The sequence below is a fragment of the Tribolium castaneum genome, chromosome 7 (genome assembly GCF_031307605.1).
Source record: "Tribolium castaneum strain GA2 chromosome 7, icTriCast1.1, whole genome shotgun sequence".
Taxonomy (NCBI): Eukaryota; Metazoa; Arthropoda; class Insecta; order Coleoptera; family Tenebrionidae; genus Tribolium; species Tribolium castaneum.
The window spans coordinates 2,901,689-3,018,706 of NC_087400.1; the positions used below are offsets into that span (position 1 = coordinate 2,901,689).

Consider the following 117,018-nt stretch of genomic DNA (forward strand, 5'->3'; position numbering starts at 1 on the left):
AAAACATAAGAATAAAAAATTTTAAACGAAACTACAGTCGAGTTTTGAAAAAGAACACAAGAGAATGTGGAATAAATGTTTATAAAATAGTTTTGAATTCAACTCAAAAATAATTCCAAAGAAGAGTCCAGATTTCAGATCCATAGAAAGGAATCAAAGAAGAAACAACTTTAGAAAAGAAAACAGAAACAATTTAAAAAGTATATGGGAAAATAATCGAGGAATGTAGAAAAGACAGAGAGTGGAATCTAAAAAAATGGTGAAAATAGGAAAAATGTTGAACACGTTATATTAAGTAAAGAAGTAAAAAGTAAAAGTAATCATAAAGAAGCATCTGGAAAAGAAGTTATAAAAGAATACAAAAATAGGTCTACAAAACACTAGTCTAAAGAAGATATTAAATATTTGGAAAAAAATGGAATACAAAAAAAATTTAGAGAATGTAGAAAAATGAATATAAAATAGTTTTGAGAGAGAAAATGAGATCTAAAAAAATAGAAAAAAATCTAGACAAAGAATAATTAAAAAAATCCAAAAAAAGTAAGGAATAAAAAGAAAAAACCCACAATAGAATATAAAAGAAAATTTGGAGACTGTGGAAAAATATAAAAAAATGTATTTTTGCAAAATAATTTTGCGCAGACTCTAGAAAATAATGGTAAAGAAACATATAAAGTCAATATTAAATAAAATATTAAAATAGAGTTCAGATTTTAAATCAAGAGAGGGTTTTACAAAATATCTAGAAAGAAGAATATTAAAAAAAAAGAAAAAAATACTAAAACTATACTAAAAAAATCTCCAAAAATTCAAAGAATAATAAAAAGATCCAAAAAGAGTAAGGAACAAAAAGAAAAAATCCTCTGTAAAATATAAAAAAAAAATTGGAGACTATGGAAACATATAAAAAATTTATTTTTGCGAAATAATATAAAGAAAAATATATATTGCGTAGACTCTAGAAAATAATCTAGAAGCATTAAAGTCAATAAAAAATTAAAATAGACTTCAGATTTTAAATCAAAAGAGTGTTTTACAAAATATCTAGAAAGAAAAATATTAAAAAATAGAAAAAAATACAAAAACTATACTAAAAAAATCTAGAAAAATTCAAAACGAAACTAAGGAGGGTTTTGAAGCAGGGCAGGGTTATGTCTACAGAGATTTTTTTACCTGTGTCTATATAAAATAATTGCAGAGAAAGATTTGTAATGTTAGAAAGAATGTAATGTAAAAAACAAGTAAAATAAAACAAATAAAAAACACTAAAAGAAATTTAATAACAAGCATAAAAAATTACAAAATGAAAAAGTATAAATTATTTTCTTTATGCTCATCTGTTAATAAAACGCTTTCGTTTTCTTGGTTTGTAAAAATGTTCAGTTAAAAAAAACATCTTATTTTTTCATTGCCCCAAACATTGATTAAAATCTTTTTCTTTCAACTTTCCTAAACCCCAGATTTCAATCATAAGCCATTATTCAGCAAAAACTCAATTATTGCTCAAAATTTCTTAAAAAATAAGCCAATAAATCACCGAATTATGTTAAAAAAGACATAATTTTTGCAAGTTCTGAAGATTTAAACACGTTTTTAGACCAAAAATCTAGTTTTTTTCTGGTTTTTATTAAAATAAATCAAAAAAATTACTAAATTCGGTCAAAAATGTCCAAAAATTTACAGTTTCTAAGCCTTTATTCAGCAAAAACTCAATTATTACGCAAAATTTCTTAAAAAATAGAATGTAATGTAAAAAACAAGTAAAATAAAACAAATAAAAAAACACTAGAGGAAATTTAATAACAAGCATAAAAAAATACAAAAGGAAAAAGTATAAATTATTTTCTTTATGCCCATCTGTTAATAAAACGCTTTCGTTTTCTTGGTTTGCAAAAATGTTCAGTTAAATAGAATTACAAAAACATCTTATTTTTTCATTGCCCCAAACATTGATTAAAATCTTTTCCTTTCAACTTTCCTAAACCCCAGATTTCAATCATATCAGTTAAATCCGCTCGAACGTCCCTAAACACACAAAAAGCACTGTTAAGAGAGTTCATCGTATCACCAACTCGCACAACGTTAGATTTGAAAGACCTAATAACAAGCTCCTGTGTGTTGATTTCTTTATTGCTTTGTGGTGTAACTTCACTCAATGCCATAGAAAACCACCGACTTCACAACCGATTAAAATAAATTATGTCTCTGTTAAGTCACGAAAGATTCGTCCGCTTCCGCAACTCTTATCACCAGAGACCGGATTTTCATGGACTTGAAAAATTAATTCCAAAAAAAAAACCAAAAAAAAAACTATTTTGTTTTCGTCAGCAAAATGAATTAATTTTATTGGAAAACATAATGGAAAGTGATTGCATTGTTCACCTTGGCAACAACAAGCTAATGAGATTTATTAATTAATAAAATGCAACATTACTTCAGCGATTTTCAAGAAACGCATCGATAACTCCCACCATGGTACCACCTGTTCAGCAGCACGACAGTTGGCAATATGTGAAGTGCGGGCCGGTCGCGTGTGCGATTTTCGGAAAAAAATTCAAAAAATTAATCCAAATCTAGTGACTTTTTGTGCGTGTGATTGTGGCGGGGTTTCCCCCACTTTTTAGTGTGAAAAAAAATTTGGTAAAAAAAAATTTTTTTGTGGAATTTTCCAAAAATGTACAAGGTGTTGAAATATATAATTTGCAAAATTTGCGCTGTTGGTGCAAAATACTAGTAATAATTATGTAAATGGAGATGAATCAACAGTGATGTAACTCACCTCGAGTTTATAAATAATTCCGATCTTGTACTTAGTTATTATTATTGTTATTTTTTTTTATTATTTTGGGATCAATAATTTGCACTCGCGCCCTTTGACGCTACCCGAGTTTATTTCCCTTTGTAGCGAAAATTATAATTAAGAGCGCATTTCTTGTAAATATTTTCTTTTGTGTTTTGAATGAAGCTACATTTTTCCCCCTTTTCTTTCGTTTTTTTTTTTTCACAAATCCTCTTATTTAATTCAGTGTCGTGTCCAACAAGCGAAATTGCTAATTGTTTTGAAAGAAATTTATTTAGAAACCGGCGACATGTCGAGAGTGATTTAGTCTAAAGTGGGCTTTTATGTGTTAATTAGTGGGCAAGTAAAAGTGGCTACGTACCTACAAATATTGAAATTTCATTTAACCTCAATTACTTATCACAGTGATAGCGTGTGTACGGGCAAAGTGGCCCCCAATGTGTGTTAAAGTGTAAATTATTCACAGTTTTTTTTTAATGAAGTATAGAATATTGTTTTTTTAGTTTTCTACCTTGTTTTATTACAATTGTAAAGTTAACAAACCAAACTAAATTGATAAATTTTACATAATGTATAAATAAAAATATTTTTTTACCAGTTTTTAATAAATTAGAACGAAAAAATCACCAAATTTGTTCGAAATTGACCAAAAATTTTTTTTTCCAAAAACTCATTTATTGCGCAAAATTTTTTTAAAAGCCAATAACTCAAAGAATTTTGTCAAAAATGATAATATTTTTGTAAGTTCCGAGGATTTAAGTACATTTTTAGACCAAAAATTAAGTTTTATTCTTGTTTTTATTAAATAAAATAAAACGAAAAAAAATACTAAATTTTGTCGAAAATGTTCAAAAATTTACCTTTTCTAAGCCTTTATTTAGCAAAAATTCAATTATTCGGCAAAATTTTTAAAAAAGTAAGCCAATAAGTCACAGAGTTATGTCAAAAATGTCGTAATTTTTGCAAGTTCTGAAGATTTAAACACGTTTTTAGACCAAAAATCTAGTTTTTTTGTTTTTATTAAATTAAAAAAAATTACTAAATTTGGTCGAAAATGACCAAAAATTTACCTTTTCTAAGCCTTTATTCAGCAAAAACTCAATTATTGGACAAAATTTCTTAAAAAGTAAGCCAATAAATCACAGAATTATGTCAAAAAAGACATTATTTTTCCAAGTTCTGAAGATTTAAAGACGTTTTTAGACCAAAAATTAGGTCTTTTTTATTAAAATAAAATGAAAAAATTACTACATTTAGTCGAAAATGACAAAAAATTTACCTTTTCTAAGCCTTTATTCAGCAAAAACTCAATTATTGCGCAAAATTTCTTAAAAAGAAAGCCAATAAATCACTGAATTATAATTCTGAGAATGTCAAAAATGATAATATTTTTGTAAGTTCCGAGGATTTAAGTACATTTTTAGACCAAAAATCAAGTTTTTTTCATTTTTTATTAAACTAGAACTAAAAGAAAATCACTAAATTTAGTCGAAATTGACCAAAAATTTTCCTCTTCCAAGCTTTTATTCAGCAAAAACTCAATTATTGAGCAAAATTTCTTAAAAAGTAAGCCAATAAATCACCGAATTATGTCAAAAAAGACATAATTTTTGCAAGTTCTGAAGATTTAAACACGTTTTTAGACCAAAAATCTAGTTTTTTTCTGGTTTTTATTAAATTAAAACAAAAAAATTACTAAATTTGTTCAAAAATGTCCAAAAATTTACATTTTCTAAGCCTTTATTCAGCAAAAACTCAATTATTGCACAAAATTTCTTAAAAAATAAGCCAAAGAATAATAGAATTTATTCAAAAATGTCATCATTTTTGCAAGTTCTGAAGATTTGAACACATTTTTAGAGGAAAAATCAAGTTTTTTTTTGTTTTTATTAAACTAGAACAAAAAAATCACTAAATTTGGTCAAAAATGTCCAAAAATTTACTTTTTCTAAGCCTTTATTTAGCAAAAACTCAATTATTGCACAAAATTTCTTAAAAGATAAGCCATTGAATCACAGAATTAAGTCAAAAATGTTATTATTTTTGCAAGTTCTGAAAATTTAAATACGTTTTTAGACCAAAAATCAGTTTTTTTTTCTTTTTTTTATTAAACTAGAACAAAAAAATCACTAAATTTAGTCGAAATTGACCAAAACTTTTCTCTTCCAAGCATTTATTCAGCAAAAACTCAATTTTTGGGCAAAATTTCGTAAAAAATAAGCCAATGAATAACAGAATTTAGTCAAAAATTTCATTAGTTTTGCAAGTTCTGAAGATTTAAATATGTTTTTAGACCAAAAATCATTTTTTTTTCTTTTTTTTATTAAACTAGAACAAAAAAAATCATTAAATTTTGTCGAAATTGACCAAAAATTTTCCTCTTTCAAGCTTTTATTCAGCAAAAACTCAATTATTGGGCAAAATTTCTTAAAAAGTAAGCCAATAAATTACAGAATTATTTCAAAAAAGGCATTATTTTTGTAAGTTCTGAAGATTTAAACACGTTTTTAGACCAAAATTCAAGTTTTTTTCTCGTTTTTATTAAACTAGAACGAAAAAAATCACCAAATTTGGTCAAAAATGTCCAAAAAGTTACCTTTTCTAAGTGTTTATATAGAAAAAACTCAATTACTGAGCAAAATTTATTAAAAAAAAAGCCAATAAATCACAGAATTACGTCAAAAATGACATTATTTTTGAAAGTTATGGAGATTTAAACAAGTTTTTAGACCAAAATAGTATATTATTATACAAGTTTTATAGGACATTCTATTGGAATACGAATGGTTTTGGAGCACGACGAAGGAGTGCCACAATTAAGACTTGACGCTGTTGACAGATCACACACTAGATTACTAAAAATAGTTTCACAATGAACCATATGAGAAACCAAAGTAGAAAAATTACGTTTTTTCCTGTTTTTTTTAAACTAAAACGAAAAACATCACCAAATTTTTGCTAAGTTTCTCAAATTAAAGAAAAAAAACTATAATTTTTTTCATTGTTTCTGACGTTTTAATCGCATATTTTTGAGTAAATCTGTTATAGTTTAGCTGTTCGGACAAATAGTTTCATTTTTTAATAGAATTTAAAATAACCACTGCATTAATTAGGCTTAAGTCCGCCCTTTTAAAGTCGAATTACGTTTACTCCAGTGGTCTAGTTTCATTCATGTCTTTTTAACGTAACAACGGTAAAACTGCAATTGGTTTTTGATGTTTGTCTCAGTCAAGCGTATCGCGTGCTATTTATACCTGTCCCAAGTGGAGAGAAAATATTTTATTGATAAGTGGAAATTATCCCATCACGTGTCACTCGAACCGAGAGAGGATGAAAAAAGAACATCGCCCTTCACAACGTGTAATTCCCCCGATATCATTATTTATCGATTAGTAACCGAATGGAAATTCGCTCCAAATCAATTCCGAGAGCTTAATACCGAAATCATTTGATCGTTTGTTAGCAGGATGTAAAATGTTTATGTCTTAAAAAAATATCCGTGGAGCACCAAAAATTGGGCTCACGTGCGAAATCATGCAAACTTACGTCAAGTATCTTGTAAAACGTGTTTTAGTAAGTTTTTGAAGCATTTTTTTTAATATGCCCAATTTTTGGTCCTCCCCGGATATTTTGGAGTGCATAAAAATTAGCGTTTTTTGACGCTAAAACAGCTAAATTTTGTTTTGTTGATACGAAACATGCAATAATTTGTAAGTGACCGGCGTGAAGCGGGTCAGAAAATCTAATAATTAATCTTGATTAAAATTATAAATTGTGACCAGATTAAGCCAAAGTGATTAGTTCATAGTCCCACAATTTTTCCAGCAAATAAACTAACATTTCCGAACATTTCTAGCGGACAAGACCCAGCTTATAAAATATTTAATGCTTTGTTAAAGACGAACAAAAGGTTAAAGGTCGGACGGAAATCCGGCCGCTCCAGGCCCGGTTAGGTTAAACCGGTTTGCATTCTACCAACTTTACGAAAAAATCGAAACTAGAATAAAATGGTCAAGTTTTTGGCCGAAAGCCAGTCGTTGAGTGCTAATAAATCATCGTTCAATGTTGTTTAACACCAGAGAGCATTTTTTCTTGCGCAACTTTCCTAATTTAAAGTTTAATGAGCCAAGTTGTAATCAAAATAATTTTTGTAGTTGGAAAGTTGGTTCCCAACGGTTCACACTCCAATCTTTTGATTTGTTTTTGCAAAAAACGTGTCAATGACTTGTTCCACAAGAAATTGCGAACAATAGAGTTATCAAAAATAGTTAAAGTATATAGTTTTTTAATTTTATTCTTAAGTCGTTTTTTTTTTCGTAAATCGAAAGTCAGCGCCCTGAAGGGTCAAATTTCCATCGATTTGAGCCAAAGCATGTTGTAATTTAGTCACAAATAACCGTGAAAAAGTTATCAAAAATTATTAAATTATATAGTTTTTTAATTTTTTTTCAAGTCAATTATTATTTTTTCTCATAAATCGAAAGTTAGCGCCCTGAAGGGTCAAATTTCCATCGATTTGAGCCAAAGCAAGTTGTAATTTAGTCACAAATAACCGTCAAAAAGTTATCAAAAATTATTAAATTATATAGTTTTTTAATTTTTTTTCAAGTCAATTATTATTTTTTCTCATAAATCGAAAGTTGGCGCCCTGAAGGGTCAAATTTCCATCGATTTTAGCAAAAGCAAGTTGTAATTCAGTCACAAATAACCGTCAAAAAGTTATCAAAAATTATTAAATTATATAGTTTTTTAATTTTTTTTCAAGTCAATTATTATTTTTTCTCATAAATCGAAAGTTGGCGCCCTGAAGGGTCAAATTTCCATCGATTTTAGCAAAAGCAAGTTGTAATTTAGTCACAAATAACCGTGAAAAAAGTTATCAAAAATTATTAAAATATATAGTTTTTTAATTTTTTTTCAAGTCAATTATTATTTTTTCTCATAAATCGAAAGTTAGCGCCCTGAAGGGTCAAATTTCCATCGATTTGAGCCAAAGCAAGTTGTAATTTAGTCACAAATAACCGTGAAAAAAGTTATCAAAAATTATTAAAATATATAGTTTTTTAATTTTTTTTCAAGTCAATTATTATTTTTTCTCATAAATCGAAAGTAAGCGCCCTGAAGGGTTAAATTTCCATTGATTTGAGCCAAAGCAAGTTATAATTTAGTCACAAATAACCGTGAAAAAAGTTATCAAAAATTATTAAAATATATAGTTTTTTAAATTTTTTTCAAGTCAATTATTATTTTTTCTCATAAATCAAAAGTTGGCGCCCTGAAGGGTTAAATTTCCATCGATTTGAGCCAAAGCAAGTGTAATTTGGTCACAAATAACCGTGAAAAAAGTTATCAAAAATTATTAAAATATTTAGTTTTTTAATTTTTTTTCAAGTCAATTATTATTTTTTCTCATAAATCGAAAGTTAGTGCCCTGAAGGGTCAAATTTCCATCGACTTGAGCCAAAGCAAGTTGTAATTTAGTCACAAATAACCGTGAAAAAAGTTATCAAAAATTATTAAAATATATAGTTTTTTAATTTTTTTTCAAGTCAATTATTATTTTTTCTCATAAATCGGAAGTTAGCGCCCTGAAGGGTCACATTTCTATCGATTTGAGCCAAAGCAAGTTGTAATTTAGTCACAAATAACCGTGAAAAAAGTTATCAAAAATTATTAAAATATATAGTTTTTTAATTATTTTTTAAGTCAATTATTATTTTTTCTCATAAATCGAAAGTTAGCGCCCTGAAGGGTCTAATTTCCATTGATTTGAGCCAAAGCAAGTTGTAATTTAGTCACAAATAACCGTGAAAAAAGTTATCAAAAATTATTAAAATATATAGTTTTTTAATTTTTTTTAGTCAATTATTATTTTTTCTCATAAATCGAAAGTTAGCGCCCTGAAGGGTCAAATTTCCATCGATTTGAACCAAAGCAAGTTGTAATTTAGTCACAAATAACCGTCAAAAAGTTATCAAAAATTATTAAATTATATAGTTTTTTAATTTTTTTTCAAGTCAATTACTATTTTTTCTCATAAATCAAAAGTTAGCGCCCTGAAGGGTCAAATTTTCATCGATTTGAGCCAAAGCAAGTTGTAATTTAGTCACAAATAACCGTCAAAAAGTTATCAAAAATTATTAAAATATATAGTTTTTTAATTTTTTTCTTAAGTCAATTTTTTTTTTCATAAATCGAAAGTTAGCGCCCTGAAGGGTTAAATTTCCATTGATTTGAGCCAAAGCAAGTTATAATTTAGTCACAAATAACCGTGAAAAAAGTTATAAAAAATTATTAAAATATATAATTTTTATTTTTTTTTTCAAGTCAATTATTATTTTTTCTCATAAATCGTAAGTTAGCGCCCTGAAGGGTCAAATTTCCATCGATTTGAGCCAAAGCAAGTGTAATTTAGTCACAAATAACCGTGAAAAAAGTTATCAAAAATTATTAAAATATATAGTTTTTTAATTTTTTTTCAAGTCAATTATTATTTTTTTTCATAAATCGAAAGTTGGCGCCCTGAAGGGTTAAATTTCCATTGATTTGAGCCAAAGCAAGTTGTAATTTAGTCACAAATAACCGTGAAAAAAGTTATCAAAAATTATTAAAATATATAGATTTTTAATTTTTTTTTCAAGTCAATTATTATTTTTTCTCATAAATCGTAAGTTAGCGTCCTAAAGGATCAAATTTCCATCGATTTGAGCCAAAGCAAGTGTAATTTAGTCACAAATAACCGTGAAAAAAGTTATCAAAAATTATTAAAATATATTGTTTTTTTATTTTTTTTCCAAGTCAATTATTATTTTTTCTCATAAACCGTAAGTTAGCGCCTTGAAGGGTCTAATTTCCATCGATTTGAGCCAAAGCAAGTTGTAATTCAGTCACAAATAACCGTCAAAAAGTTATCAAAAATTATTAAAATATATAGATTTTCAAGTTTTTTTTTCAAATCAATTATTATTTTTTCTTATAAATCGAAAGTTAGCGCCCTGAAGGGTCAAATTTCCATCGATTTGAGCCAAAGCAAGTTGTAATTTAGTCACAAATAACCGTGAAAAAAGTTATCAAAAATTATTAAAATATATAGTTTTTTAATTTTTTTTTCAAGTCAATTATTATTTTTTCTCATAAATCGTAAGTTAGCGCCCTGAAGGGTTAAATTTCCATCGATTTGAACCAAAGCAAGTTGTAATTTAGTCACAAATAACCGTCAAAAAGTTATCAAAAATTATTAAAATATATAGTTTTTTAATTTTTTTTAGTCAATTATTATTTTTTCTCATAAATCGAAAGTTAGCGCCCTGAAGGGTCAAATTTCCATCGATTTGAGCCAAAGCAAGTTGTAATTTAGTCACAAATAACCGTCAAAAAGTTATCAAAAATTATTAAAATATATAGTTTTTTAATTTTTTTTTCAAGTCAATTATTATTTTTTCTCATAAATCGTAAGTTAGCGCCCTGAAGGGTTAAATTTCCATCGATTTGAACCAAAGCAAGTTGTAATTTAGTCACAAATAACCGTCAAAAAGTTATCAAAAATTATTAAAATATATAGTTTTTTAATTTTTTTTAGTCAATTATTATTTTTTCTCATAAATCGAAAGTTAGCGCCCTGAAGGGTCAAATTTCCATCGATTTGAGCCAAAGCAAGTTGTAATTTAGTCACAAATAACCGTCAAAAAGTTATCAAAAATTATTAAAATATATAGTTTTTTAATTATTTTTCAAGTCAATTATTATTTTTTTTCATAAATCGAAAGTTAGCGCCCTGAAGGGTCAAATTTCCATCGACTTGAGCCAAAGCAAGTTGTAATTTAGTCACAAATGTCCATTTAAAACGTTATAAAAAAATTAGGAAATTATAGTTTTTTTCAACTAACTGTCTTTAATTTAAAAAATAAATGAAATATGTTGCCGTTTCATAGAATTTTCTCATTACATGACTCGTATAATGCGGCAGATGTCTGCTTGTTAGTTATTTTATCGCGCAATGCATAAAGTTGGCAGTATTGTTTCGTCTGAAAAGTTTATTGTCACAGCAAAGGCAATGTTTCATTGTTGGCGAATAATAAAAGAGATTGAATCGGAAATCGATGTGTGGGGAGTGCAGAAAAGACTGCTTACTTGGCCTTCATATTCTAATTACTTTTCCTCCCCCAAAATCAGACCTGATCCAATTAGTGTAATTCACCCCGCATCAATCTTAATACACCCTCTTGTTGGCATTTAATCGGAAATTCCTTTATGAAAATAAAAACAGAGCAGGCAGTGTTTGGTCAATTTTTAAAATTCCAATTCGCTCTCGACGTCATTTCATAAAAATGTAAAACAAAATAAAACTCAGTTGGAAGTAATTATTTTTACGTAGTTTGCGCGCAACTATTTTGTATATCACTGAAGGAAGGAAACACAGAGTGGTGGTCGGCCGTCTATAGTGTGAAACAATTTCCGGAGCGTGAAGCGTTTATCTTAAACATTCCAATGCGTGCCTTCCATCATTCAGCCCTATATCTCGACAATTTAATGCTGAAATGTTTCAAGCGACTACCAATAACTTTGCTAAATTGAATTGGAATCATGACGCCTATGTATTCATTAAGGGACAAGAGAAACGCGGCAAAGATAAATTTATTGTGACGCAAGATGTTCACTGGAAGAAATCAAGACTAGAAACCAAAATTGTAAAATTTTACGTTAAAGCGAAAGATAGCGCTCTAGAAAACAATAATTTCCAATAATTTGAACCATTACAAGTTGCAATTACTTTACAAATGGCCCTTCAAAACGACAGGAAATAATAGTTAAAAAATTTTACACTTACACAGATTTTTTCTACAACCATCAATTTTTTTCAAAAATTTTTAGATAGAGCCTTAAAAAGCAAACGTTCCAACAAACTGAATTGCAAGTAATTTTAATATACTTAAAAATGGCTGCTTAAGACGTCAGAAACAATAAAAAAAATATTGGTTTTTTGATAAGTTTTCATATAAAGTAGAGAAACGTGTGAAACTGGCAAAAATTTCGTAATTTTTTTATTTCATCGATTCGTTCGATGACTTCTCGCCTTTCTGTATCAATTTCCATAAACCATGGCTTGCCTTTCGGCCGTGATCTCGTCAAGACTCGCTCGAAATCTTAGTTTGAAAGTTTGCATTTTCCGAATTTTGACGTCTTGATGCATAATTCAAATTGTATTTTTTTCTTAATATCAAAAAATAGCGCTTTATAAAGCAAGATTTCCAACAATTTGAACCATAAAAAGTTGCAATTACTTTACAAATGGCCCCTCAAAATGACAGGAAATAATAGTTATATAATTTTACACTTACACAGATTTTTTCTACAACCATCAATTTTTTTCAAAAATTTTTAGATAGAGCCTTAAAAAGCAAACGTTCCAACAAACTGAATTGCAACAAATTTTAATTTACTCAAAAATGGCCGCTTAAGACGTCAGAAACAATAAAAAAATATAGGTTTTTTCACAAGTTTTCATATAAAGTAGAGAAACGTGTGAAACTGACAAAAATTTCGTAATTTTTTTATTTCATCGATTCGTTCAATGACTCCTGGCCTTTCTGTATCAATTTCCATAAACTAGAGCTTGCCTTTTGGCCGTAATCTCGTCAAGAATCGTCCAAAATTTTGGTTTGAAAGTTTGCATTTTCCCAATTCTGACGCCCTGATGCATAATTCATATTGTATTTTTTTCTTTAATTCGAAAAATAGCGCTTAAGAAAGCAAGATTTCCAACAATTTGAACCATCACAAGTTGTAATTACTTTACAAATGGTCCCTCAAAACGACAGGAAATAATAGTTAAAAAATTTTACACTTACACAGATTTTTTCTACAACCATCAATTTTTTTCAAAAATTTTTAGATAGAGCCTTAAATAGCAAACGTTCCAACAAACTGTATTGCAAGAAATTTTTATTTACTCAAAAATGGCCGCTTAAGACGTCAAAAACAATAAAAAAAATATAGGTTTTTTGATAAGTTTTCATATAAAGCAGAAAAACGTGTGAAACTGGCGAAATTTTCGTTATTTTTTCATTTTATCGATTTGTTCGATGACTCCTTGCCTTTCTGTATCAATTTCCATAAACTAGAGCTTGCCTTTTGACCATAATCTCGTCAAGAATCGTCCGAAATCTTGGTTTGAAAGTTTGCATTTTCTCAATTTTGACGCTCTGATGAATAATTCAAATTGTATTTTTTTCTTTATATCGAAAAATTGCGCTTTATAAAGCAAGATTTCCAACAATTTGAACCATCACAAGTTGCAATTACTTTACAAAATGCCTCTTAAAACGACAGGAAATAATAGTTATAAAATTTTACACTTACACAGATTTTTTCTACAACCATCAATTTTTTTCAAAAATTTTTAGATAGAGCCTTAAATAGCAAACGTTCCAACAAACTGTATTGCAAGAAATTTTTATTTACTCAAAAATGGCCGCTTAAGACGTCAAAAACAATAAAAAAAATATAAGTTTTTTGATAAGTTTTCATATAAAGTAGAGAAACGTGTGAAACTGGCGAAAATTTCGTTATTTTTTTATTTCATTGATTCGTTCAATGACTCTTCGCCTTTCTGTATCAATTTCCATAAACTAGAGCTTGCCTTTTGACCATAATCTCGTCAAGAATCGTCCGAAATCTTGGGTTGAAAATTTACATTTTCCCAATTCTGACGCCCTGATACTTAATTCAAATTGTAATTTTTTCTTTATATCGAAAAATAGCGCTTTATAAAGCAAGATTTCCAACAATTTGAACCATCACAAGTTGCAATTACTTTACAAATGGTCCCTCAAAACGACAGGAAATAATAGATATATAATTTTACACTTACACAAATTTTTTCTACAACCATCAATTTTTTTCAAAAATTTATTTAGAGCCTTAAAAAGCAAACGTTCCAACAAACTCAACTACAACAAATTGTAATTTACTCAAAAATGGCCGTTTAAGACGTCAGAAACAATAGAAAAAATATAGGTTTTTCTGCTAAGTTTGAATATAAAGCAGAAAAACGTGTGTGAAACTGGCAAAAATTTCGTTTTTTTTTTATTTCATCGATTCGTTCGATGACTCCTCGCCTTTCTGTATCAATTTCCATAAACAAGGGCTTGCCTTTTGGCCGTAATCTCGTCAAGAATCGTTCGAAATCTTGAGTTGAAAGTTTACATTTTCCCAATTTTGACGCCCTGATGCATAATTCAAATTGTATTTTTTTCTTTATATCGAAAAATCGCGCTTTATAAAGCAAGATTTCCAACAATTTAAACCATCACAAGTTCAATTACTTTACAAATGGCTCCTCAAAACTACAGGAAATAATAGTTATATAATTTTACACTTACACAAATTTTTTCTACAACCATCAATTTTTTTCAAAAATTTTTACATAGAGCCTTAAAAAGCAAACGTTCTAACAAACTGAATTGCAACAAATTGTAATTTACTCAAAAATGGCCGCTTAAGACGTCAGAACCAATAGAAAAAATATAGGTTTTTTGCTAAGTTTGATTATAAAGTAGAGAAACGTGTGAAACTGGCGAAATTTTCGATATTTTGTCATTTCATCGATTTGTTCGATGACTCCTCGCCTTTCTGTATAAATTTCCATAAACTAAGGCTTGCCTTTTGACCATAATCTCGTCAAAAATCGCCCGAAATCTTGGATTGAAAGTTTACATTTTCCCAATTTTGACGCCCTGATGCATAATTTAAATTGTTATTTTTTCTTTAATTCGAAAAATAGCGCTTAAGAAAGCAAGATTTCCAACAATTTGAACCATCACAAGTTGTAATTACTTTACAAATGGCCCCTCAAAACGACAGGAAATAATAGTTATATAATTTTACACTTACACAAATTTTTTCTACAACCATCAATTTTTTTCAAAAATTTTTAGATAGAGCCTTAAAAAGCAAACGTTCCCACAAACTGAATTGCAACAAATTGTAATTTACTCAAAAATGGCCGCTTAAGACGTCAGAAACAATTAAAAAAATATAGGTTTTTTTGATAAGTTTTCATATAAAGTAGAGAAACGTGCGAAACCAGCAAAAATTTCGTTATTTTTTTATTTCATCGATTTGTTCGATGACTTCTCGCCTTTCTGTATCAATTTCCATAAACTAGAGCTTGCCTTTTGGCCGTAATCTCGTCGAGAATCGTCCAAAATTTTGGTTTGAAAGTTTGCATTTTCCCAATTCTGACGCCCTGATGCATAATTCAAATTGTATTTTTTTCTTTAATTCGAAAAATCGCGCTTTAGAAAGCAAGATTTCCAACAATTTAAACCATCACAAGTTGTAATTACTTTACAAATGGCCCCTCAAAACTACAGAAAATAATAGTTATATAATTTTACACTTACACAGATTTTTTCTACAACCATCAATTTTTTTCAAAAATTTTTAGATAGAGCCTTAAAAAACAAACGTTCCATCAAACTGAATTGCAACAAATTGTAATTTACTCAAAAATGGCCGCTTAAGACGTCAAAAACAATAAAAAAAATATAGGTTTTTTGATAAGTTTTCATATAAAGTAGAGAAACGTGTGAAACTAGCAAAAATTTCGTTATTTTTTTATTTCATTGATTCGTTCGATGACTCCTTGCCTTTCTGTATCAATTTCCATAAACTAGAGCTTGCCTTTTGACCATAATCTCGTCAAGAATCGTCCGAAATCTTGGGTTGAAAGTTTGCATTTTCCCAATTTTGACGCCCTGATGCATAATTCAAATTGTATTTTTTTCTTTATATCGAAAAATAGCGCTTTATAAAGCAAGATTTCCAACAATTTGAACCATCACAAGTTGCAATTACTTTACAAATGGCCCCTCAAACGACAGGAAATAATAGTTTCAAAATTTTACACTTACACAGATTTTTTCTACAACCATCAATTTTTTTCAAAAATTTTAAGATAGAGCCTTAAAAAGCAAACGTTCCCACAAACTGAATTGCAACAAATTTTAATTTACTCAAAAATGGCCGCTTAAGACGTCAGAAACAATAGAAAAAATATAGGTTTTTTTGATAAGTTTTCATATAAAGCAGAGAAACGTGTGAAACTGGCAAAAATTTCGTTATTTTTTCATTTCATCGATTCGTTCGATGACTCCTCGCCTTTCTGTATCAATTTCCATAAACTAGAGCTTGCTTTTTGACCATAATCTCGTCAAGAATCGTCCGAAATCTTGGGTTGAAAGTTTGCATTTTCCCAATTCTGACGCCCTGATGCATAATTCAAATTGTATTTTTTTCTTTAAATCGAAAAATAGCGCTTTATAAAGCAAGATGTCCAACAATTTGAACCATCACAAGTTGTAATTACTTTACAAATGGTCCCTCAAAACGACAGGAAATAATAGTTTTAAAATTTTACACTTACACACATTTTTTCTACAACCATCAATTTTTTTCAAAAATTTTTAGGTAGAGCCTTAAAAAGCATACGTTCCAACAAACTGAACTACAACAAATTTTAATTTACTCAAAAATGGCCGCCTAAGACGTCAGAAACAATAAAAAAATATAGGTTTTTTGATAAGTTTGAATATAAAGCAGAAAAACGTGTGAAACGGGCAAAAATTTCGTTATTTTTTCATTTCATTGATTTGTTCGATGACTCCTTGCCTTTCTGTATCAATTTCCATAAACTAGAGCTTGCCTTTTGGCCGTAATCTCGTCAAGAATCGTCCGAAATCTTGGGTTGAAAGTTTACATTTTCCCAATTTTGACGCCTTGATGCATAATTCAAATTGTATTTTTTCTTTATATCAAAAAATAGCGCTTTAGAAAGCAAGATTTTCAACAATTTGAACCATCACAAGTTGTAATTACTTTACAAATGGCCTCTCAAAACGACAGGAAATAATAGTTATAAAATTTTACACTTACATAAATTTTTTCTACAACCATCAATTTTTTTCAAAAATTTTTAAATAGAGCCTTAAAAAGCAAACGTTCTAACAAATTGAATTGCAACAAATTGTAATTTACTCAAAAATGGCCGCTTAAGACGTCAGAAAAATAAAAAAAAATATAGGTTTTTTGATAAGTTTTCATATAAAGTAGAGAAACGTGTAAAACTGGAAAATTTTTTTTTATTTCATCGATTCGTTCGATGACTCCTTGCCTTTCTGTATCAATTTCCATAAACTAGAGCTTGCCTTTTGGCCGTAATCTCTCAAGAATCGTCCGAAATCTTGGGTTGAAAGTTTGCATTTTCCCAATTCTGACGCCCTGATGCATAACTTAAATTGTATTTTTTTCTTTAAATCGAAAAATAGCGCTTTAAAAAGCAAGATTTCCAACAATTTGAACCATCACAAGTTGCAATTACTTTACAAATGGCCCATCAAAACGACAGGAAATAATAGTTATATAATTTTACACTTACACAATTTTTTTCTACAACCATCAATTTTTTTCAAAAATTTTTAGATAGAGCCTTAAAAAGCAAACGTTCCAACAAACTGAATTGCAACAAATTGTAATTTACTCAAAAATGGCCGCTTAAGACGTCAGAAACAATAAAAAAATATAGGTTTTTTTGATAAGTTTTCATATAAAGTAGAGAAACGTGTGAAACTGGCAAAAATTTCGTTATTTTTTCATTTCATCGATTTGTTCGATGACTCCTCGCCTTTCTGTATCAATTTCCATAAACAAGGGCTTGCCTTTTGGCCGTAATCTCGTCAAGAATCGTCCGAAATCTTGAGATGAAAGTTTGCATTTTCTCAATTTTGACGCTCTGATGCATAATTTAAATTGTATTTTTTTCTTTATATCGAAAAATTGCGCTTTATAAAACAAGATTTCCAACAATTTGAACCATCACAAGTTGTAATTACTTTACAAATGGTCTCTCAAAACGACAGGAAATAATAGTTATATAATTTTACACTTACACAGATTTTTTCTACAACCATCAATTTTTTTCAAAAATTTTTAAATAGAGCCTTAAAAAGCAAACGTTCCCACAAACTGAATTGCAACAAATTGTAATTCACTCAAAAATGGCCGCTTAAGACGTCAGAAACAAGAGAAAAAATATAGGTTTATTGATAAGTTTTCATATAAAGTAGAGAAACGTGTGAAACTAGCAAAAATTTCGTTATTTTTTTATTTCATCGATTTGTTCGATGACTTCTGTATCAATTTCCATAAACTATGGCTTGCCTTTCGGCCGTGATCTCGTCAACAATCGTCTGAAATCTCGTGTTGAAAGTTAGCATTTCCTCAATTCTGGCGTCCCGATGCATAATTCATAAAATTCGATGACGTCGTTTTATGAGCGTCTGGATGCAAGTGTTCCAAATGCGCGCGCTCGGGCGTCGGGACGCAAGATAACAGAAGAACGGAGGGACGTCCAGTGGGTTGGCGGCAGCAGACTGAGTGGCGTCTCGTTGCAAAAGCTGCCGCCGCACGTGTATTTCTCTCAAATCCCACACAAAAAACGAACCAAACGCACAAAAAATCAATCATATCGTAACGATTTTCTAAAAATTTTGTGTTCGTCTTTGCAAGTGAAGTGCTAGTGCTTTTCGGTAATTAATTCTAAGTTTGTGCCGCAACGAAACTTAACACTAATTAGAACGAGATAAGAATAATTGAGTTTTTGACGAGCTCCATTTAAGGTTGGTAGGCGTGGTTGCGTTTGAAAACACTCTTTGACCTTAAAGAAGTGCGGCGTTTTTGCCCAAACGTCAATCAATCAATTTTAAATTTTGGTTTTGGGGCTGGAATTGATTTGGCTGTAGATGAAAAATTGAATCATTTTTAATTGGCTCGTCTAATGTAAGAAATACGCCAAAAAAGCGGGATAATGGAAAATGGTGGATGCGCCGGGATAACAATAGAGCAACAGATGAGAAAGCAATTTTTGATCAAGTTACCTGAAACCAATTTGATAAAACTTATCGGAAAACGTCAACTAATCGAAAGATAGCGCCCTAGAAAGCAAAATTTCCAACACTTTCAACTATTACAAGTTGGAATTTGGGCATAAATGTGTGCTAAAAACGTCAGAAAAATAATAGGTTTTTTTAAAACAGTCCTTGATTTTTATTTTAAATCAAAAATTGCGCTTTTGAAAGCCATATTGTCAAGAATTTAAACAACAACCAGTTGTCTTTTCAACACAAATGTTTGTTTAAAGCGTCACCAATAGTTAAATATTTTTAAAATTTTTTTGTTTTTTTCAAAAACAATAAGCATTTAATTTTTGTCTTAAATTAAAACATAGCGCCCTAAAAATCAAAATTTTCAATTGTTTAATCCTTGTTAATTGTCATTTAGTGAGAAATAATTATTTAAAACGTCGGAAACATACTTTTTGCAAAAAGTAGCCTTAATTTTAGCTAAATTTGAAGATAGCGCACTAAAAAACAAAATTTCCACCAATGTGGACTAGATCAAGTTGTAATTTTGACACATACGTCCGAATAAAACGTCATAAACAAACAAAAAATTATCCGTTTTTTAGTTCTTTCTATAAACTACAATCAATTTTAATCTACAATTTAATGATAGCGCCCTCAAGAATAAAATTTTTAATATTTTGAGCTTTTGCAAGTTGTAATTTATTCAAAAATATCTATTTAGAACGTCAAAAACGATTTAAAAATTATATATTTTTTTATTTTTTTTATACACGATCATTGTTTTTTTCTCAAAACGAATAATAACGCCCTAAAGAGCAAAATTTTGAACATTTTAGCGCATTTAAAGTTAGAATTAGGCCACAAATGGCCGTAAAAGACGTCAGAAATCTATCAGCTGTTTAGTTTTTTTTAGAGACATTAAGGTATTTTTGCGCTAAAACTAGAGATGGCGTCTTCGGAAACAATTTTTGTAACACATTGAGTTTTTGTTTGTTGTAATTTAACAGAAAATGATCGTTTAAGACTTCAGGAACATTTTTTTTTAATTTTTGTGAAGATAATCCCTAATTTTTTAACCACTGATTTTTTACTTAAATCGGAAAGCTAGCGCCCTAACAGACAAACTCTCTCACAATTTGAGCCCTCGTAGGTTTTTATTTGTCCACAAATGGCCGTTAAATAAGTTAGAAACAATTAAAAAAATATAGGTTTTTTTTTTTTATTCACGATATTTGTTTTTTTTTCTCAAAACGAATAATAGCGCCTTAAAGAGCAAAATTTTGAACATTTTAGCGCATTTCAAGTTAGAATTAGGCCACAAATGGCCGAAAAAGACGTCAGAAATCTACCAGCTGTTTAGTTTTTTTAGAGACATTAAGGTATTTTTGCGCTAAAACTAGAGATGGCGTCTTAGGAAACAATTTTTGTAACACATTGAGTTTTTGTTTGTTGTAATTTAACAGAAAATGATCGTTTAAGACTTCAGGAACAATTTTTTTTAATTTTTGTAAAGATAATCCCTAATTTTTTAACCACTGATTTTTTACTTAAATCGGAAAGCTAGCGCCCTAACAGACAAACTCTCTCACAATTTGAGCCCTCGCGGGTTTTTATTTGTCCACACATAGCCGTTAAATAAATTAGAAACATTTAAAAAATTATAGGTTTTTTATTTTTTTTATTCACGATTTTTGTTTTTTTTTCTCAAAACGAATAATAGCGCCCTAATAAGCAAAATTTTGAACATTTTAGCGCATTTCAAGTTAGAATTAGGCCACAAATGGCCGTAAAAGATGTCAGAAATCTATCAGCTATTTAGTTTTTTTTAGAGATATTAAGGCATTTTTGCACTAAAACAAGAGATCGCGCCTTAGGAAACAATTTTTGTAATACATTGGGTTTCTGTTTGTTGTAATTTAGCAGAAAATGATTGTTTAAGACTTCAGGAACATTTTTTTTTAATTTTTGTGAAGATAATCCCAAATTTTTTAACCACTGATTTTTTACTTAAATCGGAAAGCTAGCGCCCTAACAGACAAACTCTCCCACAATTTGAACCTTTGTGGGTTTTTATTTGTCCACAAATGGCCGTTAAATAAGATAGAAACAATTAAAAAATTATAGGTTTTTTATTTTTTTTTATTCACAATTTTTGTTTTTTTTTCTCAAAACGAATAATGGCGCTCTAAAGAGCAAAATTTTGAACATTTTAGAATATTTCAAGTTAGAATTAGGCCACAAATGGCCGTAAAAGACGTCAGAAATCTATCAGCTGTTTAGTTTTTTCTAGAGACATTAAGGCATTTTTGCGCTAAAACAAGAGATGGCGCCTTAGAAAGCAATTTTTGCAACACATTGAGTTTTTGTTTGTTGTAATTTAGCAGAAAATGATCGTTTAAGACTTCAGGAACATTTTTTTTTTATTTTTGTGAAGATAATCCCAAATTTTTTAACCACTGATTTTTTACTTAAATCGGAAAGCTAGCGCCCTAACAGACAAACCCTCCTAAAATTTGAGCCCTGGCGGGTTTTTATTTGTCCACAAATGGCCGTTAAATAAGTTAGAAACAATTAAAAAATTATAGGTTTTTTATGGCTTGCCACAGCTACGAACTTTTCAACGCTCCTGAGACAGGCGTCGAGTTAAAAGGAGCAAATACGATTTAAAAAAATTTACATTTGATGAACGTATTTCATCGTAAAAAGGCCAAAAAATTGGAATTTTCGTAGAAATTATTCAAACCGGGCGAATAATAATGAAAACGCCTTTTAAAAGTGCATAAATATTGCATAAACGTCTCGTAAAAGTGAAATAGCGCGTTTGAGATTTTACGAGTGTTTGGCCACTTTTTCGACTTGAAACACTTACGTCCAGTGTTGCCAACTATTTGTTTCAAACAATGGAGTCACTAATTAACCCGTTCTGTTGGCTCTGCTCTGCCACAATATGAATATATTTGCATTCAAATGAATAGCAACCGAAATAAAATAACAGGATCATTTCTCGACTCGGTTCCACTTTCCGAGGTGAAAAAGCGAGCGATTTTAGCCAATTTAGGGCCGTTGTGATAAGAGTTATCACAAGAGCAATGCGGTTTATTTCATTCAATTCAGCGGCTTATTTTCTGTATTATACCAGCTTTTCACGAAATTTAAAATTTTCAGTTTTTTTGCTAAAATTTTCTAAGTAATTTAACACTTACCTTCAAAAAGATGAAAAAAAATTTTTTTTTAAACTCACTCCAGTAATTTTTTATGGACTTCTACATGTCTTAACAACCCACAAAAGTTGTTAAAAGTCCACAAAAAGTCCATATATTCGATTTTTTGATGTTTGATTTTTTCAATTTTCGTCGCAAATTTTGTCGATTTTGGGTACCCGGAACATTTCTCGAGCAATAGCTCCGGAACTATTAGAGATAACCCTATGAAGTGTATTATCGTTGGAAAGCGCTTTAAATTATCTATCTTTTGCAAAAAAAAATATTGTTGTCTGACTAATAGTTTTCGAGAAAATGCAAATAAAAGCAAAAATTAGATCATATGCTCAAAAATTCATAACTAAAAAACTATTGGGAATTTGGCAATTTTCTTAATGCCAATCGATTCCCCGGATCATTTTGCATAGGTGTGAATCAAAATAGTACCACTTTTTAAAATAGTTTAGCCGTAAATAAGAAAATAAAAAAATTAAAAAAAAGTTAACACCCCCCCGTTAGAAATCGGTCGATTTTTAAAGTGTCGCAAAATCAAATGAAACCGATTCTATCTTATAGATTTTGATGTGCTCTTTCCGATCTAAAAAAGCGTTTTCTCCTAGCTCTTTTAGTTTGGCCGTAATCGGCCTTTGAAAATTGAAAATTTTTTTGCGAGATATCGCCTTGGATCCTATGCCATTTTGTAGAGTTTTTTTATTCCGGTTGTCCTCCATTTTTCCGTTTCTCGATATCTTTAATAGTTTGGCCGTAATTGGCAGTTGAAAATTGAAAAAAAGTGAAAATGGAAACCTTTTTTTGCGTTTTTCTCGGAAACTGTAAGACTTAGAGAAACGAACAAAAAACCATCTGATAGCGCTTATTTTTCTCTATTTTTTCGTCTAAACCCGGAGCCGCTCCGGGGAACGGTTCCGGCTACAGAGGCGATCAAAGTTTTTCACTAAAAAAATTCATAAAAAAAAAACTAAAAGTCGTAGAGCACTGCGGTTTGTTCGATTGAATTCTACGGCTCATTTTACATAATATATTAATTTTTTACAAGAATAAAAAATTTAAAATTTTTTGCCTAAATTTAGGGTAGCCATTTGTCATAGTGAAAAATTTTATTCATTAAAAAAATTCATAACTCGAAAACTAAAAGTCGTAGAGCAATGCGGTTTGTTCCATTGAATTCAGCGGCTCATTTTCTGTATTATACCAACTTTTCACAAGATTTAAAATTGCCAATTTTTTTGCTAAAATTTCCTGAGTAATACACTTACCTTCAAAGAGGTGAAAAAATTTTTTTTTTTTTAAACTCACTCCAGTAAATTTTTATGAACTTCTACATGTTTCAACAACCCACAAAAGTTGTTTTTAGTCCACAAAAAGTCCATATGTTTGATTTTTAGAAGTTTGATTTTTAAATTTTCGTCGCAATTTTTGTCGATTTTGGGTACCCGGAACTTTTGTCAAGCAATAGCTCCGGAACTATCAGAGATAGCCCCATGAAGTGTATTATCGTTGGAAAGCTCTTTAAATTATCTATCATTTGCAAAAAAGCTTATTGTTGTCCGACTTATAGTTTTCGAGAAAATGTAAATAAAAGCAAAAATTAGATCATATACTCAAAAATTCATAACTAAAAAACTATTGGGAATTTGGCGCTTTTCTTGATTCCAATCGATTCCCCGGATCATTTTGCATAGGTGTGAATCAAAATAGTTCCACTTTTTAAAATAGTTTAGCCGCAAATGAAAAAATTAAAAAAATTAAAAAAAAGTTAACACCCCCCCGTTAGAAATCGGTCGATTTTTAAAGTGTCGCAAAATCAAATAAAACCGTTTCTATCTTATAGATTTTGATGTGCTCTTTCCGATCTAAAAAAGCGTTTTCTCCTAGCTCTTTTAGTTTGGCCGTAATCGGCGTTTGAAAATTGAAAATTTTTTTGCGAGATATCGCCTTGAGTCCTATGCCATTTTCTAGAGTTTTTTATTCCGGTTATCCTCCATTTTTCCGTTTTTCGATATCTTTAATAGTTTGGCCGTAATTGGCGGTTGAAAATTGAAAAAAAGTGAAAATGGAAACCTTTTTTTGCGTTTTTCTCGGAAACTGTAAGACTTAGAGCAACGAACAAAAAACCATCTGATAGCGCTCATTTTTCTCTATTTTTTCGTCTAAACCCGGAGCCGCTCCGGGCAACGGTTCCGGCTACAGAGGCGATCAAATTTTTTTACTAAAAAAATTCATAAAAAAAAAAACTAAAAGTCGTAGAGCATTGCGGTTTGTTCGATTGAATTCTACGGCTCATTTTACATAATATATTAATTTTTTACAAGAATAAAAAATTTAAAATTTTTTGCCTAAATTTAGGGTAGCCATTTGTCATAGTGAAAAATTTTATTCATTAAAAAAATTCATAACTCGAAAACTAAAAGTCGTAGAGCAATGCGGTTTGTTCCATTGAATTCAGCGGCTCATTTTCTGTATTATACCAACTTTTCACAAGATTTAAAATTTCCAATTTTTTTGCTAAAATTTCCTGAGTAAAACACTTACCTTCAAAGAGGTGAAAAAATTTTTTTTTTTAAACTCACTCCAGTAAATTTTTATGAACTTCTACATGTCTCAACAACCCACAAAAGTTGTTTTTAGTCCACAAAAAGTCCATATGTTCGATTTTTAGAAGTTTGATTTTTCAATTTTTGTCGCAATTTTTGTCGATTTTGGGTACCCGGAACATTTCTCGAGCAATAGCTTCGGAACTATCAGAGATAATCCCATGAAGTGTAATATCGTTGGAAAGCTCTTTAAATTATCTATTTTTTTCAAAAAAAATTATTGTTCTCCGACTAACAGTTTTCGAGCAAATTGCTGATTAATGCAAAAATTGGTAAAATTTTAAAAAATTCATAACCAAAAAACTATTGTGAATTTGGCAATTTTCTTGATGCCAATCGATTCCCCGGATCATTTTGCTGCAGGTGATACAGTTGCCTTAGAGCATTAAGAAGATTCCGACACAGCGCTCGAATTGTATGATTATGTGGAAATACGGGTCTGGTAGTAAGCTCCGTGAACGTAGTACGTAACGTTATCGACCCACATCCAGACTGGAAGAGTCTACTGGAAACATCCGCGAACAGGGTTGGCCCAATTTATGGCGCGATTCGATCAGACTAATTTTTTATGTCCATTTAATTACGTTACAAAATATTGGCTCAAGCATTTTTGCTTCTATTTACACATAAAAAGAAATAAATAAGCGGGATGTGAGCTTGTTCTTTTAAAAATTATGATAACACATTGTTTTTTTTGTTAAATATTAAAATATCACCACATTATCACAGATATTACGTATGCGTGCAAAATTTCAGTTGGTTTGGATAACTCGAATTTTCTCAAATTTGACTCGCAAAATATGAAACAGACAATAATGTAAGTTAAATAAAAGCTTTTAAAAATACAGGACTGCCAAACCAATTACCTCAGTCACCCTTAATTAAGTCCCAAGGTAACTTATCGGCGTTTTTTTATTTAAATTTTTCGTTTAATAGACTCTTGAACTGAGTGCTTTTGCAAAAAACTGTTAAAAATGTATCATAGTGTTCATAAAGTTTAACTTAAACTAACTGTTAGTGCATTATCACGGAGATTACGTATGTATGCAAAATTTCAGTTAGTTTGGATACTTCAAATCCTCACAAATGTGACTCGCAAAATATGAGACAAACAACAAAGCAACTTAAAAAAACAACAATTTTAATTTCATTTTTTATTTACTTAAGTGTTGAAATGCTCAGACTAATTTTTTATATCCACTTAAATACAAATCATTGGCTTATTAATTTTTCCTTCAATTTACTCAAATAAATAAATAATCGGAGAGTGGGCTTCCCACCGTCTGTTCTTTTAAAAATAACGATAACAAATAGATTTCTCTTTGAATATTAAAAGTTGCAGCTTTAAGCTTCGCTAAATCACCCACACAGGATATTAAAGTGTCAGATTTAATGTTTAAAACTAAATCTAGAGAAAAACAGAGAGACATTTTTAATTAAAAGTCTAAGCCGTTCATGTGAGTGCTTAAACCACCCAAATCAGTGTTTTAATATATTTTTTTCGCTAGTTTTCCAAGTCTGAAACAACTTTTTCGCGCTCAAGTGCTGTAAATCCCTAATTACACATTCGCGTAATCAGCGCCCATATTCGTAATGAGCGCGTTCGTCTCTGTCTTTTATTATTTATGCGTATTTTGGGGTTGCCATTTAACAAATTGGCGCAGTCGGTAGGTTATTACATTCCCACTATATCAAATTTAAAAATTGAGGCACTTTAAGGAATTGTCTCAAAAATAAAAAAATTCATAACTCGAAAACTAAAAGTCCTAGATCAAAACGGTTTGTTCCAGTAAATTCAGTGGCTTATTTTCTGTATTATGCCAGCTTTTCACGAGATTTAAAATTTTCAATTTTTTTGCTAAAATTTCCTGACCTATAATACACCTACCTTCAAAGAGGTGAAAGAAATTTTTTTTTTAAACTTACTCTAGTAATATTTTTTCGACTTCTACATGTCTTAACAACCCACAAAAGTTGTTAAAAGTCCACAAAAAGTCCATATGTTCAATTTTTTGACGTTTAATTTTTTCAATTTTCGTCGCAAATTTTGTCGATTTTGGGTACCCGGAACATTTCTCGAGCAATAGCTCTGGAACTATTAGAGATAACCCTATGATGTGTACTACCTTTGGAAAGCTCTTTTAATGATCTATCATTTGCAAAAAAGACTATTGTTGTCCGACTTATAGTTTTCGAGAAAATGTAAATAAAAGCAAAAATTAGATCATATACTCAAAAATTCATAACTAAAAAACTATTGGGAATTTGGCGCTTTTCTTGATTCCAATCGATTCTCCGGATCATTTTGCTTAGGTATGAATCAAAATAGTTCCACTTTTTAAAATAGTTTAGCCGTAAATGAGAAAATAAAAAAAAATTAAAAAAAGTTAACACCCCCCCCCCTTAGAAATCGGTCAATTTTTAAAGTGTCTCAAAATCAAATAAAACCGATTCTATTTTATAGATTTTGATGAGCTCTTTCCGTCTCTGTCTTTTATTATTTATGCGTATTTTGGGGTTTGCATTTAACAAATTGGCGCAGTCGGTAGGTTATTACCCTACATATAAAATTAAAAAATTGAGGCACTTTAAGGAATTGTCTCAATAATAAAAAAAAATTCGATCACTCAACAAATTATTTAATGTTGTTCGAGATTTGCGAGAGTTTCAGTACGTGACTGAACTTTTTACACTAAAACCTTGATAGTTTCGCAGCCTCTCTTCCATTGTCAATTTTTCTTTCTTGTGTCGGAAAATGTTACTCCTGCCACTGACAATTTCAACGTTTTAAAGGCAAGTGGAGATGACGTTACGTTTGTGAAATTTTCATAAAACACACAGTAAAGGGAGATTTCGGTAAAAAATGCGAGTTTAGTGACCATTTTCTACTTCAACTATTTCACAATTACCTTTCGGAAGATAAATGGACGCGTTCGCTGGCTGGGGTTGGACAGTTTAATTGAATTAGAAGGAAAAAAAAACAAAGTGCAGTCTTAATTAAATCAAAATTTGAGCGGCAATTAAGTGATTAATTTGTTGCTCTTTTAAACGAATCGATTGGCGCTAACGAGACATCGTTACACAATAATTACTTTCTCTGCTTTTGATCGATTTAAAAATTCGAAATAGTTAGTGCGACAAGACTTATCAATTAAGAGATAAAAAAGTTTCAGGCGCACTTTTCGCCACAAAACTGGGCACTGGAGTGATATTAATGCTTGTATGAATCGAATAATTTCCGGATTTAGAGATGATTAATGTTATGACAAGTTTCCAAGTGTTTTAATCAGCTGAAATCTAATTTGTCTTGTGTGGTTGCAAAGGACTGGGACATGAGACAAGCAAATAATTCTAACTGTTTCCTTACAAATCGAAAAAGGGCAAAATTTTCCACAATTTGAGCAACTTCAAGCTGTGATTTGGCCGAAAATGTGCATTTAAAACGTCGAAAACAATAAAAAATTATAGTTTTTTTACCAAAACGAATAATAGCGCACTTATGAGCAAAATTTCGAACACGTTAAACCATTTCGAGTTGTAGTTAGGTCACAAATGGCCGTCAAAAAGACAAAAAATTATTAAAATCGTATATATATATTTTTCTCAAGTCAATAATTAATTTTTTGTCTAAATCGAAAGTTAGCGCTCTGACATGCAAAATTTGCAACAATTTAAGCTATGGCAAGTTGTAATTTGAATAAAAATGTCCGTTTAAAACGCCAACTACAATTGAAAGATTATAGATTTTTGGAATTTTTTCATAAAAGCTAAACAAATTTTATCTTAAATCAAAACATAGCGCCCTAAAAGACAAAATTTTCAACAGTTTGAGCTTATGCAAGTTGTCATTTGATGAGAAATGGGCATTTAAAACGTCAAGAACAATAAAAAAAGTACAAAACATCTAGTTTTGGCAAAAGAAATCCTTAATTTTTTTACTGAGTAAAAAGTGGCGCACTATAAAGCAAAATTTTGAACAATTTAAACAATTTAAAGCCGAAAAAATTTTTTTTGTAATTTTTGAAAAAATTATTTATAATTTTTCAAAGTATGTTTTTTTCTTAAAACGCAAGATAGCGCCCTAAAGTACAAATTTTAAAGTAACTTGAGCTATTGCAAGCTGTAATTGACCAAAAAACGCTCATTTGGAACGTCGAGAATAATTTAAAAATTATAGTTTTTTTATTTTTTTGAGTCCACAATTTTCGAAATTTTACTTAAAACGAAAAATAGGGCCCTAACGAGCAAAATTTCTAACACTTTAACGCATTCCACGTTGCAATTTGGTCACAAATGGTCTCAAAAGCCGTCAAAAACCAATAGAAACTTATATATTTTTTCGTTCAAACCGAGAGCTAGCGCCCGGACATTCAAAATTTGGAACAATTTAAGTTATGGCAAGTTGTAATTTGAATAAACATATTCGTAAAAGGTAACGCACTATAAAGCAAAATTTTGAACAATTTAGACCATCACAAGTCAATTATAGCGCAAAAACGAATGAAAAACTATAAGTTTTTTATTTAGTTAAAGAAACATTAATCAATTTTTACGTTAAAACAGGAGATAGCGCTTTGAGAAATATTTTTTTTTATAAATCAGGCTTTTGTAAGTTGTAATTTGGTAGCAATTATCGTTTAGAACCAAAAAACCAATTTTTTTTAATTTTTGAAAAAAATGTATAATTTTTCAAAGTATGTTTTTTTCTTAAAACGCAACATAGCGCCCTAAAGTACAAATTTTCCAATAACCTGAGCTATTGCAAGCTGTAATTTATCGAAAAACGCCCATTTAGAAAGTCGAAAATAATTAGAAAATTATAGGTTTTAAATTTTTTTGAGTCCACAATTTTCGAAATTTTACTTAAAACGAAAAATAGCGCCCTAACGAGCAAAATTTCGAACACTTTAACTCATTTCACGTTGCAATTTGGTCACAAATGGCCTCAAAAACCAATAGAAACTTATATGTTTTTTTGTCTCAAACTGAGAGCTAGCGCCCGGACATTCAAAATTTGGAACAATTTAAGTTATGGCAAGTTGTAATTTGAATAAAAATATTCGTAAAAGGTGACGCACTATAAAGCAAAATTTTGAGCAATTTAAACTATCACAAGTCAATTATAGCGCAAGAACGAATAAAAAACTATAAGTTTTTTAGTTAGTTAAAGAAACATTAATCAATTTTTACGTTAAAACAGGAGATAGCGCTTTGGGAAATATTTTTTTTATAAATCAGACTTTCGTGAGTTGTAATTTGGTAGCAATTATCGTTTAGAACCAAAAAACCAATTTTTTTTAATTTTTGAAAAAAATTTATAATTTTTCAATGTATGTTTTTTTCTTAAAACGCAACATAGCGCCCTAAAGTACAAATTTTCCAATAACCTGAGCTATTGCAAGCTGTAATTTATCGAAAAACGCCCATTTAGAAAGTCGAAAATAATTAGAAAATTATAGGTTTTTAATTTTTTTGAGTCCACAATTTTTGAAATTTTACTTAAAACGAAAAATAGCGCCCAAACGAGCAAAATTTCGAACACTTTAACTCATTCCACGTTGCAATTTGGTCACAAATGGCCTCAAAAGACGTCAAAAACCAATAGAAACTTATATGATTTTTCCACAACACATTGTGATTTGCCTAAAAATAGCCCCTCAAGACTTCCGAAACAATTAAAAAAAATGTAGATTTTATCAGATTTGTCATGTCCATCAAACTTAAACCCCAAAACTGATATCAACCAATCAGATAAACGTGCTGTGAAGCCTTCCCTTGTAAATAGAATTGATTTAATTTTGCAGATGTGTGTCGAGGTCGCGCCGCAAAAGCTCGTCGTTGTCAAGTGAAGAAAATCGAATTTTTTCACCACCATGAACAGAGACGAGGTGCACATTCGCGATCGTCTCCTGCTTCTGGCGGAATGTTCAAATCCGCACAAACCGTTCAACGTGAAACGCAAAACGACGCTCACGAAACAGGGCTCGAAAACTGGACCGAAATTAAGCGTCCAGGATTTCGTGCGGATGGATCCTGGATATACGCCGGATATCGAGCACCTGGTCTTCCCCGCAAGAAAAAGAAATCCACAACAGGTGGCGCCAATTAGCACGACAGGGAAGACCAGGAGCAGATTAGCGGAAATGTTCGCCTTAAGCAGACATCTGCAGCAGAGGAGCACCGACAGGGACACGAAAACGAGGAATCCCACGGTCAATGTAAGCAGGTTTGCGGCTTTGACGAACGTAGCGAGTGCCTCAAAGACTCTTTTTTGCACATAATTTTGAAAAAATTTGAATTTTCTCAATAGTCATGGGCGTATAAAGCTGCAAATTGAAATTTTTTAGTTGTTTCTTTTTTTATAACCAAATATCATTTAAAGGCATTTCAAAAAAATTATGGTTACAAGTTGAAATCAACTTGCTGGGACAGCCTGTATGTTTAAAAATTTGAATATCAAATCAATATCAATATCACTGAAATTACGTATGTATGCAAAATTTCAGTTAGTTTGGATAACTTAATTCCTCTCAAATTTGACTCGCAAAATATAAGACAAACAACAAAGCAAGTTAAATAGAAGCTTCTAAAAACGCAGGACTTTAAGACCAATTACTTCAGTCACGCTTTGTCTGTAAGTAATTGACCGGTTTCAATGTATTCATTTTTTCAATTATAATTTTTAGTTTACTAGACACTAGAACTGATAGTTTTTGTTAAAAATGTATTTATTGATTAGAAAATTTGATCTAAACTAAATATTATGGCATTATCACTGAGATTACGTATGTATGCAAAATTTCAGTTAGTTTGGATAACTCGAATTTTCTCAAATTTGACTCGCAAAATATGAAACAAACAATAAAGTAAGTTAAATAAAAGTTTTTAAAAATACAGGACTGCAAAACCAATTACCTCAGTCACCCTTAATTAAGTCCCTAAGTAACTGATCGGGGTTTTTTTATTTTAATTGTTCGTTTAATAGACTCTTGAACTGAGTGCTTTTCCAAAAACTGTTAAAAATGTATCATAGTGTTCATAAAGTTTAACTTAAACTAACTATTAGTGCATTATCACGGAGATTACGTATATATGCAAAATTTCAGTTAGTTCGGATAACTTGAATCCTCTCAAATTTGACTCGCAAAATATGAAACAAAACACAAAGCAAGTTAAATAGAAGCTTCTAAAAACGCAAGACTTTAAGACCAATTACTTCAGTCACGCTTAGTCTGTAAGTAATTGACCGGTTTCAATGTATTCATTTTTTCAATTATAATTTTTAGTTTACTAGACACTAGAACTGATAGTTTTTGTTAAAAATGTATTTAGTGATTAGAAAATATGACCTAAACTAAATATTATTGCATTATCACTGAGATTACGTATGTATGCAAAATTTCAGTTAGTCTGGATAACTTGAGTTCTCTCAAATTTGACTCGCAAAATATGAGACAAACACTAAAGCAAGTTAAATAGAAGCTTCTAAAAACGCAGGACTTTAAGACCAATTACTTCAGTCACGCTTAGTCTGTAAGTAATTGACCGGTTTCAATGTATTCATTTTTTCAATTATAATTTTTACTTTACTAGACATTAGAACTGATAGTTTTTGTTAAAAATGTATTTATTAATTAGAAAATTTGATCTAAACTAAATATTATGGCATTATCACTGAGATTACGTATGTATGCAAAATTTCAGTTAGTTTGGATAACTTGAGTTCTCTCAAATTTGACTCGCAAAATATGAGACAACCACTAAAGCAAGTTAAATAGAAGCTTCTAAAAACGCAAGACTTTAAGACCAATTACTTCAGTCACGCTTAGTCTGTAAGTAATTGACCGGTTTCAATGTATTCATTTTTTCAATTATAATTTTTAGTTTACTAGACACTAGAACTGATAGTTTTTGTTAAAAATGTATTTAGTGATTAGAAAATATGACCTAAACTAAATATTATTGCATTATCACTGAGATTACGTATGTATGCAAAATTTCAGTTAGTCTGGATAACTTGAGTTCTCTCAAATTTGACTCGCAAAATATGAGACAAACACTAAAGCAAGTTAAATAGAAGCTTCTAAAAACGCAGGACTTTAAGACCAATTACTTCAGTCACGCTTAGTCTGTAAGTAATTGACCGGTTTCAATGTATTCATTTTTTCAATTATAATTTTTACTTTACTAGACATTAGAACTGATAGTTTTTGTTAAAAATGTATTTATTAATTAGAAAATTTGATCTAAACTAAATATTATGGCATTATCACTGAGATTACGTATGTATGCAAAATTTCAGTTAGTTTGGATAACTTGAGTTCTCTCAAATTTGACTCGCAAAATATGAGACAACCACTAAAGCAAGTTAAATAGCAGCTTCTAAAAACGCAGGACTTTAAGACCAATTACTTCAGCCACGCTTAGTCTGTAAGTAATTGACTGGTTTCAATGTATTCATTTTTCTATTTTAATTTTTCGTTTACTAGACACTAGAACTTATAATTTTTGTTAAAAATGTATTTATTGATTAGAAATTTTGATCTAAACTAAATATTATGGCATTATCACGGAGATTACGTATGTAATCAAAATTTCAGTTAGTTCGAATTTTTTCAATAATCATAAGCAAATTGAAATTTTGTAGTTGTTTTTTTTTATAACCAAATATCATTTAAAGGTTACAAGTTGAAATCAACTTGCTGGGACACCCTGTATGTTTAAAAATTTGAATAATTCGTTCCGACTCCCAAATGGACGTATCAAAAGGACGCTAAACATGGCGGCTGCTTGGTTTCAGGTCATTGACCCTGCTACCAACTCTAGAAAATAATTCCACTAAACGACTCATTTGTGACAAATATCATTGCTGAACAGCAGTTTTGGACTATAACTGTTTAGATAAGGACTTTGGAAAGGAAATTCAAGTCAATCAACAAGTAACAAGTATTCAGCGATTTCCAAGCACTTTATCTCGGTCCATTTTCCCCCAAACAATTCGAAATAATTCAGTTGACAGGGAGAAACTACCCCAACTGATACCTCAAACTTTCTAATGATTGGTGATCAATTAAATCACCCTGGGCCTTAAAATATGGTCGAGTTAATTGAAAAATGTGGACTTTTGTACGAAATAAAATTTTTCTTTGTGGAGAGCTAATGAGACGTGAAGGGGCACTGAAAGGCCAACTAGAAATAATTCGACTTTGACCTTTGCCAGTTTTTATTCGATCAATAATGTCTTTGGTGGCGGAAACACGATTTGTTTATTGAATCTGGCGCAATTATTAATTAGCAAAGAAATGTATAACTTTCGGTTCGTTAGAACGAAAGAAAAGTGCGTAAGGAAATTTTTTTTGCCAATTGGCGTTTTAATAACGCCGATTTTTCCGCATGAAAACACTTGGCACTCACTTCAAAGTATTGTATTTGAAAATGATGGATGGCTTCTTGAAAGCCATTGAAATCTTGGAATCGATGGGTTTTTAATTGAGTTAAATGCTGGCTGTGTCTTCATTCTGTTTGATGTTTGGCTATAAATAAACGAGATGTGGGTAAGTGAACGTTTAATAAACGCGCGTTCGCTTCGAAAATAAAACTTTCCCATATCGTGTTTCGCTTAATTAAATTTCAACTAGACGTTTTATTTGAGGAAAACTAAGCGCCCAATTTATTAAAAATTTAACGAAAAGCCGAACTAATTCAAACGAAAATACGCTTTTTGTTCGCCGAAAAAATGCAAATAGAAGATTATGTTGTTAGACTTTCCGAGATATAAAAAATTTATTTTGACTCCAAATTTTCCGATTTTTTGATAAAAACGTATCATATTGTTACTTTATCACGAAGATTACGTATGTATGCAAGATTACAGTTAGTTTGGATAACTCGAATTTTTTCAAATTTGACTCGCAAAATATTAAACAAACAACAAAGCAAGTTAAAAAGGCAGGACTTTAAGACCAACTACTTCAGTGACACTTAATCTCTAATTAATTGACCGGTTTTAATGTATTCATTTTTTCAATTATAATTTTTCGTTTACTAGACACTAGAACTTATAGTTTTTGTTAAAAATGTATTTATTAATTAGAAATTTTGATCTAAACTAAATATTATAGCATTATCACTGAGATTACGTATGTATGCAAAATTTCAGTTAGTCTGGATAACTTGAATCCTCTCAAATTTGACTCGCAAAATATGAGACAAACACTAAAGCAAGTTAAATAGAAGCTTCTAAAAACGTAGGACTTTAAGACCAATTACTTCAGTCACGCTTAGTCTGTAAGTAATTGACCGGTTTCAATGTATTCATTTTTTCAATTATAATTTTTACTTTACTAGACATTAGAACTGATAGTTTTTGTTAAAAATGTATTTATTAATTAGAAAATTTGATCTAAACTAAATATTATGGCATTATCACTGAGATTACGTATGTATGCAAAATTTCAGTTAGTTTGGATAACTTGAGTTCTCTCAAATTTGACTCGCAAAATATGAGACAACCACTAAAGCAAGTTAAATAGAAGCTTCTAAAAACGCAAGACTTTAAGACCAATTACTTCAGTCACGCTTAGTCTGTAAGTAATTGACCGGTTTCAATGTATTCATTTTTTCAATTATAATTTTTAGTTTACTAGACACTAGAACTGATAGTTTTTGTTAAAAATGTATTTAGTGATTAGAAAATATGACCTAAACTAAATATTATTGCATTATCACTGAGATTACGTATGTATGCAAAATTTCAGTTAGTCTGGATAACTTGAATCCTCTCAAATTTGACTCGCAAAATATGAGACAAACACTAAAGCAAGTTAAATAGAAGCTTCTAAAAACGTAGGACTTTAAGACCAATTACTTCAGTCACGCTTAGTCTGTAAGTAATTGACCGGTTTCAATGTATTCATTTTTTCAATTATAATTTTTAGTTTACTAGACACTAAAACTGTTATTTTTTGTTAAAAATGTATTTAGTGATTAGAAAATTTGATTTAAACTAAATATTATTGCATTATCACTGAGATTACGTATGTATGCAAAATTTCAGTTAGTTCGGATAACTTGAATCTTCTCAAATTTGACTCGCTAAATATGAGACAAACACTAAAGCAAGTTAAATAAAATCTTCTAAAAACGCAGAACTTTAAGACCAATTACTTCAGTCACGCTTAGTCTGTAAGTAATTGACCGGTTTCAATGTATTCATTTTTTCAATTATAATTTTTGTTTACTAGACATTAGAACTGATAGTTTTTGTCAAAAATGTATTTATTGATTAGAAAATTTGATCTAAACTAAATATTATGGCATTATCACTGAGATTACGTATGTATGCAAAATTTCAGTTAGTTTGGATAACTCGAATTTTCTCAAATTTGACTCGCAAAATATAAAACAAACAACAAAGCAAGTTAAATAGAAGCTTTTAAAAAGGCAGGACTTTAAGACCAACTACTTCAGTCACACTTAGTCTCTAAGTAATTGACCGGTTTCAATGTATTAATTTTTTCAATTACAATTTTTCGTTTACTAGACACTAGAAGTGTTATTTTTTGTTAAAAATGTATTTAGTGATTAGAAAATTTGATCTAAACTAAATATTATGGCATTATCACTGAGATTACGTATGTATGCAAAATTTCAGTTAGTTCGGATAACTCGCGAAATATAAAACAGACAACAAAACAAGTTAAATACTGGAGTTACTGTCTCCTTGAACTGCTGGTTTTTGCTAAAAACTGTTAAAAAAGCATCAAATTTGGCCAATAATTGGAAATATTTATTATTCAGCGCCACCATCGATGTGTTTAATGCGGTTCTAATGGCTGTAATAAATAATTCTCTTTGATCCGACTTGAGTGATTTACATCGGCTTAAAGCACTACAACAAGAGCAAAAATTTGCAAATTTCCCACTTTGTTGTGTGTCTGATCCATTTTTCACAACGAAAAAATACTTTGGACATTTTCATGTCTTTGTATCGCGTGTTCTAAATTACTTAAAAGCGCACTCGAAACTTCCAAGCGCTCATTTTTGAATGTACTAAATTATGGAAAAACAGTTCGAAAGCATTTTATCTGCTCTTAGATAAAATTCAACTCGCGCTCCAACTTACTCCTGATCCCAAAACAATCAAGATTAGTTATATTGTTCTATCTCAAGTTGCGCAAAACTTGAGACGATTTCTGAATAGATTAAGACTTGAACCGAGAGTGGAATTGTGTTTTCTTGCAGAGGAGCGTCGATAGCGCCAGTGCACCACCACCTAGGAGGTGGGTGTCCGGTTCTGAAGAACCGGTCAGAGGCAATTCCAACACTAGGATCAGTCCAGCCGCGGAGTCCGACATGGCCGCTGCGAGGTGAGTGCAAAAAATCCGGGGAAAAACGTGCCGGAATGTGAAAATTAAGTATTTGCGTTCGGATGTTTGCACTTGGTCGAGTATTTTTATTAATTCGTACAAGAGATCCATTCAAAGTTTGGCGGAGGAGAAGTTACAAGAGGTTTCCGAGCGGGTGTTTGTTTTGTGCGAGAAACGAGTGTTTTTTCATTTTTCGTGTTTATTTTATTTTTATTACCATTTTTTATTATTTTATTAAGTTGGACTAAGTTAGGAATTTCAAACTTTTTTGACCAAATTTTGTAAAAAAATTGAATTTTCATACAAACTACAGTTAATTGGAATAAATATAAGCAATTGTTTATTAGTTTGGTTCTATATTTTACGATTTATAACTGAAATCCTTTCTAAAACCGACTTTCTGGGTTAAAATTAATATTTCCGATTTTAAATGCAAAAGTGGGCAAATAACTGAGACAGGAGTCTGTCAAATAATTTGATTTTTTTTTTTAATTTGGAAACGATAGCGCCCTAAAGTGCAAAATTTCCAACAATTTGGGCAACTGCAAGCTGTAATTTGGCCAAAAATGCGCCTTTAGGATGTCAAAAATGATGAAAAAATTATAGTTTTTTTATGATGTCAAACACATTAACGTGTTCCAATTTGTAATTTGGTTACAAGAGTGGCTAGAAATTCTCTAAAATGACGAAGTAATTAAGTTATCTTTATTTTTGGACTCAAAATTGAAATTTATTGATAAATCCTATGTTCTGGAACCAGAAGGCATAATTTCGAATTAATAATTTTTACGTTAGAAGAATGAATTTTTCAGATCTAGTCGGCGTTTTTTTTTTAATAAAAAAAATACGAAAATCTGTGATTGGAAATTGAAATTTTCCTAAAACTATAGCAAAGAGTTAACAAGAATTTTTTCAGCTTTTGTTAAAATTTGTAAGTAAAATTAAACTTCTGAGGCCAGAAGGCATAATTTTTATTAAAAAAATTCATCAACTGTGCATTCGCAAATTCAATTTTTCAGTTAATTAAACGATTTCTCAACAAATCAACGAGTTTGAATTTTTTTTTATTAAAAACTCACCAAATTATATATCTTGTAGAGGCATAATATTGTTTTACGATCTTAAATTTCAAATTTTCTTTGCCTTTTTTAAGCTAATTTACCCAAAATAAGTTAAAGTAAGACTTACGAGTATCAAGCATGAATTTAAATATGTATTTATTACTTCTCGTTTTTTTAGCTTTGTGTTGATAAAATTAAATTTAAGTCAAAAAGGCATTATATTTTATTTAAAAACTCAGCGTTATGTTACTTTATCAATTTAATAATAATAATGAACAATATTTAATAGAATAACTCAGAATATCATTTTTTTATTAAAAACTCACGAAATTATATATGTTATAAAGGCATAATATTGTTTTATTATCTTAAATTTCGAATGTTTCTTTGCCTTTTTCAAGCTAATTTACCCAAAATAAATTAAAGTAATTAATTATTATTTTTTATTCTTATTATTCGACTCGTAATAAATTGTAATTTTTTGCAAATAGTAATATAGTCTGAAGGCATAATTTTGACTTCAAAATGCCGTGTTATGAATTCAGAAAAATGCAATATTAGTTTAAGTCAGAAAAAAGAATTCATCACTAAGTCAAAATGATATCTTTTTTTACAAAAAATAAAGCAAAAACTTGTATTTGAAAGGCATAATATAATTTTTATTGAATATAGAAAATTTATAATTTTGAAATTTTTTTTCCAAAACAGTTAAAGACTTACGATGATCAAAAAAGAATTTAATAATTGTTTATTACTTTTTTTTTTTAGCCTTTTGTTGATAAAATTAAATTTTTAAGTCCACAAGGCATTATATTTTATTTAAAAACGTTATGTTATTTACATTTTAATAACAATAATAATAATAATAATAATAATAATAATAATAATAATAAAACATATGACATCTTAAGATATAAGAACAAATTTTACCAGAATAACTAACAATTTTATTTGCTTTTGTTAAAATTAACGAAATTATATGTTGTAGAGGCATAATATTATTTCATGATCTTCACTTTCGAGTTTTAAAATAACGTCATTTTTAAGCCAAAATTCAGCAAGATATAAAGTAATTCTAATTATTTATTAATTTTATTTTTAGGCCAGAAGGCATAATTTCGATTTTAAAACAGAATATTGTGTCCAGAAGGCATAATTTTTAGTTCAAAATTAGAAAACTGTGAATTTGGAAAATCAACTTTTTATGATTTCATAATTAAATTTATCATAATAAGTCGAAATTTCATTTAATTCTATAAAAAAAATATATGTAGAAGAGGCATAATATTGTTTTAAAATCTCTAATTTGAAGTTGTTCTGGTCATTTTTTAATCCTAAATTATCCAGAATGGGCTATTTTTATTTCTCATTTTTATTATTCGACAGTGTCAGGATATTTTATTCTTCTTTTCTGTTTTGTTTTTACTAAAAGCAGGAATTCCATGTTCGACGGCATAATACCAAAAATCCTCTTTTCTGAAGGTTGCGTTTTTCTCTAAATTTCCTGTTTTTTTACGTCACTTTGTGTGAATTTCGTTGCTTTCCCGTCCGTTATATTCCATGCGAAGGTGAGCGTAGGCATAAAATTCCAAGGATCCTCCAAACATGGCAACATCCCACCCGTGCCTCGCTCCGCGCCAAGTTCATTGTCCACATTAATACAAAATCAGCCACAACCCCCACATCTTATTTCCAGAGGTCCCAACGTCTCCGTGCTGCACCTCCGCGCCACTTCCACCGACCCACCGTGGGAATCAGCCCCTTACAAGCCCAAAACCCTCACCAAGCACCAGTCACTAGGTGGTGGAGGCTACAAATGGAGCAACTCCTCCAACTTCCACTCCGTCAGCGAGGTGAACAACTTCAACAGCGTCAATCGGGAGTTGTCGCCGGTGCGGTGGTGCGACCGGGAGGTCGATGGGGTGTATTTGGGGCGGTCTGGGTGGGTGCAAGTCCAGCAGCGGTCACTTGATGAGAACCGAAGGGTTTTCCAGCCCAGTCGAAGGGTGGGGATCAAATTATCGGAGTACCATTTCAATAGTGAGCCGGGGGAGGTGGCAAGACCCGCCCACTTGTCTCTAAACGAGGGGAAGAAACCCGAGAATTTCTCCCCCCCACCTGTCACGCCCATCATATCCCCCCCACCGGCGTTCCAAGACAAGAACAAGAGAGGGGGCACTCAGACTAGGACTTTTTTCGGGAAAACGCCCTTCCTCCCAAGGGCGAATGCCATAGACAGCGACGAAATAAGCCCGCCTCCCACCCCCAAAGCCGTCAAGGTCAAGTCAATGTCAATGCCGTCTCAAATCCGCAAAGTCAATATAGGGACAGGTCGGATCCCCCAGACCAAAAGCATGGAGGACACCACAGCAGCTAGACGACTCCTCTTCGTCCAAAGACACGAATCCTCCTCTTCTTCGTCCTCCTCCATGGGGTTTCGCAGTCTAGACAGCTGTGTCAATCGTCCAGCTATGCCAAGACTGTCGGAAAACACCGATTCGTCAATCGATGTGTACGAAGACGCGGACGAGGAGGACAATAACAGCTCCTCCATCAACATCAGCATGGTCAATATCACGCCCCCCAAGGAGAAGATCTCGCCCTCCAACCGCCCCAACCGCCTCCAGTACTACCGCAGCCAGCTGCGCAAGACACCAACGGTTGGGGAAACCACCCCCAGTTGCCCATCGCCGGGCTCCTCCTCCAGCAGCAGTCCGGAGTTTCCCTCCAGGTCGCCCATGGGCTCCACCCAGCAGCTGAGGAGGGGGACGGCAGCCAGGGCCAAAATGCCCCAGCAGCAGGAGGAGCAAAGAGTGAGGAGGTCGAGGAGTTTGCAATTGCCGGATAAAAATTATCCGCTGAGGGTTAGTCCCCAGCATTTGGAACGGACTAATATCAAGATGGGGACGCAGGTTAAGAGGCATAATAAGGTGGAGAGTACGCTGACGGAGGAGGATTTGAGGAGGGAGGCGGAGATTGTTAGCAATTTTCTCTATGGGAGTCGGACGAGAGCTGCAGCACAGGCGCTTCTAATGCAAAGGTACTATGGTACAACTTTTTTGGTGTTTTTTTTGTGCTGCCAGGTGTTTTTGACCGAGAAAATGACCAAAATTATGGTTTTTCGCAAAAAATTGACGTGTCTGAAGATTTTTTATCAGCTGTCTCTGTTTAATAGTGATAGTTAAATAGTACTTTTCTCCATTTGGGCAGCTATTCAAGTTTATTTTTTGTCTAGGGGCGATAGTTTGAACTTTTTTTACTTTTTACTTTTCCTCTTAATTTTGACAAAGTTTTGCGAAATAGTTGCCTTTTTAACTTATTGTACTGAAACGTTGAAAAAAAATAAAAATAAAGACGACATTTTTTATTTAAGTGGCGATATATTAGCACTTTTTGAATAAAAATTTTCAAAATAATTGACCTGACCTAACAAAAAATCTACTTAAATGTCCAAAGAATCGCGTTTTTGATTGAAAAACGTCCCAAAAAATGCAGTTAAATCTTCTATAAAGCTCAATTAGTGGTTTTTGAGACCCAGTTTAGTAAAATCTCGCGAAAACAACTGATTCTTTGGTTTATAAACGAACTAAACTGCTCAAAAATGCAAAAATAGCACTAATTTTTACCTATTTAAATCATTATTTTGGCCTCTAGGCAACATTTGGTAAAATAATAAAGCTTTTTTTAATGGAAAACGCCCAAAAATCAAAGGCAAAGTTATTTTAAAGTTAAATTTGTATTTTTTTGACCGATTTGAGTAGAATTTTACGAAAAACGGTGAAATCAAAGGCTTAAATACTTTAAAAAACAAAGTAAACTACTAAAACGTCTAAAGAATGCAAAAAAAATAATTAAAAACTGCCAAATAGCTGAGTATTTGATAAAAATAGTGCCAAAAGAACAATATAAAGTGCTAAAAAATTGCAAAACGACAATAATTTTGATCAATTTAAATAATTTTTCGACTTTTTAAAGAAATTTTGCAAAACAATAAAGCGTGTCTGAGTGAAAACTGCCAAAAAAAGCAAAGACAAACTAATTTTAAATTAAAATTTGTATTTTTTTGGCCCGATTGAGTGAAATTTTGCAAAAAAGCTAAATTCAAGAACTTGAAAAAATCCACAAAAGTAAAAATAATAATAAAATACTAACAAAAACGTCTAAAATGAATAAAAGCAAAATAGTTGCGTATTCGAGTAAAAAAGTGCTCGAAAAACGCTTAAAAAATTCAAAAAGTAAAAAAAAATTAGACTTATCCGTAGATTTTTTTTGAAAAATTTCGTAAAAATAAAACACTAAGAAAAAAATGCCCGGAAAAAGCTAAAACATTGAACTAAAATGCTAGAAGATTCCGACTTTTTGGATAAAAATTCACGAAATAGTTGCGGATTTGATAAAAAATATCCCAAAAAAAGGCAAGTTAAAAGTTAACTTTTAAGTTAAATTAATGATTTTTAGACTCAATGTAGTAAAATTGTGCAAAAAAACTAAATATTTGGCCCAAAAAACAGAATCTAAAACGTTCACAAAAGTAAAAACATCACAACATTTTTGGCTTTTCTTTTAATCTCGTAAAAATAAATTTTTTTTGAGTGAAAAAAAGCTAATACAAATTTAAAAAAATTGTATTTTGAGCAAAACTTTAAGAACAAAGCTGGAATCAAAAATCCAGTTACTCAAAACAAAAAAAAAATAAAGTACTAAATCATTATAAAAATTTAAAGCCATCTTAGATTTAGTTAAGCGATATTCCAACATTTTTGGCAAAAAATTCACAAAATAGTTGCGTTTTGCTTTTTTATTTTACGGGATATTTCGTAAAAATGCAGTGTTTCTGAGTTAAAATCCCTCGAAAAAAGCAAAAATAGCCATTTCAAAGCTAAATTTGAATCGTTTTGACTTTTTTTTTGGGTATAACTCAAAAAAGCAAAACTAAAGTACTAAATCATTCAAAGAAAGCAGAGATAAAACAATTTTAGGATCAATTTGGTGACATTCCTACTTTTTTTTAAAGAAATTCACAAAATAGTGCGCTAAAATGCTCAAAAAAATTAAAAAATTACCTATTTTCACAAGGTCAAATAAATTTTTAGCTTTTTGAGGAAATTTCGTAAAATATAGTCACATTATAATTAAGTTTTGCTTCAGCAAAATTTTCACAATGTTGTTTTAAAGTACCCAAAAAAATATATGTTTGAGTCAGAACTCGGGGTTATGGTCCTTCGAGCCGGATATGAACCAAATCATAAAGTAATTTTACAGTATTTTTCTTTTGGTCTTTTTACTTTGCCAATTGCATTTCACTATTTTTCAAAATTATTTCACATTCACGTCATAGACAATAGTTTCGAGAGTTTGACAAAAAAAGGTAAACTAAAGAAGAAAGACGGTAAGAATTTAATATTTTACTAAAAAAGCAAAAGTAACGTAAACTTCGAGTTACTTTAATGATTTTTCAGCTTATTTTTAACGAAAAGTGATAAGATGAAGTGACCATTTATTATTAGCTAAGCTGTGTTGAGGTTGACAATTGGATTTTCCTTGACATTTTAAAAAATTAATTATTAAAGCAAAAAAAGAAAGAATTTGAAACAAACTGAAAAAAAAATTCTTACACGATCACGTTTTTGATTAAAAAAAATTTCTTGACAATTCAAACATCACTGTCAAAAACTGACAATGGCAGTACCACCATCAATACCATCACCCCTCCCTCACCCCCGCTCATTAAAGGTACAACAGCATGTCAAAAGAAGACAAAGAAGTCCAAAAACCGAGCTCTTACTTCCCGAAAAAAGAGCGTCCCAAAGTCCTCCATCGTGGCTCCACGACCCCCAACCTGCCCCTCGGCCCGAAGCACGTCTTCGGGCCCCAGGAGCCCCCCAAGAACCCATGCACGTCCGAAACGTGCGACTTTTGGCCGCACTGCGCCCATCGCGAGTCCATAATGCGTTCGTCCCAAAGCTACCCAACCCATCGGCCCAAAGTGCCCGAAAAGGGCGCCAACTTTGGCACGGTCAGTGGCTCGTCCAGTGGTAGTGAAGTGTGGTTGACAACAGTGGCGAAAAAAACATCGGGCGCGTCCACGCCCGAGGACCTGGGGGACGGGGGCAAGCGGCCAGGGAGTGCGCCCACGGAGGAGAGGAGCAATGGGTTCTTGGAGTCGCAGCAAAGGTCCATGTCGCTGCCCAAGTCGTTTCTGAGCGTCGGGCAGCAGCAAGGGTAGGTTTGGTGTTGTAGTTTTTTTTTTTGAATTTTTTCGAAGGAGTTTTATATTTTTAGCGACGTTTCGATTTTAATTAAATCATCATCAGGCTTTATATTTTTAGCGACGTTTCGATTTTAAGTAAATCGTCATCAGGCTTCAATATTCATCACCTTCAAAGTTGAGGCCTGATGATGATTTAATTAAGATCGAAACGTTTTCCTTCGTTTTTTTTTTAGTTGAGTGTAGGTGTCAAGGTCGGGGTATTGAGCGGTTGTTTGTAATTTGATTAAGGGGTGAAGTGGCACTAAAAATTGAGGGATGGATTCGGTGGTGTTTAGGAAGGGTCAGGTTCTATCAAGCGGTAATGAAACGAAAATGTTTACATTTTTCTACCTTGTATTTATTTATCGGGTTATTGTTTAAAATTAATTTTATTTTGAAATGGTGGAAAATTTTAAGCGCACATACTAATTGTCACAGTTGTGTTAAAAAAAAAAATTTTGAGAGAAACTTAGAATTTAGAGTTTATTTTTCAGGTTTCATTTTGTCGCACTGATTAATTTTTAATCAGTTTTTCTTCAATTTGTAAAAAATGTCACACATAAACGGTGAAAATTGGAGTTTTTGGACGAGATTTACGGTTAAAACCAGAATCGTAATCTAACTACCAATTTTTAAAATATTGGGTTTGTAAACTGACTTTTAAAGCTAAAATTCCAGCGTTAACTTGCAAATTTTAACTAAATATTAGATATCTGAAACGAAAATTCTGAGTTAAAAATGCAATCTGTGTAAGTTTGCTTTAAAATTAATGAAATTCACGAACGAAAGCTTAAGTTGTGCAACAAAATTTACAATTAATTAACCAGAATTTTAGTTTAAGAAACTTAAAGGGCAAAATTCCTCAGGTTGTTAACAAAATTTGGACATAGTATAAGGTAAATAAGTACTCAGTTCACGATCGAAGGATTAAATTTTTAAACGAAATTTACAAATATTTAACCCGAATTCAGCAAATTATGGCTTTGGAGATCCTAATTTCCGACTTAAATGTAGAATTTTAAGGTAAACTTGTAAATTTTAAGTTAAAAGGCAGTTTAAGAAACCAAAATTCGGAGCTTAAAACGCAAAATTAAATAATTTCTCCACAAAAGTAAAGAAGTAGTGCTCAATTCACGAAGTAATAAAGTTTAAGTAAACGAAATTTACGGTTAATTAACTAGAATTTTCGTTTTGGCGTTAAATTGCTATTGTAAAACACGTAATCTAACTATGATGGTTAATGCTAGAATTTTAGCGTTAACTTGCAAATTCTAACTAAATATTAGATTTCCAAAACAAGAATTCTGAGTTAAAAATGCATTCTGCTTAGGTTTGCTTTAAAATTAGTGAAATTCACGAACGAAAGCTTAAGTTGTGCAACAAAATTTGCAGTTAATTAACCAGAATTTTAGTTTAAGAAACCAAAATTTTAAACTTAAAGGGCAAAATTCCTCAAATTGTTAACAAAATTAGCACACAGTATAAATTGTAAATGTTAAATAAGTACTCAGGTCACGATCAAAGGACTAAATTTTTAAACGAATTTGCAAATTCGGGCTTTGGAAGTCCTAATTTCGAGCTTAAATGCAAATTTTTGAGTAGAATTCTAAGGTAAGCTTGTAAATTTTAAGTTAAAAAGAGGTTTAAGATACCAAAATTCTGGGTTAAAACGCAAAATTCGATAATTTCTCCACAAAAGTAAGAAAGTAGGGCTCAATTTTTTGTTATGACGTTAAATCTTCAGTACGTAAAATTCTGAGGAAAACTTGTGAATTCCTAGTTAAAATGTGGTTTAAGAAACCAAAATTCTGAGCTCAAAATGAGAAATTCTTAAACTGTTTTTTAAAATAGCAAATATAAGTTTAATAAGTGAAGTAAACACTTAATTTACGAATGTTTGAGTTTAAATTTAGAAACGAAATTTACAATTAGTTAACCGGAATTTTGGTTTTGACGTTAAATTACTATTTAAAACCCGAAAAAAATTTTCGGTTTGAAACTGAGTTTCCTGTAAAAATTGTAATGCTTTGACTTCGGTTTAATTTTTTTGCTAAAAATTCTGGAGAAATTGAGGTTGGGTTATGTAACCCATCGTCCGACCATATGGTCGCTCTGGGCCCAGTCAAGGTTTAAGAAGAGGTCATCATCACAACACTCAAATAATCTCACTTTCGCTGAGCCATTTACAATGTTAATTGATTTAACGGTGAATGAATGACATTGAATTTTTTAAGGAGGGGTCGTCCTTTAATTGTGTCAGTAGGTGGCGCCAGGTGAAATTTTGGAAAATTATTGACAACGCCGAAATAAACTGTATCTGTTTTAATGAAATTCCCTAAATGCAATATCCGTGCTAAATAAACTTGAAAAGCTACGTCCTTTGACATTTTCGCTACGAAATTAATTATGGAAATATGCGGTTGATTTATTCCGTATAACACTCCGGTAGCTCCGTGTAACAGGTTATAGCCAGACCTTGTTCGCATACTTTATACACAGAAAAATGCTTAATGATCTCGCCATTAGAGCGAAGATCTGAGGTTCGTGTGTGGGAGGTTGAAGCTGAAATAACTTATCTGATTGCAAGCAAATATTACTCCAGATTAGACCGAGACCAAGTCTTTGACCTTTTATTGCAAAGAGAAAAACTCGTATTTCTAGTAGCAAGAATTTCACTTTCGTCGCCGATGTAATACAGTTTGTTTCAAAAAGGAATTGCAAGAAAGCTGCTTAGATGTACTATCATTATATCCAAATAAATCGCGAATCAACTCTTCGCAGTCTTCAGGACAAATCAATAAAGCTTTCACTTGTTCTCTTATTACCACAATTTAGAAATATTTTTTCATATAAATATGGAAACGTTCTGAAGTGCCTTTCGTTGGCCTTTGTTTGGCTAAATTATGCGACGGTTGAGTGAAATTTGAAGGAAACAAGGGAAAATAACAAAAGATAAGTGCCGCACTAAAATATATATTTGTCTAGTGTTTGCTCCAAATTGCTGAGGTCAAATTTATAATAAAATTTTGTCTCTGGACGGAATTTTCTACTTAAATTGGACTGTAACGTCTACAGGGTGAGTCTGTTAAAAGTACAGTTTCACTGCCAACTTTACCTCAAAAGGTTTACAACTTTACCTCAAAATTTTATGTTCTGAAAATTTGGTTAAAAAATTCAGTTCCAAAACTAAAATTTTTTTTGCAAGATTTTGTTCAAAGAAAGTAAAATTTTAACTTTGGATTTGGTTACTTTTTGCTCTTTGGGCGTTTTTTTCACAGAAACGTTTTACTATTGTGCGTAATTTGTCAAAAAAATTCAACTAAATTAGTTAAACTTTCAGTTTTTCTTGTATTTTTTGAGCATTTTTTAAGTTTTTTGAGTTTTTGAGTTTTAGCCTCAAATCATTTTAATTTTGGTTTTATCGGGCGTTTTTCACAGTCAGAAACGCTCTATTTTGACAAAATTTTCCAAAAAAATCTTTGCTTTTTGAGCTTTTTTTGTGAGAACTTGCTAAGAAGGATTAGTGTAATTATTTCTAACACATTTTTCAGTCCAAAACGCACGTATTTTGTAAATTTTCAACCAAAACAAGTCGCAAAATCGCCAAAAAATCTAAAATGACTTTATTTTTATTTTTTATTTTTTTTTGAACGCTTTAATACTAATATGTTTTTGCTCGTATCCGTTAAAAAGGTGAAAACCTTAGGTTAAAATTATTTTATTTTTGCTTTTTTGGGCGTTTTTTATTCTTTTTACTCGTGTTTCAAAAAAACTTAAAAACCACTTAACAACATTAGATTGAAATTGTGGTGTTATTTTTGCATTTTTTGGTCATTTTAGATCGTTCTTGAGTTTTTTTGCGAGACTTTGCTAAGTAGCGTCGAAGAATCAACTATTATGCAAATTACGTTTATCCAAGAAAGTCAAAATATCGCAAAAAAATCTAAAAAAGCTCAATATTTGATGTTTGCTACTTAATTAACACATTTCAGTACTTTATTTGTGCTTTTTTGAGTGTTTATTATTTATACGCCTTTGAACTCAGTTTTTTCCCAAAATTTTGCTCAAAAAAATACAATTTTTGGAATTTTTGAAATGTTTTTGCGAGGTTTTGTTAAAATTTTTAAATAAAAACTTAAATTTTTCGTCATAATATCCAAATTAAACCTAAGGTTAACTAAACAAACTAACAAATTCTAGCTCTAAAAGTCAGTTTCAAACCCACAACTTCAAAAATTTGTAGTTAAAATTAGCAACTTAACATCAATACGAAAATTCTAGTTAATTAACCGTAAATTTCGTTTAGTTAAACTTTATTACTTTTGTGGAGACATTATAGAATTTTGCGTTTAAGCTCAAAATTTTCGTTCCTTAAACCCAATTTCTTACAATTTGTTAGTTTACCTCGTTATTATTTAATCTATGTGCTGAAAATTTAACTCCAAAATTTAAACCGGAAAATTTTCAATACAAAATTCACATTTTGAATTCAGGAATAAACCGAAATCCATAAAAAACAACAAAATTCTCCGTCGCATTTACATTTTCCGTAAAAAATGGACGTAATCATAATTAAATTAAAACGCGTAAATACCGTAAGAAGGCTAATTAAATTTCCGCCTTTGTGCTTAAAAGCGTCATTTCTAAGCCGACAAAAGCCACAGACGGTAAGGAATTAATTACGTCTCGTGTTATCAGATAAAAAGAAAACTTTCCGCCGTCCCTATATTTAATTCAAGTTTGTTTTAATATGTAGTTAACACGGGGCGCTCTTACGAGACGTTGGCAAATTTCCCAAAGGGCCATTACCTTAATACCTTGACAAAGTGATGAAAAATCAATGATTAGATAGGCAACAAACAATTTTCAAAGTCAAAGCAATGAAACTTAAATTAGTTGAACAAAACCGCGATTTGTGAGAAATGCGGTTTGTTTCGTGTGTAAGAGGAGATTGTGATGAGTCTAATCTCGTGTTTGTATTCTGATCTCTCTGAATAATTCAAGGAGGATAAAGTGTTTTTTTGAGCAGCTTTCCAAAGCTCAAAAAGACGTTTACCTTGCTTCGGAATCTCAATTATGCACTCATGTGTGCATTCGAAATAAATTTAATAAATTTCCAACAAGAGAGTGAGTTTTTAATTTCGGCTCTAGTCAAACAAAGGAGAAGTGATCGATACGAGCAGCTTTGCTGCTCCATAATCCTTTTAATCCGATCGAGTTGATGCACAAAAGGAAATATTAATGACTCGAGTTGATCGATAAACTTTCAATCGAAGGATAAGGAGTGGGTTTGTCGCAGTTTCCGGCCTTTACATATTGAATTTCTTGGATTTTTACAAGCTCTCTTTGTCGTACGACGTGTTTCCGGACCCTTGAAAACAGCTGGTTTATTATAAATCGGAGCTTTCAAGGCTAAGGGGTGAAATTTTAACGAAGTGGGCTTGTTTCGAATTTCATATTCGGAAATGTCAATTTTGGTATGCAAATGCAAGAAAAATACACGGGGTTTGGAAAGCATTCGACCTTTAATAAAGGCTTAATTTTGGTTCCGAATAGAGAATGTAAATTTTCCAGCTTAGAAGCACAAGTTTTTATTTTTTTCTCGATTTTTACCAATTAAGATACAAAACTTAACAGTTTTTTACGTCAGTTATACAGGCTTTGTTTAACGGGCATAATGTTTGCCAAAACGAGTGAGCGCAGCCAAGAGTTAAGAAATAATAGATTTTTTCTAATGCACATAATATTACGTACAATTTTTTTCCCGATTCCGTTTAATTCTAGAAATGTAAAAAAAAAGAATAACGCAACATTTGATCAAACATAAATTCTCAGAAACTAGGAATTCATTAATTTTTTGTGTATTAGAGAATTTTTGAAGATGTGAAAATTAGAATCTAAATAACTTCAAAATCTCGGAAATTTAGAGTTTAGAAATGTAAAAAAGAAGAATAAAAAAATATTGAAACAAACATAAATTTTCAGAAAACTGGATATCATTATATTTTGTGTATTGAAGAGTTTTTGAAGATGTGAAGATTAGAACCTAAAACTATGAAATAACTTCAAAATCTCAGAAATATAGAAATTTTTGATAAATTCTGGTAATAGAAATGTAAAAGAGAAGAATAAAAAAACATTGGATCAAACATAAATTCTTAGAAACTAGGAATTCATTAATGTTTTGTGTATTAGAGAATTTTTGAAGAAGTGAAGATTAGAATCTAAATAATTTCAAAATCTAGGAAATATAGAAATCTTCGATAACTTCTAATTTTAGAAATGTAAAAAAGAAGAATAAAAAAATATTGAAACAAACATACATTTTCAGAAACTAGGATTTCATTATTTTTGTGTATTGAAGAGTTTTTGAAGATGTAAAGATTAGAACCTAAAACTATGAAATAACTTCAAAATTTCGGAAATATAGAAATTTTCGATAATTTCTGGTTTTAGAAATGTAAAGAAAGGAATAATAAAACTTTGGATGAAACATAAAATCTCAGAAACTTGGAATTCATTATTTTCTTGCGTAGTATTAGAGTTTTTGAAGATGTGAAGATCAGAATCTAAATAACTTCATAATCTCGGAAATATAGAGATCTTTGATAACTTCTAATTTTAGAAATGTAAAAAAGAAGAATAAAGAAATATTGAAACAAACATAAATTTTCAGAAACTAGAATTTCATTATATTTTTGTGTATTGAAGAATTTTTGAAGATGTGAAGATTAGAACCTGAAACTATTAAATAACTTCAAAATCTCGGAAATATAGAAATTTTCGATAACTTCTGGTTTTAGAAATGTAAAAAAAAGAATAATAAAACTTTGGATCAAACATAAATTCTCAGAAACTAGGAATTCATTATTTTCTTGCATGGTATTAGAGTGTTTTTGAAGATGTAAAGATTAGAATCTTAATAACTTCATAATCTCGGAAATATAGAGATCTTCGATAACTTCTAATTTTAGAAATGTAAAAAAAAGAATAAAAAATATTGAAACAAACATAGATTTTCAGAAACTAGGATTTCATTTTTTTGTGTATTGAAGAGTTTTTGAAGATGTGAAGATTAGAACCTAAAACTATTAAATAACTTCAAAATCTCGGAAATATAGAAATTTTCGATAACTTCTGGTTTTAGAAATGTAAAAAAAAGAATAATAAAACTTTGGATCAAACATAAATTCTCAGAAACTAGGAATTCATTATTTTCTTGCATGGTATTAGAGTGTTTTTGAAGATGTAAAGATTAGAATCTTAATAACTTCATAATCTCGGAAATATAGAGATCTTCGATAACTTCTAATTTTAGAAATGTAAAAAAAAGAATAAAAAAATATTGAAACAAACATAAATTTTCAGAAACTAGGATTTCTTTTTTTTTGTGTATTGAAGAGTTTTTGAAGATGCGAAGATTAGAACCTAAAACTATAAAATAACTTCAAAATTTCGGAAATATAGAAATTTTCGATAACTTCTGGTTTTAGAAATGTAAAAAAAAGAATAATAAAACTTTGGATCAAACATAAATTCTCAGAAACTAGGAATTCATTATTTTCTTGCATGGTATTAGAGTGTTTTTGAAGATGTAAAGATTAGAATCTTAATAACTTCATAATCTCGGAAATATAGAGATCTTCGATAACTTCTAATTTTAGAAATGTAAAAAAAAGAATAAAAAAATATTGAAACAAACATAAATTTTCAGAAACTAGGATTTCTTTTTTTTTGTGTATTGAAGAGTTTTTGAAGATGCGAAGATTAGAACCTAAAACTATAAAATAACTTCAAAATTTCGGAAATATAGCAATTTTCGGTAACTTCTGGCTTTAGAAACGTAAAAGAGATGTATAATAAAACATTCGATCAAACATAAATTCCGATAAAGTCTCAGAAACATTTATACAGTGAAACCTCCGTGTAACAGACACCTCTCCACAACGGACAACTAAAGGTTCCTCGTCGGTGTCCGTTGCTGAAAGGTTTTACTACATTTTTTTGTATAGCAGAGAGTTTTTGAAGATGTAAAGATTAGAACATAAAACTATTAAATAATTTCAAAATCTGTAGAAATCTAGAAATTTTTGATATTTTCTAAATCAAGAAGTGTAAAAAGAGGAATAATAAAACATTAGATCAAACATAATTTCCAAAAAACGAAGAATTCTTTATTTTATTGTGTACAAAAAAAATTCTGAAAATGTGAATAGAAGCTGAAACTATTCAATGATTTTAAAATCTCGAAAATATAGAAATCAAGGATAATTTCCAATTCCAGAAATGTAAAAAAAGAAGAATAAAAAACATTAGATCAAACATAAAATCCGATAAATTTTCAAAAACTGGGATTTCATTATTTCCTTGTACATTAGAGAATTTTTGAAGATGGGAACATTAAAATGTAGAACTATTTTGCATTTAAACTCCGGATTTCTATTCACAAATTCAGAATTCAAAAAATTAGAATTTTTACTTATGAATTCAAAAAAATACGAATTCAAAATGCAATTTTTTAACAACTTTTCTAAAAATGTTGCTATTTGAATTTCAGAATTTCTGGTCTTTCAAAACCAAAAATTCTGCAATTTTTCTGCGAATTTAAGCCCGAATCGATTTTCCCCAATTTGTGCAAAATTCCTGCGGGAAAAATAAAAAACTCCAACAAAAACGCACCCTAAAGCCCGATTTATTTAAAATTTTGTTTCATATATGTAATGGCACCGAATAATTCGCCAAAAAGTTGCATATTTTAAAATTATTGATTTGTTCGCTTCGATAGAATTTGACCTTTACTCTCTCTCTCTCTCTCTCTCCATTTTCTTTCACACTTTCTCTAGCTCCCTTTGCTATTTTTCACTCTCTTATTTTATTCTCTAGTGCCCTTCCGGTCGTCGGCGAAGTGAGCGAGGAAGAGCAATCGCCTCACATTGGGTAAATTCAAAAACCCCCTCTAAATGTATACTAACACAATTTTCGCATCATTTGAGCACACCTTGTATGTCCTCTGTTATGTTATTAATTATTATAAGTACTTAAACCCCCCGAAAAAGCATGCGATTGCCGTTTGTTCGTTTGAAAGAACCCAATCAAAGAGGGCGCAGGTTCAAGGCCGCCTTACGTAATCCTCCCAACAGGTGTTTCCGATGTTTGCCGAACGCACGAACGCGCGAAAATCGCCTCTATGTACAGATGGCGCTAAAGACGAACGAGAGGAAACAGTTTGGTTGGTGATTCCGATGCAGGATCAGCTATGGTGCGTGCTGCTATGGGAGAGTGGTGAACAAAGACGCGATGGCAGAGTGTGTTGTTGGGAAAAGTGACAGAGGCATGTGCCGGTTTTCCTCACTTGAATGTTTACCAAGCGGTGGTTGTTTGCTTAGGGATGAACTGGGGGAGAAACGGCCTCTGAGGCGTGCCACCATGTAAGAAAAAAAAAAAAAACGTGCACGTGGAGTGTGTATAAAGTTGAAGTTTTGCCACTATATTTTTCACAGTTATCTCCTCAAATAAAGTTGAAGTTTTTTGTACAGTCGGCACATTTTTACGTATTAAAAGCTCGTCAGCTTTCGTGGAATTGTTGTTATTAACGTAATTTATAATTAATTTTGACGTATTTTCAAATGACCCAGATTGCAACATTTCTCATGTTTTTTTATTTCTATTTATACTTTAACTCATTTAGAATTCTATTTCTGGTTTGTTTTTGTTGTCAATCTTTCACATCTGTTTCATTGACGTTTGAGCCATTTTTACATTTTTTTTACTTGTAGTTTATGGTTTTTTGGCCACTTTGTTCATTTTAAATATTATTTTTATTGGTTTAAAAGTTTTTTATCATCAGAAATGATCAATTTTGGCTACAAATAATAAATTACCTGCTTATAATCAATGGAATTATCATCGTTTTTAACCATCATATCGATTCATTATCATTTTTTTATCATCAAAATTCAATTTGAAATAATTATGATGATAACTGTTGCCATCCTCAAAAAAACTAATGAATTATTTACTTGGTTATTGATTTAGGAATTATCATCAATATCAATTAAGAAATTATCATTGTTTTATCATTATCAAAGTATCATCAAATATATTCATAAATGACCGATTTTACTCAAATATATCAAATACCATTTTTTGTCTATGGTTGTAGAAATTGGGAAATTATAATCGTTTTTATGATAAAAATATCACAAATTTTGATATGATAAATTATCATCAAAATATCACTGAACTGGCTTGAAAATGATAGGGTTTACCTTGAAATAAAGTATTCAAAACCAATTTTTAATTTTGATAATAATTGTGGAATTATCATCGTTTTATCATCAAAAGATTATCAACTTGAGTTGACTATGATACCCTATATTTTTGTTACTTTTGATTATAAATTCGAATTTTCTCATTGCTATCCTCAGAATATTATGAAATAATTTTTCTTAATTTTGTTGTAAAAAGATAAATTATCATCGTTTTTTTATCAAATAGATTGATTTTAGCTTGACATACAAAAAATGTCATAATGTTTAATTTTTTATGATAACTTAGGAAATTATCACTGTTCTATCGTCAGAATATCATCATGATAATATTTGATATTGAATAATATTATCATAGTTTGAGATAAATAATCGATACACATTTTTTTTCACTGTCGTTATATAAATTGGGAAATTATCAGTGTTTTTATAACAAAAATATCATCAATGATAGCTTTTAATCCATTGATATGATAAATTATTAAATTATCATTATTTTTATCATCAGAATATCATCCAATTATGTCATCAGAACTTATCATATAATGTTTTTCTTTGATTGTTGATTGATTGGGAAGTTATTATCATCGAAATAAGGGAATTATCACATTTTTTTGTCACTTTGATGGTAAATTAGAACATTTTATCAATGTTATCCTCAGAATATCATTCAGAAATGATTGACTTTGACTTGAAATAAGGAATTTGTCTCTGTATTTTACCAGACGCTCGCTTACGTTTTTTTGTTTTTATTATTTGTTCTATTTTCTTATTTTTTCATTTTCTTTCTGCAAAAATGACTTTTATTTATACAAATTTTGAAGTTGTTTGATTTTTTCTTATTTTGCTTTTGAGTGTTTATTTTTTTATATATTTATTTGCGTTTATTCTTTGTTTTTAAATCCAAAAACTTATTTTTGTTATTTTTTATATTTTTTTATAATGTTTCCTTAGCCTTTTTAAGATTTCTTCAAAAAACGTTTTGGATCTTCATTTTTGTCGTTTCCGCTTATTTTTCGTTTTTTTTTAATCACAACTAGGCTATTTGCCACTAATTGGCCCAATTACTTCTGTAAACCTTAAAAATCCGCGCTAATTAAGACACATCCTTGGTTAGAAAGCCCACAAACGCGGCGATAATTACGCACAACTTTTCTTGTAATTGATGAATAAACAACTTAATCTCGAATTTGATGGACGTAAAGCCAATAACGCGTATTTCCCTTTGACAGTTAACAAACTTTTGCGAGTAATTACTATCGATCTCACCTGGGAACCCTCTCATATTTAATAAATTTGGGAAAAAGGGAGAGCAGGCTGAAATAATTACGATTTTTCAATCAATTAAAATAATGGACGAATATTCCAATTATAACTGTAACGGAAAATTTTAATTAGTACTTCAAATTACGAATGATCAAATTTTTATCTAAATAAGTACTTATTTAAAAAACCAAATGTTTACTCACTCGCCTAATTCTCATTGTATGAAGGTCGACTGAAATTTTTATCCCCAAATAAAAAATAAACTGCCGCTGAATTATAATATGAAAAGCGAATTTCCATTTCGTTTTATACACACAGCGCTTAAAACTTTTCCCCTACAAAATAAATTCCAGTGGTTAAAGACAAGCCTCCAGGATACTGGAAACTCTTTGTCCAATGATAAATTTTTATCCAGAGACGATCGTATGGTCAAACAACGACGTCTTGATGGAAAACCAACAACGCAAAGGGTGAATACTAATCGGGAAAGCTGCTATCGGGAAGATTCAGGCAAAATAAATAAACAAACTTTGACGTTATTCAAAAAATAAACATTCGGTTTTTACCGAGAAACAAAAAATTTGCGGACAAATGGATGATAATCCCACAGTTCGATAAATATTTAAAGTATCATCAAGCTTATTATCGTATGATGTGTCCCTTTTGATAATAATTTGAAGATAATTTATTGATAATTATCAACAAATCCTATCATCTTCACTAACTCTCCAAATTTGATGATAATTCTCATTTGAAGACCTTATCACATAAGTGTGTTATCAAGTTATCACATCGATAATCAAAAAAATATGCAGGTATGTTTGTGATAAATGCCTACTTCTTGATGATAACTCTGATCGGAAGATAAGTTATCACTTTTGTGATAAATACGCCCACTTCTTATCAACATGTATATTATCATATCGAAAAGTCTCCAAAAATGATTTAAATTTAGTTATTATCGTGATAATGCTTGACTTCGTATTTATAATTATCATCAAGCTTCTTGTATGATAAATGCCTCTGTTTGATAATAAGTAATAGTTCCCATCTGAAGCCTAGCCATTTGTTTTTAATACTTTTGATAATAATTACTGCAAATTTAAACAAAATATCAAAACACTTATCATCAACGTGATAAATGCCCATTTGTTGATACTAAAGTTTATTGAATTTTTATAAAAGCTGTCTAATTCAGAGTGAAAACAATCAGTTCGATGATATTCTGTTGATACAAGCAATGATAATTGCGTAAATTATCATCAAAATAGAACGATGATAATTTTGATAATTTTCATCAAAACTCGATTTCGTGATAAAACAGTAATAATAAGACGAATTTTAAAAAAACGATGATAATTCCTCCAGTTAATGGCGCGTAATTCTTGTCGAAAACGTTTGTGAGAGTGAGCAATTAAAAATAAAAACTTGAATTGATGTTAAAATACAACTGTCAAGAGAAAAGTCTGGAAACTTGTAATAGAAAACTTTGGAGTTTAATGGAAACTCTGTAACCCAAGAAATAAAGTTAGCCTCTCTCGTATCAGGCGACTTGAAACTTTGTCTTTAAAAAATAATAAAATCATTTACAATTATTACAATCCACTCGCTTCAAGTTTAAAATTTCGTCGTTTTCTAATAAAATTTTTCACTCGTCTGGAGTTTGGACAATGGTAATCGATTCTCTGAATCGCACTCCTGCGCTTTGCAACCGCATCGACCGCCGAATTTTTTTCTAAAATTACCCGAATTTCCGTAATAAAATCGGTGGAACAGTTTTATTACCTATCTCTCGAATGTTGACGCGGAAAGGATGTGTAAACAAGGAGGAAAATTGGAGAAAAGATCTCAAAGATGTGACGTTAGAAGGGTGAATTATCGCGATAATTATTGTTCGAGGGATTTGAATAAAACTTCGTATGTGGAAATACGTTGCTACCGGAGGGTGAAACGGATCGAGATAATCGGATTTGGGGATTAGAGACTTGCAGTTTATTATTTTAATAGAATTCCAAGCCGGAATTAAAACATAAGTTATGGTGTTTCAGGTAATTTGGCATTTTTAGCTTACTCAGGCATTTATCACACACTTAACTACAATTGAATGCCGAAGTATTATCCTTTTATACGTTTATATACATTGTATAATCAAGAAATTGGCATTATTATCAATATCAAACAATTACTATCACAAAGGGGCATTTTTCATAAGATGATAATGTTTAGTCATCTTTTAAGAGTCGTAATTATATCATTTATCAATTATCACAGAGACGAGCATTTATCAAGTTGGTGATAAGTGCTTTGATATTGAGTTATCATCGTTTTATCATCACATCTATTCGCGTGTGGCACTGTGATGATAAGTTAACATCTTATTATAGTTCTTATCGTCGAAATATCATCAAATTATCATCGTTTTTTTGCCAAAAATCGATCCACAACTGATTGATTTTCATATTCTTGATGATAATTTAACTCTGAATTATGATTAATTATGACGTTATCATTGGCTTATCATCAAATAGGCTCAGAAGAGTGTTTATAATTTTTTCCTTTTGGTAATTTGGGGAATTATTATCATTGTATTTATCATCAAAATGTGTCTAGTGATTGATTTTACTTTTAGTTATTGAGTTATCTTCGTTTTTATCATCAGAATATCATCTCAACCTGATATTCGGAATTTTTTACGTATTGGTTTACTTTGATAATGGATTAGGAACTTATCATCGATTTTTATCATCAAGTAATGCACTTTGATGATAAGTTATTGTCGGAATATCATCACAAATGATTGATTTTAACTAGAGATAATGAATTTAAATCATATTCGGATGATTTTGGTAACAAATTATCATCGTTTTTTATCATCAGATCGATCCACAACTGATAGATTTTCATATTTTTGATGATAATTTATGCAATTATCATTGGTTGTATCATAAAAATATCATCGCACGCATTTTTTTAACTCTGAATTATGATTAATAATGACGTTATCATTGGCTTATCATCAAATAGGCTCAGAAGAGTGCTTATAATTTTTTCCTTTTGGTAATTTGGGGAATTATTATCATTGTATTTATCATCAAAATGTGTCTAGTGATTGATTTTACTTTTAGTTATTGAGTTATCTTCGTTTTTATCATTAGAATATCATCTCAACCTGATATTCGGAATTTTTTACGTATTGGTTTACTTTGATAATGGATTAGGAACTTATCATCGATTGTTATCATCAAGTAATGCACTTTGATGATAAGTTATTGTCGGAATATCATCACAAATGATTGATTTTAACTAGAGATAATGAATTTAAATCATATTCGGATGATTTTGGTAACAAATTATCATCGTTTTTTGCCATCAGATCGATCCACAACTGATAGATTTTCATATTTTTGATGATAATTTATGCAATTATCATTGGTCGTATCATAAAAATATCATCGCATGCATTTTTTTAACTGTGAATTATGATTAATAATGACGTTATCATTGGCTTATCATCAAATAGGCTCAGAAGAGTGCTTATAATTTTTTCCTTTTGGTAATTTGGGGAATTATTATCATTGTATTTATCATCAAAATGTGTCTAGTGATTGATTTTACTTTTAGTTATTGAGTTATCTTCGTTTTTATCATCAGAATATCATCTCAACCTGATATTCGGAATTTTTTACGTATTGGTTTACTTTGATAATGGATTAGGAACTTATCATCGATTTTTATCATCAAGTAATGCACTTTGATGATAAGTTATTGTCGGAATATCATCACAAATGATTGATTTTAACTAGAGATAATGAATTTAAATCATATTCGGATGATTTTGGTAACAAATTATCATCGTTTTTTGCCATCAGATCGATCCACAACTGATAGATTTTCATATTTTTGATGATAATTTATGCAATTATCATTGGTCGTATCATAAAAATATCATCGCACGCATTTTTTTAACTCTGAATTATGATTAATTATGACGTTATCATAGGCTTATCATCAAATAGGCTCAGAAGAGTGCTTATAATTTTTTCCTTTTGGTAATTTGGGAAATTATTATCATTGTATTTATCATCAAAATGTGTCTAGTGATTGATTTTACTTTTAGTTATTGAGTTATCATCGTTTTACCATCAGAATATCATCTCAACCTGATATTCGGAATTTTTCACATATTGTTTTACTTTGATGATTGATTAGGAACTTATCATCGTTTTTTATCATCAAGTAATGCACTTTAATGATAAGTTATTGTCAGAATATCATCACAAATGACTGATTTTAACTAGAGATAATGACTTTAAATCATATTCGGATGACTTTGGTAACAAATTATCATCGTTTTTTTATTATCAAGTGTTTGATTAATCAAGTTATCGTGAAAATTTGTGCATTTATTTGCTAAACATGATTCGTTAGAGTGTGTAAATTAGTCATTGGTCAAAGCGCACGACCTGTGGAAACTTTCAAAGCCCTCTCGATCCTTTGATGTGTCTCGAGTTTCCGTCTTGTATTCAGTGCAAGAAATGGTGCATTCGCCGTCATTTCCATCTTTTGTTCGAAATAACGCGACCACTTCAAAGTTTCTCCCATTTATACACAAGACGGAATGAAGTTAATTTAATCGTTTTTTCGTAACTGAAAGGCCGAATAGTTTCGATTCAACGTTGCGATATGAGAATTATTCGCAAGGAAGTATGAAAGGGTAGATAATTAGGGCAAAAGTACGGTTCAACGTCTCGCTGTGTTAATTTTAGAGCGTCATATAGAAAATACGAGAGTGGCATAATGCCAGGCCTGAATTATTTCGGCTTAATATATAATTCATCTCTTGCTCTTTTAATGTCATTAGCCTAGTCTCTGTACACTTCACAGAAATTTCATTATTAAAATTCACGCGTGTGAGGAGAGAAAACGAAAATTTAATTAATACAAATTACAAAAATTTTGTCGTTCAATGGATTGATTCAAGATTAGGCTGAGCCGCCTTCGAAAGCAATTTATAAAATTAAACGAGATTTTAATTGAAACGTCAAAAAAAACACGTTTTTTTCAAACGAGATAAACGTTCAAAAACTCACAACGCCTTTGTTACTCAAGTTGAGGCACTTGAAAGAGCAACTTTCCTAATGAAAATTAATTAATTAATTGAGTTTGACGGTGTTGGATAATTTCATGTCGGCATAATGCTGTATTGCGGTTTTAATGAGCTGGGATGGGCAAACTAAGCTTTTAACTAAAGTAATTAGTTTTTTTTTAATACAAACAGTATAAGCTGAGGTATTACATGGAAAAAAAAGAAAAACTAGTTACGAGAGCTAATGATGAAGGAATAGAAAACAGTTTGGTGCTAAAAACTAGTTTTTAATAGTTCCCAAAACTAGTTCTGAAGCTAGGAATTGTTAAAATCGTGGCAATGATAACGAAACTAGTTTTAGATTTTTGTTTCGAGTAAAAGCTTGAATTTATGTTCAAAGAACTAGTTTATTACCTATAAGGATAGAATTTTTACGTAAATTTGTAGCTAGTTTTTAAATAACTAGTTATTTTATAGTATAGTTAAGGAGAATAAAATAGTTAAATAGTTGAACAATGAGAAATCTATGAAAAACTAGTTTATCTGCAGATTATCCACTAACTAGTTCGAAAGCTGGATAGTGCAAGAACTGGAACTAGTTTTTTTTTTTAACTAAAAACTACTTTTGTAAGGCTTTAAAATTGTTATTAGGTCCAGGACAATTAATTAAAAAAAACTATTAAGTTCTTAAACTAAAAAGAGATTCGAACTGTTACTACAAGTAATGTTAAAAAACTAGTTATTTCTAGTTTGGAAAACTGTTTTATACGAAACTACGAATTTTACCTGAAAACTAGCTTTTTCATAAGTTTACGATTCTATTTAAGGCCAAAGCTAGTATGTTAGGCAAAGAACTATAACTGTTCCTTTAGTTCTAAAACCAAAAATATAAATTCGAACTGTTACAACAAGTTAAGTTAAAAAACTAGTTTTTTATAGTTTGGAAAACCGGTTTATATGAAACTTAACTATGAATTTTTCTCAAAAACTAGATTTTTCATAAATTTACAGTTTTATTTTAGGCCAAAGCTAGTTTGTTAACCTAAGAACTATAACTTTTCCTTTAGTTCTCAAACCAAAAATATAAATTCGAACTGTTATTACAAGTTAAGTTAAAAAACTAGTTTTTTATAGTTTGGAAAACTGGTTTTTACGAAACTTAACTACGAATTTTACTCGAAAACTAGCTTTTCCATAAGTTTACAGTTTTATGTTAGGCTAAAGCTAGTTTGTTAGCAAAAGAACTATAACTGTTTTTTAGTTCTAAAACCAAAAATATAAATTGGAACTGTTATTACAAGTTAAGTTAAAAAACTAGTTTTTTATAGTTTGGAAAAACGGTTTATTCGACGAAACTTAACTATGAATTTTACTCAAAAACTAGCTTTTTCATAAGTTTACAGTTTTATGTTAGGCCAAAGCTAGTTTGTTAGCCAAAGAACCATAATTGTTCCTTAGTTCTAAAACCAAAAATACAAATTCTAACTGTTATTACAAGTTAAGTTAAAAAATAGTTCTTTATAGTTTGGAAAACTGGTTTATATGAATCTTAAATACGAATTCTACTCGAGAACTAGCTTTTTCATAAGTTTACAGTTTTATGCTAAGCCAAAACTAGTTATCCATGGAACTATAACTATTATTAGCTATTATTTTCTCGGTTGAAAAGCGCGCGATTTCCCACTGATAACCATTTCCATTTCGTTAAACAAACTCCGATGTGTACATTTATGCGTACAGGTCCGTAATTAAACAAAATTGTTGAAAAATTGCCTTGGGAATATTTAATTAAGCAGCAAACAAAAATCAATCTCGTGTCCAAGCTACACTAATTACTTGGAATTTTCTCCGTAGTTTACAGGATTTTGCACAAGAAAGGGGAATATGTGACAGGGCTCTAAAGTTTCAAACAAAAGGGACGAATAATTACGAAAATATCTCCAAGAAATTCCCAGTTTTAGAAAAAATCAACAGGTTATCGATGCAACAGAGACACTCGATGATTGATCATCCATTATTCCAACTTCTGGCCATAAATTACATCTCGATGCAAGGATAATTGAGCGATGATGATGCGTTTGGCAGCTCTTGCAACCAGTTTTAGATTAGTTTGTTCCAATAACCGTTGAGTAAATATACTCGCTCCGGGACCTTTTCATCAGGACATGTTTACATCAAGTTTTAATAATAAATTTCTGTTTTTTTTCTTATTTTCGACGCTGGAAGCGTGTATATGTATGATTGGGTGTTTGTTATACTTTTGCCCTAATAAACTTAAATTAGTGCCAATTTAACTTGACGACTGCAACGAACTAATGCAATAAACGAACGCCGGCACGTAAAAATCGAATTAAATCCGGAAAATAATTGGCTCGATTACGACGATAATACGAGCGATTCTGCGACGAAAACGTGAACGGAAAACTGAGTCATAAATACGACGATATGAGCTGTTATTACTTAACAAGTGAAATATGCCATAACTAGTTCGCCGTAGCTTATGTAATTACTAGTTCTCTTAATTAATTATTTTAATATTTTATAACTGGTCATTTCTAGTTCTTCAGATAACTAGTTATTTATTCCTCCATAACTGAAATTTAGTTTATTATAAAAGCTTGTTATTCAATAGTAAAGGAAAGAAAATGAGAAAAATTGATTTGGAAAACTAGTTTTTAATAGTTCCAAAAACTAAACACAATTGTAAAAACCGTTATAATGATTACATAACTAGTTCTGGTTTGCCCTAGTTTATGTAATTACCAGTTCTCTTAATTAATTATTTTAATAATATTTTATAACTGGTCATTTCTAGTTCTTCAGATAACTAGTTATTTATTCCTCCATAACTGAAATCTAGTTTATTATGAAAGCTTGTTATTCAATAGTAAAGGAAAGAAAATGAGAAAAATTGATTTGGAAAAATAGTTTTTAATAGTTCCAAAAACTAAACACAATTGTAAAAACCGTTATAATGATAACATAACTAGTTCTGGTTCGCCCTAGTTTATATAATTACCAGTTCTCTTAATTAATTATTTTAATAATATTTTATAACTGGTCATTTCTAGTTCTTCAGATAACTAGTTATTTATTCCTACATAACTGAAATCTAGTTTATTATGAAAGCTTGTTATTCAATAGTAAAGGAAAGAAAATGAGAAAAAATGATTTGGAAAACTAGTTTTTAATAGTTCCAAAAACTAAAAGCAATTGTAAAAACAGTTATAATGATAACATAACTAGTTCTGGTTCGCCCTAGTTTATGTAATTGTCAGTTCTCTTAATTAATTATTTTAACATTATTTTATAACTGGTCATTTCTAGTTCTTCAGATAACTAGTTATTTATTCCTCCATAACTGAAATCTAGTTTATTATGAAAGCTAGTTATTCAATAGTAAAGGAAAGAAAATGAGAAAAAATGATTTGGAAAACTAGTTTTATTAGTTCCAAAAACTAAACCCAATTGTATAAACCGTTATAATGATAATATAACTAGTTTTGGTTCACCCTAGTTTATGTAATTACCAGTTCTCTTAATTAATTCTTTTAGAAACATTTTATAACTGGTCAATTTTAGTTCTTCAGATAACTAGTTATTTATTCCTCCATAACTGAAATAACTAGTTTTTAGGGTACATATTGTGGCCCAAAATAGCAATAATAGTTAACAATAAAAAACTATTGATTAGCTAAACTGAAATCTAGTTTATTATGAAAGCTAGTTATTCAATAGTAAAGGAAAGAAAATGAGAAAAAATTATTTGGAAAACTAGTTTTTAATATTTCCAAAAACTAAACCGTTATAATGATAACATAACTAGTTTTAGAAAAAAAAATTCTGGGTAAAACCTTTGATTTATTGGCTTACTAACTTGTTTTTCAAACTATAAATAGACTCGAAACACTGAAAATTGTTATAAAATATTTAAAACATTAAGAACTAGTTAGGAATATGCTACTTTTACTAGTTAATGTTATTGTGGAAAATAGTTACTGTTACCGTAACTAGTTAATCTTTTAACAACAATAACAGTTCATAGCTAATCAAATAACAAAACAATTGTAACAAATCATTTCAAGTTCTTTAGATTACTAGTTAATTATTCCTCCATAACTTATAAAATAACTAGTTTTTACAATACATTTTGACCCAAAGTAATACCAATAGTTACCAATAAAAAAATATTCAGTGGTTAAACTGAGTGGTTATTCTGAGAGCTAGTTATCAATAGTAACGTAAAAATAAGAAAAAAGGATTATTACACGATAAGTTTTTGTAAAACTAGTTTTTACTAGTTCCAAAAATTAAACACAATTGAAAAAACTTTAGAGACAATTGCTTTTGGTTAAAAACTTTTCTTTACTTTGAAACTTTAACACTGAAACTGGTTCTAAAATAGTTAAAACTTTAAGAACTAGTTTGGAATATAGCTGCACTAGTTAATGTTACTGTAGAAAATAAATTACTACACGTAACTAGTTAAAAACTTAGGCATTAATGGGCCAATAAGTGGAACTAGTGTTTTAACTCTGTGACATTAAGAAACTAGTTTTGAAACTTGTTCTCCATAGTTACGGGGAAATAAAAATAGCTAGTTAGTTAAGTTACGAACTGTCGTAAAGTTACAAAACTAGCTTTTAACAGTTCTAAACACTAGTATCTATGAACTTTATTGGTTTTGAAGAACTTGTTTCAGGTAAAAAGCTTGGGCAAAGACCTGGAACTAGTTTTTTCAGCTACTAGACATATATTTTCAAAATCATAAATAGTAATATTAGCTAATTAGCCACATTTTGTAACCAAACAAAGCTAGTTCTTTAGATTGCTAGTTACAAAACTAGATCTTAGTTAATTCTAAAACTAGTAAGGCGGACAAATTTTTGAGTTAAATTTTCGTTTAGCCGTTTCGCCAAAAATGCAAATGACGCCGTCAAGTTGTTAAAATAAAACATGGCCAACGCCACTAGAGGCATTTTCCCGTATTCATATTTCATTAAATCCCTGTTTGCGGCATTAAATTCAAACAGGTACTCTCATTTAAATAAAAAAAAAGAAACGAACAGAACAAACGGCGTCCACATTTTATCTTTTAATTTGTTTGCTGGTGTTTTATCACTGTCCGATTAAACGAGAAATGAACTGTTTTTCGATTAGTGAGGACAAAAGACCAACAGCGGATAATTAATCTTGTACACAAATAAGATGAATTTTTTGTTCCGCAAGAAAAGTGTGTCTCACAGTTAATTACAACCACTAACAGATTGAATTTAAATAATCAATTAGCGTCTGCGCCAAATCAAATGTGAGGTCAAGACCCCATCAAGGATCGATTTGCAACTGTCTCGAGCGTCGCCAACTGCTCTATTTATACGCGAGTTGGAGCAGTGGTGGGGGGTGTTGGAATACAGGTTCCTGTAATCGAAATTTCATATTCCAGTCGTTCCATCATCGTTTTCAATTTTGTAAAAGGACAGGCCATCAATCTAAAAGCGACGACACTATTTTCTGATAGCAATGCAATGCGAATGAATTTTGTGATGGTCTCAAAAGTTTATTAAAAAATTGTGTTTGAAACACCTTTGAAGCAGCAACTCGCTCGAAAGATGATTTATTTGCTTGCTCAAACAAACTTCTTTACACCGGTGGTTATGTATCAAAGAGTAGCCTCAAGGGACTTGCTTAACTCTATGATGGGAGGGTTAGTGTTTAAAAAACAACACTTGTGCTTGAATTTTCGAACATTCGAATTGTTGGCTGAAAAATCCTTCGTCACACGCTGACCGATTTAAAATTTAATACCGGTTTTCCAGCCTTTGGTCATAAATTCATTACAGCGTTTATATTCAGGTGAAATGTAAAATATGTGAACCACAACCAAAACTACCTAATCCTTTATTTTGGTAAAAATCATTCAATGAATGGTTTAATAAACGCTGAAATGCAATTTTCATCTTTGTTGACAGCTAAATATATCGTGGAATAATGTTTGAATGCGTTTATTTATCGATGGAAAGTGGGGTAATAAAATGCTAGTGTTTGTTTCAAATTTCTGTGAATAATACGCATGTCATTGTAAATCGAAATAATAATTATCTTACGTAAAATGATCAGGGAAATCGAGTGGCGTCAAGAAAATCGCCAAATTCCCAATAGTTTTTTAGTTATGATTTTTTTTACTTTTATTTATTTATTTTTGCTTTTATTTGCATTTTTCTCGAAAACTATTTGTCGGAGAACAATGATCTTTTTTGAACAAGATAGATAATTAAAAGGGCTTTCCAACGATAATACACTTCATAGGGTTATCTCTAACAGTTTCGCAGTTATTGCTCGATAAATGTTCCGAAAATCGAAAAAAAAATAACAAAAATCGAAAAAATCAAACTTTAAATAATGAAACCTGTTGACTTTTTTCTACTTTTAACAACTCGAGAGGGTTATAGATGCATAGAAAAGTTTATAAAACTTTGCTGGAGTGAGTTTAAAAAAATATTTTTTTACCATTTTCATGAAAGTGCGAGCGAAAAATTTTAAGCAAAAAATTTCAAAATTTTCAATCTAGTGAAAAGCTGGTATTATACGTAGGATGAGCCGTGAGATTTGAAAAATTCAATGGAATAATCCTTTTTTCTATTAGATTTATAGTTTCCCAGAAAAAGTAAAAAAAATGTTAAAATTTTCATTTTTTGCAATTTTTAAACGGCGATTAGGCGAAACTGTAAGACTGAGAGCAAAACAGTTTGTTCCATTGTAAAGAGTAGATCAAAAACAATTAGATGTGATGGGCTTTAACTTTTTTTTTAATTTTGGATATTTTATACACATTTTTCAGTTTTTTTATTTTCTCAATTACGGCTAAACTATTCGAAAAAGTGGAACTATTTTCATCCTAGCCAATGCAAAATAATCCGGAGAATCGATTGGCATCGAGAAAACTGCCAAATTCCCAATAGTTTTTTAGTTATGAATTTTTTAAAATTTGACCAATTTTTGCATTTATTTGCAATTTTCTCGAAAATTATTAGTCGAAGAGCAATGATTTTTTTGTAAAACATAGATAATTTAAAGAGCTTTCCAACGATAATAAACTTCATAGGGTTATCTCAAATAGTTCCGGAGTTATTGCTCGATAAATGTCCCGGGTACCGAAAATCGGCCAAAATCGCGAAAAAATTGGAAAAACGAAATACAAAAAATCGAAACATTTGACTCGTGAAAGTTGTAAAGGCATAATTAAAAAATGTTTTTACACATAAGTTGACTTTTTTCTTTTTTTTTCCAGCGGCCAGTTTCCGTGGAGGCGGCGTGGCACCGAAAGTTTGGGCTCCTCCCCCGGCCTGCCCCGGAAGTTGGTCACTCAAAGTAGCGAAACGTCGCATACCGCCCCCGTGACGGTAAGTCTCTTTTTTAAAAACGAGTTTTGTAATAAAAATTTGATCAAAGGCGGCTTTAAAATGCACCAGTTGCATGTCCTACGTTACGTACAATGTAAATATTTAAAAATTGAATTTGCGGCTCGATAAACTCGAGGTTAAAATTGAAATAGGATTTGCTTCGACGACGACGACGACGACGGGCTACTTTATAATCCGACGAGTGCTTTTGAAGGAAAAGTTGGAAACGACGGGATTAAGGTGAAAATTTTCTCGTGAAAAAATGCAAATATTTGTTCGGATGATTTTTTCGAAATTTATCGATGTCAAATAAAGTAGGCGATAAATTGAATCCTGTCGTGGACTGCTACGATTCACGTAGTTTATTTCAAGCAAATTGCTTCTTCCGCAAGTTGTTAAATTTCATTTGACAGTTTTATCTAATCTTACGCCGTTCAACTAATTTATAAGTATTATTTCATTACTTTAAGGTTTCAAGCTTAAAAATGAACAACGATTCACTTAATTAATTAAAGTAATTTTAGTTTGAATTAAAATATATAGGAAAAAGAGAGGGTCAAGAGTGGCACCATGTGGCACACCCCTTTCATTTGTTTCCAAACGTCACTCCCAGCCGACTCGATTTATTGGCACTGGATGTGGCAGTGGTCACTAGACTGTGGCCATAAATCTGTCCAATGCACTTCGTATGTATGGAAATTACAGCCATGGGACAAATTCAATAAAAACCAACTTTGTGTGCGAAAGTTCATGCCATCTTAATCGTGCGAATTAATCGAACTTTGTCAAATGACACGAGATAGTAGGCTGTGAGAGTTGAAAGTGTGTAAACAAGACAAATGATGAAAACGTAGTTTTTTTTTTTCTATTAAGGAACGTTTGTAAAATTGTAATTCAAGTCTCTACAAACAAAGAAAGGTGTTTTCCCATTGATAATCAAAGATAAGCGGTTCTCGATCGATAAGTGACTAATTTTTCCCAACTTTTGATGCACGTACGTTGCCACTTACCTAAATACATAATTTGATCGTTCGCGCTATACGTTTTTAGTAGCGCGGCCTGCGAAAGGAACGCATACAGTCTTTGATGTTGTGTTTGTTGTATTATGTTACATTTATTTCTCCAAAATAGTAATAACTGTCATCGCGAGGAAGAATGATCATCTATTATTATTGCGTAAGTGTGAAAAATTTAAGTAGGTATGTGTGGAAATAAGTGACACGAAATATTGCCGAAATTGAGTGCGGATTTTGCTTCCTGAATTAGGACGTTAACTTTGGAAGGATAAGTAGCGGAAATCACGGAAAAGGGGCAACGATTTGTTTTCGTGATATGGGTTGAAGTTTTCGTCGAGTGGTCGGAATAAGAGTGTCATTGACTTTGCTCATTTTTCTAATTGGGAATTTATAGTGGCGTTGATGTCATTTCAACCCACTTTGTGTGATTTAAAACGTCTTTTACCAATTATGGGCGAGATAAAATCATGCTTGAATAACTGTAGATTGGAGAAAAAGGATTTTTTTGGCTTTAAAGGCCTCTAAAATTAAATTTCTGTTAGGATTTTGGAATTTTTGAATTTTTTCAAAGATCTTTAATTTTTTCCCTCTGAATTTTTTATTTCTATTGGGCCTTTAGATAACTGATAATTACTTCAAAATTTTGAGGTAATTTTGGAAATTTTGATTTTACCTTTCCTCAAAAAGTTGCTCATTTAAATAACAAATGGATAAATACCTCAATATTTCAAATTTTCTGAGAAGATTTTTTAAAATTTTGGTGATTTATGTCAAGATCTTTTTTAATTTACAAAATTTTGAGTCTTTAATTTAATTAGTCCTTCCCCAAAGGCTTGGGCTTTTAAATAACTGCTAATTACCTGAAAATTTTGAGGTAATTTTGGAAATTTTGATTATACTTTTCCTCAAAAAGTTGCTCATTTAAATAACAAATGTATAAATACCTCAAAGTTTCTAACTCAATAACTTAAAATTTCTGACAAGATTTTTCAAAATTTTGGTATTTTTTGTCAAGATCTTTTTTAATTTACAAAACCTTGAGTCTTTAATTCAATTAATCTTTCCTCAAAGGTTTGGGCTTTTAAACAACTGATAATTACCTCAAAAGTTCGAGGTAATTTTGGAAATTTTGATTTTGATTTTACTTTTCCTCAAAACGTTGCTCATCTTAATAACAAATGGATAAATACCTCAAAGTTTCTAACTCAATATCTTAAAATTTCTGACAAGATTTTTCAAAATTTTGGTATTTTTTGTCAAGATCTTTTTTAGTTGACAAAACCTTGAGTCTTTAATTCAATTAATCTTTCCTCAAAGGTTTGAGCTTTTAAATAACTGATAATTACCTCAAAATTTTGAGGTAATTTAAAAAAATTTAATTTCGATTTACTTTTCCTCAAAAAGTTGCTCATTTAAATAACAAATGGATAAATACCTCAAAGTTTCTAACTCAATATCTTAAAATTTCTGACAAGATTTTTCAAAGTTTTGGTATTTTTTGTCAAGATCTTTTTTAATTTACAAAATTTTGAGTCTTTAATTTAATTAGTCCTTCCCCAAAGGCTTGGGCTTTTAAATAACTGCTAATTACCTGAAAATTTTGAGGTAATTTTGGAAATTTTGATTATACTTTTCCTCAAAAAGTTGCTCATTTAAATAACAAATGGATAAATACCTCACAGTTTCTAACTCAATATCTTAAAATTTCTGACAAGATTTTTAAAATTCTGGTATTTTTTGTCAAGATTTTTTTTAATTTACAAAACCTTGAGTCTTTAATTCAATTAATCTTTCCTCAAACGTTTGAGCTTTTAAATAACTGATAATTACCTCAGAATTTTGAGGAAATTTTGGAAATTTTGATTTTGATTTTATTTTTTCTCAAAACGTTGCTCATCTTAATAACAAATGGATAAATACCTCAAAGTTTCTAACTCAATATCTTAAAATTTCTGACAAGATTTTTCAAAATTTTGGTATTTTTTGTCAAGATCTTTTTTAATTTACAAAATCTTGAGTCTTTAATTCAGTTAATCTTTCCTCAAAGGTTTGGGCTATTAAATAACTGATAATTACATCAAAATTTCGAGGTAATTTTGAAAATTTTAATTTCGATTTACTTTTCCTCAAAAAGTTGCTCATTTAAATTACAAATCGATAAATACCTCAAAGATTCTAACTCAATATCTTAAAATTTCTGACAAGATTTTTCAAAATTTTGGTATTTTTTGTCAAGATTTTTTTTAATTTACAAAACCTTGAATCTTTAATTCAACTAATCTTTCCTCAAAGGTTTGAGCTTTTAAATAACTGATAATTATCTCAAAATTTCGAGGTAATTTTGGAAATTTTGATTTTGATTTTACCTTTCCTCATTTAAATAACAAATTGGTAAATACCCCAAAATAAATAAATAAATAACTCAATATTTAAAAAATTTTAAAAGATATTTCAAAATTTTGGTGATTTATCTCAAACCTCAAAATTCCTCAAAATTTTCTTTACGGAATCTTAAGAGTTTTCATGAGAACTTAACGACTTTCAAAGATCTAGAATATTTCTCTTTTAAAAATGGCTTAAAACACCAACTTTTTTAACAAAATCTTGATTTTTTAAGTTTAATTTTCATGGATTATATGATCTTTATCTACTTTTGTGATTTTACTCTTAGTGTGAAAAAAAGCGCTTAATTACTAGTTTTTACCTAAAATGTGGTGAAACTCCTAATTGAAACGTACACTCGTTGCAAAACACTTCCGTAAACATTTATTTATTGTAATTCCGCGCAGAAATTAACTAAATTACGGTCGCAATTAATTGAATTTCCGTCCGGAATGAAATTCCAAACTCCTTCCTAAAGCTCGGTTTCTCCGTAATAACAATAAATTTATCGATCGAGTTGGAACTAAGTGCATTAGTGGTTTCAACGATTAACTTACAACCAAAAAAAAAAAAAAACAGCCACAAATAATCAATTTGTAATAATTTTAGGTCGTGTCTGCACGACGTGGACAGCCTCCCATTTTTCGAAAATACCGAAGGTGTGAACAATTCCAAAATACCCTCTTTTGACCACAATCGCTTATCGCACCTCAGTATATATATTATCCCAGTTAAAATGTTTACATTGACCCAAAGCCTGGATCTGTTTAATTAGAATGTCTGCAAACTTGGACACCAATACAATATGTACCCACTCCTCTGTGTATAGATTTTAGATAAACTTCATTATATTTGCTCCCGGAAATCCGATTTGCTCCTCAAATAATAAATCAAATCCCAATGGAAACCCTTGTATACAGGGTGGCCCATTAGTAAAGTTGGATTTTTGATATTTTCTTGATGACAAGAAAATATCAAAAATGCTTATTTGGACCACCCTGTATATCATTTTAACTGGGACTTCCCCCGCTTTTGACGCGTACATATCAAGCTTTGATAGGTCGAGACGGTGCAAGTCGAGCCAAGCAAAAAACGAACGACAAGGACAGACTGATGCGCTTCGCGCGGGTGCGACAAGGACAGAGCTATCATACCGGGTGCCTCAATTCGTATTCGCACCCTTGTAATTTTTTTATTTTTGGAGAAAAGTAATACAACCCGTATATATTCTTGAATGGGATGACAAAATCTATTTGATACAATCATCAATTTATTTGTACGATGACATTTGTCAAAATGGTGACTGTCAATTTTTTTTTAAACTTTTAAAAAAAAAGTTAAAGGATACTATGGTGGTTTGGCTCGGCTCTGCATGAACCCTCGAGTGATTTTAATGTGTAATTTATTCAAAATTTCGTTTAAATTTAATTATTGTTTGATTGGCAGCCTCTACACGAAGGAAGCCGTCGGAGATCCCCTCTGGGTGTCGTCGGCCGTCGTGCGAAAGCTTCCTCAACTCCACAACTGTTAGAAGCAGCAACTCCAGCTTCGGAAAACAGGTGAGGAGTTGTAAATTGAGATATTGTGTGGGAGAATCTCTCTGTGTGTGTATATGTATGTTTGTTTGCAGGAAGTGGAGCGAAAATACAGAACAAACGAACGAAACCCGAGTCAATACGCAGACCAAGGAACCGACAACACGCAGGAATTTACCCGGTGAGTGAGATATTTACGATTTTGAGGCTAATGGGCCAATGAAAACGCGTGGTTTTCTCACGTGATGCCACGTTTTTTACGCTGATTGGCTGTCTCAAAAAAACTTGCAAAATATACTATACATTTACATTCAATTTCCGGCGTCTGCGTTATTTCCAATACAAAATACATAAACATCCCAGGAAACGGACAAAATCACCCTTAATCGCAAAGCCACCTTTTAAAAAGAATTAATTTAATTAAAAATGCCGCCATAAAAGTAAACTGCATTTCTGGTTCGAATGCAGCGCAATTTCGAACGCAAGCACGCCCATAAAACATCACTAAATCCACCCTCGCTCTGATGCATTATTCTGATTTTAGACGCGCCACCGGGTTTTAATATTAATATACAGGGCGTTCAAGCGAGTTGAGTAAAAATACTCAAATATGGTCCTTCGAGCCGGATACTCAACCGTTGCGAAAATTTTTATGGAAAATTCCATAAAGAAAAACAAGCGAGTTGAGTTCAATACTCAAATATGGTCCTTCGAGCCGGATACTCAACCGTTGCGAAAATTTTTATGGAAAATTCCATAAAGAAAAACAAGCGAGTTGAGTTCAATACTCAAATATGGTCCTTCGAGCCGGATACTCAACCGTTGCGAAAATTTTTATGGAAAATTCCATAAAGAAAAACAAGCGAGTTGAGTTCAATACTTAAATATGGTTCTTCGAGCCGGATACTCAACCGTTTCGACCATTTTTATGGAAAATTCCATAAAGAAAAACAAGCGAGTTGAGTAAAAATACTCAAATATGGTCTTTCGAGCCGGATACTCAACCGTTGCGAAAATTTTTATGGAAAATTCCATAAAGAAAAACAAGCGATTTGAGTAAAAATACTCGAATATAGTCCCTCGAGCCGGATACTCAACCGTTGCGACCATTTTTATGGAAAATTCCATAAAGAAAAATCCATGGTTAAACAATTAAATGTTAGGAAAGCAATATTTTTTTATTCACTACTGCCTGTATATGTAATTTGATTGAGTGACTCGCTTCGCTCGTCGTCACAAAACCTACACCTCGCTATTAAAACGCAAGAAATGGAAATAACCGCAGGTTGAATTTTCTTGCAGCGACAACAAGCACCGAAAGTGTCCTCCAAAAATTCCGCAAGACTTTTTCTCTGCGTTTCCACCCGAAAAAACAATCATCATCATCGAATCGAGACAGCTGCGATTTGGGAGAGGCTCTCTCGGAAATGCTCGGCGAGCCGTCCGAGGACGAACCGTCGGAGCCGAAGAGCAGGTATTACAGCGATCTGTAAGTCGGTAAAAATTGCAAGGTTTGTGTCCCAGATTTGGTCCCCTAATTTGGCGTTCGAGCAAAGAAAGAAAGAAGTTGAATAAGGCGGCACGCAACGCAAAGTGTAACAGTGGCGATAGCGGGATTCAGATCGAGGTAGGTTTCTGTGTTACCGACCGTGCGCTTTTTTGGCGGTAGGTTTGAACACTGACACGTTTTTTCCAAACTGAAACACTAATCTTGACGAATTTTTGTTAGGCTGCGGCTAGAATAGCTTGGTAAGATATTTGTATAACGCATAATTTATTTCTATCGTGTGGTTTCATCATTTCAGTGTTTTTATCGAACGTGTGTGTCGATCAAAACGCATCCTGTAATGGTTATTTACCCATCATGTAGTTTTTAGAACAACTGTGTATACATTATTATTTTGCTGGCGTTTCATTTTATTGGTTCAATTAATTCCATTATCTACGGTTTTTTCTTAGAAGGAAATTATTTTATCAGTCTGTATATCAACGGAAGTGCATCTCGTTTGTTTGGCGTAAAATAGCACACTCGAGTTCGGCAAATTTCATGTAACGAAGTTGCGCAACATGCAACTACGATGCTTGAAGTTAATGACGTCTCTCGAATATACTGCAACGGAATAGCTAGTCGTTTGTTTTTATGGTGGAGGTCTGTGACCTGTATAAACCTGGCCATTTCTACGAAAAAAATTGAATTCTCAGTCATAAAAAAACTTAAAAACTAGTAATTTTTTTTATTTTCACAATTACGGCAAAACTATTCGAAAACGTGGAACTAATTTGATGCAAAGCTATGTACAATGATCAGGGAAATCGACTGGCGTCGAGAAAATCGCCAAATTCCCAATAGTTTTTTAGTTATGATTTTTTTAATTTTACTTTTTTCCTTTATTTGGAATTTTCTAACAATTACCGAAGAACAATGATCTTTCAAACTTTTAAATCTCGTGAAAAGCTGGTATAATACGTAGAATGGGAAAAACGTTTTTCTATTAGTCTGATAGTTTCCAAGATAGTCACAAAAATGTTAAAAATTTCACTTTTTGCAATTTTTATACCGCGATTACGACGAAACTATAAGACTGAGAGAAAACCAGTTTATTCCATTGTAAAGAGCAGATCAAAATCTATCAAATAGGATGGGCTTTACCAATTTTTTTTCAAAATTTTGGATTTTTTGAAGTCATGGGAGGTGTTTACACATTTTTTAATTTTTTTATTTTCTCAATTTAGGGCAAAATTGTTCGAAAATGTGGAACTATTTCGATCTATACTTATGTAGAATGGTCCGGGGAATCGATTGGCATTGAAAAAATCGCCAAATTTCCAATACTTTTTTAGTTATGAGGCTTTTTTTATTTTACTAATTTTTCCATGTACGTGCAATTTACGAGAAAACTATTAATCGGAGAACAATGATCTTTTTTGAAAAAGATAGACAATTTAAGGAGCTTTCAAACGATAGTAAACTTCATAGGGTTATCTCTAATAGTTCCGGAGTTATTGCACGATAAATGTTCCGGGTACCGAAAATCGACCAAAATCGCGACGAAAATTGGAAAAATTTCAAACATTCAAAAATCGAACCTATTGACTTTTATTGTACTTTTAACAACTCGAGGGGGTTGCAAAGGTATAAAAAAGTTCATCAAACTTTGCTAGAGCGTGTTTAAAAAATAATATTTTTTTTTAACATTTTTTGAAGATAAGTGCGAGTGCAATTTTAAGCAAAAAATTTTAAACTTTTAAATCTTGTGAAAAGCTCGTATAGTATGTAGAATGAGCCATAGAATTCAATGGAATCAACCGTTTTTCTATTAGTCTTATAGTTTTCCGAGATAAAGTCACAAAAATGTAAAAATGTTCACTTTTTGCAATTTTTATACCCCGGCTATAAAAATTATAAAATTATAAAAAATATATTATAAATATTAAAAATATAAAATGTAATATATATTATATATATATTAAATATATAAAATATAATATATTCTACATAAGTATTATAATATATTAAAATATAGAAATATATTATAAAAAAGGCGACACTGATCTTAATGCAAAGAAAAAATAATAAAAAAAAATTAAACCGAGACAATCTCAACAATCTCAAATTTCTCTTTCTTAACACGACTTTGACACGTCATTAACTTTGTCGTTGTCGAAGAAACGAACTATAAAAACTAAAAATCTCTCAACGTTGTGTTTGTGATAATATTCAATAAAGCCAACTTTAACGTCCGCTCGTTTTCTCGTTTTAACGTCTCAATTTTTCCCCTCTTTAATAACACACGATACAAGTCGGTGTATACAGGGTGGCCCAGCTCAGCTCTCATCTTCTGTAGCTCAGTTACTAGTAAAGGTAGACTTTTGCTATTTAAACTTTTGCTGTTTATTTAAACGTTATTTATACTCTAGGACGTATTTTAGGAAAATATTTTTGATTATACAGAGTTTTTAATGGCATGCGATTATTTTTTTGTGCTCATTAGGATAGCTTTAAACTTTTTACATGTCCTTAAAGTTTTTTTCAAATCAGTTCAAGAATTATTATATTTATTGTATTATATGTTATATTATATATTATGTATTATATATTATATAATATATATGATATATTATATATTATATATTATATATTATATATTATATATTATATATTATATATTATATATTATATATTATATATTATATATTATATATTATATACAGGGTGCTCAAAAACTGGCGCACCAACTCAGTGGTACGTTATTCAGAAGCAAGTGCAGATTACGGGAAAAATATTGAAAAAATTCTAAAGTCATATTTTAAAAAATTTGGAGCTACAAACTTATTGTATTAACTTCTTTAGTTTTTATTATTTTTTTATGTTTTTATGTTTCATACCAAGTAATCGTTCCGTAACAAAACGATGAATAATTATTTTTAAATTTACTATCAGATTTTAGCAGTTTTTTTAATTTAAAAAAATTAAAATTCATCAAAAAAAATCACAATGTGTAGATGTGCCAACACTGGGAATTATTTCCTAGGAAACCGTTTCAAAAATAATTTATTTTCATTGTTGCTCAAATTCTTATGCGATCATGACTGTTAGACAACGTTGCCACATATCATTTATCTAAAATCCGTTATTTATCAATAACTTTAATACAAAGAATTTTTTTTACTATTTTCACCTTTATATGTAACCAGTTCTCTATCACACACCATTGAGTTGGTGCGCCAGTTTTTGAGCACGCTGTATTATATATTATATATTATATATTATATATTATATATTATATATTATATATCATATATTACATATTATATATTGTATATTATGTTACATATTATTATTTTTTATTTTAAATAATAACTAAGCTCTAAAAGACGTGATCTGGGCTGGCCACCCTGTAGATATCTTTTACGATTCCACTCGAGCGATTATAAAATATTTTACGATTTGCCCATCAAACCAACAACCCGACCGACACTCGAAAGTGCACTGAGCTTATAAAATGTTATCTCGCCAGCGAAGACACACACTCTCATCTATACTCTACATTTAAGTATCTAGTCTCTCTAGCATCAAAAAACACCACCACAAAAACCCGCATTTTAACCCCAAAAAAATGTATTTCTGTGACAATTCGGACGAGATTTCGGCCCGGATTCGGAACGAAATTGTCATTTGTCGAATTACAGATGATGCCGGGATGTGGAGGCGCCGACAGTTCCGAATCGCACGACACCGATCCACCTGGTGATGATTTGGATAGTCCTCCGTCTGTCAGAAGGAGGACTGTTGCGAAAACCGCCTCCAGACCGCACTCCGACCTCCTCAATCAAATACTCATCGATAAGTTTAAGGTAAAGTATGAAAAAAAAGCGAAGAAAAAACTAATTATCGGTCAGAAATTTCCATTTCCCATTAACACGACACAGCCCCTCGATCATAATTTTCCATCTGTCGGCTGCGAGTCGGCGACGCGATCACGTAGAAGATTAATTTTCCCTACATTGTCAGCCCTTTCCCTCTTTTGCATATACGCTGAAAATAAATACGTGACGTGGAAAAATATCAATTAGTTGTGTGCAACGTAAATAAAAATAAAACCGCATCTAAATCGCTCTCTGGAGTGAAATAAAACGGCAGAGTTTCGATATAAATTACATTTTTTTTTCTATTTGTGTTGGTTTTTCTCGTCTTGTTTGCTCTTTCGCTGTGTTTGTATGTTTTATTTTAGTCAGGTGTTACTGCACAAGTACACGAAATATCGACCGAAACGTCACATTCGAGCTAATTTTGTGCACGTAGCTAGTGCGATCAGAGACGGCGGCGGATTAAGGCCAGGCGTTTCACATTGAATTAATACAAACCTACACAAACCCTGACTATTTCTTTAAACCCAAAAAACCTAGCACATTTTTCTCCATATTAGCACATGTTAAACCTAGACACATTTTTTGGGATGTGTCTGACAAACCTGGCAAAGCCTAGACTAAAAACTATATAGATTACGAGTGAATGACAAAAAATATAGAAAACAAACTGGGATAAACCTGATTGAATTTTTTATTTTGGTAAAACCTAGCCTAATAAAAAATACAGACCTTTAACTGAAATAGTTTAGGTTAGAAACCTGGTACTATAATTGTGAAAAACTTAAAACGAAATAAACCTAGACGTTTGATACTTGCAGTTCTTGAAATTTGTATATAATAGTGAGGTTTCGCAAACCTGCCTAAACCTAGGCAAAATAAACCTGGGCGTCACAATGGGAACTATTTGGCAAAACCTGGCCTAATTATATTTCCACAAAAGCCTGGCGAGAGATGGGAGTGAAATAAGACGACCTGGCCAGACCTGGTCACTGTTAAACTGTTTATTACAAGCCTAAACCTAATCGATGCGAAAGAAACCTGGTCGTATTTTTGAGTAAAATAAACCTGGGCAAATGTGTTCGAATAAAGCAGTTTTTGAAGAAACTTTGTTGTGTTTTTGAAAAAAAATGTACAAAATCTAAAAACCAACCTAGTCATATCTAATGTAACCAGGATCAAACCTTATCCAGTTTGAGGAAAATACGTGGAAATAAACCTGAAGATCAACCTAAATTAACCTGTTCAAGCCTAATTCAACAGTCATGAACGTACCTGGACACATGATAATTGTTTAAACCTAGACAGTTTTTGAAAAAAATATACGAAATCTTAAATCCCATCTAATTATACCTGATGTTACCTAAGACCAAACCTGGTCAAGTGTGAAAAAAATTGAAGGAAAAAAAGTTTAAAATGGGTGAAAGAATCCTAGTCAAATGTGTTCAAACGTAGACAGTTTTTGGTAAAAAAAAATACGAACTCTTAAATCCAACTTGACGTAACCTGGACAAATTTGAAGGAACATGAAAATCAACCTAAATTAAACTATTAACTTAAAATGGTTGGAACAAACCTAGGTAAATGTGACCCAACAAAACAGTTTTTTAAGAAACTACGTTGTTTAAACCTAGAGTTTTTAAAATGTACGAAGCCTAAAAACCAACCTATTCATATCTGACATAACCTAGGACTAAATCTAGTCAAGTATGAAGAAAATTTGAGGAAATAACCTTAGAAAACAAAGTAAATTAAAGCAATAACCTGTTCAAGCCTAGTTCAATAGACATGAACTTAAAATGCCTGAAAGAAACCTAGGCAAATGTGATCTAATAAAACAAATTTTGAAGAAACTTAGTTGTTTAAACCTAGAGTTTTTGAAATGTACGAAACCTAAAAACCAACCTATTCATATCTGACTTAACCTAGGACCAAACCTGGTCAAGTATGAAGAAAATTTGAGGAAATAACCTTAGAAATCAAACTAAATTAAAGCAATAACCTATTCAAGCCTAGTTCAATAGTCATTAACTTAAAATGCCTGAAAGAAACCTAGGCAAATGTGATCTAATAAAACAAATTCTGAAGAAACTTAGTTGTTTAAACCTAAAGTTTTTGAAATGTATGAAACCTAAAAACCAACCTATTTATATCTGCCTTAACCTAGGACGAAACCTGGTCACTTGAGGAAATAACTTAAGAAATCAAACTAAATTAAAGAAATAACCAGTTCAAGCCTAGTTTAACAGTCGTGAGTGTGTAAATGTGCTCGAACAACACTTTTTGAAGAAGCCTGATTAAAACCTGGGCAAACCTAGCGCAAAACCTGGTCAGATTTGAGGAAAATTCCGAACCAAAATGTAAATTTGCCCGCAAAAAGGCGCATTATTATGAAAATTTGCCCGAAATTGATCGCATTTCGCTTATTTTCCCTTCGTGTATCGCCGCCTCTGTTCAAATGCAAGTCGTGTTCGTGATATCGAACAAGGATTCCCACTCGTTTCGGCGTCGAACGACCGGGAAGTCGATTTCAGGATGTCGTGGTGTAAACACCGATAGGGCATTCAAGGGAGGCAGGTGTTTTCCCCATCCATCGTTAGTGCGAACATCTGCTCTCTGCTGCCTACCTGTTTTGAAATGGCGCGGACGTTGTGATAATAATAAACCAACGAAAACTTTCTTTATAGTGCTTAGTTTAGTGTGTGAGTAATTTCGTGATTTTGATGGAAAAAACGAACAGGAAATGACATCAACAGTGAAGTACCAGCTTTTCAATTCTCTTTCGTTCGGTATTCACTTCACCCTTATTCGTTCAATAAATGTAGCGCTTTTCGGAGTCGACAACCTCGAATTTTGCAGAGAAGCAGACAGTTGGTTGTATTCAAACTATTCAGCAGCAGAGTTATTGAATAGAGACAGAGTTGGGACCCTTTTGGAAAAATTCAACTGTATTAATAAACCTGTTCTGTACTAATAATAGGTTTTGGATAATAGCCACGTCTCTCTCGGGATTTTAATTTAAAATAAACCCCAGATCGAATCGATTGAAATTCTAATTGTGGTGTATTTTTTTTCGTGTGCGTTGACTCAGATCTACTTGATTCATCATTTAATTAATTGTGCCAATGATAAGAAACAACACCTAGAACTGATGAGGTCAACAAATGAAAATATGTGTTGCGTTGTGAAACAAAAGATGCGATAACGTTACGAAAATACTACTACAAACTGTTGGAATGTTTTGATAGTTTTATCAATTTTTATGCGCGATTGAGCCAGGAAATCGTCACGAAATAACTCAACCGAACTTTTGGCCACATTTTTTTCCTTAAATTACGTTTATAAGGCGCTTGGTTTAAAAAAAAACTGTTAAATCATTGGGGAAAGTCAAATTTCAGCTTTTTTTATTTTGAATAAATAGATGGTTTTACAATTTGTAAGCCCAGAATCTTTAAAAACTCAAATTGTGGTTGAAATATTTACAAATATTGAAGACCAACTTGAATTTCAGAATTCTCAATTTTTTAACTATTTGTGGCTTTAAAATTCTGATAAATTTCATATTTTCCAAAATTTTGAAGTCCAAAATCTTTAGAAAATCAGGTAAAAGATCAAAATACTAAAATCATAAAGATTTTAAGCCAAAATTAATGGTATTGAAGCCCAACTTAAATTTCAGAATTAAAAACGATCGGTTTGTAAGAATGTGGAAGTCCAAAATCTTTAGAAAACCGAGTAGAAGATTAAAATACTAAAAATTGCGGCCGAAATATTTACAACAAGGGGTTTTAAGCTAAAGTTTCGAATAAATTCCTAAGAAAAATTTAGATCTTGAAGCCCAACTTAAATTTCAAAATTAAAGACTCAATTTTGAAGAATGTGGAAGTCCATAACCGTTAGAAAACTAGATAGAAGATTAAAATAGTAAAAATTGCGGCCGAAATATTTACAACAAAAGGTTTTAAGCGAAAGTTTCGAATAAATTCCTAGGAAAAATTTAGATCTTGAAGTCCAACTTAAATTTCAAAATTAAGACTCAATTTTGAAGAATGTGGAAGTCCATAATCGGTAGAAAATTAGACAAAAGATCAAAATAGTAAAAATTGTGGCCGAAATCTTTACAACAAAAGGTTTTAAGCGAAAGTTTCGAATAAATTCCTAAGAAAAATTTAGATATTGAAGTCCAACTTTAATTTCAAAATTAAGACTCAATTTTGAAGAATGTGGAAGTCCATAATCGGTAGAAAATTATATAAAAGATCAAAATAGTAAAAATTGTGGCCGAAATCTTTACTTCAAAAGGTTTTAAGCGAAAGTTTCGAGTAAATTCCTAAGGAAAATTTAGATCTTGAAGTCCAACATAAATTTCAAAATTAAAGACTCAATTCTGAAGAATGTGGAAATCCATAATCGTTAGAAAATTAAATAAAAGATCAAAATAGTAAAAATTGCGGCTGAAATATTTACAACAAAAGGTTTTAAGCGAAAGTTTCGAATAGATTCCTAAGAAAAATTTAGATCTTGAAGTCCAACTTAAATTTCAAAATGAAGACGCAATTTTGAAGAATGTGGAAGTACACAATCGTTAGAAAATTAAATAAAAGATCAAAATAGTAAAAATTGCGGCTTAAATATTTACAGCAAAAGGTTTTAAGCGAAAGTTTCGAGTAAATTCCTAAGGAAAATTTAGATCTTGAAGTCCAACTTAAATTTCAAAATTAAAGACTCAATTTTGAAGAATGTGGAAGTCCATAACCGTTAGAAAACTAGATAGAAGATTAAAATAGTAAAAATTGCGGCCGAAATATTTACAACAAAAGGTTTTAAGCGAAAGTTTCGAATAGATTCCTAAGGAAAATTTAGATCTTGAAGTCCAACTTAAATTTCAAAATTAAGACTCAATTTTGAAAAATGTGGAAGTCCATAATCGTTAGAAAACTAGATAAAAGATCAAAATCCACCTTCATCTACCTTACATTTTAAAATTAAAGACAGTTGGTTCGGAAGGATATGGAAGCCCAAAATTTTTAGAAAACCTCGCAAAAGATCAAAATTGTAAAAATTGTGACAAAACATTTACAACAAAAAGATTTTAAGTCAAAAGTTTCGAATAAATATTCCAATGAATTAAAGATCTTGAAGTCCAACTTAAATTTCAAAATTAAAAATAATCAGCTTGTAAGAATGTGGAAGTTCAAAATCTTTAGAAAATCATGTAAAAGAAATTTTGGGAACACCATAACTTTAAGACAGTTATCACGAATTGGAAAACTCCTGATTTTGGTAAAACACCTTGGAAATGAAGAGATAAAGTTGGAAGTCTTAAATTTAAACATCTAAAGATTCACGAGAGGTTAAGAGCTGTCCCGAAATCTTAAAAAATTAAAGATTTCGCTCTAAATAATTCTGAAAACTTGAAAACACTCGCGCAATTTAAGAATCTTTCCTAAGTGTTTTTTTATTTCATTTTTTTTGTTTTACATTTTCTTTCTTTATTTCATTCTTTCTGTCTGTGTTATTTATTTATTATCTCAAACATCAATTTTTTGTAAACAAAATCATCAATTTCTGTACGGACATTGAACTTGTAACGTCAATAAACAATGCAATCAATTTTTTTGCCTTATTTATTCACCCTCCCCATTTTTTTGTTGTTCCATGGATTGTCATAAAAATTTTCAATTTTTTTTCCAGTCTGATTTAAAACAGCGCCCCCATCGTCACAACCAAGTCCGTCGCACCCGTTCCGACCTCGGCGGCCAACGCCTCCTCCAGTGGGACTCCCGTTCCTCCTACAAACGTCTCATGTCCAACCCCAGCCCCCTCCGGGGCCGCCCTCAAAGCCCCCGCAAGAAACCACCAGATGCACCTGGAGGCGTCCAACTGCGCTTAAACCACCGCCGTGGCCAACTGCGCCGCTCCCTGAGCCAACCCCTGGACATCGACAAGCTTTCGCCGCTGATGCGCACCAAAACCGCCGGTAAGGACACGCTCCTCGTATCCGGCTCGGAGGACCATCACTCTGAGTTTTTCATCAGAAAGTTGAAAAAACCTCCCCATTTCTAATCTTATCCATTTCCAAGGTTTAAAAACGACCGGTTCCGCCACAACCTCCGACGACGAAGCGATGTCCGACTCCGAATCCTCAATCGCCAGTCTGACCGACCGCAAGAAATCGCTCGAGATGGTGATTTTGGCCGAGGCCGTCTTCGACCACGTCGCTTTCGAGGCCGAAGAGTTGGCTTTTCGGGCCGGCGACTTGATTGAGGTGCTGGAAACGGCGAATCGGGAGTGGTGGTGGGGCACCTGCTCGGGGAAGTCCGGCTGGTTTCCGTCGCAGTTTGTCCGCTTGAGGGTGAGTCAGGAGGACACTGTGGAGGATTGCCTTGCGGCGATGGCGTCCGGCCACGGCATCGCCACGCAGCTCCGTCGCAGAACCAGCATCTCCTTGCTGAGTAACGACCAAGTGCGGACAAGTGTCGTGAAGGAGTTGCTCAGAACTGAGCGGGATTTCGTCAAGGTTTTGGAGGACGTGGCCGAAGGCTACATTGCCGAGTGTCGCAAACGCACCGACATGTTCACCGAGGAACAAATCAAGACCATCTTCATCAACCTGGAGGACATCCTCCACTTCCAAGCCAATTTTGTCAAAGACTTGGAGGCGCAAATTGATTTCGAAGCACCGTATAAAAGTTGTGTTGGAGGTTGTTTTCTGAAGCACAGAGCTGGCTTTAAAATGTACTCCGAGTATTGCAACAGTCATCCAACGGCCACAGCCGCCTTGCAAGAACTATACCAATATAACCACTACAGTAAATTTTTCGAGGCGTGTCGTTTGATGCGCGGATTAATCGAGATACCTCTTGACGGTTATCTACTAACTCCAGTGCAACGTATTTGCAAATATCCCTTACAGTTGGCTGAACTGCTCAAGTATACCAGACCTGACCATAAGGATTATGACGAAATCAAGGAGGCCTTGGATGCGATGCGCGGCGTTGCCGTCTTGATCAATGAGAGGAAGAGGCGCATGGAGAGTTTGGAGAAGTTGGCGGCGTGGCAACAGCGCGTGGAAGGGTGGGAGGTAAGTGCCAAGTTTACAGCACGACGAAACGAGTGCTGCAAACTCTATATTTGTGACTCTAGGGTGAGGATTTGATCGATTCAAGCACACAATTGATCCATCAAGGGGACGTGGTTAAGGTTACGACGGGGATGTGGACGAATAACATCACCTTGTTTCTCTTCGACCACCAGGTCGTTTATTGCAAAAAAGTGAGTCTTGGAGTAAGGAAGTGCGAAATTTTTTAATTTGGGTTTTTTTAGGACATTTTGAAGCGTAATACGTATGTTTACAAGGGCCGTATTTGTACAGATACGAGTGAAGTTATCGATGTAACCGATGGAAAAGACAACCATTTAGGCGTGAGCGTCCGCCATGCCATTAAAATCCACAGTTGTATTCGAGACAAATGGTTACTTTTCTGTTGTCGCTCCTCGTCCGATAAGCAACGATGGTTGCAAGCTTTTGCCGAAGAGCGAAAACTTGTAGCTCAGGATAAAGACGACGGTCTGGAATTCCCCTCATCGGCGAAACAACTTGCCAAAGTCGCCGCTAGATGTCAGCGGCGGCCGCCGCGCAAACCGAGAGGTAGTTTAACTTAATTTTTACATAAAATGTCCAAACAATAACAAATTTAGCAATTTATATAGTATATACGAACAAATGGTGCTCCGAGCCGGATACTAACCACTTAATTTTTACATAAAATATCCAAACAATAACAAATCTAGCGATTTATATAGTATATACAAATATATGGTGCTCCGAGCCGGATACTGACGCGCATTAAAAACTAATAAGTTCAAATTGCAGCTGGAAAAAGCTACAAACACCCCCCCACCTACATGGGCTCCACCCTCCAGCTGAACTCGAACTCGTTGGGGCGTAAGGTGGGCACGTGGTTTACGTTCGGAGGACATAAAAAATCGCGCCATCGTGACGTTTCCTGAGATAAAACCACGTTGCTGTAACCAGGCAAAAAAGTGAATTCCCGTTCTGTCTAGTGCCAAAAAGTGACTTTTTCAATCGGGGTTTGAGGGTTACAGTAACGTTTGTTTGTTATTTTCGTTAACCCCTAGTGATAAAGGCTACTGCCGATCGTGCTGTGCTAAAAAAATGTGAACTCAAGGCCTAACTGTACATATTAAGAGGTCTCGTTTTAGTTTTTCGTATTTGAAATCCGACTGACGCACAAATTATTATTGCATTGCGATATCTCCTCGCACAGGGTATTATTAGGGCGCGACCGATTGTAGAAAAAATACTCTATGGACCAATTTTGTTTGCATGATCACTCTCGTTGTTGAAACTTTTCACTTTAATATTATACCTTTGACCATGAGGAAGAAACGAGTTTTTTATAAATACTACAACCTGTCTGTAGATAATTTTAGACTGTGACTATAATAGAGTAGTTGAATGTATAGTGTTGATCAATTCTTTTGTTTTTCACATATTTTTATAACGCTTCACACTAAAAATAAAACCGCAGTTGAGTTGATGTAAATGAGGCACGACTGTGCAATTGTTAAAATTTGTTAGTTAGAGACTCACGTTATTGTTAAATATGTTTGAATTTGATGTAACAATAAAATATTTTATATCAGAAGTGTGGTTGTTTCATCCTTGATCCCAAGTGAAACTAAGGTAAGGAATAAATAAGACAAGTCCTTTAGAACCATAATAGTGTACTGTCAGTTCTTGATACAAACAATAAACAACTCTGTAAAAGCTACCCATGAAATTACCAAAAAAAAAAGAGTAACGAAACCGCTTCATTTTCTTTATAAATAAATTCGAGTGTGACATAACCTACAATTTGCACAAAATAAGCTTTTTTATGCAAAAATGCAATAAACTTGTTACTTTTTACATTATGTAATAAGGAATATACACATCACATTAAAACACCCATTCTTTACATAAGTAATAATAATAGTAATACTAGCGTTATTGTTTAAATCTCTCTAGTCGGATATAATTATGTACAAGTATATACACAACTATTTTAATTATATAAAAATTAGAACTAATTTCTGTACACATTTTATAAATATAATTTAATTCCTTACTTCTTAAAAAAACTGATATAAAACCCCACTGTTTGGTCCATATTACGACTCCAAATCATCCTCCCTTTGACTCGAAAAATACGACACTAGCCCCCCGAACTCCCCCCCTCCCTCCTCGTCAAACGTCTTACTGTTACTGTTCTCCCCCGGATGATTCACGCCTTCGAAGGTCGTTTCAGGCGGATAGGGCGCATTTTGGTACACCCCCAATGTGGGGGGTGCGGGAGCGGTGGCGGTGGCGGCGTCCTCCTGCCCCCCAAACTGGCCGTAATGGTACGCTGGCGGATGGTAGGGCGAGAGGTTGGGCCTCGTTGTTTGGAGGTGTGGCGGTACCATTTGCATGTGGCGCGGCGGGAACCGCCCCACTGGAGGCGGCACCGGGGGGCGGGAGTAGGGCGGAGGTGGCGTTTCGGTTTTATTACCGGGACTGCCCGCCGCCGGCGATACGACACGAGCGGGGGAGTGGTCGGACATTGTGATGGTGCCGCCCCCGGAGGGGGACGGGTCGAGGGGGCGGTGCGCGTGGTAGAGTTGAGGGGGGAGAGGGGCGCGGAGTGGAGGCGGGGGGTTGCGAGGGGGGTAATGATTGAAACGGTAAGGGGTTGAGAGTTGTGGACGAACCCCTGTAAATATATTTTTTTTTATTATGAATGTTGGTACCCCTGCTCTTATATATGAGTTTCTTTTTATTATTACATTATTTTTCTAAAAGAGCGGCACGTTTTTATTGAGTTTCAATACGCAAAGTCAAAAAATATATCATTTATGTGTGTATAGAAAAAATATTGTATATAACACATAAGTATTTTTAGCGCAAAAACGTACAAAATCACCTACCTTGGGCAAAATGTGGGTCGTCCTCAGGCATCGCCGCGAACTGCTTGGGCCGTATCGCCCCAATGGGATATCCCGGTTGGCCAGGCTTGCTCTGCAACATCCGCGTGATCACAGAGGGCGTTGGCTGACTTTGGGAAAACGGCTGAGGCGGCGCTGCAATCTCAATATTACTCTCCTTCCCCAAATTCGCCACCGTCTCCTCCAAACTCTTCTTATTCTTCCCTTGTCTTCGTTTCTTCGCCTCGTCTTCGCCCAAGTCGGCGAACAGCGGCAGCGAAACGCCTGGCGGTTCCGACAGTTCGTCGTTATTCTCCGAATTGACAATAACATTGCCAACGAGCGGTTCTTGAAGAAATTCTTTCTTCGCTTCGCGTTCTTTTCTTCGTTTTTCTTTCTCCAATTGTTGGGCGACCAGTTGTAACTGTTTATTAGCGTATTCTTCTTCTTCCATCATCTTCTCCATTTGGTTTTCGTCCATCATTTCCACGTTCCGATTGATTTGGTCGATGGGATTCAGCTCGGTTTCGCCATCTTCCTGAAGAATGTTCTTCGGTTCGGGAAGAATCTGCGTGAAGCGAGCGTCGGTATACGACTGGATTTGCACTTTTTCGGGTTTTTTCACTGTTTCTTCATCGTCGCTCGCTTCGCTCGCGACGTATTCTTCCTCACTTTCGATCCGAGGCGGCGGTCTCTTCACCCGATCTTCGTCACTGTCGGAACCCAAGGCGTCCACGTAGTTAATTTTCTTCCCTCGTGTTCGACGTCCCGGCCCTTCGTCGTTAAACTTAATCTTCGGTTTCTTCTTCTTGTACACTTCGACGTCGGAATCTTCCTTTTTCTTCTTTTTCGATTTCTTTTTTGTCGTCGAAGAAGTTGTAGTTTTCTTCGCCGGTTTCTTACGTCTTCGACCCCACGATCGATCGCTTTCTTCCGATTCGGATTCTTCCCAAATCGATCGTTTCTTCTTTCTTCGCGGTGCTTCTTCTTCACTTTCACTGTCACCGTCATCGATGAAATCGGCGTCGTAACGTGACGTCCTGGCACGTGTTGATCGTCGGATAACTTCGCCACGTCGCCGATTTCGAGCAGTGGACAGATCTTCACTATCTTCACTTCCTAAATCTTCGTCGAAATCATCGTCGGACTCGGAACTCGTTCCTTTGAAATCTTCATCGGAATCTTCATCTTCACTACTGATATCTAACGAGTTCAATTTTCGGTGTTTCTTCCGTCCGATGATTTTCTTACGTGAAGATTGGATTGCTTCATCTTCGGAAAAGACCGGTTTTGCGTCCCTGTCTTTATCATTGACGGGGACGACCGGTGGTAAGGGTTCGATTTCTTCATTCTTCATTTCTTCTTTTTCCGCATTGACAATTGTGGCGATGTCTTTACCACGTCCTTGATTTCCTGCACCTTTGACAGCTTCCATTTCGTCTTGAATTGCAGAATTGATCAATTCGTCGTAATCATTAAAGCGGTAACTGTGTGCTTGTCTTCGTTGTCTTAGTTGATAAATGGGCTCATCTGATTCACTTCCAGTCCTGGATTCGGTTTCTCCCGATTCTGATTCTTCACTCGAAGAATTTTCGTCTTCTTCATCACCAACTTCAGCATCTTCATCGTTTTCTTCTTCTTCATCGTCATCTTCATCATCTTCTTCTTCCTCATCTTCAATACTCAAACGACGCTTCTTGATATTTTCCGTGTCTTTAGTTGGCAGTACACTGTTTAAACTTATGCCAACATAAGCCAATCTTTGTTTTCTTCGATCTTCAATTTCTTTCTTATTCAATTTCTTATCGTATTCTTTGAGTTTTTCTTGTAGTTTACTGATAAGTGAAGCATGCTGACATGGCGGACAGAACCAATCACCTTCAGGTATTACTAAAAGGGGCGGTCTTAAGCAAGAACAATGCCAACCGTTGTCACAACTGTCACACAATAAAATCCATTCAGGATGATCTGACTTGCCACATTTTTGACAAGGACAATCATCTACTTCTTCGACGTCCGATTCTGGAAGAAAATTTGAAGAAATTGAAGAAAAAAAGTAAAGATTAAATAAATAAAGAAACAAATTATACAGAAAATTTGAAGAAAATAAAAATTAAACGAAGAAAAGAGTGAAGAAAATGAAGATTAAACGAAGAAAGAAGTATTTATTAAGCAAAAAACAGTTAAAAATATGACAAATAATAAGAATAGAATTAAGAAGAAAAATGAAGAAACTGAAGATAAAACGAAGAAAACATACCTTTGCGAGCTGTCCGCGCCCTCTTCAGCGGCTGTGCTTCACCATCGCCTTCCAGATCACTTTCGGGCGAAAACTCATGATCTGAAACATATTGCAATTCTTCTTCTTCCTCTTCAGCGATTTCCTCCTCTTCTTCTTCTTCCGACGAACTTGAATCGCTGCTCGAACGCCATGGATTAAATTCGTCGAACAATTTACGATGCTTCTTTTTCTTCTTCTTCTTTTTCTTCGAATCGGCGCTATCTTCCTCCTGATCTTCATCATCAACTTCGTTCTTCAATTTCTTCTTTTCGACTTTGTAGTCCTTGAAATTGAGTCAGTAAAACTCGTCTTGACAGGAATTTAACCTACCTTATCTTCGTGTTTCTTCGATTTCTTCTTTTTGTGAGTTTCATGTACCATTTCTTCCTCCAATTTTCTTCGTTCCGCTTCTTCTTTAATCTTCAATTGGGCGATTCGGCGCGATTGTCGTACACCAATCGTTTGATTTTCTTCAATTTCCAAGGCCCGCTCAGGATCAATGCCCAAATTCGACAAGAGCCTCTCTGAAAGAGAAAAAAATTTATTTGAGGTGTCTTTGGGTGTAATTCCCGAAACTTACTATTTTTGTTCTTGGTTTTTTCTTTCTTGGTTTCTTCGTCGCTTTTTTTGGGCGGTTTCTTCGTTTTTTCTTCATTTTTATTGTCATCGTCGCTACTAACCAATTCAGCTTTTTTCTGTTCTTCGATACTTTTGCGTAACTTCACATCGACGGCGCGTTTCGCTTTCATTTTCATCCGTTTTCCGGACGTTTCTTCAATTTCTTCAGCATTTTGCGGACTTTCACGACCACGTTTTCGCAGACCGCTTCGAGTCACAGGTGGTGATTCAGTTGATTCTGTAAAATCTAACGAAAAATTCGCCAAAGACATGGGTTTTTCCTTAGTTTCTTCAGGTTTTTCTTCGGTCGCTTCAGGTTTTTCTTCGGTTTCTTCAGGTTTTTCTTCCCCCAAGGGGTCTTTATCTTGTATTTCCACAATATCACTGCTGTTACTACTCTCCACTATTACAGTTTCAGGTGCAATCGGTGAAGAAGCCGCCGAAGCTTGCTTCAAATCTTCACTTTCTTCCCGAATTTCTTCAGACATCTTCATTTTCTTCCCGTTTTCGTCCTTTTGAGAAAGACGTGGACGTCCACGTCGTGTCGGTGCTTGTAGTTCTTCAATAGTTTCGCTTTGTTTTTCGCCGTTTTTTGAAGAACGGGTCGAACGGCGTGTTATTCGAGGTTTCTTCTCGTCTTCAGGGGTTGCTTCAGATGAATTGTTCTTGCGACCGCGTTTATTGTTCGCTTTTTGCTCTTTTTCTTCATTTTGTTCTTCTTTCAATTCGGGTTTCGAGGCATTTTCTACTGCAATTTCTGGCTTTTCTGATTCTTCCACCAAAGTATTTTCTTCTTTTGCTTCCTGCTTTGGTGGTTCTTCAATGACGGAAGTATTTTCTTCCTTTGATTCTGGTGGTTTAAGTGCTTCAACCACCACATTTTCATCGTTTGATTCCGACTTTTGTGGTTCTTCAACCAACGGAACCTTTTCTTCTTTCTGCTTCAATGGTTCTTCAACCAACGGAACCTTTTCTTCTTTCTGCTTCAATGGTTCTTTAGCCACGGAAGGCTTTTCTTCTTTTAATTCTGGTTTAGGTTCTTCAACCAACGAAACAATTTCTTCTTTCTGTTTTGGTATTTCTTCAACCACGGAAGGACTTTCTTCCTTTAATTCCGGCTTTTGTGCTTTGTCAATACTTAAAGAATTTTCTTCTTTTAATTCTGTTTTTGGTAGTTCTTCAACAATGGAAGCACTTTCTTCTTTTAATTCTGGTTTAGTTTCTTCAACCACCAAAACCTTTTCTTCCTTTAATTCCGACCTCTGTGGTTCTTCAACCAACGAAGCATTTACTTCTTTCAATGACGGCTTTGGTGTTTCTTCAACCACGGAAGAATTTTCTTCTTTCAATTCCGACTTTAATGGTTCAACCACCGCAACCTTTTCTTCCGTCTGCTTTGATGGTTCTTCAACCACTGAAGAAATTTCTTCTTTTAATACTGGTTCTGATGGTTCTTCAACCATTGGAACCTTTTCTTCTTTCAAAACTTCTTCGTTTAATACCGCCTTTTCATCGTTCTTCACATTTTCTAAACTAACTCCAATTTTTTCTTCATTAGTTTCTTCGCTGTTTACGGTTTTTGACTCGAGCTTTTCTTCAATCTTCGAATCTTCATTTTTTAAAACTTTGTCATCACCAACTTCCATCATTTCTGCCTTAACCATGCTTTCTTCATCAATTTTTAATGGTTTTGCTTCAATAATTTCTTCACATTTTGGCTTATTCGCACTTTCTTCAATTATTTTTTTGTCTGTATCTTCAATCAAGCTCTCTTCTTTATCAATTTTTGGAGGTTTTGCAATTATTTCTTCACTTTGTGGCTTAACCAGACTTTCTTCAGTCAATTGATTTATGGTCTCTTCATCAACTGTTGAAGGTTTTGTATCAATTATTTCTTTAACCACACTTTCTTCAATTATTTGTTCAGTTCGCTGGTTCGTATCTTTATCTAATTCTGAAGATTTTGCTTCAATTATTTCTTCATCGTGTGGCGTCGTACAAATATCTTCACGTTTTTGCTCCGAAAGTTCTGTCACAATCACACTTTCTTCATTTTCAATTTTAGTACGTTTTAAACTTTCTTCTTTAGGAACTGGTGATTCTTCACCACCTGCACTTATAATTTCGTCTTTTTCTACAGTTTTAATAATTTCTTCGTTTAGCAGTTTTGGTTCTTCACCTATACTTTTGGTTTCTTCTTCTTCACTAGTTTTGACACTTTCTTCGTTACGCACGTTTGTTTGTTCCACGATTTTGACACTTTCTTCACTTTTGATTTCTTCTTCTTCAACAGTTTTGACGATTTCTTCGTTAAGCGGTTTTGGTTCTTCAATAATTGGGTCATTTTCTTTTGGTTTTTCAATCTCTTTATTAGATTCTTCAACTAGTTTGTTTTCTTCATCTTCCGTGATTAAAACATTTGATTTTTTTTCGTCTTCAACTTTGGTATCTTCTTCTTCACCGCAGATGTACGCGTGTTTTTTGATGCAGGTTTCTTCAACTACAGGCACTGGTTCAACAGTATCTTCATTGTCATGTTTTGGTGTTGTATCTTCATTTTCTATCCTATAGCCAATATCTCCTTTGGCGTTCGTTGGCAACACGTCCAGATCTTCATTTTTCTTCTCCTGAGGCACTTTTTGTCCGAAGCCAACCGTCGCCGCCGGCTTGAATTGAAGACATCCAGGACCGAAAAAAAACATCGGTTTCTTCGGTGGTGTTTCTTCAACTTTTGCGATGATCGTTTCGACATCCCAGCGCGATTTCTTCGTCGGACTTCTAACCGTATTAAAAAATTTATTGTCAGTCTTCGTGTCGATAATTGTACCTAATTTGTATTGTTGAGGAGGAGAATTTTTTACACAATTCTTCGAATCGTTAATACTGACGAAATCACTATCACTTTTAGCGTCTTTCTTATCACTAGTCGACGGTTTTTCTTCATTTCCAGTCTCACACTCGCGACCCGAACCCTCACCCGCGAAAATCATCACTTCTTCTTCAATTTCTTCACCCACGATTGGACTTTCGCCCAATTTCGCTTTCTTCGCTTCTCCATTTTCTTCATCGCTTTCGCGTCGACGCTTCGCACTTTCTTCTTCTTCTTCCTCCTCCTGTGATATGTTTTCTTTCGATTCGTTCGAATTCTCCGAATCGCCGGACAGTTTCTTCGATTCGGAAGAAGAAGAATCGACTTGACCTGTGTCAATTATAGGTTTCTCGGCTAAACTATTGCTATCTTCTTCATTGATCGCTGATTCCGAACTGATCTTCGAATCGCCGTCACTCAATTCGTTCATCAGCGCCACTAGCCCCTCCCTATCTCTAAACCGACCAATCAGAAACGACCACGTGGAAAAACCTATAACTTACTTAGCAACCAAAGTCCACGTTTCTTCGTCGGGATCTTCCTTATACACGCGGATTTGACAGTTGATGTCGTCCTGGTACCAGTAGGCGTGGCCTTGTTTGTCCTTGCCCAATGGCTGAGAGCGCAGTTCTTCAGCCGACATTTTGTTGATTTCGGCCTTGAAACGCGTGTTGTAATCGAATTGCATTTCGAGGAGTTCCTGTGAAGAAGAAGAAGAAAAGGGAAGAAAGTAGAGTGATTCTGATGAAGTTTTTAAGGGTATTACTTTAAGGACTCGTATTTTTGAAGATAGACGAGCTTTTTTGTAGCCGAAACGTTCGATTTCCCACGCATCTTGTGAACAAAATGTGTGACAAAATTTTATGATAGCTCGCTCCCAACGCTCGTTTGAGACGCTTTTGCGTGATTTTCGGAGGAGCTTGATGTGGAGGTCGATCAGTTCTTGAGGTACTGAAAAAAAAATAAATAAATAAAATTGTGTGTGTAATTAAATAGAAAACATATTAAAACATTAATGAAAACAATGTGATAAAAAATAATAAAGCAAACAAAAAAAAAGAAACAAAAACAAACATTATTTTATAAAAAAAAACTATTTGCAGAAACAACGTAACAATCAAATTTAAAAAATTTAAGAAAAGTTCAGGAAAATTTAAAACAAAAAATTATAATATAAATGCTCAGAAAAGTATAGAAAATAAAGATAGAAGCACAATTTCAATAAAAAAAAAATTAAAGGAGAGAGAAAATAAAAAAAAATTAAAAACGATAAAAACAAAGAAAAACAAAAGATTAAAAAAAAAATTAAAAAAAGTTGAGAACAAACAAATAAAATATATAAAACAACTAAAACACAAAAGTAGAAAATTATTAAAACAAATAAATAAAGTATAAATAATACGAAACATTTATTAATTATTTAATTGAAGATTAATTGAAAAACACGAAAAAAAAGTCAAATAAATTAGGAATACACGAAAATAAATGCAGAAAATGAAACAAGTGAAAGTAAATACAAGATTAAAAAAAAATACATATACGAAAAAAATTAACGAAACAAACTGGAAAAGCGTCAAAAACAGAAAATCAAAGGAAAAAATAGCAAAACAAAAAGACCAAAAAAATATAATTATAAAAATCAAATTGCAAATCATTTTTATAAGCACCAGATCTTTTCTTTCTAAATTATTGGGCGTCACAAAAAGACGCCCAATATTTACATTTTTTTTGTTATAGCACGCGTTGTTTACAAACGATCACAAAGCCATAAAAAACAATTGAAAAAAAAAAGAAACGCAATCAATACCAACTTAAGAATTCATTAACTCATTACCATTGAAATGCTGAACTAAAAATAGCCACCGGTCATTAGTTATATGTTTACATTTGTATAATTTTATGGCCCGAAATGGCACAAACCCATAAATCAACCCCGACCAAAAAATCGAAGCGGCCTGTGCCCAAATGACACATGACAGTTGGCCCGCCCGGCCCACTTTGTTTTTCCGCAAAAAGCGACCCCGAGCACTTGATTTGTTTACAAACAGCGCCCCAAAGCCCCCAGAGGGCGCGTTCGTTACCTTCTTGCGTGTTTTCGAGCATCTCTTGCAGTAGCAGGAAGTCGATGCTCTGGAGGCCGCATGTTGTCCCGAATTTCTCCATAAAAGCGCAAATAACGGCGAAATTCGGATCACTTTCACAAGTAGCTTCATTATCTGACGCCATTTGCAGCCGCTACGTTTGACAGAAGAAGGCGTTGAAACGAACGGCACAAAACACCACCAAGACACGAAATTGCATGTTTTTGGGGGGCGCACCACCAGGGGGACACTCACACAAGGGGGCACGGCCCGATTTTGGGGCACAACCCCGACATTTAATACGTTTTTGCACCGACGATACACAACAGTCGAGCAGGCGTCGATAACTCGCGGCTGGGGGGATTTTAGCGCGGAGGTTGGCAACGCAATAAATAGTTTAAATACAAAACGATTTTATTGTTCAATGGATAGGGTTCCAGTTATTAAATAAAAAACAAATTATAGGTAATTAATTTTTTTATTTAAATAAAAAATGGGTATGTTTTTATAATTGTAACGTAATTAAAGTGGGCACACAAGTGCACTAGTAGTTGCATACCTTATTCTAACACAAAGATAAAAAATAATTTTAAATCAAATAAAGACGAATAACATAAATAATAATAAACATTTATTAAAGATGTGAATCCAAAAGCAAAAAAAAATACAAAAAAAGAAAAGAAATGAAAAAAAACATAAGTGCAACTATTTATTTGTTTTATTTTTTTGCAACAATACAGACGTTTTCCAACGAAACGTCCGCCTCGACGTAGTAGTGTAGTCGACATTCAAACCCCAATCCCTCCAAAAACTGGAGGCGCCCCCAATTTAGGATTGTTTTTGCCCTCCTCCCTAACTCCTCCTTCTGGCTTCTGGTGACTCCAATCTCCTTGTCTCTGTCATTTCCCTCCACAGTGCCCCCAGTTTGGTTCTTCTCCCGGCTAAAGCCAGTACCACAAGTGGCCCAACTGCTCATACCACACATCATTTCAAAATCATTTTTTGTTAAACCAAATCGATTAAAAAAATCTTTGCCGACATAGCTCGGCCAGCGACATCTATGGTGGCAACAAAAAGTCATAGTGAGACCCCCTACCTTAACGCTTGAAACGTTGGCCAAACATCTCAAGGCCAAATCTGTAATACATTATTACAGTGTAATCTGATTATTTTGTAATTAATTACATTATGATTATGAATATCCAACTTACCAGTGGCGTCTCCGCACAAATGCTTCGTAACCCCAACAATGGGATTCCCCGAAACAGCGTCCAACTTATCTAAAACCAAGTCGGCAATGTCCGCCCGAATCCTTCGGACTTTATCGCTTTTTTCCAATTTATTATCGCGTTTGTGTTTGGGGGAGGAGCGCTCGATTAGGAGAAAAGTGGCCTGGGGGCACGCCTGAGCCAACCAATAACTCAACAGCCCCCTCCCAGCCCCAAACTCCACAAAACACGTTTCGGGTTTAATCAAACCACTTTCGTCCAACAACCCCAAAATCGCCGACGCCTGTTTTAGGTGTTTCTTGCTCTTGTCCCCATACTCGGGCTTTGCCATTTCGGCCTCCACCACTTTGTGCCCCTCTAACTTACTTGTAATTTTCCCCCTTAAACAATCCTCAAAAATCGTATTAATTTTCCCAATAACTGCGACAATGTCACTGGGGGCAAACTCCGACAGGAGTTTATGGTCCTCGGGTGCCCCACCTGAATTCACCCCCGGTTGGAGGTAGGGCACGGGGGCTCCCGGCCGCGCGTTGCAAATTTTCAAGTGTTTGCGCAAATTATGGGCGTAACACGTGCTACAAAGTCAATTGTGAGAGTGGGAAAGTTTGATTGGAAAACTGACTGTTTAGGGTCAAGGGGGCACACAATTCGGATTTTATCGTCCGTTGTGGCCCCAGCCGGTTGGTGCTCCCCGCAAAACGTGTCACCCGGCTTGACGGTCATGCGACAAAAGCGCTTTTTACGAATCACGAAGTGGTTGCAATGGGGGGGCTCCTCACTCATTTTGTGGCGGCTAAAAAGTGAGGTTGTGTAACTGTGACATTAACTGTTTTTTCAACGAACTGTTGGCCTTATCATTACTAAAAAAAATACCTGGGGACTTAGAAATGGCACAGTTGTAATCTGTACGTAATTGGATTAATTAAATCATATTTTTTGCCTCTCTGAGTGACTTGTCACAAGGTTTAAGGTTAGGTCTCACTTGACCTAATTTAAAGCTTAGGGGGGCATCATTTATGGCAATAACTGGGAGCAAACCCCTATAATTGCTTCCTAACATTTGGAAAAACAGTCAAGGGACCACCGAACGATTTTAAATACTTGGGTTTCTTTACAAAAAAGGAGGTTATGTAACTGTCACATGTCAGACATTTTGGGCCAGTTCTTGCCCGTTTATCGGTTAAATCGTTACGTAACGTCCGTACTACTGTTCAAATAACCTAACGTATGGTCCCGAGTGGCTTGACCCCTCTGTTTACTCGTTTTATCATTAGATTAGGGCCATAACCTCAAAACCAACCATGGCTTTGTCGCGCAAAAATTTCAGCGATATTCCGCCAGACGCGGTGATTTTAACCGAAGAGGAGGCCTTCAAGTACCAAAGCAAGCTGCTCAACTCGTGGAAAGACACCTCCGACATGTAAAACCCCCAAAATTGTAATTACATAACCACACATTTTTTGCAGTCTTGGCTATAAATACGGCCCTTATCTCCTAAGTGCGGCCGGTTTTTTCAGCGGCTTTTTCCTCAATAGCTACTACCGGCAAAAGTTCAAACTCTTGAGTTATGGGCGCGCCTCCACGTACCTCCCAATGTGTTTCTTACCGGCGGCTTTTTCCTTCCTGACACACGTCGAGTTCGTGCAAAGCGACGTTATTTTGCAGAAACGCGACGCCTGTCCCGTGTGTCTCGAGATGCGGGGGGCTGCCATCCAGGGGCTGGTGGGGTGCGTCTTCCCCACGATTTTAGCCCCCATGGCCAACCTCTCGGTGAGTATCGCCCCCGAAATCACGTTTCATTGAATTAATAATTTAAGTTGGCACACCGTTATGCCACTTTCAATGTCCCCGATTTGGCACGAGAGCCCACCAAAGTGTACAATTTAATTCGGTTAAAGTCACAACCGATTTCCGGCATTTTACTGGCGATTTTTCTGGGACAGGCGTTTTTTGGCTCACTTGTGACGTACTTGGAAGCCAAATCTGTTATAAATGTAAACCTGAAACTTGCCGAACTGGAGCGACAAGTCGAAAATTCGTGAATAAATAATTAACTAGTTATAAAAGTAATTTTTATTAAACCTTTGAACCCCACTACAATACACGTAAACACTAATTAAATCAGAAGTGTCTCATGGCGCGGCTAACTGGGATTTTCTCCAGTCTTAGGCACATTTTCTCCGATGTTTTGCTGTTTGTTTGAATTTTTCCGAAATGAGATATGCGAAAATTATTATTGTAGAGCAGTGGATTTCGATTACCCAATTAAATCCTGAGTTTTGAGACACTTAAGATGCGCATCTCAACTTTGGCTGAGTTATACCGGGTGACCATAATTTGCGTTGGCAACACTGAGCGAAAAAAGTAACATTTAACAGTCAAGGTTACCAACCACCCGCAACGAGATCACACTGATGTTCATAGCGGCAGCTAATTGAGCATCACCGATGATTGTAAACTATACATGACAAAATGGCAGTGATGATTAAGTTTTCAATTTTTACACACTACCTTCTAGCTCTATATTCTCTTATTTTAAGGTTAATATAACGTCACTCACACACAAATAATAAGTAATGAATTGTTTGGGTAATTATTGCAACGCACCCCCTTTTTGAAACAGATCGGACGATTGACATATGCAAAAATATATTTATTTCATTTGAACAAGTTAGTTGAATCTTAAATTTCTAGTGTCGGTAACACTGGAAGCGAAAGCAATAGTAATAAATGCAAGGTTGGCACCCGTGCATTATGTGCGATGGTTAGGCACGGAGTGAGACCTAACCTAAAATCGCGCTCGGACTTGACAACTTTTGGTGTTGGTAGTACTGTTTGTTCAAAACTTGATACAGTAACAGATGGATCCGATGATGAGATTCAAGGGTCACTTCCGTTTCCGGTGATAGTCGGGGGAGAGGGGATAGTCGGGCTGGTAGGAGGGGCCTGGGAAGTGGTCCCACCAGAGGGGCGGGCCTGGGTGGAGCATGTAGGGCGGGGGCGGGGCATAGAGGGGGAACGTGGGCTGGACCATGACAAGGGCTGGGGGCGGCATTGCGTGGTGGTGGTGGTGGGAGGGGGCGGTGGCGCTGCTGTGTGGGGACGCCGCCATCGGGGGACGCCCCCACATTATCTGCTAGCAACGCTGGCTGTTCCAGTGGTTCATGTAGTCTTGATAAGTCACTGTTATTTTCTCACTTTGATAACGAGTCAGTTTTATGCTGCGACGCACTTCGTTCGATATCACCGACTTGTAGCCCCCTTTACGCAGCAGCGAGTCGATCGTCTGCAGCTGATCCCAACCTGGGGGCAAACCAAGACGTCTCACCAAAAACTCGGTTGGCAACACTGAATATGTAACTAGTCAGTATTGCAAACCTAATTCTACAATCACAGGCTACTCGGATCAGAAATCCCATAACCTGCAATTTTATCTAAGACTTACATTTTTTTACTCAAATTCTTCAAACAGTTTAACATCAAAATTGACATCTCGTCCATATGACAATCATGGCATCCAACTTTGGAAATTCAAACACAAGTTTAATTTTTTCAAAATTACAACAAAAACTGGTGTTTTTATCAAAATAAAGATATTTCATCAAATTACTTTAAGATCATATGACACAAGAGCCAGCAAATCGCTGTTCGTCAAACAAATCACGTGACTTAAAATCGCCCACGTGACATGATAAAGAGACAAACTAAAGTAGCTTTTTCCACAAAGTTAAATCATTTTAAATAAATCAAGTCACCACAATAGGTCTCAAATCATGTGACCTTAGAGATAGCGAATCGTTGCCCGGCAACCAAGTCACGTGACTTAAAAATGGCCCACGTGATGCAGTCATGGCAACTTGATAGTAGCCGTAATCATTGCTGCCAACACTTACCTTGCCCCGCCTGTGGGGGCCCCCAACCCCTTTTTACCTTGTTCCGAGGCCACCTCCGGCAAATACGTGGCCGTCCTCTTGTTCCCCTTCTCGTTGATGAACTCAATCCTGATTCCATGCACCCCCACCTCCCAATCGAGGTAGTCGTCCCCGTCCTCAAAATGCCTCAAAATCGACACCGAAACGCTCAATTTCGGGAACTCCTCCCTCGTCACTGGACTGAACCTGGAATCCTTGAACGCGCTAGTGACGGCGTACTCCCGCAGCCCCGACTGCAGGTTCATGGCGTTGAAGGTGCCAATGCAGCCCCGCAAACGCTTGTCTTTGCCGATCTTCCAGGTGACGAACAGGGGGCTGCAACACGGGTCAATTCGTTAATTATGGGTCATAAGGGGGCCGGGGCTTACTAGGCGTCGTTGCTGAAGGAGGGAGTCTTCGGAGGCGCCAGGTTATAGAGATGACAGTACAAAACGTCAAAACAAAAGAAGCACATCTCGGGCAAGGCCACCATGCCTGTACCGTTGCTGGGCAAGCCGTTGGACACTACCGGACCACCATTGCACGATGGGACACTCGAGGAATTGTTCAATTTCTGCTTTTTCGTGCCACAACAACCAGCAGCCATCGTACTTTTCTCGCCAATTCACAAACAGCTGACCGAGCCAGATGGCTGCAGGACCGAAACAAGGACGGGACGATGAGTGCCATCCTTGTCGCACGCGTTGTGCCGCAGCAGTGACGTCACAAAGATGCATGAGATCAGACTTTGGTTGGCACTACAGCAAGACTCCAACAAAAAATATTTTTTCAAACACTTTGGACCACCAAAGTGGCACCAATTTCGGGTTCCGGGACAAAATCTGGGTCGGAATATAGCTTAGTCGTATTTTTTGCTTTGCTAGTTACACGTCTGGGTGCGTGTTTTGTTGGGGTTGGTACTAGTTTTGTGGCATTTTCAATTGTTTCTAGTTATTATTATTGTTAAGTGTCAAGTTTTGAGTGATTAAGTGAATAATTGGCGAAATTTCGAATAATGGGGCCTTCTAGACGTGAAAAAACATTAGTGAGTAGTTGAATTGTGTAATTGAATCAACATTTTGCAAAAAGTACCAATAAATGGTTAAGTTGGCATGTTTCACATTTTTGGGCCAGGAGTGCCAATTTCTGAATGTAGAGTAGATTTTTTTTAATAAAAATTACGCCCTTTTTTATTAATTTTCTGAAAACATATTTTAAATTAATAGAATCCTTGTTGTACTGGTTGTACGTCACTAAAGGTTAGCAGCGCTGATTATAGAGGGCACCACCAGGTTACGTCCCACAGAAAACAGTTTTTTTTAAGATAAAAATCTTTTTCTAATCTTGAATTAAAGAAACAATAAAGATTTTACACAATGAGCTGTATTTCTATTAATCAAAAATTAATCTTGATCTTTACAGATCTACAGGGTTAGTCTATTTTTTTTCTATCTCAACAGAGATAACTAATAATCACGTAAAATTCAGCGTTTGTTTAATAAATACGCACTTTTTTAACACATTTTTTTTTCTTTTTTTTGCGTAATGTTTGCACAACACACAACATTCTGGTAATAATTAGCTAATAATAGCTAATTTTTTTTATTAAAATATGGTCTCTAGCCTTGTATCCTCAAAACAAATGAAATAAAATAGTATATCTGAGGCAATGATAGAATTTAAATATATTTTAAGAATATCCCAAATTTAAATAAGTCTTTATAAATAGTTTTTATAATATTTAACTATATTTATACTTTTTAATGACCTCGTATAAGCCGCGTTTTGTTTTTAAGTCTACTCGTGACTTCGTCATATTTGAACTTAATCTTTCACTCGTACATATTTTTTTTTTAATAAAAAGTTTTATAATTTTTTTATTTTTTTAAAAAATGCGTTATTTTTGTTTAATACATTTTTTCTTATTTGTTTTATTTGTTTTTTTATTGGTTTTTCTTGCTTGTCTCGTATTCTTCATTTTGTTTTTTTAAACCCACTCTTTTTTAAATTTTCAGTTTTTATAAAAAGGTATTATAATATTTAACTAAGTTTATACTTATTAATGACCTCTTATAAGCGGCGTTTTGTTTTTTAAGTCTACTCGTTATTTCGTCACATATGAACTTAATCTTTCACTCGTACATATTTTTTTTTAATAAAGAGTTATTCTAAAATTCTTTTTTTTATTTTTTTAAAAATGCGTTATTTTTGTTTGATTATTTTTTTCTAATTTTTTTTATTTGTTTCTTATTGGTTTTTACTTGCTTGTTTTGTATTCTTTATTTTGTTTTTTTAAGCCAACTCTTTTTTAAATTATTTTTTTAATGTATTTTTTTATATTCTTATTTTTTTGTTTTTTGTTTGTTGTTTTTTGCTAAAATAAGAAACGATCTTTTAACGTTTTGACCTAAAATATTTCTTTCTTATAATTGTTGCTTTGTGCAAATTGTCGCTAACCCACAAATTTACAGAATTTATCAATGTTTTCAATCCACTTTCAATAATGCAAACCCAATTACATCCAAACCCACAATTATTCAAATGTACAATTTTTAGTAATTATTGTGCAAGCCGTAATTACTTAATAAGGTCACATATTTTATTAAACTTCCGCCTATATAAACCTTAGACATTCCAATCCAACTCAATCAAAATGACCGAAAGCAAAATCCTGTTATTCCCCCTCAAACTGTACTTTTTATTCGGCTATCACCCTGACTGCAGTCAGAAATTCCGAAAATTGGCCCTCCTTGCCGGATTATGGATGTACGCATTTCCGTTCTATTTATCAATCAAGGGAATTCTATTTTATCGAAAAACGGACTTCTTGCTCATGCTTGAGTGCCTGGAAGCGGCCTTTTTGTTCGGAGAAGTATAATTCCCTATACAGAGTGATTCAAGAAGTATATATATTTTTTAGCCACTCTTTCGCCACTTGGCTATTCATTACCACGTCAGTAACTTAAAAAATGTCCTAAATTTGAGACAAAAAGCCCAAATTGATGGTTTGGAAGGCGAAAGTTTGTTTTACTACAATTTGGGCAAAACCTTCACTTTTAACTACATGATTGCTGGTTTTGTGGTACTTTTTGGTTTTTGCGTCCAACCTTTCATCAGTGGTAAATTACCCGCAACCACGTACTTACCAGAGGGTTATTTTGTCACGTTTTGCATTTATTACACCCTTTCGGGGTGTTACGTCGTGGTTACTGTGGTAACCACCGATGCTCTTTTTTGCTCCTTGTGTACCACAGCAATCGTCAATTTTAAAATTTTGAAACGCAAAATACAAAACATTAAACGGACAAATTTGAGACATGAAGTGAAAAAAATTGTTGACCAACAAAATTTCTTACTCAGGTGTGCCTATAACATGTTTTTTTTTTCGAAAAAAAAAAACTATATTTTTTTATAGATATTGTGAGGCTCTTGGTGAGATGTATAGTGACATTTTTGTTGTTTATTTTTGCTTCTCTATCGGTGCCATTTGTATGCAAACCTACATCTCGACCAATGAGTAACACCACAATCGCACTTGCCTGGCAAAAATAAAATTACTAAATTTCAGCCAACTCGAATCAGCGATCAGGATCAAAACTTCGATTTATGCAGTTGGTCTCTTCGCTCAATCAATCTTGTACAGCATTTCGGCCGAAAATGTTCTTTCAGCAGTATATTTTAATTAGTTTGATTTTTTTTCACTAGATAGCGCCCCAATATATTTTTTTCAAGGCTTCTGAGATTGGCGACGCTGCGTATGACTCACCCTGGTACAGGTTTAGTGACGCTCAGTATACTAAAAGTTTAGTTTTGGTTATTTCTAAAGCGCAAAGGAAGGTTATTTTCAGTGGGCGTGGTTTGGTGACAATTAATTTTACAACGCTCACTGTGGTATGATTTTTAGGAATTACGACGGTTTCATATTTTTGCGTTTTTTTCTTAGATAATCAAGACGGCCGTGTCATTCTATGCCTACTTGAATTCGCTAGGAAGCGGCTAAAGTTGTTAAAAAAATCATTTTTTTTATTTTTTTCAATTATGGCAAAACTGTTCGAAAAAGTGGAACTATTTTAAAGTGAATCTATGTAAAATGGTTTGGGGAATCGACTGGCGTTAAAAAAATCGCCAAATCGTCAGTAATTTTTAAGTTATGATTTTTTTTATGAAAATCTAGAAATTCCTCTGTAATCGGAACTGTTGGTCGAAACGGTTCCAGGTTTTGACGAGTTGATAAATAATTAAAAGCACATTTTGATGATTTTAGGGTTTTTGCTAAAAGTCTTATAGTTTCCGAATAAAACGCCAAAAATATCTGGGCATTTAAACTTTCTAAGCGCCGATTACAACGAAATTATTGGAGCGCAAAACAATTAAAAAACACGCAATTTTTTAAAAATTTATTTTACAAAATTTACAAATAGTCAACAGTAATATACAGAGTGTACAAATAAATAACCACCAATCATATCTCAGTACTAACGGTCTCGTTACTCACGGCCTTGACTTTTGAGGTCTTTTGAGGCACTGAAACCACAAATCATTACTCAAAAGTAAAAAACATTAAAAAAATCACCTCTCCTCAACAAAATCTTCTCCAACCCATGAATGGGTGATTCGAAGAAAATGCACAAAACAAACGCCATCATGAACGTCAACAAGCAGTGTGCCAACGATTTAGTCCCCTACAAAAAAAACCTACATAAAAAAAAATCAAAAATCACCAAAACGCATTCCTACCAACTCCAATTTCCCCATGTAGGTTCCCTGCCTTATCGACCCGATGCTGTAAACTTCGATAAAACCATTACAAAGATAAGCACAGTACGTGAGCCGACTTAAGGGCATAAAAGGCTTCCACGAAAGAAACCGATTGACTAGAGGGGCATTTTTCGTGATGCATGCCACCATGATCCACCCTATACTTATGCACCAGGCGACGCGATGCAGCGCGGCATAAATCGCCGACTCGAAGGCATTATACTGATGCTCAGGGGCATAAAACACCACGATCGAATACATCGATATAATGCCACAAGTGGCGCAGAGCAACCAACCGAACCAAATTACACGTCGCGACAATTTGGTTCTACAAAAAAATATATGTTTTTTTTTGGAAAAAAATTAAAATTGTGCTAACCCTTGGTTTTGCAATTTGTACAAAAGGTAGCCGAAAAATAGGCCGAAAAAGTACGAGCCGGCCCTCATATGTGTCTTGATGTACGCCGTTTTAAAGTAGTGATTTTCACTAATTTCGTACACTTCCCTACAAACAAAATGGCGTCAACAATGGCGGACGTCACGCAACGACTCGCTTACGGTGCAAAAATCATCAAAGTCGGGTCCAGTTTATACACAATTGTGACAATAAACGGGATGGCAACACTGATAAAAACCCCGAGTCCGAGAACAGTTTTGCCAACTTTGGCAAACTTCCAAAGTGGGTAAATAACGAAGGGGGCTATGATAAACAAGTGATAATCGGCCGCCAAGTACCACGATTGGAACATGCACTGAAATTATTTAGTGATTTTAATAATCAGGGGTGCCAACTCACCATATCGTCAGTGTTAACGTAATTATTAACATATAATAGGTTAGTCCACCAGGATTTTTGGCACTTTTCTTGCTCATGTTTGATTCGTGAGTCCCAAAGTGGCCCATCACCAATCCGTGACAAGAAAGTGCAATAAAAACCAATCACGACCAAGTAAGACGGCGTCAGTCTTCAAAAAAATCAAACGTTTAACTTTTGGCGCGAATATTTGAGTGCAACCAACCTTATGTAACGCGCTACGTAAAGTACCAACACATTTATGCGACCCTTTCTTTTGTCAAGCTCCAACAACAGCAAATAACACATCAAGAAGCCACTGACAAGTAAAAATGTGTCAACTAATAACGGACTATTAACAAAAATTGCGTTCACAAGACTGCGACTTTCCTAAAAAAATATATATTTTTTTGGGGATTTTTTTTAACTTGGTACTACCTGTTCGTAAAAATTTGTATTTTGGACAGGCCCCCCCACCAAAAACAAAAACGTATGTCCGGCGATTATAAACAACATTGAGATGAATTTAATCCCACTCAAGCACTCTAGATTAAGACTTGACGTTTTTGTTGTCAAAAATTTACCAACTGTGTTAATTAACGAGAAACAAAGAATCGCATCTTTGACAACACTGCCTGACTCTGCTCGAAAATAATGAAAAACAGTTGCAAAAATAACAAAAACGCTAAAAACCCCAACAATGCAACTAAAAACGAGATGTACTATCAAAATTGACATTAGTGGGCGTGGCGTTACCCATAGATAATCTCCAGCGGCGTGATTGGTTCGGTTTTGGCCACGTGACACCTGTCGTCAGGTAGCGTGACCGCGATTGGTTGTTTCGTTGCCAAGGTGAATAGTTGCGTGATGATGTGTCGAACTTCCTCGACTGTGCACGAAGATGGAACGCAGATGCTCCAGAACATGGTGCTGTTGAAAATGTGGCGGGATTTGTCCTTGAAGTAGGAATTTAGGGATTTTTTGTTGTGGCAAGGTACTAACCTTGTGTTTTTCGAATGAGCGCTCTACGCGTCCGTCTGATTGTTTTTTGATTAGTTCAACGGACGCTAGACAGTATTGACCTTGGATTGGGCTTTCATGGCGCACTTTGATGCATTCGTCGAAATTTCCTAATTGGTAGAAGTTGCCGTGGAGGAGGCCCACGGGAAATTTCGATGATGCGTCAAACACTGAAAAGTGATTTTTTGGGTTTCTAAAATTCTAGAAACGCTGTTTTAAATGTCTAAGTTCTAAAATTAGGGATTTTACGATGCTATAGCTTGAATTTCTGGTTTTATTGTACTAGATTCTAAAATTCTAAATATGTGTTTCTAAATTTCTAAATTGTATCTAAAATTCTAGAAATATTAATTAAAGAGCCAACGGTTTATTTGCTAGAATCTTGTTGCTAGGTTAAAATTTCTGAAAAATTAATGATCACAGGTTTCTGAAATTTTAAGATTCTAGAATTAAGAATTTCTAAAAAGCATGTTTTATTTATAATTTGTTTTGCTTAAAACCTTGTTTTGACATTAAAGTTTTCGAAAAATCTAAAATCTAAGATCTATAATTCTAGAATCGCCTCTAAGAATTACAATTTTTAAAAAGCTAAGTTCTAAAATTAGAGATTTTACAATGCTATAGCTTGAATTTCTAGTTTTATTGTTGTAGATTTTAAAATTCTAAATATGTGTTTCTTAATTTCTAAATTGTTTCTAAAATTCTAGAAATATTAATTAAAGAGCCAATGTTTTATTTGCTAGAATATTGTTGCTAGGTTAAAATTTCTGAAAAATTAATGATTTCAAGTTTCTGGAATTTTAAGTTTCTAGAATTAAGAATTTCTAAAAAGAATGTTGTATTTATGGTCTGTTTTGCTTAAAACCTTGTTTTGACATTAAAGTTTTTGAAAAATTTAAAATCTAAGATCTAAGATTCTAGAAACGCCTCTAAGAATTTTTAAAAGGTTAAGTTCTAAAATTTTACGACGCTATTGCTTGAATTTCTAGTTTTATTGTTCTAGATTTTAAAATTTTAAATGTGTTTCTAAATTTCTAAATTGTATCTAGAATTCTAGAAATATTAATTAAAGAGTTAATGTTTTATTTGCTAGAATCTTGTTGCTAGGTTAAAATTTCTGAAAAATCAATGATTCCATGTTTCTGAAATTCTAAGATTCTAGAATTAAGAATTTCTAAAATGCATCTGATATGCTTTGAATCTTGTTTTGACAATGAAATTTTTGAAAAATCTTAGAATTTAACTTTAAAAACTTCACGTTTCTAAGAATCAAAAAATATGAATTTCTAAAAAAAAAACACTAAAATAATGCCTAAAGTACTATATTTTTCAAATAAAGTTTTCAAAAAACCTGTGATGTATGTTTCTAGAATTTTATATTTTATGTTTCTAGAAATGTGAATTCGCAAATACCAATATATTTTTTAATGATTTATTTATAATTTTGTTTTTTTTTATTATTTAAGCTTTGTTATATCCATGTTTCGAAAATTCATGTTTTTAAAAATAAAAAAAAAACAACAATTTTCAACTTTGAGATAAAAATTTTGAAAAAAAAATTTCGCCAAATTTATTTCTCTCTAAAGTTCTAATGGCTTTTCTTTATTCATGAGATTCATGATTTTAATTCCTCATTTTTTTAGTCGAATTAATTATCATCTTCATTGATTAAATTTTTTCATTAATTAAAAACGATAAAAATTAAAATGCGAATAATTTACTTCTGACACTGCACTAAAATTTGGTTAAATATCTAATAATAAAATAATAGCGTTAGAGATTTTCGTCTCGCACAAAAACTGAAATAACAGGGAAGTAATTATTATTTACCGAGCGAATGCATAATTATTTCATAATCGACAACAAAAAATCTTTAATAACCCGTCTAACCTTCGCGATTTAGTTGCAATTACAAACTGAAACAATCCGATAATTAGAGGAGACGCTTTAAAAGCAATTAGCGCATTTTTGGCCATTTAGCCAAAATGTGAACGATTTGAGTTCAAATCGTTAAATAATGTTCGTAGCATTGCCCTACTTTGCCATATTAGAATGAAAGAAAAATTTGTAAAAGGTCAAGTTTAACAATTTATGGTGTTTACTGTATGAAAGTAGCATTTTAACACCGACTTGTTATTCTACCAGCGAAAGACGAGACAAAGACCACGAAAATTACCATAAAAAATTCGTTTCCGGATCACACAGCCTTGATAAGGGTATTATTATTATTATTATTGTAAAGGAAAAATAATTCAGTCCTGAAACCGGTTTTATAAAATCGTTAATTGTTCCATCTTCAATAAATCACACAAAAAGTTGTTTGTCTGTTAATTATTTACGAGTGAAAAATGGAAAATAATTCCAAAGAGGAACCTTGACTCATCATCGCCGAGACTTGTTGGTATTTTTAATGGAAAGGTTCGGGAAGTTGGTAAAGGTCGGCTTTTACGCATGTTTTCGTTGGTTCCGGGTCGTTTTACGTACTTTGTAAGGCCCAGAGCTCCCTTCTGGCGATGCCTTCCATCACCACCATGGCGTCGCGGGAGCACTGGGTGTCGTTGAGGACCTCGAGGGCGTCGATGACGATTTGGAGGTCGTAAGCTACGAAGGATTCATAACCGGTTGCGTCATCAGATGTGGCGTTCTTTGCCTTTTCTAGAAGGAAAAATACGCATTTCGGTGAAAGAATGGGAAAAAATGGGTTTCTTGAACCACAGGTTTAAGCTGAAAGGTGATTTTTCACCAAGTTGCTTAACTAAGACAAATACAAACGTTCAAAATGTAAATTAGTAATTCTTCAATATTATATTTTTGTGAAATAAAAATATATAGAGTTTTGGAAAAAAAAATTAGATGGTAATAATTCCATTATGTCTTCAGAATAAGTTATAATGAAATTAAGAAAAATACAATTTAATTGTATTTTTGGGACAAAATAAATTATTATTTTTATTATTATTTTATTATTATTACAGACCACTGTTCAAAATCTTTATTGTTTCTCTAATTGTACAGGTTTGTAGATATCTATAATAATTTTTGCCTTAAAAATTGTTATCAACAAAAAAAATTCAAATACGTAATTATTTTTTTAATGAAGAAAAAGTTAGCTTACTGTCTTAATTGTTTAATCCGTTCTGTAGAGATTAAAAATAATTTATTATCATTAAAGAAATTTTACTAACACATTTTGGGAAAAAACTGCAGATAATTTTTTCTAATCTTTGGAATCATTTTTAATTAAATTAAAAAGCTTAAAATTTTTGTCGTTTTTTTTATTTTGTTGAGATTTTAAGGATAGTTATTTTTATCTTAAAAAAATATTAACTAATTTTGGATTTATTAACTAATTAACTAATATTAACTAATTTATTTTTTAATTTAAATTAAATGGATTGTTTGAAATTTTTAATGTTTCTTGTATTTCACAGTTCTGTAGAAATCATAAATTTCTTTTAAATCATTTAAAGAATACTGCTCATTTTTCATTTTTCAATTTCTGTAATTCTGTAGATATTATTATTTTTGTTTATAACAAATTTTGATAAAAAATTCTTCTATTTGTACAGAATTTTATAATATATTATATATTCTATATTCTATATTTTATATTCTATATTCTATATTCTATATTCTATATTCTATATTCTATATTCTATATTCTATATTCTATATTCTATATTCTATATTCTATATTCTATATTCTATATTCTATATTTTATATTTTATATTCTATATTCTATATTCTATATTCTATATTCTATATTCTATATTCTATATTCTATATTCTATATTCTATATTCTATATTCTATATTCTATATTCTATATTCTATATTCTATATTCTATATTCTATATTCTATATTCTATATTCTATATTCTATATTCTATATTCTATATTCTATATTCTACATTCTATATTCTATATTCTATATTCAATATTATATATTTTATATTTTTTGTCTAGTTTTTGAAGTAAGAAATAAAAAATAATAAAAAAAAAATTATACTTAATTTAAAATAATCCAAGCAGTTTAAAATATTTGGTGTTTCTTTCATTCTAAAGAGATCAAGAATTTTTTTATATTAAAATTATATTATTATTATTATTTGGCAAAAAATTTTGATAACAAAAGTTTTTAATCTTGGAAATTTAGTAAATTAAATTATTAAGAAAAATTTAGCTCATTTTCTAAATTGTTATAGTTTTATTGATATTTTTTTTATTTCACATTTTTTTGTAGAAAATTCTAATAAATAATTTCTTATTAGGAAAAATGTAGCTTTTTTTTTCCAAAATCTTTATAATTGTCATGTAGTTTTTGGGGTGTAATTTTTATGATAAAAAAGTCATTAACAAATTTTGAAAAAAAAATCAAATTATTGTTAATTTCAAATAAATCAAGAATTTCAAAATTTTTGAATCTTTTATTCAATATATAGATCAAGATTTTTTCAATTTTTTACGAATTTGGCAAAAAATTCTGATAATATTTTTTTAATCTTGGAAATCCATCTAAAATACCAGCAGTTTTCCAAAATCTTAAAAAACATTAACCAATTTGCAAAAAATAGAAATATTTTTGTAATTTTTTAAATTAAATTAAGTAGTTTAAAAACTTTATTGTTTCTTTCATGCTACATATCTTAAAGATGAAGAATAACAATTTTTTGCCTCGAAAAAAATTATAAACACGTCACGAAAAAATTCAAATACTTTTTTTAAATTTTTGGAATCGATTTAAATTACAGGGTTTTGTTCAATTTTTTTATTTTTTTTGTTTTATATATAATTTTGCACAGATCAAGAAAAAAATTAACAAATACAATTTAATGATCAAATCGATTATAATCGTATTGTTGTTGTTTGGCAAATTTGTTTATCTATTTATTTGTCTAGACTCTTCGTTGCTAAATTATTGAAATAAGTACAAACAAATAAACAAAGCAAAAAAATCTTAAATTGGTTTTCAATTCTTGTTTTGCTCAGAAATTTTGCCTATTATTTAAGGTCTGCTGTATTTTTGATTTCCAAAAAAATCGAAAAATTTTTTCAAATATTCAAACTCAAAAAATAGTAACAGACAATATAAAAATGCACTTGACATTCGTAACAGTATTTTGTGTGAAGATCTTGAATGAAATTAATTAACATTCCAAGGTTTTTAAAAAACTTAATTAGAACTCCTGCACTAGACAAAAAAAAACGGGTCAAAGCAATAAAACGCAAACTATTTCGGCGAGAAATAATTTCCCTTTCTAATACAAAAAAATCTATAAAAACTTAATTCATTCAAAGGTGCCAAAATTATACAACAAAACTCCAAATTCCATTCATAGCTTCATTAAAAAGCGAAATTTTGAAAGTCATTAAATAAATTCATCAATCAAACATTTGCTCAAAATCCGTGCCAGCTATTTACACAAATTATGTCACGACTGATTTACCGATAAAAAACTTGTCAATTTTTGCAACTCTTACAACATTCTCTAATTAAAACCTAAACAAAAAACGGGTTTGTTTAGCAATCGAGCTGAAAAAATACCTTTGGCAGTGTTGTATTTGAGCAGCGGTTGGCCGCTCTGACGCCGAAGAATCTTCATCACATTGTTGTCACTGGCACCAACACAACACCACAAAATTTCGACAAAAATTAGCGCAAGAATTTTTTTTCGAAAACGACTCATTGTGGCGCGATCGCTCTTGGACTGAATCAACATTCAATAAAGTCTTGGCACGTTACAGGATTTTGACCATGAAAGCTTCCTCGTAGTGGGGGCTGCTTTCGGACGAAATCCATCACTCAGTGTGACAATGACAGCGGGTTTTTTGACCATCGCTGGGCAAAATTACCCAAAATAACACAAATTTTGGGTTTTCACCCACCAACATTTCACGGAACAATAAATCAAATTTTTTGTCGAAAATTAGTTGAGGAACAAATTTTTTATTTTTTGGACCAGTTATACAGGGTGTCCAGCCCAACTCCCCTCTTCTGTCACTCAGTTATTATTTAAGTTAAAGTTTTGATATTTTGTAGGTGTTATTTATACTCTAGGACATACTTTAGGCAAATATTTTTGATTATACAGGGTGTATCAAAAAATTATGGCGTCTACATAATTTTTTTTTTTCACAGCATGCTATTATTTTTTGTATTCATTAGGATGCCTTTCTGGCTTCCTACATGTCCCTAATTTTTTTTTTCAAATTAGTTCAAGGATAAGTGTTAATAGAGAACAAAAAAATCGATTTTACAGATTAATTTTCAAAAATTAAAAAAATACAAACAGCGCTTTTTTGATGACATTATTACGTCTTGAAGAAGGTCTAACAGACTTATTAAGTATGTCTGTCTGTTTTATATTTTCCGGGCAAAATTTGAGAGGGTTCCTGTTGTCCGAACCAATTGAAATTTTGCATACTTACGTAATCTACGTGAAAATGCAGTTATATGTAGCTAATGACTCCCTAAATGGGTTAAATGGTTAAAGTTTTAGTTTTTTTTGTGGCTTTTTGCCGTTTGGAAAAATAAAACAAATCGAAAAAAATATACGATGTTGTAGTTAATGCTTTTCGATAACTGGTCTTAAAACAATAAATTGCGTGATAAAAAATTATTATTTTTTTTTAATTATGATTTCTAATTACTTAATGAATTTTTTTTCTCATATTTAATGCACATTTACTTAATTACCCTAATTTTTTGCTCTTTTCAATCAATAAAACCGATCTTAACACCCACTTGATCATTGTTCTACAATGCCTCTAACCATTATTTTCCTACTCTTTGTTATTAATCCAAGTTTTCTCCACATTCCTTCTTTACCACTTAAAGAAAAACTAATCAGTCAATCACTTACTCAATGTGTTTATAACGCAGTTGAGCGTTTTTTCGAAAAAGGAGAAACGATTTTTTATTTTCTTCCTCTGAGCGAGTCAGTGACACTTTTAGATCAAGTACTTTTACCCCAATTAACCCACGAGTTTCTCTGGTCATTGGTCGTCAAAAACGTCACACTAGACGAATCAAAAATCGCCCAAAAACCTACTTTTTACATCATCCACATGCAAAACCAACGTGAGTTTAGTGAAACCATCAATATTTTACGAAGTTCCCAAAATTGGAACCCTTTTGCCAAATTTTTGGTAATCACAGGTAGTACCTTAACCAAACCCAGGCAAGTCGCAAGTGATGTTATTACAAAGTTGTGGAAGTACCACATAGTCAATGGGGTGGTACTTCTCCCTGACCATTTGAACCCAACTGTCTTTAACGCCTTCTCGTGGTTCCCCTACCATGGTGGTAACTGTGGTACCAACAACCAAATCGAATTGATTGATTCTTGTTCTAATGGAAGTAGTACCAAAGTGGTCAATTGGTACCCACAAAAAATTCCAAAAAAATTCAACCAATGTACCATCAAAGTACGCATGATCCAGTGGCCACCATACGTCATAAACATACCAAATGGTTCCTGGAGTGGTACCCAGACCAGTACTCGAGGCTTTGAGATCAGTATTTTAGACCTGGTCGCCGAATTTGCAAATGTTCGAATGTTCTACCACGACGATCAAGTACTTTTGAACTGGGGCGATATTTACGATAATGGTACCATCACTGGTAACTTAAAGTACCTGTCTCAGGAAATCGACGATATTGCCGTTGGTGCTTTTGGCAAGACTTTGAAACGCTCACTTTATTTTGACGATGTTTTGTACCACCATCACGAAGGTTTAGTTTTTTGTGTACCATTTAAAACAATCAACTCGAAATTGCACAATTTGGGCGAGATTATGGACTTTGGGGCGTTGGTACTAACTTTAGTTTTGTACCTTGTGGTTACGACAATGTCATGGTTGGTGAACCATCATGACTACACCCATTTTTACACTTGTGCGATTGATATGTACCGGGTTTTGTTGGGTATGCCCATTTACCAACAACCCAGAAGTACCAGGGTTAGGTTTTTCGTGGCCATGTTAATAATTTACAGTTTTTATGTACTAACAGCGTACCAAACGCTACTCACGAGTGCCCTAGCTAGTGTTAGTACCAGACAAGAGATTAGTACCATTGACGAGATAATAGACAGAAATTTGGACATTCATGGGATTAAACAATCTTCAAGGTACTTCGCAAGTAATGGTACTACTAGTACCATAAGTCGTACCAACGCCGCCATTTTTAAGAAGTACAAAAACTGCGCAAACATGTATAAATGCTTCGATTTGGTCGCTTTCAACAGAAATGTGGCAGTTTGTGCCCCAAAATACTTCACCCAATTTATTAAAAATAGCTACAAGACGTCAAATAATGACCCACTGATTTACTGTTTTAAGGAACCAATAGTTTCGTTTCCTATTGGAATTGTGATGCGAAAAGGATTGCACTTTTATTACAGGTTTAAGGCTCTGATTGGTCGAATTGTAAGCTCGGGGTTTACCCGAAAGTGGAAGAAAGAAATTCGACGAACGCGATTCGAAAATTTTACTTCTGTGGATATTGAAGTGGAAAAAAGTGGTGATGAGCTTGATTTCAATAGTTTAAAATTGATTTTTTGTGTCTGGCTGGTTGGTTGTGTTATTTCTTTGATTGTTTTTATTTGTGAGGTTGTTAAGAGAGTTTTGTTTAAAAAAAATTGAGAGAAAAAAGTGTTTTTGCTGAGTATTTTTTTATTTTAGTAAAGTTTGACCAGTTTTGAGTTTAAATTAGTCAAATTAACAGAGAAAAAATTTATTAAGTTAATACTTTATTCACTAGTGTAATGAGGCCAGGTTAGGTCAGGTATGGTTTTAAAATTATTTTTTACATTTGGGAGACTAGTTGTTTCATTGCTTTATCTGCATTTGTTGTTTTGTAACAACAACAAATTAGGAAAAATAAAAGTTTTTCTTGAAGTATTTATTTGTTTTTTACTTGTTTTACCACTACTTCTATCACAAAAACGC

General features: G+C 32.6%; 7 protein-coding genes across 13 annotated transcripts; 3 read left to right on the plus strand and 4 right to left on the minus strand.

Annotated features, from left to right (window-relative positions):
* The first annotated feature begins 2,503 nt into the window (after positions 1-2,503).
* On the plus strand, positions 2,504-87,209 carry RhoGEF3 (Rho guanine nucleotide exchange factor 3). Of its 5 annotated transcripts, none has more exons than XM_064357965.1 (17): positions 2,504-2,640; positions 30,343-30,756; positions 36,782-36,906; positions 39,664-41,007; positions 43,701-44,189; positions 53,101-53,154; positions 68,126-68,237; positions 73,082-73,194; positions 73,266-73,351; positions 74,473-74,644; positions 74,695-74,797; positions 78,361-78,525; positions 84,232-84,517; positions 84,621-85,621; positions 85,684-85,812; positions 85,864-86,188; positions 86,414-87,209. In XM_064357965.1, exons 2-17 carry the CDS (start codon positions 30,412-30,414, stop codon positions 86,548-86,550), a joined length of 4,986 nt encoding a protein of 1,661 aa, XP_064214035.1. In that variant the 5' UTR covers positions 2,504-2,640; positions 30,343-30,411; the 3' UTR covers positions 86,551-87,209. The 5 variants fall into 5 exon arrangements, with proteins under 5 accessions (XP_064214035.1, XP_064214034.1, XP_064214036.1 ...); XM_064357964.1 differs by lacking the exon at positions 2,504-2,640 and adding an exon at positions 18,212-18,477; XM_064357966.1 differs by lacking the exons at positions 2,504-2,640; positions 53,101-53,154 and adding an exon at positions 18,212-18,477.
* Positions 87,210-87,271: 62 nt separating this feature from the next.
* On the minus strand, positions 87,272-96,715 carry LOC657224 (remodeling and spacing factor 1). 2 transcript variants are annotated; one of them, XM_064357963.1, is made up of 9 exons: positions 96,356-96,715; positions 95,041-95,225; positions 94,778-94,974; positions 92,374-94,729; positions 91,368-92,331; positions 91,118-91,311; positions 90,767-91,070; positions 88,510-90,528; positions 87,272-88,295 (listed from the first exon to the last, which is right to left on the minus strand). In XM_064357963.1, exons 1-9 carry the CDS (start codon positions 96,498-96,500, stop codon positions 87,715-87,717), a joined length of 6,945 nt encoding a protein of 2,314 aa, XP_064214033.1. In that variant the 5' UTR covers positions 96,501-96,715; the 3' UTR covers positions 87,272-87,714. The 2 variants fall into 2 exon arrangements, with proteins under 2 accessions (XP_064214033.1, XP_968788.3); XM_963695.5 differs by having other exon boundaries at positions 91,368-94,729.
* A 343-nt stretch (positions 96,716-97,058) lies between these two features.
* LOC657298 (uncharacterized protein) lies at positions 97,059-98,367 on the minus strand. The gene is made up of 3 exons (XM_064357968.1): positions 98,207-98,367; positions 97,567-98,159; positions 97,059-97,492 (listed from the first exon to the last, which is right to left on the minus strand). Exons 1-3 carry the CDS (start codon positions 98,365-98,367, stop codon positions 97,074-97,076), a joined length of 1,173 nt encoding a protein of 390 aa, XP_064214038.1. The 3' UTR covers positions 97,059-97,073.
* Positions 98,368-98,868: 501 nt separating this feature from the next.
* Positions 98,869-99,650, plus strand: LOC657376 (uncharacterized protein). Its single transcript, XM_064357969.1, has 3 exons — positions 98,869-99,004; positions 99,051-99,354; positions 99,402-99,650. Exons 1-3 carry the CDS (start codon positions 98,886-98,888, stop codon positions 99,624-99,626), a joined length of 648 nt encoding a protein of 215 aa, XP_064214039.1. The 5' UTR covers positions 98,869-98,885; the 3' UTR covers positions 99,627-99,650.
* Positions 99,640-102,186, minus strand: LOC657530 (uncharacterized protein). Its single transcript, XM_963986.4, has 3 exons — positions 101,885-102,186; positions 101,515-101,831; positions 99,640-100,887 (listed from the first exon to the last, which is right to left on the minus strand). Exons 1-3 carry the CDS (start codon positions 102,100-102,102, stop codon positions 100,721-100,723), a joined length of 702 nt encoding a protein of 233 aa, XP_969079.1. The 5' UTR covers positions 102,103-102,186; the 3' UTR covers positions 99,640-100,720.
* Positions 102,187-104,101: 1,915 nt separating this feature from the next.
* Positions 104,102-105,712, plus strand: LOC107399110 (odorant receptor 67c). Its single transcript, XM_064357962.1, has 6 exons — positions 104,102-104,367; positions 104,416-104,855; positions 104,911-105,012; positions 105,064-105,166; positions 105,228-105,386; positions 105,439-105,712. Exons 1-6 carry the CDS (start codon positions 104,149-104,151, stop codon positions 105,493-105,495), a joined length of 1,080 nt encoding a protein of 359 aa, XP_064214032.1. The 5' UTR covers positions 104,102-104,148; the 3' UTR covers positions 105,496-105,712.
* A 165-nt stretch (positions 105,713-105,877) lies between these two features.
* On the minus strand, positions 105,878-113,902 carry LOC100141935 (nose resistant to fluoxetine protein 6). Of its 2 annotated transcripts, XM_008199784.3 has the most exons (12): positions 113,612-113,901; positions 110,551-110,721; positions 108,049-108,236; positions 107,803-108,002; positions 107,485-107,752; positions 107,273-107,436; positions 107,050-107,218; positions 106,812-107,005; positions 106,633-106,758; positions 106,233-106,581; positions 106,069-106,177; positions 105,878-106,019 (listed from the first exon to the last, which is right to left on the minus strand). In XM_008199784.3, the coding sequence occupies exons 1-12, from the start codon at positions 113,784-113,786 to the stop codon at positions 105,958-105,960; spliced, it is 2,175 nt and encodes a 724-aa protein (XP_008198006.3). In that variant the 5' UTR covers positions 113,787-113,901; the 3' UTR covers positions 105,878-105,957. The 2 variants fall into 2 exon arrangements, with proteins under 2 accessions (XP_008198006.3, XP_008198010.3); XM_008199788.3 differs by lacking the exon at positions 110,551-110,721 and having other exon boundaries at positions 113,612-113,902.
* Positions 113,903-117,018: the final 3,116 nt, after the last annotated feature.

Coding starts and splice junctions, on each gene's coding strand:
- LOC657376 (XM_064357969.1), top strand. CDS start 98,886: ATGGCTTTGTCGCGCAAAAATTTCAGCGATATTCCGCCAGACGCGGTG. Junction 99,005..99,050: donor TGGAAAGACACCTCCGACAT/GTAAAACCCCCA, acceptor CATTTTTTGCAG/TCTTGGCTATAAATACGGCC. Junction 99,355..99,401: donor CCCCCATGGCCAACCTCTCG/GTGAGTATCGCC, acceptor TAATAATTTAAG/TTGGCACACCGTTATGCCAC.
- LOC657530 (XM_963986.4), bottom strand. CDS start 102,102: ATGGCTGCTGGTTGTTGTGGCACGAAAAAGCAGAAATTGAACAATTCC. Junction 101,832..101,884: donor TCCTTCAGCAACGACGCCTA/GTAAGCCCCGGC, acceptor CCCGTGTTGCAG/CCCCCTGTTCGTCACCTGGA. Junction 100,888..101,514: donor GGAGGTGGCCTCGGAACAAG/GTAAAAAGGGGT, acceptor GTTTGCCCCCAG/GTTGGGATCAGCTGCAGACG.
- LOC100141935 (XM_008199784.3), bottom strand. CDS start 113,786: ATGTTGATTCAGTCCAAGAGCGATCGCGCCACAATGAGTCGTTTTCGA. Junction 107,006..107,049: donor ACGTTAACACTGACGATATG/GTGAGTTGGCAC, acceptor AAATAATTTCAG/TGCATGTTCCAATCGTGGTA. Junction 106,582..106,632: donor TACAAATTGCAAAACCAAGG/GTTAGCACAATT, acceptor ATTTTTTTGTAG/AACCAAATTGTCGCGACGTG.
- LOC107399110 (XM_064357962.1), top strand. CDS start 104,149: ATGACCGAAAGCAAAATCCTGTTATTCCCCCTCAAACTGTACTTTTTA. Junction 105,167..105,227: donor CCGAAAATGTTCTTTCAGCA/GTATATTTTAAT, acceptor ATTTTTTTCAAG/GCTTCTGAGATTGGCGACGC. Junction 105,387..105,438: donor ATTTTACAACGCTCACTGTG/GTATGATTTTTA, acceptor TTTTTTTCTTAG/ATAATCAAGACGGCCGTGTC.
- LOC657298 (XM_064357968.1), bottom strand. CDS start 98,367: ATGAGTGAGGAGCCCCCCCATTGCAACCACTTCGTGATTCGTAAAAAG. Junction 98,160..98,206: donor TGCCCCCTTGACCCTAAACA/GTCAGTTTTCCA, acceptor TTGACTTTGTAG/CACGTGTTACGCCCATAATT. Junction 97,493..97,566: donor TTTGTGCGGAGACGCCACTG/GTAAGTTGGATA, acceptor AATGTATTACAG/ATTTGGCCTTGAGATGTTTG.
- LOC657224 (XM_963695.5), bottom strand. CDS start 96,500: ATGGCGTCAGATAATGAAGCTACTTGTGAAAGTGATCCGAATTTCGCC. Junction 91,312..91,367: donor AAAAACCAAGAACAAAAATA/GTAAGTTTCGGG, acceptor TTTCTCTTTCAG/AGAGGCTCTTGTCGAATTTG. Junction 91,071..91,117: donor CGAAGAAACACGAAGATAAG/GTAGGTTAAATT, acceptor CTCAATTTCAAG/GACTACAAAGTCGAAAAGAA.
- RhoGEF3 (XM_064357965.1), top strand. CDS start 30,412: ATGAACAGAGACGAGGTGCACATTCGCGATCGTCTCCTGCTTCTGGCG. Junction 74,645..74,694: donor CCGTCGGAGCCGAAGAGCAG/GTATTACAGCGA, acceptor TTTGTGTCCCAG/ATTTGGTCCCCTAATTTGGC. Junction 86,189..86,413: donor GCCGCCGCGCAAACCGAGAG/GTAGTTTAACTT, acceptor TTCAAATTGCAG/CTGGAAAAAGCTACAAACAC.